Source organism: Cricetulus griseus, chromosome 2 (assembly GCF_003668045.3).
Source record: "Cricetulus griseus strain 17A/GY chromosome 2, alternate assembly CriGri-PICRH-1.0, whole genome shotgun sequence".
NCBI lineage: Eukaryota > Metazoa > Chordata > Mammalia > Rodentia > Cricetidae > Cricetulus > Cricetulus griseus.
In genome coordinates, this window is record NC_048595.1 from 133,662,968 (window position 1) to 133,768,672 (window position 105,705).

Below are 105,705 nucleotides of genomic sequence, written 5' to 3' on the forward strand. Positions count from 1 at the left end.
CACAGTAATGTTCATGGAGTCTACTCCATGAAAATCTTCAGAGTCATCTCAGTGCCTGGCTCACCAGTACCCTATGCTCAGAAAGTACCCACTGTAGATCCTGCTTCCATCTGTGTCATAGAAGGAAGGGCATAGAAGAGGATATGATGCACCAAAGAAAAGTTCTGGGGACAGACTTCTGTTTACTGTCACTTAAAAGGAAGTACATAGATTCTGTTGGGTCTAGGATAGAAACAGCAATGGACCAGCATTAGTTGTGCCACAGGAAGAGGACAGCACAGCTTAGAACAAGTATGAAAGGGAAAATGAAATGCTAACTATGGTTCTAAGCATATCTACCCAAGGTTGCTTATCTATGTAACATATCCTAGAAGAAGGTCAGGTCCAGTCTCTAACAGAAGTCTCAGACTTGAGGGTAAACATCTTGGGAGAGATGCTCTAGACACAGGAGAGATCAAGGTGGTATTTCTCTAGATGTTCAGACCAGAGCATTTCTCTTGATCTGTGCTTATAGACTGTCCAATGGGTGTCATAGTGGTCTCAGACTATGTCTTTTTGTCTTGATTGAGTGATGTCACTGGATTCTGGTTATCAGATGCAGTCTTGGGTGTAGCAGGTCTCCTGACTAAGCTGCTTTTGCATGTCTAAATGTCATTTTTTATTACTTAAAATTTTCACCATTTTACACCTTGCTTGCAGTGTCTCCTCCTTTATCTTCTCATGTTCCCTCCCTCACCTCCACTGTAACCCTAACCACTCCTCACTCTCCATTCAGAAAGGGGCAGGCCTCCCATGGGTGTCAACAAAGCAGGGAAGTCAAGTTGAGGCAGGACCAAGATCCAACCCCTGCATCAAAACTGGTAGAGTCATCCCAGCATGGGGAATACATTTGCAAAAGCCAGCTGAAGTACCAGAGACAGGCTCTGATCCCACTGATAGTAACCCCACAAACACATCAAGCTACACAACTATCACACACACACATGCAGAGGGCCTAGGTAAGTCCCTTGAAGGCTCCCTAGCTGTCAGTTCAGAGTCCATTAGCACCCACAAGCACAGGTCAGCAGTCTCTGTGGGTTACTCTTGACTACCCTTTGCTCACAAAATGCTTCCAACTCTCTTCCATAGGAATCCTGAAAGCTTGGCCCAGTACTTAGCTGTGGATCTCTGCATCTATCAGGAAAACATTCCAAAACTTCACTAGCTTACTGGTACCTGTTATATTTACTTTAATACTCATTGTTTCAGCTTCCATATATGGAGTCTTAGCATTAACACAAAGTATGCAAACATCTCAATTTACAAACTAGTTTAAATATTTCTGAAATAGAAAAATTTCAAGGAACAATTGTTATTGATTTAATAGAATGGATGAAGGAAAACATGCTATAAGTATGTAAAGGGTATAAAATTTCCCCCAACCTCCAGTCCTATTCAAATATATGAATATGAAGAAAATGTTTGGAAACTCCTTCTTATATAGAAAACTACCATTCTTTGAATAATGAGCCAAAGGGTATAGGGGTCCTGTAGGAAGAAAAAGTTAGAGTTGTGAAAGTCTTGAGTGGATTATATTCAGTCTGTGTTTGGTGGGAGATGCTTGATTGAAAGTCTAGGTTGAAATCCTTATTTTGATTGAAGTCCTTGTGATGACTGAAGTCAATACCCGAAGCTCTGGTCAGAATGTCAGTTCAAACTACTCAAGTTGGATCCAATGGACTCAATGAGGTGTGGCCCATTTTGTTTCCAGAGAGTTCAAGGATTGCAAGTAGGAAGTTCTTCATTGACTGTGGGGAACTTAAACATAAATGTTAGTAGAGAAATCTTCAAACATTTCAAAGACTTACAGAATATATGGTATTTAAATGGTTAGGGTTTTTCATGACAATGAGACACAACTGCTCCTGGCACACCAATTGTGTTAGAAAGGAGGATGGGCATCAAAGAAACTCAATATGGAGTTTGCCTTCAACATGGCAAGATTAGACATTTGGGCAAAAAACTGCTTTTGCCTGAACTGTTTGATAAACTGTTTTGATAAACACATGCAGGATACACAAGAAAATGACTGCTAAACTTACAAAAACAAGACAGTCCTAAAGGGTTCCTGTTTCATGGAGACACACTGTTTCAGCCAGACACACTGTGGTCTATAGGCTGAAGATGGATGCCCCAACATTACAGAGGAACTTTGAGCGACTGTCTCTGTCAGATCTAGAGTTATATTTTATCCTTCTGTGGACTTTGATGGCATTGAAGACAGTTAAGGTTAAAGTTTTCTTTTCTTTAATTAATTAATTAATTAATTAATTTTTATTTTATTTATTTTTCTTTTTTTATTTGAGTTACAAACATGATTGAATTACATGACAATCCCAGTTCCCGTCTCCCTCCCCTCCTCCCCTACCACCCCAACCATTCTGCTCCCTCATGACCTCTGCATCCTTCCTCTTCTTCCCTTCTCATTCTCCTAGCTCCCTCCCCGCTCTTCCCATGCTCTCAATTTGCTCAGGGGTTTGTGACCCTTTCCCTTTCTCCAGGAGACAAAGTTTGTCTCTTTTAGGGTCCTCCTTGTTTACTAGTTTCTCTGGCAGTGTGTATTGTAGGCTGGTAATACCTTATTCTATGTTTAAAATCCACATATGAGTGAGTACATATCATGCTTGTCTTTTTGTGGTTGCGTTACGTTGCTCAGAATGGTTTCTACAAGTTCTATCCATTTTCCTGCAAATTTCAAGATCCCATTTTTTTTTCTGCTGAGTAGTACTCCATTGTGTAAATGTACCACATTTTCTCTATTCATTCTTCTGTTGAGGGGCATCTAGGCTGCTTCCAGTTCTTGGCTATTACAAATAGTGCTTCTATGAACATCATTGAACAGATGTCTTTGTTGTATGGATGTGCTTCTTTTGGGTATATGCCTAGGAGTGGAATTGCTGGATCTTGTGGTAGACTGATTCCCATTTTCTTGAGTAGTTACCATACTGATTTCCAAAGTGGCTGTACAAGTTGGCACTCCCACCAGCAGTGGAGGAGTGTTCCCCTTTTTTCCACATCCTCTCCAGCATAAACTGTCATTGGTGTGTTTGAATTTGGGCATTCTGACAGGAGTAAGATGGTATCTCAGAGTTATTTTGATTTGCATTGCCCTCATGGCTAAGGATGTTGAACACTTTCTTATGTGTCTTTCAGCCATTTTAGATTCCTCTATTGAGAATTGTCTATTTAGTTCTATACCCCAATTTTTAATTGGATTGATTGGTGTTTTGGAGACTAGCTTCTTAAGTTCTTTGAATAGAGGGAGATCAGCCCTCTATCAAATGTGGGGTTGGTGAATATCTTTTCCCAGTCTGTGGGATGCCCTTTTGTCTTGCTGACTATGTCCTTTGCCTTACAGAAGCTTCTCAGTTTCAGGAGGTCCCATTTATTAATTGTTGATCTCAGTGTCTGTGCTACTGGTGTTATGTTCAGGAAGCGGTCTCCTGTACTGATAATTCAAGGGTATTTCCCACTTTATCTTCTAATAGGTTCAGTGTGGCTGGGTTTATGTTGCGATCTTTTATACATTTGAAATTAAGTTTTGTGCAGGGCAAAAGGCTTGGGTCTATCTGTAGTCTTCTATATGTTAGCATCCAGTTATGCCAGCACCATTTTTTGAAGATGCCCTCTTTGTTCCAGTGTATGTATTTGAATTTTTTGTCAAAAATCAGATGTTCATAGGTGTGTGAGATAAAATCAGGGTTTTCAACTCTATTCCATTGGTCTACCTGTCTATTTTTGTGCCTATACCAAGCTGTTTTCAGGTCTATAGCTCTGTAATAGAGCTTGAAGTCCGGGATGGCAATACCTCCAGCAGTTCCTCTATTGTACAGGGTTGTTTTGGCTATCCTGGGTATTTTGTTTCTCCATATAAAGTTGAGGATTGTTCTTTCAAGGTCAGGGAAGAATTGTGTTGGGATTTTGATAGGGATTGCATTGAATCTGTAGATTGCTTTTGGCAAGATTGCCATTTTTACTATGTTGATCCTGCCTATCCAAGAGCATGGGAGATCTTTCCCTTTTCTGGTATCTTCTTTTATTTCTTTCTTTAGAGACTCAAAATTCTTCTGGTACAGATCTTTCACTTTTTTGGTTAGTGTTACTCCAAGGTATTTTATGTTATTTGTGGCAATTATAAAGGGTGATGCTTCTCTGATTTCGTTCTCCATCAATGTGTCATCTGTATATATTAGGGCTACAGACTTTTTGAGTTAATCTTGTATCCTGCCACTTTGCTGAAGGTGTTTATCAGCTGTCATAGTTCCCTGGTTGAGTTTTTCAGGTGACTTATGTAGACTATCTTATCATCTGCAAATAGTGAGAGTTTGACTTATTCCATTCCGATTCGTATTCCCTTGATCTCCTTTTGTTTGTCTTATTGCTCTAGCTAGAACTTCAAGGACAATATTGAAGAGGTATGGAGAGAGTGGACAGCCTTGTCCTTTTCCTGATTTTATAGGAATTGCATTGAGCCACTCTCCATTTAATTTGATGTTGGCTGCCGGCTTGCTGTATATTTCTTTTATTATGTTGAGGTATGTTCCTATTATCCCTGATTTCTCCAAGACCTTTATCATGCAGGAGTGTTGGATTTTGTCAATGGCTTTTTTGGCATCTAATGAGATGATCATGTGATTTTTTCCTCAGTCTGTTTATATGGTAGATTACATTGATCGATTTTCATATGTTGAACCATTTTTGCATCCCTGGGATAAAGCCTACTTGATCCGGATGGATGATTTCTCTGATGTGTTCTTGGATTTGATTTGCCAGTATTTTATTGAGAATTTTGCATCAATGTTCATGAGGGAAATTGGTTTGTAATTCTCTTTCTTAGTTGTGTTTTTGTGTGGCTTAGTTATCAAGGTTATTGAAGCCTCCTAAAAAGAGTTTGGTAATGACCCTTCTGTTTCTATTGTGTGGAATACTTTGATGAGATTTGGTATTAGCTGTACTTTGAATTTCTGATAGATTTCTGCACTGAAGCCATCTAGCCATGGGCTTTTTTGGTTGGGATACTTCTAATGACTGCCTCAATTTCATTAGGGGTTATAGTCTATTTAACTTGCTTATCTGATCTTGATTTAATTTTGGTGAAATCTGTCCAGAAAATTGTCCATTTCCTTTACAGTTTTGAATTTTCTGGAATATAGGTTTTGATGTATGACCTGATTATTCTCTGGATTTCCTCTGTGTTTGTTGTTCTGTCCCCTTTTTCATTCCTAATTTTATTAATTTGCATGTTCACTCTTTGTTGTTTGGTAAATTTAGATAAAGGTTTGTCTATCTTGTTGATTTTCTCAAAGAAGCAACTATTTGTTATATTGATTCTTTGTATTGTTCTCCTAGCTTCCATTTTATTGATTTCAGCCCTCAATTTGATTATTTCCTGGCATCTGCTCCTCCAGGGTGCATTGGCTTCTTTTTTCTAAAGCTTTCAGTTGTGCTGTTAATTCTCTAGTGTGATTATTCTCCTGTTTCTTCATGTGTGCATGCAGCGCTATGAACTTTCCTCTTAGCACTACTTTCAAAGTGTCCCATAAGTTTGGGTATGTTGTGTCTGCATTCTCATTGAATTGTAGGAAGTCTTTGATTTCTTTTTTTATTTCTCCCTGGACCCATGAATTGTGCAATAGGGTGTTACTTAATTTTCATGAGTTTGTAGGTTTTCTGTAGTTCATGTTGTTGTTGAATTCTAATTTTAAAGCATGGTGGTCTGATAAGACACAGGGGGTTATTTCAATTTTCTTGTCCCTATTAAGGTTTGGTATGTTGCCAAGTATTTGGTCGACTTTAGAGAAGGTTCCATGTGGCGCTGAGAAGAAGGTAAATTGTTTTTTATTTGGATGGAATGTTCTATAGGTATCTCCGAGTTTGGCAGTTAGCTCCGACATGCTGAGGCCCAGTGACAGTTTTGCATTCATCTGCCAGCCCAGGATGCGAGTTTGGTGGTGGGCTCTGACACGCCGAGGCCCAGGGGCAGTTCTGTGTCCTTCTGTCATCCCAGCCCAGCGGGATCCAACACACTGGAACACTGCCAAGACTCTGTTGACAATGACACCTCCACCCAAGAGAAGAGGACAGAAATCAGAGTATTGGATCCGTTTGCATCTACCAGAAGAGAACTAGATTTTTGCATGTTTTTTTTTTTTTAAATTTTAAAGTTTAATTTTTTTATGTGTATGTGTACCTATCTACTTGTATGAATGTCCACATGTGTGATGGAGCCTGGAGGGACCAGCAAAAGACATTGGAGCGAAAGTGAACAGAGGTTGTGAGTGACCACTTGTGGGCACAATGAATTAAATTCTGATATTCGTGCAAGAGCATCAGACACTCTTAACTACTGAGCCATCTCAACAGTCCTGTTTTACATGTTTGACTCAACCATGTGTTTGCAATTGAAATTTTGTTTTGTGTTTTAGAATTACTTCCAGGTCTCTTGTGGGTGACAGTATCTCTATGGGACCCTGTAAAAACCTAAAATACTTGTTAAGTCTCTAGACAGCTAGCTGTAAAAAGTGGGTAAGTTTTCTGAAGTTCTGGCTAGAGCATTTTAAGAATTCAGAACATTACAGCTAGCCACCTTGGAATTGTCCTGAGCAGTTTTCAAGCTAAAGCTGATCTTTGTGTGGTATTTATCAGCTCATTGGCATCATTATGAACCAGGTAGACTCATTGGTGTGGGGCCCCATCTTCATTCTGGAGACTTCAGAGATAGCTGCTAGGAAAATTTATTGTCTACTGTGGAAAACTTAAGCATTATTAATATCAAAACAGACAGTTTAAATTTTAAGATAGTACTATATTTAATGAAATAGTTTAGAGAGTCAAAATTAAGTTATGAAATAGATTGGTGACAACAATAGTCTTTAGATTCTTGGTTTATTTATATCCCATACCAGGTAGCTTTTCTGATATGAGACAGAAAGTCTGAAATTTTCTTTTAACAACATGCTTAGATTTAGAGGAGAAAGCCAAACTTCAACTCTGAAGCCAGCTTGATATTTAACTGAGTTGGGACTACAAGTTTTCTGAGAAGTAAAGAGACATAGATATTTAGGTAGTGAGATTTCATCTTACACAGGACATTGGTACTATGGGTCAGATTTTTCTTTGTTTAGTAATTTTTTTCATTTCCTGGATAGCTTTCCTTCTCCTTTAGACATCTAGTTGTCCAAGTTCTTTTGATTCCTTGAAGGTAGATATCTATATTGTCCTGTAAAGAAAAAAAAATGAAAAAACAAACCAGAACCCTTGCCTGGCCCTTATTTGTTTGGTTTTCTTTTCAACATGCCACATATGTTGATGAAATATCACTTCTCCTTGTTAAGAGGTCTCTCCTGTTTGAATTGAACCTTGTAGTGCTATATTATTACTGATTTATTAAATCTTGCCTGAGGATTCAGAAAAACAAAGTCAGCCCCACCTATAGAGACCAGGCAGTGGTGACACCTTTAATCCCAGCAGTCAGAAGCTAGGTGGTAGTGGTACATGCATTTAATCCTAGGACTCAGGATTAAGAGATAGATGGATCTCTGTGAGTTCAAGGCCACCCAGATCTACACAAGATTGAATCAGTCTAAAAGAGAATTACAGATCATACTTTTAATCCAAACATTAGTATTATAAAAGATAGAAGCAGGATATCCAGTAGTTAGTATGAGACATTCATTCTCAAGCCACACTAAAGATAGAGACACTTATTCTCCAACCACACTGAGGAAAGGCAGCAGTTTGAAACTTGGTGAAAAGCTCATGTGAGATCAGCCCTTTTAGCCTGGGATAAAAGTGAGAGCTACTGGCCAGCTGCTTTACTTCCCTGAGCTTGAAGTTTGAGCCCCCAAATCAGTTTCTATTTCTTTTGTTTTTTGTGTTACAGAATCTTTATTAATTTTGATGGTATTTATAGCTCTTCTTCTCCTATGGAAACAAAAGCAAAACCCTTTCCCCCATGTAACACATATACTGGTTTCCATTCTGAGGTCATCACATCACAAGTACAGAGGCTGATTTAACTCTATCAGTTTTTCTATTGTCCAATGTCATATATGGAATGATTCCTATCTCTGATTATTTCTTGTAATTGTATGAATAATGAAGATAATTCTATTTTAACAGGAATAAATTCAGCAGTTTCAATATGCAAAACAACTGTTTCTGCATATGAAGAGTCAGTAACTATCTTGAGAGGTCTTGTAAAATCTATTAGTTCCATATGAATAGCATACAATTCTTATTTTGTACAGAATTGTAAGGACTTTGAGCCACTCTACTTAAATTTCCTGATTTATATTCTGCCTTTTCTGATATATAGAACATAGGAATTCTAGCTATTTGAGTTCTCCATATAATGTATGGAAGGACCCAACTGACACTTTTATGAATTTAACTCTTTTGCTTTTGGGATAACTGTTGTTAATCTTGCCAAAAAACTACTCCAGGCTCTCTGCCAATATTCATTATCATTTCATAAAGAGGAAATTTCCTCATTTTTAAAGGTACTATAATTTTTGCTGGGTCTATTTCTGTGAGTTGATGAAGTCTTACTTTTCCTTTTAAAAATTAAATTAGAATTTTCATACAAGTATTTAATGTCTTATTCTGTTTATGTGGTAGAAATATCCATTCAAATATTGTATCTTCCCTCTGCATTAAAAACCCTGCAGGGGATTGCTAGAGTATAATATTACTATGAAGGGGTTAATCTTTGAATACATATGATCCACTTGTGCATTCTGTAATTTATTTTCCACCAAAGCCAATTCTCTTTCAGCTGAAGCTGATAAGTCTTGTAGACTATGAAAGTCCTTGTTCCTATCTAGATTACTGAACAAATTACTCAGTTCACAAGGTTTTATCCCAATATTAGTCTATAATTGGAAATATCTCCTACCAAACTTTGAAAGTCATTATCAGTCTGCAATCCATCTCTCCTGAATTGTATCTTTTGGGGTCTAATTTTTGTAGCCCTATTTTATATACTAAGTAATTAATAGAATCTCCTCTTTGTATTTTTTTCAGGATAAATTTTTAATCACTGGTGAGGCAAAACTTTCTTTACTTCTTTGTCATTTTTCTAAAGTATTTGCCTTTGAATTAGCTAATAAGATATCATCCTTATAATGGTGAAAGATTTTAGTTTGCTGAGAGAAAAAGTTTTAAAAGATTTTAGTTCACAGAGAGAAAAAGTTTCCCACAGGCCTTGGCCCATTACAAGGAAGTTGGCCTCAACCCCGGGCACAACCTATGGTTTAGAAGAGGTCAATTTCCAAGACAACCCTCTTTGGGTCACACCTGGCTGGCCAACAATCAAGGACTTTCCAGGGTACGTTCTATGGTTTTTCCTTTGAAAAAAGCAGGTCACACCTGGGTGACCACTCTAACATGAGATCATACTTTGTAATCAATCACTTTGTGCCCCTTGCCTGTATGCTGATCTGTGGTTTTTTCCCTATATAAGGAGCCTGTAACCCTTGCTGGGGTGTGCAGCTTTCCCGATATTGCTGACACCTGAATGCGCATTCGTTCAATAAACCCTCTTGCTTTTGCAGCTCTTGGTGTAGTTTCTGAGTCTTGGGAGCTCCTCAGGACAAAAGAGGAGACAAAATTTACAAACAACCAGGGAGCTGAGGTGGAAAATCGCCAGACATGTTGTCAATACTTTCATTCCCCTGCTGTACACTGATTGACACAGTACCAATTTTTAGGATTGGTGCCTGTCCACCGTGCTCCACCTGGCAGGTGAGTTCAAGATCCTCCTTAAGAGCAGATGTGTTCACCACGCAGAGCCAGCTGGTGTAACTGTAGGTTTCATCATTGTTTACCATGAATGTAGAAGGTGATTCTATCCAGAATATATTTGAATCCCCTAACCAACTCAACCGAAAGATCATAGGTTAGAATTTATTCACCTGACAAGTGACATATACAAGATTCCCAAACTCTGATGGCTGTCAGTTGATCTCCAGAGTAGGCAGGACTGAAAAAGAACAAGCAGAAGATGAAACAGACAGAACCTAGAGAGATAGATCCCAGAAGAGGGGCTGCAGTAAGGAGGATCCAACCTTGTAGCAAGGAGTGCAGGCAGTGGTGGGGTATCATTGTAAGTGAAATCAATAAGCACCACTCCCCTGTGCACCGGCAAAACAATAACAACAGTAAAACACAGGAATCTGCTGGGTTTGAGGGGTGGCTCATTGTAGGGAGACACCATTGACCACACCCTCATGGGTGTGGTCAGGCACACCTCTAGCCAGCCCTTAGGAGGTGTGTTTATGGTGTCTCCCTACAGCTCATAATCAACATACCTGTGGTTTCTTCTTTTAAAATAGTTTCATTTATGTGCAGATCACAGTCTATTATCCCCACTGTATGGGATATATAATTGCTTGCTGGATCCTATGGACCAAACCATTCTGCACAGATGTGAGTGAGCTTCAGCTTGGACCCAGAGCCTTTTACCTTGGATGGTGTCAGACTAGTTGGGAGTCCCACGAAGAGGCTCTCATTGCAAGGTGATATGGGCCACCTCACAGATGATCTTAGTGTGCATATCCACAATACCCAGCACCACCTGGGCTGGGCTGTAGACACTGCAGCCATTAATTTCTCCATCAGGGTTCATGGTGGTTTGTACATGAGAGAGCTCATTTCCATATTTGAACCACTTCACTGTGATGCTGCCAGGGGAGAAGCGATGAGATCTGTATGTGAAGCTCACTGTCTCCTGAGGTGCAGCTTTGCCTGCAGGACCCAAGACCACAGGACCAGATGGTTTAGCTAAAATGAGCCTGTAGTCAAGGATGTGATCATGATAGCCACCACTGATGACATAACATAGTAAAGAACCTTCTAGACACTATTTCTAGTTTATTGTGGTGTTTGGGAACAATACCAGAGCTTCAACCACACTGAGGATCTGCTCTACTCAAAGGTCATAGCTGTGTCTGCCCTACCTCTTTAACTACTCATTCTCCTCGTGTTTTTTTGTTTGTCAGTTTTTGTTTTATTTTGTGTTTGTTTTTACAGGGTTTTTTTCCTGATCATTTTTGTGGCACTCCTTGTTCTTTTGTTTCCACAATTTAGTACAGATACCCAGGAGAAAATGAGGAAGGACAAACCTAGGTGAAATTCTAGGCCTAGACAAAAGAAGACAATTGCCAGTGTATTTCATATTTTATAACTTCTCTTCCTGTTGGTTTCTTCTGGAAACATTGTAATCTAGGGAAAATGTTTATAGATTTACATCTATAGTAACCCTAGAAATAAATGACATCACAGAAGGGCCATGAAGGGGGAAGCATTCCTAATTAACCTAGCTGTTTGCATTATTTTCTTTTAACTCCATCTTAGTAGGTCTCATCTCTGCCAAGCCTTAAATTCAAATTGAGAGCTCTCCAGTATGCATCTTTAAATTGGCTTCAGTTGGACTGAGTTTTATGTTGAAAACTGTGATTTCCCTCTTCTGAGTAAGACAAAGGTGTTTCATTAGGTAGTTGTTAATTGTAAGAGACACAAACATAGGCTGTTAATCAAACAGAATCACTTATTGGTTTAAAGAACACATATGGTGAACTAGTTGGAGTAAGGCGGAGTGCTCTGTGGATGCCCTGTGCTGAGGTTACTATGTGTAACAGGCTCCATTTTTGAAATCATACACATTTGCATTTGTACATATATAAGTCCTTTTCAAATGTCCATTAAGCCAGGAGTGTAAGCAGTGTTATTTGGAGTCAAGCTATCTAAATACTAGCACACCTTCTGTCCCTACAGGTTTGAGGGTCTTGGGTCAATCACCATTCATCAGGAGTTTCTGGGCCTCCTGACACTGCCCAGATGCCAGTGACCAATACTTTGTTAGGATTAAGATCAAAATACATCTGTGGACATGTTACATGGGCTGAAGTATGGTGACCAATGACAATAAAATTATTTTTGTTTCTATGTCATACTATAATTTTGCTACTGTTATGACTTATAAAATAAAATCTGGTTTGTAGGCTATCTTCTAAAGAGGTCATGGCCCACAGGTTGAGAATGACTGTTCTATACACTGGCATCCTCCTATTTCCTAGTGATCCTTTCACTAACTTGGCCAGTGGCTTTTACAATACAATCAGGACCACAATCACTTCCTCCACAGGGGGTGATTTTAGAGAGTTGAAGACCATGAGAAGGAAAAAAAATGAAAGGGCTTGGGACCTACTGTGTCATTAAAATAGAGTTCTTTCTTAAAGAGAAATGTTTGGAAAGAGAAATTGTTCTAATGGAGAACTGTGCAATATAGGAAAGTTGTGCCTTGAGATTAGAATTGAATGGGCCTCTGTCTTGGCTGAACTTTAGGGTCTCTGGGTTCTTCTCTCTGGGAAATATAACAAGCATATTATTTGGGTTTCAGCAGGTTGTGTGCAGCAGGCTGGACCCTGCTATAATCAAGCATATGGGTCTGCCATGCCTCAGCTTGGTGACCTAAAGGTCAATGAAGGTTATAATGCTCCAAATCTCCTGTTGTTTCATAAAATGTATCTGAGTGGATTTACAACCCCAGGTGTGTATTAAAACCTTCTGGTATCATTAGCTATTTCAGATGCCAAAAGCCATATCAGACCACTTAAAGGAACCTGGATCTTGAATTTCTCTTGATTTTCAAGGGCATCCAGGTGGAGAGCAGCCAACCCCACCATAGCTACATTGATAACTAAGGACTGGAGAGGAAAAGTGAGAAGTCCAATATCACATAGTCTCTGAGTAAAACAGCTGACATGCTGAAATATTCCTACAAGTCAGCAGTTTCTCGAAGTGTGATATATGACTGCACTCCTTCAGCATAGCCAGGCTATAACCTGTGCTAGCATAGAGAATCTATCAAGTGAGGCACCAGTAGAGCATTGTCCTGGGCACACATCAGATAGTAGTAGTGTTGGATGTTATCTATGTTCTTAGTGTCAGTCCTCTTTCCTGAAGACCATTGCCCTACTGATGCCCTGTAATGATCCTGACATCTCTATCTACAATCATAACATTGACTGGGGAATGTTGCTGCCATGATCACAGAAAAGGAAACTGAAGACTCCACAGAGCAAGATTTTCTCACCAATGACTTCCTGAGTGCCAGTCTCTCAGCAATTCTCTGGATTGTCATAGAACCCTGGAAAATTGGGTAAAATTATCCACCTTCTACAGAAGGGGAAACTGAGGTTCAGGTTTAGTAAGTCATCCAAGGCTGTGCAATCATGATGGTACTTGGTTTTGGGGGTGCTGCTGTGCCAGATGATTTTATCCAGGGACAATTGTTTGCTTCTAAAGATGTAGTTATCGCCATGCCACAGAGGAGGACAGTGAGGCTGAAGCAGAGGCTCTGTCTCCTCTTCCCTGCTGTGTCTCAAAGGCCATGTTCTGATCCCTCAATTTCATTTACAACAAGGCAACTGTCCCCACTTCTGCAATCCTGCAGATGACTCTGCCTCCTATTCTTTAAGAATTTGAATTGAAGAATTCTGAGGCAAGTCCCTGTTGTAGATATCTCCAAACAGGTGGATCTTGTTCTAGATAACTGAGCCTCCTGCAGATTTTCTATATCAAAGCCATTAACAAATATATCTTAACCTATCTTTACTAACAATCTGCATCTCTGAATTTTTTCTAAAGTGGTGACTGAATCTTTATTTTTGTTTGTTTGTCATTTTCTTTTTTTGCAGATTTTTAAAGTTTCAATTGGAAACAAGATTGTTTTACATGTCAACCCCAGTTCCCTCTCCCTGGTCTCCTCCCCTACTACCCCTCACCCAACAAAAACCCTACCTATCACATGTCCTTTCTGCTCCCCAGGGAGGGTGAGGCCTTCCATAGGGGGCCATCAGAGTCTAACATATCCTTTGGGATAGGGCCTACGCCCACCCCTGTGTGTCTTGGCTCAGGGAGTATTCCTCTATGTGGAATGGGCTCCCAAAGTCCACACCTATGCTAGGGATAAGTACTGAACTACTACAGGAGGTCCTGTAGATTTCTGAGGCCTCCTCACTGAAACCCTCATTCCTGGGATCTGGATCAGTTCCATGTTGGATTCCCAGTTATCACTCTGGGGACCAAGAACTCTCCCTTGTTCAGGTCAGCTGTTTCTGTGGGTTTCACCAGCCTGGTCTAGACACATTTGCTATCACTTGTCTTTCTCTGCAACTGGATTCCAGTTCAGTTCAGGAATTAGTTGTAGGTGTCTGCTTCTACTTCCACCAGCTGCTATATGAGGACTATCGGGTGGCATATAAGTCAGTCATTGATCTCATTATCAGGGGAGGGCATTTAAAGTAGTCTCTCCTCTGTTGCTTAGATTGTTAGCTGATGATATCTTTGTAGATCTCCAGACATCTCCCTAGTGCCTGATTTCTTTGTAAACCTAAAATGTTTCCTTCTATTATGGTATTTCCTTTCTTGTTTACTTCTATTCTTCCCCAGTCTCAAACATTTTGCTCCCTCATGTCCTCCTCACCCCTCCTCTTCTCCCCTTCTCATTCTCCTAGATCCTCCCCTCCTCCTGTGCTCCAATTTGCTCAGCAGATCTTGACCCTCTTCCCTTCTCCAGGGGACCATGTATGTCTCTCCTAGGGTTCTCCTTGTTTACTAGCTTCTCTGGCAGTGTGGACTGTAGGCTGCTAATCCTTTACTCTATGTCTAAAATCCACATATTATTGAATACATACCATGTTTGTATTTTTTGTGATTGGGTTACTTCCTCCAGAATGGTTTCATCTAGATCCATCCATTTTCCTGCAAATTTTAAGATTCCATTGTTTTTTTCTACTGAGTAGTATTCCATTTTATAAATGTATCACATTTTCTCTATCCATTCTTCAGTTGAGGGGCATCTACGTTGCTTCAAGATTCTGGCTATTCCAAATAGTGCTGCTATGAACATCATTGAATGGATGTCCTTGTTATATGAATGTGCTTCTTGGGTATATTCTTAAGAGGTGAATTGCTGGATCATGTGGTAGACTGATTCCCATTTTTCCGAGGATTCGCCATATTGATTTCCAAAGTGGTTTTACAAAGTGGCAGTCATACCAGCAGTAGAGGAGTGTTCCCTTTTCTCCACATCCTCTCTAGCATAAACTGTTATTGGTGATTTTAATTTTAGCCATTCTAACAGGAGTAAGATGGTATCTCAGAGTTGTTTTGATTTGCATTTCCCTAATGGCTAAGGATGTTGAACACTTTATTATGTGTCTTTTGGCCATTTTAGATTCCTCTATTGAGAATTGTCTATTTAGTTCTGTACCCAACTTTTTAATTGGATTCTTTGGTGTTTTGGAGACTAGCTTCTTGAGTTCTTTGTATATTTTGGGCATCAGCCCTCTGTCAGATGTGGGGTTGGTGAGGATCTTTTCCCATTCTGTGAGCTGCCGTTTTGTTTTGCTGACTGTGTTCTTTGCCTTACAGAAGCTTCTCAGTTTCAGGAGGTCCCAATAATTAATTGTTGATCTCAGTGTCTGTGCCACTGGTGTAAGGTTCAGGAAGTAGTCTCCTGTACCAATTAATTCAAGGTTATTTCCTACTTTGTCTTCTAATAGGTTTGGTGTGTCTGTGTTTATGTTGAGGTCTTTGATCCATTTGGACTTAAGTTTTTGCATGGTCATAGAAATGGATCTATCTGCAGTCTTCAACATTCCAGCATCCAGTTATGCCAGCACCATTTGTTGAAGGTGCTTTCTTTATTCCATCATATAAATTTAGCTACTTTGTTAAAAAATCAGTTTTTGTAGGTGTGTGGGTTAATATCAGGGTTTCAATTCTGTTCCATTGGTCTATATGTCTATTTTTTGGGCCAATACCAGCTGTTTTCAGGACTATAGCTCTGTAATACAGCTTGAAGTCAGGGATAGTGATGCCCCCAGAAGTTCCTTTATTGTACAGGGTTGTTTTGGCTATCCTGGGCTTTTGTTTTTTCATATAATGTTGAGAATTGTTCTTTCAAGGTCTGTGAAGAATTGTGCTGGGATTGTGTTGGGGATTGCATTGTATCTGTAGATTGCTTTTGGCAAGATTGCCATTTTTACTATGTTGATCCTACCGATCCAAGAACATGGGAGATCTTTCCATTTTCTGGTATCTTTAATGTCTTTCCTTAGAGACTCAAAATTCTTACAGTTAAGTGCTTTCACTTTTTTTGGTTAGCATTACCCCAAGGTATGTTATGTTGTTTGTGGCAATTGTTCAGGGTGATGTTTCTCTGATGTTTTTTATTTAGAGAATACTTTATTAGTATTTGTAAATAAACCCAAATAGATAAGACCTTACATATTTAATACAGTGTGTTACCCCTGTACAAATGGAAAAAAATTAAATTCAACATTTCTAGACCAATATGGCTGTAATTTCTGTACAATGCCAACTCAACACGGTAAACTGGGATTCTTTTTTTCCAAAGGTGACAGCACAGGTAAAGTTTCCAAAAATTCAAATTATATGTATATATATATATATCCAATAATAGCAGTATGTTATGCATCAATAACAGCAAAAACTTTTCCAGGTTTTGCAGTCCTTTGAACAAAATTGTAGAGACATTTAGCACTCTCCATTTAAAATCAACCACAACAACCAAAAAAAGAGTAAAAAATAAAATCCCAGAAAACAGCACAGTTCTGTTACTCTTGTAGTACCTGGCACCATTTTTTAAATTATCTTCTCAATCATCATCTGGAAGGAAACCATTCTGAGCAACATCATTAAAAACAGCTCTGATAAGGCATGGTCACTACTATGTATTATAAAGCAGGTCCACCTATGAGTGAATACATATATTTGTCTTTTTGTGATTGGGTTACCTCGCTCAGAATGGTTTCTTCAAGTTCCACCCATTTTCCTGCAAATTTCAAGATTCCATTGTTTTTTTTTCTGCTGAGTAGTTAGCACTCCACTGTGTAAATGTACCACATTTTCTCTATCCATTCTTCAGTTGAGGGACATCTAGGCTGCTTCCAGTTTCTGACTATTACAAATAATGCTGCTCTGAACATGGTTGAACAGATGTCCTTGTTATATGAATGTGCTACTTTTGGGTATATGCCTAGGATTGGAATTGCTGGATCTTGTGGTAGACTCATTCCCATTTTTTTGAGGAGTCACCATACTGATTTCCAAAGTGGCTGTAAAAGTTGGCATTCCCACCAGCAGTGGAGGAATGTTCCTCTTTCTCCACATCCTTTCCAGCATAAACTGTCATTGGTATTTTTGATTTTAGCCATTCTGACAGGAGTAAGATGGTATCTCAGAGTTGTTTTGATTTGCATTTCCCTGATGGCTAAGGATGTTGAACACTTTCTTATGTGTCTTTCAGCCATTTTAGATTCCTCTATTGAGAATTGTCTATTTAGTTCTGTACCCCATTTTTTAATTGGATTGTTTGGTGTTTTCGAGAATAGCTTCTTGAGTTCTTTGTATATTTTGCAGATCAGCCCTCTGTCAGATGTGGAGTTGGTGAATATCTTTTCCCAGTCTGTGGGCTTTCATTTTGTCTTGCTGACTATGTCCTTTGCCTTACAGAAGCTTCTCAGTTTCAGGAGGTCCCATTTATTAGTTGCTGATTTCAGTGTCTGTGCTACTGGTGTTATGTTCAGGAAGTGGTCTCCTGTACTGATTAATACAAGGGTATTTCCCATTTTATATTCTAGTAGATTCAGTGTGGCTGGGTTTATGTTGAGGTCTTTGATCCATTTTGACTTAAGTTTTGTGCAGGGCAAAAGGCATGGATCTATCTGTAGTCTTCTACATGTTTGCATCCAGTTATGACAGCACCATTTGTTGAAGATGTTCTCTTTGTTCCAGCATATATTTGGATTGATTGATTGTTTGTCAAAAATCAGGTGTTCATAGGTGTGTGGGTTAATTTCAGCGTTTTCAACTCTACTTCATTGGTCTATCTGTCTATTTTTGTGCCAATACCAAGCTGTTTTCATGACTATAGCTCTGTAATAGAGCTTAAAGTTAGGGATGGTGTTGCCTCCAGAAGTTCCTACCTGTCCAAGAGCATGAGAGATATTTCCACTTTAGGCTATCTTCTTTAATTTCTTTCTTTAGAGACTCAAAATTCTTCTGGTACAGGTCTTTCACTTTTTTGGTTAGTGTTACTCCAAGGTATTTTATGTTGTTTGTGGCAATTATAAAGGGTGATACTTCCGTGATTTCTTTCTCCACCAATGTGTCATCCATATATGGTAGGGCTACAGATTTTTTTGAGTTAATCTTGTATCCTGTCACTTTGCTGAAGGGGTTTATCAGCTGTCATAGTTCCCTGGTTGAGTTTTTCAGGTCACTTATGTAGACTATCATATCATCTGCAAATAGTGAGAGTTTGACTTATTCCTTTCTTTTGTATTCCCTTGATCTCCTTTTGTTGTCTTATTGCTCTAGCTAGGACAATTCAAGGACAATATTGAAGAGGTATGGAGAGAGTGGACAGCCTTTTGTCTTTCCTGAATTTAGAGGAATTGCATTGAGTTACTCACCATTTAATTTGATGTTGGCTGCCGGCTTGCTGTACATTGCTTTTATTATGTTGAGTTATGTTCCTGTTATCTCTGATTTCTCCAAGATCTTTATCATGAATGGGTGTTGCATTTTGTCAAAGGCTTTTTTGGCATCTAGTGAGATGATCATGTGATTTTTTTCCTCAGTCTGTTTATATGGTGGATTACATTGATGGATTTTCGTTTGTTGAACCATCCTTGCATCCCTGGGATGAAGCCTACTTGATCCGGATGGATGATTTCTCTAATGTGTTCTTGGATTTGATTTGCCAATATTTTATTGAGAATTTTTGCATCAATGTTCATGAGGGAAATTGGTCTGTAATTCTCTTTCTTAGTTGTGTCTTTGTGTGGCTTAGCTATCAAGGATATTGAATCCTCATAAAAAGAGTTTGGTAATGACCCTTCTCCTTCTATTGTGTGGAATACTTTGAGGAGAATTGATATGAGCTGTACTTTGAATTTCTGGTAGAATTTTGAACTGAAGCCATCTGGCTCTGAGCTTTATTTTTGGTTGGGAGACTTCTAATGACTGCTTCAATTTCATTAGAGGTTATAGGTCTATTTACGTGGCATATCTGTTCTTGATTTAATTTTAGTAAGTGAAATCTGTTCAGAAAATTGTTCATTTCCTTTAGATTTTCAAATTTTGAGGAACATATGTTTACAAAGTATGACCTGATGATTCTCTGGATTTCCTCTGTGTCTGTTGTTATGTCCCCCTTTGCATTCCTGATTTTAATAATTTGCATATTCACTCTTTGTTGTTTGGTAAGTTTGGATAAAGATTTGTCTATCTTGTTGATTTTCTCAAAGAAGCAACTTTTTGTTATATTGATTCTTTGTATTGTTCTCCTAGTTTCCATTTTATTGATTTCAGCCCTCAGTTTGATTATTTCCTGGCATCTGCTCCTCTGGAGTGTATTGGCTTCTTTGTTTTTTAAAGCTTTCAGTTGTACTGTTAATTCTCTAATGTGATTATTCCTCTGTTTCTTCATGTGTGCATGCAGCTCTATGAACTTTCCTCTCAGCACTGCTTTCAAAGTATCCCATAGGTTTGGATATGTTGTGTCCACATTCTCATTGAATTCTAGGAAATCTTTAATTTCTTTTTTACTTCTTTCTGGACCCAAGAATTGTGCAATTGGATGTTAGTTAATTTCCATGAGATTGTAGGTTTTCTGTAGTTCGTGTTGTTGAATTCTAATTTTAAAGCATGGTGGTCTGATAAGACACAGGTGGTTATTTCAATTTTTTGTACTTGTTGAGGTTTGCTATGTAGCCAAGTATGTGATAGATTTTAGAGAAGGTTCCATGTGGTGCTGAGAAGAAGGTAAATTGTTTTGTATTGGGGTGGAATGTTCTATAGATGTCTATAGACTCTTTTTATTGTTTTCCTACTTTCTTCTTTATTGATTTCAGCCCTCAATTTGATTATTTCCTGGCATCTGCTCCTCTGGGGTGTATTGGCTTCTTTGTTTTCTAAAGCTTTCAGTTGTGCTGTTAATTCTTTAATGTGATTATTCCTCTGTTTCTTCATGTGTGCATGCAGCTCTATGAACTTTCCTCTTAGCACTGCTTTCAGAGTATCCCATAGGTTTGGATATGTTGTGTCCACATTCTCATTGAATTCTAGGAAATCTTTAATTTCTTTTTTATTTCTTTCTGGACCCAAGAATTGTGCAATTGGATGTTAGTTAATTTCCATGAGATTGTAGGTTTTCTGTAGTTCGTGTTGTTGAATTCTAATTTTAAAGCATGGTGGTCTGATAAGACACAGGTGGTTATTTCAATTTTTTGTACTTGTTGAGGTTTGCTATGTTGCCAAGTATGTGGTAGATTTTAGAGAAGGTTCCATGTGGTGCTGAGAAGAAGGTAAATTGTTTTATATTGGGGTAGAATGTTCTATAGATGTCTATAGACTCTTTTTATTGTTATCCTACTTTCTTCTTTATTGATTTCAGCCCTCAATTTGATTATTTCCTGGCATCTACTCCTTTGGGATGTGTTTGCCTCTTTGTGTCCTAGAGTTTTCAGTTCTGCTGTTGATTCTCTATTGTGACTATTCTTCAGTTTCTTCATGTGGGCCCTTAGTGCTATGAACTTTCCTCTTAGCAATGCTTTCAAAGTGTCCAATAAGGTTGGGTATGTGTCTTCATTCTCATTGAATTTTAGGAAGTCTTTAATTTCTTTTTTTATGTCTTCCTTGACTTGGAATGGTGCAATTGGGCCTTATTCCCTTTCCATGTGTTTGTAGTTTTTCTGAAATTTGTGTTGTTGTTGAATTCTAACTTTGAAGCATCGTGGTCTGATAAGATAGAGTGAGGTATTTTAATTTTTTGTACCTGTTGAAGTTTGCTATGTTGCCAAGTATGTGGTTGATTTTAGAGAATGTTCCATGTATCAGTGAGAAGAAAGTTTATTCTTTTGTGTTTGGATGTAAAGTTCTAAAGATGTCTTTTCAACCCAACTGGGCCATAACTTCTATTAGCTCCTTTGTTTCTTTGTTAAGTTTCTGCCTGATGTTCCTATCTAATGGTGACAGTAGGGTATTGAAGTCTCCCACCATAATGTGTGAGGTTTTATGTGTGATTTGTGTTTTAGTAATGTTTCTTTTACAAATGTTTATGCCTTTCTATTTGGGACATAGATGTTCAGAACTGAGACTTCATCTTGCTGGATTTTTTCTGTGATGATTAGGAAGTGACCACCTTCATATCTTTTGATTGATTTTAGTTTAAAGTCTAATTTGTTAATATTAGGATTGCTACACCAGCTTGTTTCTTGGGTCTATTTGATTGGAAAGTCTTTTCCCAACCCTTTATTCTGAGGGAATGTCTGCCTTTGACATTGAGATGTGTTTCTTTTATGCAGCAGCAGGATGGGTTCTGACTTTGTATCCATTCTGCTAGCCTGTGTCATTTTTATAGGTGAGTTAAGACCACTAATTATTGAGAGATATTAATAACCATTGATTGCTCGTTCTTGTTTGTTTGGATTTTGGTGGTGGTGGTGGAATTATCTGTGGATTTCTAACCCTCTTTTCTTTTGGCTGTTGGTGAAGTGGGATTATCTATTGCCTATGTTTTCTGGTTGTAGTTAAATTCCTTGAGTTGGAGTTTTCCTCCAAAACTTTCTTAGGCCTAGACTGGTGGATATGCATTGTTTGAATCTGATTTTGTGATGGAATATCTTGGTTTTTCCCATCTGTATTGATTGAAAACTTTGCTTGTTATAGTATTCTGGGCTGGTATCCATGGTCTCTTAGTGTACATGGAATAACTATCCAGGACTCTCTGGCTTTCAGAGATTTTATGGAAAAGTCAAATGTAATTCTGATATGTTTGCCTTTATATGTTACATGACATTTTTCCTTTGCTGCTCTTAATATTCTTTCTTTATTCTGTATGATTGTGGATTTGTTTATGATGTGGCCAGGAGACATTTTTGTGGTCCTCTCTATTTGGTGCTTTGTAGGCTTCCTGTGCTTTTATTGGTATATCTTTCTTTAGGTTGGGAAATTTTCCTTCTATTATTTTGTTGAATATGTTTACTGTAGTTTTGCATTGGGTTTCTTCACCTTCTTCTGTACATGTTATTATTAGGTTTGGTCTTTTCATGGTGTGCCATATTTCCTGCACATTTTGTGTTAGGGTATTGTTGGACTTAAGATTTTCTTTGGTCAATAAGTGTATTTCTTCTAGTGTATCTTTAATGCCTGAGATTCTCTCTTCCATCTCTTGTATTCTGTTAGTTATGCTTGCATCTGTAGTTCCTGATCATTTACCCAACATTTCTATATCCAGCATTCCTTCAGATTGTGTTTTCTTTATTATCTCTATTTCAATTTTTATGTCTTGAACTATTTGTTTAATAGATGATGTTCTTGCATTTTTTGGTTTGTTTTTCTTCCATTTTTTATGCATTTTCTCATATCATATTTGAGGGCCTCTATCATTTTTCTGAAGATATTTTTAAGGTCATTCTCTCTTCATCTTCATTGTGATGTTCAGTTCTTGTTGGTATGGAATCAGTAGACCCAAGTGGTGTCATATTGGTTTTTCTGTTGTTGAATGTTGTTTTATATTTTCTTCTTCCCATCCCTTTTTCTTGTGGCTGTAGAGGAAGTCTCTTCCTCTCCTGGTGGGTATGGGATCAAGGTTCCCTTGTGGTGGGTGCATGCAGGTTCAATACTCTTATGTATCTTCTATTCCTGCGGATGGAAGCAGGACTGGTACTGTGGCCATTGAGGTCTCTGGCTGGGCTTTATCACACAGGGATGGGGTCTGCCAGGATGGGATCTGCTGTGAACAGTCCCCAGGCCTCAGGTGTCTCTGAGCTGGGCAGAGGAAGGCATGTGGGAAACAGGCCCAAGCTTACCTAGTTCTGTGGATGGAAGAAGGGTCTATAACCCTACAGACTATGCTTGGAATGGATGAAGCCAGGATGGGATCTGTAGCAGTGCCCATTCCCAGGGCTTAGGTGTCTCCAAGTAGGGCAAAGGAAGGTGGGCCAGCCACAGGCCCAAGCTTACCTATTACTGTGGATGGAGGCAGACTCACATTTATTTTTATCCTTGCTCATATTTACTCTTCTCAGTGATGCCCACCCACACACAGTGTTTTCAATATCTAAATACCCAAAGATCCTCATTTCTTTAGACAATTGGACATATTTACATATACAGTTTTTAAAATAACATATTTTCTTCCCCCCTTAATTATTGCCATTTCTTATAGTAGATTCAAACTCCATGTCAGTGACTGCACTACCAGTCTTATTCTACAGTACAACAAATATTCCTACCACAGCCTCTAGTTCAGACTCAGTATCCAATAAATTCTCCCCTACATATGATTGGCTCAATGTGGCATGTTCTATGTCACTGAAACAGATGTTAAATAGGCAATTCATCTACAAATAAAAATCTAGTTTACCATGTGAATGGCTTTTCCTTGAAAAACTCTTGTCATGTAAGGAGTAAGCTTAAGAGTCCAGGAGAACCAAAGACAGTGTCCTCACTTTATCAGGCTAAAGCTCATGGGATAGATATAAGCTTCTGGGAAGAGTGACTGTTAATTCCATGACCTCAGTCAAACTACCTGAGTTCAAACCAGATATTTCCAGTAAGGTTGTTGATGCTTCTGCTTCTGTTTCTGTGTTTGTGGCAAAGTGATAAAAGCATTAACTTCAGATATAGTTCCAAGAGTGTTAAAACAATGAAGTACTTTTCACAGTATCTGGGAGATGGCAAGGTATGACACTGAAAAATAATTTCTCAGTTGATTTACTAAGTCATGGAGCCATCAAATGACAGCTGAAGATCTGCATAGTTTAATGGAGCTGATCCAGATTATGGAGCTAGATCTAGATCTAGATATGAATGTGGATTTGGACATAGTTACATGTTGCTGAATTATATTCCTATTAATTTGAAAAATACCTGTGATCAGCAATTCAAAAGGATAAATATTTATTCTAGCTCATTGTTTTAAAAAGTTTAGGGATCATTGGAATGAATGGCTCCATTCTTGTGGTCTCAGGTGAGGCAGAGTTTCATTATGATGACAGTGTGTAATGGATCAGTGCTGCTTATCTCTGCCTTACCATCTAAACACTCAAACTGTCTCACAGTAGTTCCACTATTTGGGAATAAAGGCTTAAATATATTAATTTTGGGATATAGTTCAGACTCAAAATATAACATTTGTGCTAGACAACCTCCCAATAATGAAATTAATTCCTAATATAAATCAACCAATAAAAGCAGAAGTTTTATGAACTATCACAGTTTAGACATTTCAACCTGCTGACCATCCTGCTGCTTTGAAGTCTTTAGGAAGACAGATATTCATGTTATGGAGACAACAGTAAAGCAATGCAGGGCTGGAACACAAATAAAAAGACAGAACAAGGATTCACAATGCCTTTCCATGACATATTCCCCTTTAGTGTTTTAATGTCTATTGGTGTTGTCCTTGTCCTGAAAACATTATATGGAGTGAGCAAGCTGCATTTCTTTATTTAGGACTCTGTGTGTGTGTGTGTGTGTGTGTGTGTGTGTGTGTGTGTGTGTGTGTTTGTACATTCATTTTTAAACACACAGAGATAAAGAAAGACAGAGAGAGACACACAGAGAGAACAGCTAAAGAATCAGAGTCCATGAATTTAACAAAGGAAGAAAGGAAATGATGTAAGTGTTGTAATTATATATTAATTTGGGAAATTAAAAATAAAAAGATTTAGATAGAGTTAAAATCATTAGATTGGCTCATCTCTTATTGACAGTATCAGGAGCACTGAGTGTGTAAGGAGGACATTTTGAATGCGAAACTTCTATGACATTAGATGACATAACACCTGGCCAAAGTGGGAAGCCTGATGGCTCCTAAACCTTGACCTGAAGCTATCAAGTTTTCCTCACAGACAAAGAAGACACTAAGGACAAACAGCCTTTGGGAAATCATGAGCTGGAACCAGTCACATTGTCAATAGTACTTAACATGGAGAAGAAGGAAAACAAATCTCCCTCTAGAAGATCAAGAAAACAAAGGATATATGGGGAACTGTTATACATATGTGCTGATATATTGTTTAAGATTGATTAAAGCCAATGAAGATCAAAATACTAAAGCATCCATTCTAGTTAGCCATAGAAACCAGGCACCCACCTTTAATCCCAGGACTCAAGAGGCAAAGGCAGATCGATCTCTCTGGAGTTCAATGCCACCCAGGGCTATACAAGTTTGAATCAGTCTAAGAATATTAACAGAGAGCAAGCATTTAATTCCACTAGAGAGGTATAAAAGATAAGCAGAGTCTTCAGTAATCAGTATCAGGTTTATTTTCCAGCCATGCTAAAGAGATGCAGCAGTCTCAGGCTTGGTGAGAGGATCAGCCCTTTCAGAATGAAGTAGACATAACCACTGGTGGCTTGGCTACTTTGCTTCTTTAATCTTCAGCTTGAAGCTTGAACCCCAATATTAATCTCTGAATTTTTTTGTGCTACATACATGAGTTGTCTATGGTGTACATATGAAATCCATGAACTCAATACTTAATAATATGGCTGTATTTGGAACATGGCTTTTAAGGAGTAAAGATACATGAGGCAATTTGTGGATCTTCACCCAAGCTGACTTGTTTCATAGCAAGAAATAGAGAAGATCCACCTAGATGGATGAAGTAAGATCATGCATGAACACAGAAGATGCAATTTACAATTGGAGAGGTATCATGGTAGAAAGTAGCTAAATGTACTCCTAGACCCTGTGCTTCTAGTCTCCTGAATTGTGAGGAGTTGAATGTCTATTATTTTGGCCTCCAACCTGTGGCACCCTGTCAACCCTATCAATACAACCCAGACTTTGGAACACAAAATAATAGCACAGCTTCAAAAGGAAAGAATGCCGGTTGTGTTGGCGCACGCTGGTTGGATTTGCTGAAGGAAGCAGAGGCAGGAGGATCACCATAAGCACGTAGAAGACTAAGGCCAGATGATGAAGGAACTGGAGGACAGAGGACATAATGCAGAACCTAAGTGAGAAAGAATAGTAGCTGAGCATTGCCAGAGACACTTCACTTCTATCCACGTCACTGGCCTGCATGTCAGCCTCACTATCTCTAGAAGTGAATAAAGAATGCTATGCATTGGGAGATATCATTAGCTGATTTGCAAACAAATCACTTGTGCTCATGGGCTGTGAGTTCTATTGATTTAAGTGGTATTCTGCTAAAATATTTTAAATTTTAATTGTTTTGGAAGCATTATCCATTAAGATCCTTCCAGCCACCTATCACAACAGATGGATTTGCAGGGCAATGCTGAAGACTGTGACTCTAGGCCCTCAGATATGTTCTGACCTTCTTTATTGTCTATCCTCTCTTCTCTCTTCTTGTGTTTACCTGGAGTTCTTGAGTTCCATTGGCAGGGGTAGACAGAGGCAGAGAAAAGACTATACTCCTGGGATGTGCTCACCTGATGGAAAATGTCCTTCCTTATATATGTTTCTCTTATTGATTAATGAATAAGACACTGTTCAGCCAATGAGGCAGGAAGATAGGTGGGACTAGGAGACAAACAGAATTCTGGGAAAAGTAGACAGAGAGGGCCCACCAGAAGAGTTGCCATGTAGGCCACCAAAGGAGTAAGAGGTCCATTCCATACCCTCACCTTGTAAGATAACAACACCACATGGAAATATTTAGATGAATAGAAATGGGTTAGTAATTAAGACAGAGCTAGCCAATAAGAAGCCCAAGTCACTGGCCAACTGTTTTATAACTAATATAGCATCCATATATTCTTTAGGGTTGAAGTGGCTGTGGAACCAGGCTGGTGGGACAAAGAAAATCCAGCAACGCTCACCTGTTAGTCACAGCAGTAGAGTCAGGAAGAAGGCACTATGAGTGTATCACCGGAAGTAAAGGTCAAGCATGGTCAGGCCTAAGGAGTTTGCTCAGCCTAGTATTTGTGTTGAAGAGATCCCAAGATCTGTTCTGCAGAGAAAAAATAGTTTTGTGTCTTATTCTGAATAAAAAATATGACTGTGTTGTGATGAAACTTCAATATTACTGGCTATTTTGAAATAGAGACAGTTGTTTCAGTAAGTTGCAGGAGAGGAATTATTCATCATTTATTTTTAGAGGGACTCAGATAGGCCTAGAAAAAAAATAATCATTTCTTTTTCTCTGGACAATATACTGGATCCACTCCCTCTCAACATATTTTGTCTTTATGTCATCAAGTACTAAGGAATCCAGGAGGCCTATCTTCCCAGTCTCACCTGAGAGTTCTCAGTTAATCACATGTGATATTTCTGTGATTTCTCAGCCTAATGGTAGAGTGAATCAGTTAACCTGTGGAAATCCTTCATTTTTTATCATGGTAAATTTATTCCAAGTGATGATTAGTAGCCTATTTGTCTACAGAAACCTTGTAGAATCTGTTCTGGTCAGTATTAATTTTCAACATGACACAGAGGAAGCAGGCGTCCAGGTAAATCTTTGAAAGATAGTTTATATTTACAATGTCTCCTTGACTTTCAGTGTGGGATTGTATTTAGTTAATTGATTGGGAAAACCTCATCTTAACTTTTGGGCAGAATAATTTTCTGAACAGGAAATATTGGATTATACAGTAGAGAGGATCAGAGCTCAGTTCTGGCATGCTTGTAAAATTTTATCCTTGACTACCTTTGTTGATGAATATTATTTGACTCTATGACTGCTATGATGAGGTATAAGTTTGAGACTTGGCCAAATAAATCCTTGCTCTATTGTCTTTAACAGTGCATTTTATGAAATCATCCTGATTCCTTCCAGAGAATGTGTGTACACATTAATAAGTATCTGCTTAATGGAGCATATGAGGAAAAAGCATATGAGAAGGGAAAATATGGATGATTTCCTGAGACACACTGATGTCCAATGTATGTTCTGGATGGGAAGCAAATATTTTATTTCCTACTGTGTGCAGCTGGGAGCCAGGGAAAGAAAAGGAAAAATGCCTTCACTGGCCATAGACATGTGTCTAGGAAATAGAAAGAAACCCAAACCATCAAGACCTAATCTTCCTCTCTCTAATCTAGGTATAACAGGAATAGCCTTTTGTGATTCAGTTGGTGTGATGGCTAATTTTGGCTATGAACTTGACACCTGAAAATAGGACTCTCAATTGAGTAATTTCCTGTTTAACATCAGCTCATGGAAACATTTGTGGGGCATTTTCTCTTTGCCTAACTAAGGAGGATATAACTCACTGTAGGCAGTTTTCTGTAACAATGGGTTACTTTTCAAATAATGGTGTAACTATTGGGCTACTATTAAATGAATACTTTAAGTCTATAGTAATAAGAGTAGGGATAGATTTTAGATATCAAATGACTTGTTAATAGGAAATTGGAATGTCAAGATGTTAATTAAGGGCCAAAGTTATTCCCTGTGATCCTCCAGGATATAGAAATTTATCCAGTGAAATTTTCAATTTATATATTTGTGTTTTCATACAATAACATGGAATTATCTTCAAAAGTGGGGCTGCATATTATCCTTAGCTAACTTGCATTTGGGCAAATACTCATTACTTTTCACTAATATTGGAGAAAAATGCTGTTGCCTGACAAATCTTGGTGGGCTCATATATGTGACATGCTTTGTCAGAACGATTGTCAGTAGATGTTGCAGTAGATATCAGTGGATATAGTGCAAGCACTAGCAATTGGTACAAAAAGATTAAGAGGGTAGGATATACCATAAACGTAGAGTCATAATCACATAGGCTTATGCTAATCTGTTGAATTCTAGGCAACTTGCAGATATATAACAAAGTGACACATTCTTATTTTTGTATGCCACTGAATGTTAAGTTAGTTGTGTAAACTGATAACTAAGAAATACTTTGCATTTTTAAATTTCCATGAGTCTGTAGATTTTCTGCAATTTGTGTTGTTGAATTCTAACTTTAAAGCACAGTGGTCTGAAAAGATACAGGGGGGTATTTTAATTGTTTGTACTTGTTGAAGTTTGCTATGTTGCCAAGTATATGGTTGATTTTAGAGAAGGCTCCATGAGACACTGAGAAGGAAGTATATTCTTTTGTGTTTGGATGGAATGTTGTATTGATGTCCGTTAAACCTAATTGGGTCATAACTTCTATTAGTTGTGAAAAATGGAAATTTGCCTTTAGTCAGAGAAATAGGTAGCCTAATTCCATAATTCATCTCTTCTTATACTCCTCCAAATTCAATCCCTCAATCTCATCCTCAGTCTGCTGAGGCCTCCCCTTCCAGTGTGTTCCCATCTTCAGTAGATCCCACTGATCTTCCACTCCTAATCTCCCTCCATTCCCCTGCACTTATTGCTTTTCTCAACTTATATCCCTGGGAACTCACAGGACACACCTGCCAGGGAAGAAGGTAAGCTACAGATCTTTACTGCTGCTACTCCAATTATGATCTCCCTGTCACATCCCAGCACTTCAGTAAATCTGTTGTGACCTCACAACTATCATGAATGCAGAAGAGTTTCCTATAGGCAATATACTGTCACCATATAATCCTAAGAACCAGAGAGAAAAAAGAACCCAGAAACAAAACACCCACCTAACAATTACAAGGCCTAATATTAGCACTTAGATTTACATTCTTTCCAACCGTAGATACATATATACAGCAGTGTAAAAACATAGTCAATAAACAGTCAGGGCAATATGTCTGCACTAAAGTTCAGTAATCTTACCACAGCATGCTGTTGCTGACAGTCTTGCTCCAGACAAATTTGATAACCTGGAATAGATATGTGAAGTCAACACCAAAAGAAGACTGTGACCACTTGTTAATGTTAAAACAAGTGGCCCCAGATAGCCTGGCCTGTATTTATTTATACAATTCAATGGTTTGCATGAACAATTTTACAAGCAGTTTGTAATGATAAGTCTTTACTCCAAAGTCACCTAAGCCCTGCCGCCACATGGGCACTTTCGGCCAAGCTACCCAAGTAACACACAGAGACTTATATTATGTACAAATGCTGCTAGGCCAGTACAAATGCAGACTAGGATTTCTCATCTGCTAGCTCAGTCTTAATTTTCTATATATTTTATAATGAATGAATCTATATATTTTATAAGACTTATCTTATTGGACACCTCCTACTGGCACCCTCTCTTGCTGGTGGATCACATGGTGACTGCAGAACAGAGACCAGGAGGAAGAGCAATAGATAAAGGAACGACTTCCTTCTTGCCCTTGCTTATATATGCGTCTCTCTCCCTGCTTTGTCACTTCCTGCCTGAACCACAACACTTCTTTACTACATTTCACAGAATCTTCCTTCTCTCCTAGTCCCACCTATCTTCCTGCCTCATTGGCCAAACAGTGCTTTATTCATTAACCAATAAGATAAACATAAAGAGAAGGGCATTCCCCATCAGCAGTTTTTAATATCTAAGTTGTTATATAGTCGTTACAATAATTGCCAGTTTGTTCCTTGCCTCTTTCAGCTTCAGTTCCTCCACCTCTCCCACCAGTAGCCACTACCTTTTATATCTATATCTTTATCATCAGAAGCATAATAACTTTTGCAAGCTACAAAGTAACATTTCTGGTTCTGCACACCTGTATGTAGAACAGTGTGCCCAGTTTGCAGAATATGCTGTTAGAGTGTCATGCAAGGTGAGAGACAGTTTTCTCTCTTGTAGTTAATATTTACATCTGTTAAGATCTGAATTCTCATTGATCAGCTCACCTGCTAAAGCTGGATCACTCCATCCTAAATTCTGTACTACTCTATCGCCTCTGGGGATATACCAGGTTTTTCCATTTATCCTATAGTCAACATAACTTGGAAACTTATTCTTAAGGGTTGGCACTGTTTATCCCTTGTCTTTATGTATATCTCTCTTAATTTCTTAGGATATTGGTACAGCTTTTAGAAATGAGGGAACTTTTCATTTCTATGATTCTACTTTATTGTCACTAGACTATTCCCATTAACTCTTTTTTATTTTATAAATATTTATTTAAATTAGAAACAATCTTATTTTACATACCAATCCCAGTTCCCTCTCTCTCCCATCCTCTCATGCCCCCAGCAACCTGCCATCCCACTCCTCATCCATTTCTCAGGAAGGGTGAGGCCTTCCATGGAGGATCACCAATGTCTGTCACATCATTTCTGGCAGGGCCTAGGCCCTCCCCCATGTATCTAGGCTGAGAGAGTATCACTCCATAGGGAATGGGCTCCAAAAGTCTATTAGTGCACTAAGGATAATAGTGTTTCAGTGCCAGACGACCCATAGATTGCCTAAGATTCCCAACTGATACCCATGTTCAGGGGACTTCATTTGGTCTTATGCTGATTCCTCAGCTGTCAGAATGGGGTCCATGAGCTCCCACTTGCTCAGGTCAGCTGTTTCTGTGGGTTACCCCACCATGGTCTTGACCCCTTTGCTCAACTGACACATTTGCCTGAGGTAGTAAAACTGGTTTCTCTGAGGTTAGTGAGTGGGACAAAATTTAATTCACTGGGAATAGAAAAATGTGAAACACACACATTCACACACACACACACACACACACACACACCTCCAACATGTAAGGGTCTCATCTAGAGTGCTGATGAGTAGAAAGCCTTCAACATGCCAGATAAGCTGAAGAGGAGATGTAGGTAGATGAAGTATCAGACAAACAGACACACAGGAATGTTTTTGAGGGCTAAAGCTTAGTTCTTCATTTTATTATTCTTTCTGTTGCTTGCTCTACTCTGTTCTTCTGTTCTGTTCTGTTCTTCTACCCTGATGTGTACCTTGTTTATTTTGTTTTTACCTTATAGCTTATAAATGTCATGAAAGTCTTTCAAGCAATCTAAAAATTACAATGTGGTTACTTCCTCTTTTTCAAGTGAATGATCATAATAAATAACAATGAAAAGCATGTAATTAATTTCCCTATATGATTAAACCTTTCATCTATTATAAGTGAAAAAATAAATTATCCCCAATACATTCATGCCTAAGCAACTTGTGTAAGCAAGAAAAGTATTTTTCTCAGCCAGTTCTTTTATTGGCAGGGTGGGTGCATTTTGCAGTTACAAAGAAAGGAGCAATGATTTTATTATTTATTTTAAAATATAACATTATAAAATGTCTTAAAGAATCACAAACCTAAATTTTTATGTATGACAATCAGTCACCTATAACTTAAAATCCTCAGGGTTACCAACCCATCAGTAGTTTTTTTTTTTTTTTTTTTTTTTTTTCTTATTGGGAAGTTGATGTAAAAATTGGGCACAAATAATTAATCATATCCTTTGATCACCAACCCCTTCTAACAAGAAAAATACATCAGCCAGAAATAACCAGGATGCCATTGTTCCTGTTTCCTGACTTCAATGAGTTCCTTGTTCACCTATCAAAAGTGTGCCTTTCTAAATTTTAAATAATTTCTCAGGATTACTACCTGAAAGATATTAACAAAAAACATCTTAACCTAACCTTTAAATTCTTTCTAAATGTAGTGGTTGAATCACTACTCTGCTCGAGCAGCAATACTTTAAATATTTCAGTCATGCCCACCCCCACTCAGGGGAGAGGTGAGCATGGGCCCCTGTCTCAGGTCCAACTTCCTCTAGCCCTCTTTGGGATCTCCTGATCTGGGGACTGTAGGCAGGTCGACTTACTCTGGCAGACTCAGCAAACCAGAGTCTGCTGGTATTCCTGTGTTAGTACCACGCCCACTCAGGGGAGAGGTCGACTCAACCAAAGTGGATCAAGTCATCAAGTGTCTGCTGACATCGAAGTGCTAGCCCCACCTCCAGTCACCTGGAGAGGGAGCATCTCAGATTCCCTGAACCCAAAGTGAAACCCATTGGAGTATTAGACTTGCTTGCACCCACAGAAAGAGAACCTTGAAGCCGTACCAACCAGGGGAGGAAGAAAACCCACCTGCACCCACTGGAAGAAGGGATGGGAAGACAATGTGAGAACATAGTCAACAACAGAAATACCAATATGATGCCACCAGAGTCTAGGGACTCTACACCAGCAAGACCTGAACATCCCAACACACATGAAGCAGAAGAGGACACTAAAAACATTTATGTAAATGATAGAGACCTTAAAATCAGAAATGAGAAAATCCTTTAAGGAAATGGAAGAAAATGCAAACAAATTTTTTTTTTTTAAAAAATGGAGGAAAGTATAACCCCAAAATTGAAAGAAACAATTCAAACAATACAAGGTTTGAAAACTGAAATAGAGACAATTAAGAAAAAAACACAGTCTGAGGGAATGCTGGAATTAGAAAAGCTGGGTAAATGGTCAGGAACTGCAGATAACAAGCATAACCAATAGAATACAAGCGATGAAAGAGAGAATCTCAGGCTTTGAAGATACACTAGGAGAAATGGAGTCATCAACTAAAGAAAATCTTAAGTCCAAAAAATCCCTAATACAAAATATCCACGAAATATGGGACACCTGGTAAAGACCAAACCTAAGAATAATTGGTATAGAAGAAGGTGAAGAAATTTAGTTCAAAGGTACAGAAAACATATTCAGCAAAACCATAGAATAAAACTTTCCCAACCTAAAGACAGGCATGCCAATGAAAGTACAAGATGTTTAATGATGGGGGACGACCTTCTGTGTATCTTTGTCTTATTGGTTGTTGAATAGAGCACTGTTTGGCTAATGAGGCAGCAAGTTAGGTGGGAGTAGGAGTCAAGCAGGATTCTTGGAAATGTAGTAAAATCCTGTGATCAGGAAGGAAGTTAGATAACAGGCAGACTCAGAATATAAGCAAGGACAAGTCATTCTCTTCCTCTTCCTCCTGCTATCTGATCTGGAGCCTGCCATGTGATCCCAGCAAGACAGGACGTATTCCGCTGGCAACCTCCGTAAGATATGTCTTATGATTATGGTTGATAATTAAGACTGAGCTAGCAGATAAGAAATTCTATTCATTGGCCAACAGCATTGTACCTAATATACATATCTGTGTATTATTTGGGGCAGAACTTGGGTAGTTGGTAGAAAGTGCCCACGTGGCAGCAGGGCTAGGGGCGGCTTTAGTGGAAAGACTTATCATTACAGCTTACAAAACACCAAATAGTTTGGACTTAAAAAAGTCCCTTCGCCACATAATAATCAAAACACCAAACATACAGAATAAAGAATGTTAAGAGCAGCAAAAGAAAAAGGCCAAGTAACATATGATGGCAAACATATCAGAATTACACTCCAATTCTCCATGGAAACTCAGAAAGCCAGAAGATCCTGGATAGATATTCTACCAACATTAAGATACCAGTAGAGACTACTATACCCAGCAAAGTTTACAATTACTACAGATTTGGATAAAACAAGCTATTCCATTAAAAAACTAGATTTAAACAATACATATCTACTACATCCCTACAGAAAGACCTGAAGAAAAACTCCAACCTAAGGAAGTTAACTATACTCATAAAAAATAAGCAATAGATAACCCTGCTTTACCAAAAGTCAAAAGAAAAAGCAGGGAAAATCCACACACAATACCCCCAACACCAACAAATCCAAAACAAACAAGAATTAACACTCTATAGACCTTAATTTCCCTCAATATCAATGGTTTTTACTCACCTATAAAGATACACAGAATAACAGAATAGATACGAAGACAGAATCCATCCTTCTTCTGCATACAAGAAACACACCTCAACTTCAAAGACAGACGTTGTGTCAGAATAAAGGGTTGGAAAAAGATATTTCCAATCAAATGGGCCCAAGAAACAATCTGGTGTAGCAATTCTAATCTCTAACAAATGAGACTTCAAACTGAAATCAATCAAAAGAGATGAACAAGGTCATTTCATATTCATCACAGGAAAAAATACACCAGAATTAAGTCTCAGTTCTGAACATCTGTGACCCAAATGTAAAGGCATCCACTCATAAAAGAAACATTACTAAAACTCAAATCACACATAAAACCTCACACACTTATAGTGGGACACTTCAACATCCCACTCTCACCACTAGACAGGACCACCAGACAGAAACTTAACAAAGAATCAAAAGAGATAATAGAAATTATGACCCAACTGGGATTAACAGACATCTATAGTACATTCCATCCAAACACAAAAGAATATACCTTCTTCTCAGCACAACATGCAACCTTCTCTAAAATCAACCACATACTCAGCAAATAGCAAACCTCAACAGATACAAAAAAATGGAATAACCCCCTGTATCTTTTTTCCAGGTCTTTTATTGAGTTAACAATAGAAGATACCCCAAAGCTGAAAAAACAGACTCTGGAAGATATAAAGTTTTATATTATTTACATGACATATAAGTATAGGTTCCAATATCATGCAAATATCACATTAGAAAGTGTGGGAAGGCATGATGTAATTCTCTGCCTTTAAGATGCAAAGCCCATTATTACTTGTTCTCCTATTCAGACTCCTGTGTTGTCTGTTATCCCAAAACATAAACTATTTGGTACCTGAAAGGCTGAAAGACTATTGATGAACTTGAAGGCCATCTATTTTATTTGACCATTTTTTGTTATGATAAAACTTTTTGCCAAATGTCGCCTGAGCCCCACCGCTATGTGTACGCTTTATGCCAGCTGCCTGCCCAAGTTAGGCCCAAATGAATACACAGAAACTTGTATTAGGTTCAAAGCTGCTTGGCTAATAACTAGCATTTCCAATCTGCTAACTCATTCTTAACTATCATACACTTATATATTTTATAACAATTATCTTATTGGACACCTTATTGGCGTCCCTCCTTGCTGGGATCACATCTTGCCACTGGAGCAGGAGTGGAGGGGGAAAAGGGGGCCCTTCCTGTTTCTCCTTTGCTTAAATATGAGTCTCCTTGCTATGTCACTTCCTGCCTGGATTAGCAATTCTCTACTACATTTCCAAGAATCCTCTTTGACTCCTAGTCCCATCTACTTGCTGTCTCATTGGCCAAACAGTATTTTATTTAACAATCAATCAGATAAACATACATAGTACATTCCCCATCAATTTTTATTTTATTTTTATTTTATTTTATTTTTATTTTATTTTTATTTTATTTTTATTTTATTTGCATTTTAAAGCTCTGTACACCTATCTACAGCTAAGTTTATTCTCAGCTTCTCAAATGGTCAAGTGTTCACCACACCAAATGCTGTATTTACCTTGTTGATGCATGTGGGTTTTAATCTAGGAGTGGCATAGCGAGGATTGGCATATTTAGCTAGTGTTCCCGGTGTTGGCAGACTTCAGTATCTGACATAAAACACTGCATCGATCAACATTACATCTCTTGAAACTATCATGTAAGTGAGTGGCACTGGAATAAGTTCTGTATAGGTCAAGCTAACACATAAGATGCTGACTGATAAGAACTTTATCAGCAAGTGGATCAAGAGGACTTCCCAAAGGTGGTTTTTGATTGGCCCAGTTTCGAGCAATAAATCCATTCCACAAATCCATTAGCCAATCTAAGTCAAAAACACCAGCACAACATTAAAAAATCTTTTTCAAGAATCAGATAGCCTAACACTGGACCAAGCCAATTCTTGTCATCGACAATATATTTGGGACTGTCTATGGATTTTTATAGGAGCTGGCAGCACTCACCAGGACACACTGGGCACCTGGGGCCTTCACAGTAGTGCCTCCTCCAGCCAGCAACCCCAGGGTTGCCACCTTCCTCGTGCCCTAGCAGTGGTTCCACAGGAATCAATAGGATAGACAAACCTATATTCAAACTTAGCAAAAGGCAGAGAGAGAACATATAATTTAAGACATTCAGAAATGAAAAGGGGCACATAACAAAGGACAGTGAGAATGCCAGAGAATTTTTGGGTCATACTTTGAAAACCTGTACTCCACAAAATTTGAATATTTAAAGGAAATGGATAATTTTCTGGATAGATATCACTTACCAAAGTTAAATCAAGAACAGATAAGCAATTTAAACAGATTTATAACCCTAATTAAATAGAAGCAGAGTTACTTCTCTACTTCTTCCCATTATGTCTGCAAAGCTCACTATCTCCTTTCCTTTATATCCTTGTAACATGTCACCTTATCAATTGTTCCTTCATTATTCCAGTGTTAAATATATGCAAAAAGAAAAACCAGGGTTGGTTAAGGAAAGAAAGCTGACATATAATTACATGTAATTCAGGAATGAGTTTTATAAGACAAAGAACCCTGAGGCTGTGATATTATCTTAAGGTATAGGAAAAATACAAAGAAAATTAATATGAGTAGAAAATAGATGACAGTAGATATGTGGTAGATGATTGATTGGTTGGTTGATTGAAAGATACATAGATAGACAGATACGTGATAGAGATAAATAAATATATAATAGAAAGATTTCCAAAAGAGCATAACAGGGTCTTAAAAGAGTTGATAGATTTTCTGTCAACACCTGGAAGAAAATTTCATTTTGAGTAAGAACAAGAGAACTTGGGGGAAGGAGATAACCTCTGTGAGAAGGGGGACAACATGGAGGACAGACCAGAAGAACCTCTTCAAAAAATTCCCCCCAAAAAGAGAGGTACAGGGATTAGCAGGACCATTACACCATTGACTTAGTTCAGCATGGCTTACATGATAAGAAGCATGAAACAGTCAGGTATCATAAAACAAGAGCTATTAAAATCATCAAGTAAAAACAGTTTCTCAATTTTGTGTCCTAGGCAGAAAGCTGCAGGAGGTGTGAACTGATTCCTTAATGAATTCCTTTAAGAATGATTTTCTTCTTAATGAGGCAGGACCATGTTCTTACAATCACTATATGTAAACCATTTTCCTCACATTTGCTTTCCAATTCTTTTCAATGTTAGCAAAGCTCTTCCATATAACTCATTAACATCTGTGCCACATCATGTGCAGCAGCCCTAACTCTCCACGAAAGGGAAGGATTTACGAATAACTGCAAACTGAACCCCTTGTAACCAACTCAACATTGACTTTGGTAAATCAGCAATGTCCAGTGAGTTCTGTGACTTGTATTTAGGAGGCTTGGAAATTGTGGATGTCCTCATGATACAATTACTGTGCTTGGAGATATCTGAGCCTTATGTTGGTGGACTGGTATTAGTTAAACAGTGACTAATAAAACTTTATATTAACACCAAAATTAGAACACTTGAATTTATCCATTGTGGTGGTTTGAATATGTGGTCCCCAGTTGTTGGAAGAGTTTAACAAGGATTAGGGGGTGTGGCCTTTTGTAAGAACTCTGTAACTGTGGAAAGGCTTCAAATCCCATGCTGTTCTAAGTTACCTCTCTTTGCCTGATGGTTGCTTTCTGAACAGGTGTGAGATCTCACCTCCTGCTACAGCATCATGCGTGCCTACTCGCTGCCATGTTCTCTTTCATGATGGTCACTGACTTACCATTTTAAAGTGTAAGCACTTAGTAAACTCTTTCTACTGTCACATCACAACAAGAGAAAAATAAATAAGACTTCTATCTTTTTCAAACACAACATCAGTTCTAAGCAGGGAAGGACTGCTGGTAACCTCAGTGTTAACATAGTGACTACCTTATGACATATGCAAAACGATTTTGAAAACAAGTTAATGACTAGGTCATTGAAGATGACTGTTTTCTTTAGCTGGTCAGTGTCAATGCAATATATCCTTCCTTCTTTCTAGTTATCAAGCTGGTTCTCTAAAACATATCTATTTAGTCTATGTCTTATAAATCTTAATAACAATTCTTTATATTCCACAAACCAAGAATCTGTTGGCATTTAGCCACTCTGAGATAATTCATAACATGATGAGCTTACAAGGAAGGAAGACTTCTTTAGGCTCCTGACTCTGTGGCTCAAATGACCTTGCTGCCTTTGATCCTATGGTGAATCAGAATCTCTCATGGGGATCTTGCAGCTGAAGCAGTTGCTCACCTTATCACAGCAAGGAACAAAGAGAACAAAATATGCACAATTTCCTATGAGGGATGACTGCTAATAACTTAATACCTTTCGTAGGTGGAAATTTCTTTTCTGCCTGGTACCGAAGCTGTGTAGCCCAAATAAACACATGGATGCTATGTTAATTATTAAACTGCTTGGCCAGTGGCTTAAGCTTCTTATTGGCTAGCTCTCTCTTAATTATTAACCCATTTCTATTAATCTATGTATTGCCATAAGGCTTTGGCTTTCCCATAAACTGGCAAGTTACTCCTCGGGCAGCATGATATCTCTTCCTGGCAATCTCTTTCTGCCTCCTCTTCCCTGCATTCTCCTCATCTGGTAGCCCACCGTATGCTTCCTGCCAGGCTACTGACCAATTAGTGTTTTATTCACCAACCACAAAGTCTTTTCATTGTTACCTCATAACTGTAATTTTGTTAGTGTTATGAACTGTGATGTAATTATCTGATAGACAGAATGTATTTTACTTGTTCTAAACTGACCCAAGTTTGACAATTTTAATGTGAATTTTAATAATCGTTCTGTGGTTTATTTTTTGACTACTATGATGCTAACTTTTTTTTCTTAATTAGGGTTTCTCTTTTTAAAAAACTTTATTGAATCTTTGGGGGTTTTATATTATGCACCCAAATTCTGTGCACCTCCCTGTCTCCCCATATCCTCCTCATCCTTGTTGCACCACCTCATTTAAGAAAACTAAAAAGTAAGCAAGCAAACAAACAAAAGCAAAAATAAGAAACCCCCAATGAAACAAAACAGCCTCTCCATCACTTCATCTATCCTGATAGCACTGGAGGTATACTCCTTTGTCCCATCAGCTCGACTGGAACATGTTTATTGCAGTGAGTAACTGGTCTGTTTCAAGGCCTCTGGTTTTTGCCTGTGGTGAGGGGTGGAGGCTATCTCTCTGGAGTTCAGGGGCCAGCTGAGTGGCCCTCTCTTGCTGTAGTGGCCAGTGAGAGACAAGGCCAGATTTTCCAGGTCAGTGAAGGGCAGGGCTGACTCAGTATATCCCTCAGATTTCATGTGGTTTGACTCCTAAGGTCTCCTGAGGTGACACTGGCCACAGACATCTACAGATCCCAGATGCAGCTGGATCATGGACCCAGATATGGCCCTTGGCAGCAGCTTAGGCCCAGAAGACATTCTGACTCTGGGTAGAAGGAATTCAGGTGGCAATCTTTCTGGCAGCCATGTGGCTGCTGCACCCCACCAAGACTTCAGGGTGTGGCCCTTACCCTAGGCATCTATGTGACCATTAGTGACAATGCAGGACCGGGGCTATGGACCAAGACAAGGGTCTCAGTGGCAACCTGGGCCTGGATGACACTATGGCCCCAGGTGGTGGCACAGGGCAACATTCTTTTTGTGGCCCCTGCCATGGCAGGGCCTCACTGATTCCAACCAAGCCATAGGCTCTGGCCCAGATCCTGGACTTCTGTATGGGCCCTAGTGGCAACTTGTGCCACAGACTTCAACATAGATCCCAACTGCAACTGGGCCACAACCCCAGACATGGCCTTAGGCAGCTCCTTGGCCTGGTGGATATTCTTGTACCAAGTGGTAGCTCCTGTCACTCAGATCAGGATGGCTCTGGTGGCAGCATGGCTGCTTGAAACCAACAAGGCCACAGGAGAGGCCCATACCCAAGGCTTCATGTGGCCTTTGGGGACACTGTGGGGACACCGGCATCAACATAGACTTCAGGGGCAGTAAGACCATAGTACAGACCTGGTCTTCAGTTGAAGCCTAGGCCTGGTTGTCACCATGGCCCCAGGAGACGGTAAGGGCCACACAAATCAGTATGTCCCTAGTGTCATCACAGCTCCTGGACCTAAACTGGGATTCAGAAGGCAGCCCAGCCCACTAGAGTCAGCCTGGCACTCAACGGCAACAGGAGCCATGGATATAAAAACAGACCCTGGCCACTGTAGGACCAGAGACCCACACATGTCCCTTGGTAACAGCATGATCTGGACATGGCCATGATAACAGGAGACAAGCAGACCTCCCTCCTCTGTCTACTCCTCACCACTGTCACCATGTACCCAGGTGTCAAGATGACCTTAAACATCTTCCCTATCTCCTCCATCTACATTTCTTCCTTATGTCTTTCAATGACATATGAACCATTTTTTTCTAACTCTCTCTTTTCTCTGCCCCATAATTCTTTACTTTTTTTGGGGGGGGGCTTGAGACAGGGATTCTCTGTGGTTTTGGAGGCTGTCCTGGAACTAGCTCTTGTAGACCAGATTGGTCTCCAACTCACAGAGATGTGCCTGCCTCTGACTCCTTAGTGCTGGAATTAAAGGCATGTGCCACCACCATCTGGCCCTTATTTCTTTAAAATGAAGGGTCTCCTGGCCATCTTCCTGCCAGCCTGCACCTAAGGTCCCAGTCTGGCTTTCTTCTCACTTCTTGGGAAGATCCCAGCAAGCCAAATCCCATCTCTGATGCTAATTTTTAAACAAGAATCAAAGTCAGATATTGTCAAGTCCCAGAATTTCTTATTTTCAATATTGCTTTGGATATTGAGGGCCTCTGGTATTTCTCTTGGAAATGTTGAAATAATCTCACTAATTTCCACCAAATAAACTATGTGGATGTTGATTGGGAAAGCACAAAGTGTTATATCAATTTGTGTGGTTTTCCTCACATATTTCAAGTGACTGATTTCATACACTTATACAAAATTTCATTTGTGGTCCCATTATTACATACAGTAGATACACATAAAACTGATTTTTGTAAACTCATCTTCTGTCCACCAATTTGTTGAACTATATTTTATTTCTTAATATTAAAGACTTGTTTTTTGATAGATTTTTTAGAAATTCATGAGAGAAAAATCTCTTTAATTGAATAGAGTTTTATTTATTCTTATCTAAACTAGATGCCCTCTCAAGCTTTCCCTCCTTTCTAATGTCTTCTAGAACCTGGTAGAATGAGACTAAATGAAATATACTTGATCAGTGTTAAATCAGAGAAAAAAGATTCTTCTTGGAATAGTTTGATCTATTTAAACTAAACTATTAAACTATTTAAATTTAAACAGATTTCTGGTCTCTACTTCTCTTCCCCATGTCCTCTGATGGTTCCAGACAAACAGCTTGCCTTATATTTATTCAACAGCACAGACAATTTGGTATGAGAATTTCTGACTTAATTATTTCTTACTAGTTTTACAACAAAAAAGATACGGAAACTGAAATGGAAAAAAACTCAAAACCATTCATCTGTTATCTCCATATATCCACATTACTCCCAAAATTTATGGTGGGTTCTTGTTTTCTTTAGGGTTGATTTTGACTTATTGGATGTTTTTAGCAACTGATTACAAAAACAATAACAACAATAACAGCAACAATGATAAAGACAACAACAACAGGACACACACATTTTACTTGTGTCATAGATAAGGAAGAGTATGTAATTAAGATTAAAGATATGCCTTTAGATTAAGTTGCAAAAGCTGATTATACAGGAACTCTAAGGCATAGTAAAGTTTCTCATAGTGTTTCTTTATTGAAATTTAAATGGACAAAAAGCACAGCTGGATTTTGTTAAATTTGTTTTATGCTCAAATACACATGATGTATAGTTTTCTTTAGCCTTTTAATATCATGGAATACAAAGATTAAGTGACGTCTTGAAATCCTCTTAATTGAAATAAACTCCTTTGTTTATAGTACATAACTTTATACACTATGATGTAATATTTATTAATAATGTATTGAATTTTTTAGATATAAAATAACAAGAAAATATATTATACTTTGTAGGGGAAGCTGTAGCCATGCCTACTTAGGGGCTGGCTACAGGTGTGCCTGGCCACGCTTGTGAGGGAGTGGTCAGGGTGACATGGTGTGACTGTACAAATAATATTACTAGCCAGTGGACTCAGGAATAGGGCTAAGGATAACCTCACCACCTGCTTGCAGGAAATAACAGCTTTACGCAATGAGGTTTTGGAGAACAGATTAGGTCAGACCACAGTTGTGCAGCAAGTGGAACAGAAATTGAATGATAAGCTTGGCTCTATTTACAATACATTAAAGACAGAGCTGTCTGTTACCCAAGATGAGATGCAGCGTATTTATGCCATGTCTGAGACCTTAGAGGCTAGGCTGTCAGAAGACCGTGATGAGCTAAAAAATATCTGTAGCCAGCTAGAAACTCAGATAGGCAATGTTACCCAGAAATTAGATACAAAGGTGCAAGATACCCAGGATAGGGTTGAAGAAATGGACAATGCCATTCAATCAATTATTGAAGCATCCAAGGTAGCAGATCACAAATTTGAGTCTAGATTTGAATGTTTGGAAGATAATTTACAGTACAGGGCTGACAGATTACATAGGTCCATATGGTCAATTGATGAGGACTCAAAATCAGCAAATCATGACCTTGTATCTAGACTCCAATACCTAGAAGGCAGTTTCCATGCCATCCAGATGCTGCCTAAGGATGATCGTATTAAAGACCTAGAAAAACATGTAAATGAGCAGTTAGAGCAATTTACAGATTCACTAACCTGCTTGGAATTTTTATGATTAAGGAGATTGAAACTTTTCAAAAGGATATCATTACTAGGCTTAAAGATCATTGGGATGCCTCAGAAGCAGAATCACTCCAATCCCAGGCACCTACTCCACCCAGGTATTGTGACTATTCTTCTAAGGTTGTTACTCTTACACCATTGGTGTACCCAGCCACCATGGTAGAAAAGCCAGCTTTTAAGAAACACCCTCATGGACGGATGGCTTATGAATGGCAACCTATACAGCTGAAGGATCTTAAGAATATTAAAGAATCAGTTGTCTCATATGGTCTCCATAGCCGGTACGTAAAACAGCTATTACATTCATGGGCAACCTTTAACAGGGTGACACCCACAGATTGGGAACGATTGGTAGCAGCTGTATTTGAGAATTCATGCCAAATCCAGTGGAAGGCATTAGTAAGGGAAGAAGCCAAGCTCTTTGAGCATCAGGGTATAAAGGAAGGTTTTCAAGCCCCTCTAGATAAGCTTCTTGGTCAGGGTATTTATGCTGACCCACAGGTTCAGGCTGAATATGATGACGATATACTGTCTCTATGCAGGAAAGCAGCATTAAATGCCTGGGATAAGGTTTGTGAGCTAGGAGAACGCCTAGAAACTTACACCAGAATAGAACACGGACCTACAGAACAGTTCCAGGACTTCTTACAAAGGTTAATTAGGGCAGTAGAATTACAGATAACAGATCCAGAAACAAGACAATTATATATACAATAGCTTATGAAAATGCAAACCCAATATGCAAAAGAATACTTTTGCCTTTAAAGATCAGAACAGCGCCGCTAGAAGAATGGGTTTTGCATGCAGCCAACATTGACTATAATGTGCAAGATACTGGAGCTTGGGTAGGAGAAGCCATCTCCAAAGGTTTAAAATGGCAACAGGAAATTAAAAGTTCGAGAGCTAAGGATGTGAGAGCTTGGCAAGGAGAAGCACCTTACAGAGGTCAACATAGGTACCAAGAGGCTAGAGGTTACTACTACTATGAACCAGAACCTTGGGTAGGATGAGCCTTCCCCTGGAGACCACGAAGGCTCCAGGAACCTAGATGTTTCAACTGTGGTAAAATGGGACATACTAAGAGAAATTGTAGACAAATGAATTCTAACAATGCCTCATACGACAGGCCACTGCCTCTGGATAGTGTAGAGATGTGGTAAGGGCAGACACTGGACCAATGAATGTAGATCGACCAGGGACATACAAGGAAACCCATTAAGGTCGGGAAACCCCGAGGGGGGCCTCAAGAAGTCCCCCACATCGAGAAAGGACCGGTCATTCCCAGTAGCAGTGGGAGACAATCTCTCAAAGGAACAATAGATAGTTCATTGCCTATTGTGAAAAACGATACTGCTCTAGATGGTAATTTGAATAGTGATGAAGAATCAAGTGTGAATAGACAAAATGAGAAACTCATATTTTGGCAAGCTTTTATTAATGATAAAAGGCCTCAGTTGAAAGTGAAAATTAATAATAAAGTTATTTCTGGCTTAGTGGACACTGGGGCAGATGTAACTATTACTCAAAAGTCTTGGCCTCATAAATGGACTCTTAGAGAGGCAAATGTACAATTTTTAGGAATTGGAACTCTATCTAGAGTTCGACAGAGTGTTAACTCGGTGGTCTGCATTGGACCGGAAGGACAGAAAGGGATAGTGAAACCATATGTGGCAGATATAGCTATAAATCTCTGGGGTCGTGATCTCTTACAGCAATGGAATACTCAGATTAATATTCCTCCAGTGTCAGATATAAATTATGTACAATCTTTAGATAGTAGAAAAGATGTGGTAAGACGCTATGGAAAACGGTTGCCAACCATCCATGCTGTACAGAAACTAGGTACAAATGATGGACCTTCAGAGGAGCCAAAGGCCCTGGCATTGAAATGGCTTACAGATGAACCTGTTTGGATAGGACAATGGCCTATGACCTCTGAGAAGCTAGAGGCTTTAGAAAAGTTAGTACAGGAACAGCTAGACGCTGGACATATAGAGAAATCTACCAGTCCTTGCAATTCTCCTGTATTTGTCATCAAAAAGAAGTCAGGTAACTGGAGAATGCTGACAGACCTAAGAGCTATAAATAAGGTAATTCAACCAATGGGCTCTCTGCAACCTGGAATGCCATTACCTTCCTTAATACCTAAAGGATGGCCTATCATAGTCATTGATCTAAAAGACTGTTTCCTCACAATACCATTACAGGTAAAAGATAGAGAAAAATTTGCATTTACTGTACCAACTCTTAATAATTCACAGCTGTTAGGAGATATCAGTGGAGGGTTTTGCCACAAGGAATGCTAAATAGCCCTACTTTGTGTCAGCACTTTGTACAGCAACCTTTGGAAATACTTCGTAAGAAATTTTCACAATCTCTTATTTATCATTACATGGATGATATTCTTTTATCAGATTCTAATAAGGAAGCTTTGGAACGTATGTTTGAAATGGTGAAGGAAGTTCTGCCTCGTTGGGGGTTACAGATTGCTCCAGAAAAGATACAAAGAGGAGATTCTATTAACTATTTAGGTTACAAGATAGACTTACAAAGAATCAGACCTCAAAAGGTACAAATTAGGAGAGATCGGTATCACACTCTTAATTCTCTTCAGAAATTATTAGGGGAAATTTCTCAATTGCAGATGATTATTGGCGTAGAAGGACATGACTTAAAGCATTTAAAAATGGCCCTTAAAGGTGATAAGGACCTAAACAGTCTGAGAATATTATCTGCTGAGGCAGAAAAAGAGTTACAATGGGTAGAAAACAGAATATTGGATGCACATGTGGATCGGATGAACCTTGATTTAGACTGTATTCTGGTTATCTTGCCATCCAGAGAATACCCTTCTGGAATTCTGATGCAAAAGGAAGACACTATATTGGAATGGATATTTCTACCACATAAACAAAATAAAAAGTTAAAGACATATATAAAATATATTTCTGATTTGATTTCAAAGGGCAAATTAAGACTCTGTCAACTGACTGGAAAAGATCCAGCAGAAATTATAGTACCTTTAACTAATGAAGAAATTTCTTCCTTATGGAAGGATAATGAATATTGGCAAATAGCTCTTACTGACTTTCTGGGGACAATTAGCAACAACTATCCCAAATCTGACAGAATTAAATTCATAAAAAAGACAGTATGGATTCTTCCACGTATTGTAAGATAAACTCCAATTTCTGGAGTTCTTACCTTCTACACTGATGCCAACAAATCAGGTAAGGCAGGTTATAAAGCAGGTGAGGTAAGTAAAGTAGTTCAAAGTCCATATACATCTGTACAGAAGACAAAATTATATGTAATTCTCATGGTACTTAAGGATTTTACAGAACCTCTTAATATAGTTACTGATTCTCAATATGCAGAGAGAGTTGTATTACACATTGAGACTGCAGAATTTGTTCCTGATAATACAGAATTAACTTCTCTGTTTTTACAATTACAGGAAACTATCAGAAACAGAAGTAATCCTATATATATTACACATATCAGATACCATACAGTTCTGCCTGGCCCACTAGCATAAGGCAATGATGAGATTGATTGTTTATTAATTGGAAGTGTGCTAGAAGCCTCAGAATTTCATAAGAAACATCATGTAAATATCAAAGATTTAAAAAAGGACTTCTCCATCACTTGGCAACAAGCCAAGGAGATAGTGAAAAACTATCCTACTTGTTCCTTTTATAATCAAACTCCATTGCCAGCAGGTTGTAATCCTAAGGGCATTCAGAGAAATGAGGTTTGGCAGATGGATGTCTTTCACTTTTCAGAGTTTGGAAATTTGAAATATGTGCATCATACTATAGATACGTTCTCAGGGCTCCAATGGGCTACTTCTCTTAACTCTGAAAAAGCTGATTGTGTTATTACACACCTGCTAGAGGTGATGGCAGTTATAGGTATACCTGCACTAATAAAAACTGACAATGCTCCAGCATATGTCTCTACAAAATTGGAGCAACTTTTCAAATATTAACACAAAGCATGTTACTGGTATACCACACAATCCTACAGGACAAGCAGTGGTTGAGAGATGTAATAGAACACTTAAGGAGATGCTCAACAAACAAGCTTGCAAGACTAAACCCCCCAAACATAGGTTGCATAATGCTTTATTAACACTAAATTTTCTTAATGCCAATGAAAAAGGACAAACAGCTGCAGAAAGACACTGGACTACGGAGAAAACTGCTAAACTGAATCAACCGGTATACTTCAAATATGTACTAACTTCTGAATGGAAACCAGGACATGTGTTATGATGGGGTCGGGGTTTTGCATTGGTTTCTACAGGAGAAGAAAAACTTTGGATATAATCAAAGTTGATCAAGATTCGAGTGGAAAAGGAAAAACCTCTCGACGAGGAAAAATAACAGGTATTCTACTAAGTTATATCTTATAAATTAATAGAAACCTCCCAAAGGAAAGGGAAGTGTTTTGCTTTTATCTTCACAGGAAAACTCATCTCCAGAAGGCAAAGGACACTACATGGGTAGATACTTAAGAAGAGAAGGTAGCTATAACTATCAAATAAAAGGAATGTGCCATACGGTAAACTTTACAGCTGTCTCTCAAAAACCTCTATTTCTCTTTATTTCCTAGTCCCTATTCAATTAAACCAATGTGGGATTTAGAGGTGTATTTGGCTTTCCTCCTCTAATATCCAAGCATGTTATTTAACTAAACTTTACTGTTTCTGTGTTGTATCAAGAAGCCAATTGATGTAATACAGAATAAAAGAAGAATTTGGGGACTGTCTTTGTCTTTTCTTGGATCTTTCTCTCAAGGTGTAAACCCTCTCATAATTGTTATGCTCTCATGGTTGCATTCCCCAGCATGTGTACATACACAAGCAAACATTTCTCTGCTAACTATTTATGTTTCAGTCCCACACAGCCAATGAAGACCAGCCTGACAGCAATCCCTGGACACCCTGGAAAGAAAATGAGCCACACCTCCTCGACTGCACTGGATCCAACTTGCTCCATTTCAACTGACACTCAGGCCAAAGCTTCGGATACTGACTTCAATCAAGTTGAGGATTTCAAGCGAGATCTTCTATCAAGAGAATCCCATCTAACATAGACTGGATACAATCCATTCAAGACTTTTACTACACTAATATTTTCTTCCTACAGGACCCCACATGACTATCATCATCCCATCTCAGCAGGAAGTAACTTGGAGAATGCTATGCTCCCTTTCCCCATTGTTGTCACTTAGGATAGTGTATATACCTAGCTAGGGATAGCTTCCTATTGTTTTTGGTTGGGATTGGAATGAGGTGTTCAGGCTTAGATACCTCTGTCAGATTACTTTAGGGTTTAGTTAAAATAGATAGTTAGGATGTGACATAAGCAGATTGTTGTATCTTCTTATATTTTACCTTTATGATTGTTAATTTTGGATACTTTAAAGTGTTAAGTTTTAATCCTCTTTTAGACTAAAAGGGGAATTGTAGGGAAAGATGTAGACACGCCTACTTAGAGGCTGGCTACAGGTGTGCCTGACCATGCTTGTGAGGGCGTGGTCAGAGTGATGTAGTGTGACTGCGTTTGCTCTTTCGGTTTCTCTTCTGGGCTTTCGTACAGACTGCTGCCATGCCGGCTGGCTAGGTCGCTCTGTAAGTAAGGCTTTTCCCTATTAAATACCCTTATATCTCTACCTGACTCTGTATTGGTATTTCCCACTATAGTACTTCTTTTCTTTTTTCTTTTCTTTTCTTTCTTTTTTTTTTTTTTTTTTTTTTTTTTTGCTGTCCTGACTTTCCTATCATGGTAATAAAAGCCCTATATTTAGATACTCCTAGAAAAATTCTATGGAACCACGTTGGAAAGGTTTATGAATGACAGACCCTGCTGCAATCATCCCAGAGCCTTTTTTCACTATAATAAAATGCTTGAGGTATGCCAACTTTAAAAAGATAAGTTTGTGTATCTCACATTTTCAGTGGTTGAAAGAACAGGCACCATCACATACATTCTTAGGAACTCTCCTTTGCTGTGTACCACATGGCATGCTGAGGTAAAAGCAGAAATAAGCAAAAGGATAATTAAACAAAAAGCCAACAGAAAGTTCATGGACAGTGTTAGGATTTTCTAATAACACTCTTAAGATCCAATAGGTGTCACTGAAGACACATCACACAGTCAGTTACAAGAATGAGTAATGTTACAGGAGATTCTTGGCCCAGCAGGTCCCACCACACTGAAGCCCCAAATAAACACACAGACGCTATATTAGTTATAAAACTGGTGGCTGGTGACGAGGGCTACTTATTGGTTATCTCTTTCTTAATTATTAACCAATAACTACTAATCTATGTATTTTTGTGTGGTCTTGGCTTACTGGAGAATGTCAGACCTGTAACTCCTTTGCCTGCTACATGGCGACTGCTTCTGTCGGGCTCTCCCAGACTTCTCCTCCTCTCTTAGTTCCACCTATCTTCCTGCCTCATTGGGCATTGTCCCAACAGTGTTTTATTCATCAAACAATAAGAGAAACATATACAAAAGGACAACCCCCATCATCAGACTTAATAGTAGAATTTCTAAAGGCTCCCAATTCTTCTACCACCATATAAATGAAGATTTTAGCAAAAGAATCTAAGCACCGATGCATAGGTTAGGTCTATAGAAAGGACCGACTCACCTGTGTACTGCCAGTCTGATAAACACTATTTTTGTCTAAGAGCTTTCCTCCCATTGGAACAGTAAGGACAGGGAGTAATAATCTGAGCATCAGATATTTCCATTTTAAGGACACAAGGACAAGCTATTTCTTAAGACTTAAGATATAAAAACTGATTCTTTTGCTTTTATCCCATCCTTAATATTTTTGTTCTGCTTTGAGATCCAACCTAGGATGCCATGTTACCATATTTGATGTGTCTATTTATGCTACTGTCAGACTATTCTTGAATTTTATGACTGACAGTTTTGAGGTTTTAGACAGGTATACCAAATAATGTTCTTCTATTAGAATCTTCTTTATGTTTTTCTCTTGAGGAGACTGAGTGTATGGTTCATGGCTACAGACAAAACCTACTAGATATCAAACAGCAAAAGAAAGATGATTGCCATCGTTGATGTGCACCTGCTGGTGTTAAATTGTGACTGATGATAAATTGCTAATCATCTGGTCCTTGTCAGATTTTTCAATAAAAAATAATATAACCCCTGCACAGCCATCTTGTTCTTCCTTACATGATGCATTCTTGCATCAAGTCACGGTGAGATAGCAGCACTTAAGAGTGGAAAGCTCTGTTCCTCCAATTCAGGGAGGAGTATGGGCATGTATTATGTGGGACTCTTCTGCAAAGCAGAAGTTGTTGTCTTGTTTCCAAGTCTATTTAACTACTCATGTATATCAGTTTGGACTTGAGCATATTGAATTTTACATGTGTTTGATGTAATATCTTATTAATTTATTTATTTTGTGGCTGAAAATGTTTCATGGGCTTCTGAAAGCCCTTGCTGTTGCTTCTTCTGCCTCCTTTGCTTGTAAGAAATTATTAAATATTTCCTTTTTAAAAATTACTTTCTTAGTGTTATAGATTACATCTTGTTTTCTTCCCAGAACCCGCCAATTACAGGCTTGGATCCCTTTGACACAATCATGAGGTTCTGAGAACTTTAAAATGTAGGCAGTATTAATTTATTCCAGCATGCCCTGAAAGAGACTATATACATCCTCTCTCACTCTCTGTTCATTCCTTAGTGCCATAAGCTGAGAAGCTGCCTCTGTTCCACGATTTCCATGCTAAATGGATTCAAAGACAGAAAGGTCCATTTTTGACCATGAACTAAACCATCCAAAGCCTGAGGCCAAAGTTAACCTTTCTTTATTATAAGTTCAATAATTCAAGTATTTTGTTATAGTGACTGAATGCTAATTCTTTTTTTTAATTTTTTTATTATTTATTTATTTATTTTGAATGCTAACTCTTATTTCATAAAAATATAGAAATTAAGAGATCTAATGACCTCTAAGGAACAACATGTTAGTTAAAATTTTTCAATATCATTAGTGACCAATCATATTCCTTCTTTCAGGATTTCCTGGCCAAGTGCTGACCACTTTAGATTTGTTAATATCTAACAATAGTTATCAACTTGAATTGACCTAGAATCACATAGGAAATTATTCTCTGGGTTAATTTGTGAGGAATTCCATGTGGAGAGGGCATAACAGTGAGGGGTCATTTGATTAGGTTAACTGAGATGGGAACACCAACTCTAAAGGTAGTTGATATCATTCCACTTAATCCAAGACTGATAAAAAGAAGAAAGCTGAACAGGAACATTTACCACTCTTCTTTCTCACATGATGTGATCATGTTCTTCAAGCTATTGCCACCCTAACATCCCAAACAGAATGGACAAAAAGTAGCCAAAATAAACCCTTTCTTCCTTACAATTGTTTTTGTTAGAGAATTTTATCCATCATGAGTTAATAGAACTAAGATATTCTTCATTGCAGACACACAGCAAATGCACAGATGGGTTGCCTCTTTCTTGTCCATATATATATATATATTGGTGTGAGAAAGGATTGGTGACAGGTGACATTAATAGAAAAGCAGGGAGAAAGTGAAGTATTAAGATATATTGGAAAAAGTAGAGGCGTCTGATAGGGAATGTACTTCTTTGTATTTTTATCTTATTGATTATTGAATAAAGTTCTGTTTGGCCAATGAAACAGCAAGTTAGGACTAGGAGTCAAAGGGGATTCTGGGAAATGTAGTAGAGAAGTGGTGATCCAGGCAGGAATGACATAGCAAGGAGACTCATATTTAAGCAAAGGAAACTGAAAGTATCCCCATTTCCCTTTGCCTCCTCCAGCAGCGGGATGGATGTGAGCACGGCAAGGAGGGACGCCAATAAGGCGTCCAATAAGTCTTATAAAATATATAGATTTATGATCACTAAAACTGAGCTAACAGATGAGAATCCTAGTCATTGGCCAAGCAGCATTGTACTTAATACTAGTCTCTCTGTGTATTATTTTGGGCGCTAACTTGGGTGGGCAGCTGGCGTAAAGTGCACACATGGTGATGGGGCTCCGCGGCTTATGGCGGAAAGATTTATCGTAACAGGCATCACTATATTTAACTTAGTTTCCAAGACACTCCAGTAGCTAAAATGGAACATAGTAGCTGCTGTAGAGTCTGCCATTGATCCTTTGGCTAGGGTTGAGGGGTAGAGGAGATGAGCCCTTTTCACACTGTAGACACATTCTAATGATACATAGGAGAAGGTTGGTCCAGTCTGTGAGAAATTGTCATGGGTGTGCATCTGTAGTTTAAACTGTTGGTTATTTGATACTGACCTTGATGAGAGTGTTTATATTACAGCATGTCACAAGGACTACAAATCAGCACTTTCTTTTTTTTCAGAAACAAATTTTAAATATTTCTCATTTAAGGGTAGTCAGGCTCACTTTAAACTCATCATTGCCTGTGGATAAGTGAAGAAAGAAAAAGCAAAATGATTCAAACTCTGAAATTTCACAGTATTTGAACCATGAAGAGCTGGGATAGGAGAAAAGGTAACAGAGACTATTTTCACTTTCAAAAGCATATTTTTACCTTTTTTGATGGAGGAAATCTGAAGATACTTGGTTAAATAGGAAAAAGAAAAATTTTTATTTGTAAAATTAGGATATAGCGAGTTAGAGAATTTAAATAAAGTTACAAGCTTGGTTATAGTGGAACCCAGGAGACTGAAAGTATATAGTGATGGCCAGCCCTTGACAGTGGATTCCAGACACCCAGATGCATTCAGAAAGGTACTCTTCTCATTGTCAGGAGGCGATCAAAATAATTTCCATACCCAAGATGAAGGCCATGTAGGAAGAATAAGTGATTGACTGTCCGAGCTGGCTGAGTGCATATACAGACCTGATTGATGACAAAAGGTTCTTGTGAATAAAAGACACCCACAAGCCTGCCTGCATCCTCAGAGTCCAGACTGGCTGAAGATACCCCCACATTGTTCCTGGTGAGGTGGTTCCACTCTGATAAGCAAATATATGGTAGACAAAAGGTAGAGAAAGAGAAGCAGAACAGTTCATGTACTGTGGAAAGAGATTGAAGAAGTAATGATGGGTAGGAACAGGCTGAGGTGGTAGCCTGCTTGCTACCTAGGGCCAGGGTGACTCAGGGCCCAGACTGCTCCTGAGGACCATGTCTGAGTCCTGTGGTCCTTCTGCGGCCAGTATCTATATTGACTTCCATGACCCATATGCCACCAAAGGCCAAAAGGTGGTATACTGGGGTCTGGTATACCGCCTGTGGCCATTTTGTGTCAAAGGACCATGCCACCACTTGGGTCATCCTAGTCCTATTGACCTGTGTAGCTACCCATTACAATAGTGATATCCAGGCCCAGAGTGTGGCATAGGACCATGTCTGAGTCTGTGGGCCAACAGACTAGGGTCTCCATTGTTGTCTGTATTTCCTGAATCCACTGAAGGTCATGCAAGTGCCAGGGCCCGGGCTCATGACATGGGGTCATGTTGGCGTTCAAGGGGAAAACAAAAACTAGGATGATGCCAATTTTAGTGGCCTGCACAGTCATCTTGATCTGTGGAGACATCCAGGCCCAGGCTGCTGCCAAGGACAATATCTGAGTACATGGAATTACCACAGTTAGGGTCTGTGTTAGTATGTATGGCTCATTTTGCCATCAAAGGCCACATGGATATCTAATAAACTGATAGAGCCATAACTATTTGCTATTAAGCTTCAAACTCAGAATTCTATATTCCCTTTGCTCATTTCTTAAACATAAATTTGAAAATTCTTCTAAGTTTGATGAAAATGTCTCCTTAATTTATATAATCCAGTTTTCTAAACAAATAAATATCAATTTTACTGCTTTTAAACATAATTATTTTTAGATTCCCAAACTTCTATTATGACTGAAAATATGAATCTTCCTGCCTCTTCTACACCATTGATTTCAATACAAACTACAATTAATAATAATGTTACTATATCTGACATTTTATCACAAGGTTCCTATAAATTTCAGGAGATCACCTTGGATCCACCAACATTATAGCAGGTCAAAATGAACTCAGACAAGTATGACTTGCAAAAATTTGTTTTCCCACCTGCCTATTTTGTTTTTTTTTGGGGGGGTGGATGGGGGGTTTTCCCCTTATCCTTGGCCTGGAATGCTCTTCTCTCATATGCCAAACTTGTGTCCTTAAATTTTTCAAATGTACACCTAAGAGAAAAGTTTCCATTTTAAAATTCCTTAATGTCATGTTCTGCCATTAATACATATTTATTCTAGCAGATTTATAAGAATTTAAGGGTTACAGATGTATGTGTCATCCTCTATGCCTCTGGCCATGATCTCACTGCATCCTGAACCCTGCCTGCTAGCTCACATTCCAGGGGCTTCCACTGCACTCTCCTGGCTGCCTCCCAGCACAGACTGATTCAGCTGCTGCCTGCATGGACAACAAATGAAACAGCTTGCTCTTGCCAGATTTTCATTGCATTACAGCCTTCAGGGTCCCAGATTTGCCCCAATATCATCAGGAAAAATTCATGATTAATTTCTACACACCAATATCACTCCCTGCTTTTTTTCTATACTGAATTCTACAGTCCAAGGACTGGACTACCTTTAGAAAATATTCTATTACTAATTGGTAAGTTCTGCCCAGGATCCTGCAACATATATTTTATCAGACAACCTCCTTGAATGGACTACCCCCCTGCTTTAGCAGCCATGTCAGGCTACATAAAAGACTCAACATGTGCTTACCTGACCTTGCCCCTCCTCCCTGTTACTATGAGGTCAGCCACCCACATGGCAAGGAACCAGTCAGAAATCACCTGGTAGTGCTGTGATTTATGGCTCTGAGTGTTCTTTACCTCACAAGTCCACAACAGTGATAGGCAGAGCATAGCAACCACCCTGGAGGGCCTATCGGCCATAACAACCAGTTGACCAATCAACACAGGGCAGGTCATTCAAGCCTGAAATTGCACCAATCTTGAGACCTTTGCATACCCTTCGACACCCTCCTTGCTCTACCCAATATATTCCCTGCCTCACAGCCCCTTGCATCCACCATGGTGAATGGATGAGGGGCCTGAGCTAAAGGGGCTAGCTCATTAAATAACAATAAAAGACTCTTTGCTTTTGCCTCAGAATGAGTTTCTTGGTGATTTGGAGGGTTCAGAATTTGGACACAACATACTTATGTACATCTGACAATAGTTCTGTTGTGAAACTCTTGCTATCTATATTTTGAGACAAATTGGTACTGCCCTCTCATAGCCAAAATAGTTTATTATTGCCTTGATTACAAATTTGACTTATTAGTTCAACTTCAACAATAGCCTTAGTCCTACAGATGTACAGATCCAAAAATTCAGATAAGCTCTTTATCTAAGAATGCTTCATTTAAATACAGATTAACCAAATTAATAGAACTAATCAAGGACTAATAGATAAAATCTATTCTATACTCATTCATCCTTTTTTAATAACTGAAAATCATCACATTTAGACATGCCTAACCACATCATATCATAATATTATAGATTGCTAAATTACTCCTGTCTTAAAATAGATCAGAGATATTCTGAAACCATATACAACTATACCTACAAGTCCTCAGATTGCCATAAATATAGATTAACTATTGATTATTAATTATAAATATTGATTATTTTTACAAATATTACTTATTAAGTGTTAATTACAAATATAAATTCTTGACAAATATTGATTAAATATTAATATAAATTATTAATTTCAAAATCATTGTCATTCCTCTAGTCATTTTTATACATTTAATTACTCACATTAGTCACTGCCCTAGAAAAATGTACATGCTTCCTTTTTTATTATATGAAAAAAGGAGGAGGTATTGAGGCCCATGGAAGTTACAACACGTGACAACTAGTGCTCAGATGTCAACCCACATGAGGAATGATTCTCTGATGGAGGAGAATCCTGCCCACTCATGACCTGTGGGACCACAGACTCTGGAAACATTTACTCCTGTCTGTATGTTCACATGAACAAAAACAACTTTGATGTTTCCCTAATACCTTCAGTGTTGTTTGTGATTTCATGTGAAATGTATATGTAATCTCATGACTACATCTCAATCTTTTGGATACATATATCTGTGAATGGTCAGGAAGATTACTTCTCATTATTATTATTTGGAAATACAGAAAATATACTGGCATATGCTCCATAACTAGATCTAGTATCCCATGAGCAGTGTAAGGCACTCAAAAGTCTGCTTTGATTCTTTTACTTAAACGAATATCAGGAAACAACCATTTCTCCTCAGTCTAGGACCAACTGCAAAAATTAGCTTATTTTTACCTCAGAGTAGGTTCAAACTAGATTAATATTTCTGCAAATGGATCATAAGTTTACAGTTATGTGCAAGGTCAGAGCCACAGGTGTCTAACCAAGGTTATCAACATGTAGCGGCCTAAAATGTCATGCAAATTCTTTGCTTTCCAAGTGTAGCTCATCAAAAAATTATGTCTCACAGCTTGTCTCATTGGGAACTGTGTCCCTGGAGTCTGGTCACAGTCTTACACCACAAAACTGGAAATTTTGTATTGCCATAGGAAATGTCTCTGCCATTATTGCTTAACCAAGGAATGTCCTATGACCTGTGAGATGTGACCATTGTAAATTTTGTTGCCTTAAATCTCCTGCATAAATGTTTTTTTTTAAAGCAAGATGAAAAAAGAAGCAAGAAGAATTGAAGCAGAGAATTGGAAAAGTATTTAGAATTACAGAATTGGAACTAGAGAATTAGAACTAAGTAATTATAGACAATTAGGACAAGAGAACTAGAAGTAAAGAAGAATCAAAGAAAGTGATGCTCAGATTAGGTGTGAATTTATTAAAGAAATCTTTCAAATCTCACTCCTGAGAAGTATTCTCTGAGTTATGTTGGGTAGTAGCCTGGGAGCTGAACTTCCAGACAACTAAGAAAAACGGTCTTAGTCCTTTTTACAGCCTTGTTATTCCCAAAGGCCAGATATAACAACAGCTTTTGAAAGGTCTGATCCTAATCTCACTTCTAAATAATTTCTAGGTTACTTTTTCAGGAAAATGGTTGAATAGCTATGTGACCTATTAAAGAAAGCTCATGGTTAAGAGAACAGAAAATGTGGCCTGGGTAGATATCTAATGTTCCAGATGGCCAGGGTCAATCACCTGGGCTTTGGATCCTTTTATAAACCACACTAAGTGCATTTGCCATTTCTGAGGGTGTCATGGCCTGCTCCATGTCCTGCCTATTTGCAAACACCACTAAAATGGCCTTTTTCAGTTCTCCTTCCTCCAACATTGCAACTAACTCTGACTTGGAAATGCCAATTCGGTCTCGGTCACAACTGTCAACTCCATAGATGACTGTGTCTGTGTTTGAATAGTAACATCTCCAGTATGGCCTGATACTTGTCTGTCCTCCCAAGTCCCAAACTTGGAATTTGAGGTTTGTGTATGTCACGGTCGACTCTCCAACCTGTAATCTGTACAAAATTGTTGTTTTCCCAGCACCTTCTAATCACAAAACTAAGATTCTCTCATTTCCCTGGTTCCAAAGAGCCTGGAAAAAATACTTAAGAAAAAGGCACCCATGATGGACTGCCGATGTGCCCTCGCCTATCCTCGGACTCAGGCCGGGACAGCCAGCAACTCCTAGCTGGGCCTGGGCGCCGCCACCTCCACTGCTGCCGGCCTCAGGTGGCAAGGCGGGCTTCTCCAAGCCCGGTCAGCCAGCAACTTCCACATCGTCAACCCAGAGTGGCAAATATTTAAAACATCAGCAACCAAAGGCACTGGTCTTGATTAGGCCATGGAATGGTTAGTGGAAACATTCAAAAGCAGACAGTAAGCTCATTCACATCAGGTCCTGTGAAGCAAATGCTATGTCACACACTCAATGCAACCAGCCAGATGTGCTTCTGTGACTGTTAGAACTGTGTGATTGCTGGCATGTACAGAACTGACTTCAATGCTTGTAATAAATATAAAAAAACAAGTATTTGGTGAGAGGGTTAGCTTGATTGAATTACCCAAATGTTTATGTAATGTAAAATATGCTTCCTTGCTTTGTTGTGTTGAGGCATATGTTCTATTTGTATGGAATTCTGACTCAAATACAGTTCTATTAAAGAATGTACATTTTTGGGGGGAACCCTCCTATTTTTAAATTAGTGGTTGCATTTTGTTTGTATGAACACTAACGTATAGCTCAGACTATTTTCCCCTTAAAATGAATTAAGGCTTTCCAAAGATTAGTCTTAGCAAAATAGCTTAGAAATATAGTACATATAATATAATCTTCACTTGCCTAACTCACTGGTTTATATTAAGCTATTCCACTTAAGAGTTTTTGGTTACAGGCATGAGTATTATTTTGTTGGCTCACTTTATTGACATACATTCATTTTATAATACTTACTAGTTGTCAAAAGAAGAATTTTACATGTATTGACCTGAGAATTATACAGGAAGCCTGTGAGAAAGGCAGGGTTCTGCTGTATTGCTTTGCTAGGCCCTCCCTATTCAATGAGGTGTGATAAGGTTCAGTCTGGCTTCTATGTCAGAAATCTGTGTCAGAAATCATACTGTTTCTGGAAATACCTACATGGGAACACAGACACCCAGGTGTGGTGGCACATGCCTATGATCTAGTACTCAGCAGATGAGTCAGGAGGGCCAAGTGTTTAAGGATAGCCTCAGCTTTGTGGTGAGTCTGAGGCCAGCCTGGGCTGCTTGATACTATGTCTTCAAAAATAACAACCAAACAAACAAAGAAAATGCTAAAATACTTACTTATAGACATTCAATGTAATGTTTATATAAACTCTTGTCTAAGCTAGTAAAATGATAAATGGTACAGACAAAATTATCCCAAATGGCTGTATTTGATGAGTTCACAACACAATAAAAAGCTTCATATGAAAGTAAGTAAAACGTAATTTTAATAAGTAAAAAACAAAGAAAAAACCATACTAAAGGGTTGGGTGGAATAAATTTTCATGGAGTGTGTGAAGCTGTCTTTGAGGACTGTAGTTGGAACCAGCTGATTTGTACTTGAGAGGGGGAATGTGGAGTTAAAGGAGTTAAGAGAAAAGATGGAGACAGGAGTATTGTTGGGAGGGCAGATTTAGTCCTTACTGAACAACCCAAGTTCATTCTTCAACCTTCTTAGGTACACAAACAAAAGTGGAGGACAACGGCAGAAGACTTCTATTATCACGAATAAGGAGAAACAGATTTATTTCCATTAATCCTACATGTATTTGATAGACACACCTGCCAACCTACCTTCAGGGTCAAAAGTAAATATACCTGAGCCCAAGTCTGTTGTTATTTAGATAAATCCTTCCACTACCAAGGCAGAAACATCCTGCAGCAGCCAAACTATAGACTTATAGGTATAAGGACAGTTTTGAATCATCTGCTCTTGAGGCAAGATGAAATGGACCCCTCTTTATGGGCCCTGACAATAGGGTGGCAAGATGGTGCAGCATACATTCAATACCAGGACTCAGGGGGTATTGCCTATAAGATCTTAATAAGATTAAGATAACCTTTGTCTGCATAGCAATATACAGGACTGGCAAGGCTATATAGTAAGACCCTGTGTCAAAAACACAGAACACAACAAAATTTCTCATTAATTAATAAATTACCTATTCACTTGCAAGAGTTCTCCCTAATAGTGCTGCCCCTTCATGTTATGTTGATGTTCAATTTGATCTCCCTACATCACTGTGGCTAGATCAGACAGGAACTATTTTCATTTTTCTTTCTTTTTTCTGTGTCTTTCTTTTGCTGACTGACTCTAAATATACCTTTTGTGATAATTTAGACTTTGTTACTTTTTAATCTAAATGCCCCCTTTTTCACAAATGTTGCAGTGTGTCCAAATACATCTGACATCCAAGCAAGCCTTATTAAACAGCATGACTATGTTTTTCCCTTTAATCTTTGATTCTCCTCCTCTGTGAGGTTGCTGAGTTTTATACATGCCCAAACTTGGAATTTTTCCTCATAAATTGAATAGATTATCTTTGAACTTTGACTTGAGTCCACTCTTAAATTCTTTTATTAATGAGATAAGAACACCAAGAATAGAATGCAAAATTCACAGCAACACAGCTCTGAGCTATCAATGCTTATGCAAAGGAACAACAGGGAATTCTGAGTTGCAGTTGTCCTTGTAAAGGAGGCATTTGTAGCAGTCTTCCACAGCTCCTCACTAGCTTCTTGTAGGCTGAGTCCATCCAAGAAAGGTGATGGCAGATATTTAGGATCCATTGTGGCAGAGAATGAAGAGAAAAGCTGTAGATAATCACTTATCATCCAATAGTTCTTTCATCATGTACACTCTGTACCTTAGTGCTGCCATGTCTCTGGTACTACTCTCCTCTTGTTCTGAGGGGAAGAGATGCCCCTGTCATAAAAGTGTCATCCCAGCCTATTTCCTAAGTCATATAGTCTTTCTGAGTCTGTTCATCATGATCACAAAGAGGACAATGAAGTAACAGTCTATATTACAGGTCTCTGGAACTTCCAAAAATTGGTCCATAATGTAGATTGTTGTTTCCCATAAACCCTTGCCTTCCAATTACTATGGTGACTTCCAACAGGAGCAGTGAGACCAATACTTTACATTGTACCCCAGAACCATGTCCTTCATATCCTGTGCAGGATATACATAATTCCAGGGAGCTTGGGATGTCTCAAAAATTCTAAGAGATTACTGAGATCCCCAACAACATGATCATTGTTATCATAAATCATAAAGCTGTTTAACAAAAGCCTTGGGCTTCATACTGATCCTGTCCTCCTATGTTAGTCCATAGACTGTTATCCCCTTGGTGCTTGGAATAAGAAGAATATTTGAATACTTGGTTCCCTATTGTTGGTACTCTTTGGAGAAGTTTAGATAGTACAGGCTTGCCAGAGGAAGAATATCACATCTTTGATATTAAAAATGTACTGACACTTCCAGATAATTCTCTCTGTTTCAAGCTTCCCACTGAGGATGTGAGCTCTTAGATCCATGATCTGTCTTCCATGCCTCTCAGGCTTGAACAAATCATATGCCTCTGGGATAGTAAGACCATATAACCCCCCTTTTCAATAAATTCCTTTCATCAGGATGAGTTGCACATTGATATAATAGTAACTAATACTCCCTGCATCCCTCCTAACTGAGAGTCAGGCCTTCTGCTTTTTTCGAATGTAGATGGCAGAGGCACCAATTACCAGTAGCAGTTTGGGTCCAAGGAATAAAGCCACAAGGACTTCAGTAGTATCTGACATCTTCTTTTCTGGAAATCAAGTGGTAGGAGGAACTGTTAGAGAGGACACAAGTAGTTTATCATCATATATCTTAAACTGGCCCATTTGTAGATCCCTAAGCCCATCAAAGCTCAAGGAGTTTGAGTCTGTTTCCTATCCCAGCTTCAACACTTCAAAGTGGAAGATGCTGTAAAGACATTTGAAGATCCCTGTTGGCCCTGCCACAGGTCAACATGTTGCCCTTCTAGAGAGATCGGGTAGGAATATGAACTCAATACCACATAACATTTATTTTTATGACTAAAAGTTACCACAAAAAACCCCAAATGTTTCAATGGTATTCCCTACTTTCGATTCCTGAACATAACACCAGTAGCACAGGCACTGAGATCACAATTAATAAATGGGATCTCCTGAAACTGAGAAGCTTCTGTAAGGCAAAGGACACAGTCAACAAGAGAAAACGACAGCCCATGGTTTGGGAAAAGATATTCATCAACCCCACATCCGACAGAGGGCTGATCTCCAAAATATACAAAGAACTCAAGAAGCTAGTCTCCAAAACACCAAACAATCCATTTAAAAAGTGAGATACAGAACTAAATAGACAATTCTCAATAGAGGAATCTAAAATGGCTGAAAGACGCATAAGAAAGTATTCAACATCCTTAGGAATCAGGAAAAAGCAAATCAAAACAACTCTGTGATACCATCTTATACCTGTCAGAATGGCTAAAATCAATAACACCAATGACAATCTATGCTGAAGAGGATGTGGAGAAAGGGAACACTTCTCCACTGCTGGTGGGAGTGCCAACTCTTATAGCCTCATTGGAAATCTGTATGGTGATTCCTCAAGAAAATGGAAATCAGTCTACCACAAGATCCAACAATTCCACTCTTAGGCATATAACCAAAAGAAGCACATTCTTACAACAAGGACATCTGTTTAACGATGTTCATCGAAGCATTATTTGTAATAGCCAGAACCTGGAAACAACCTAGATGCCCCTCAACTGAAGAATGGATAGAGAAAATGTGGTAATTTACAAAATGGAGTACTACTCAGTGGGACAAAAAACAATGGGATGTTGAAATTCACAGGCAAATGGAACTAGATGGAACAAGAAGAAAGCATTCTGAGCGAGGCAACCAGTCACAAGAAGACAAACATGGTATGTACTCACTCATATGTGGATTTTAAACATAGAGTAAAGGACTACCAGCCTACAATCCACACTGTCAGAGAAGCTAGTAAACAAGGAGGACCCTAAGAGAGATATATATAGTTCCTGGAGAGGGGGTAAAGGACAAGATCTCCTGAGAAAATTGGGAGCATGGGGGGAGAGGAGAGGGAACTAGGAGAATGAGAAGGGGAGAAGAGGAGGTGTGAGGAAGACATTATGGGGCAGGGAGGTTGAGTTGGGGGAAGAACAGAAAAGAGCAAGATAAGAGATAATATAATAGAGGGAAAATTATATGTTTAAAGAGAAATCAAGCACTAGGGAAATGTCTGGATAGCTACAAAGATGACACCAACTAACAATCTAAGCAGCAGAGGAGAGGCTACCTTAAATGCCCTCTCCTGATAATGAGATTGATGACTAATTCATATGTCATTGGATAGCCTTCATCCAGCAGGTGGTGGAAGTAGAAGCAGACACCCATAGCCAAACTTTGAACTGAACTGAAATCCTCTTGTAGAGAAGGAGGAATGATGAGCATATGGGTCCAGACAAGTCTGGTGAAATCCACAGAAACAGCTGACCTGAACAAGGAGAGCTCTTGGTCCCCAGATTGATAGCTGGGAAATCAGCATGGGACTGATTCAGACCACCTGAATATGGGTGTCAGTGAGAAGACCTTGGAAATCTATGGGTCTCTTGTAGTGGATCAGTAGTTATCCCTAACATAGGAATGGACTCTGGGAGCCAGTCCCACATGGAGGTATAGTCCCTGAGCCTAGATACAAGGGTGTTGGCCTAGGCCCTATCCCAAAGAATATGACAGACTAGTTGGGGTGGGGGGGCAAGGGAGGAGAGAGTGACCTGGTAATGCCATGTAAAATAATTTTCTCACTAATTAAAATTAAAAAAAATTACAAATCATCCAAATCTTCAAACTGAACCTTTGGTAAAGATTACTAATTTTTTGAAATTCAGTAAATTGGAGAGATTTTCTACATTTCAGATCCAGAGCTAAATTATTATGGACCATATTTAGCCCTCTTAATAGCCATAGAATGCTTTCCTCTGTAGTTGTCGTAACAGCTTTGTCACCATTACATGAATGATTTGGAATGTACAAGCAGAACACTACTTTTCCTGTCAAATGCATTAACTCAGCAGACCACTAGCTTCCAATAACCCAGATGCTAACGGTATCATCAGATAGCACCTGAAGCCTCTAGCAGGGTTCTCTGCTGTGTTGCAACCCCCAAACCCACTTCCATTTTTACACCAATGTATTTCAAGATGTCTTGACTTATGACTTTCTTTGTTCTGTTCGTATAAAAACACAGTAGCCTTTTCAGTAACCTAAATCTGTGTTCCTGTGCCATAGTCACCCATATTGTGATTGAGAATGAACTATTAGGAGGCTATAAGTGTTATTACTGCCGGGCGTTAGTGGTGCACGCCTTTAATCCCAGCACTCGAGAGGCAGAGTCAGGCAGATATCTATGAGTTTGAGACCAGCATGGTCTCCAGAGAGAGTGCCAGGACTGGCTCCAAAGCTACATAGAGAAACCCTGCCTTGAAAATCAAAAACATAAACAAAAACAAAAGTTATTGCCTCTTCACTGGGGAAGATGAGTGGAATTGAGAAAGGTCCTTATTGATGGAATTTAGTATCATCCCTGGGAGAATGACTGTGGACAAGACAAGTTCAGTCTTTCAGTTACCCAGAAATTTCTGTGCCTTGATATGATAAAAGCATCCTCGAAAAGTCCAGATTCTTGGGGGTAAGGGAGCCTGGGGAATCAGCAAACAGCCTGATCCAAATCACTTGCTGAAAACATGCAGATTAAGGACAAAAATTCTATACATGAGTCTATCAGAAAAGACATCATGGTTTTGTGCCACAGCCATAATGCACCCTACATCCAACACAGTGTAGATGCCTTCAATTTTTTTTCTGTTGTTCAAGAAGTAGTATCTTTAATTTGAAATTAATCAAAGATTAAAATTTGGTTTCAGAAGTAGAAACAGTCTGTTGATTGGTTTTAGGGTTTGCCTATCATGTAAGGTTAGGTTGGGTTCACAGATTCAATACCAAGCAAAACAGAAAAAAAAACAAAACAAACAAAAAACCCCCAAACAAACAAACAAACAAAAAACAGTTTGCTAGCCCATGCCAATAATATTAACACTTAGAATGTGAAAACAAAAGGATCAGAAGTAAGTGTGAGTTCTTACTAGACCAGGCTTCCTTAGACACTGACTGTAATAGGTAGTAGTAAATGCCCACCTGCCTGTAGCTAAAACTGTCTAGGAAGAGCATTTCAGATGAGGGATTATGAAGATATGGTTGACCTGTTCTGTGGAGGATTATCTTGATTGTTAATTGAAATGGTAAATGCCACTCTACATGTGGGTGGCACCATTTCATTAGACAGAGATCCACACATCATGTGAGAAAAGTGAAGAAAACTAGGTGAGAATCACAAAGCAAAAAAGAGTAAGATTGCATTTGTTTTTCTTTGCTTTTGACTGTGGGTGTTATGTTTGAGTACCTGAAATGACTTTCCTTTGGTATCTTTGAATTGCAAATTAAAAAACACATTTTTTTTGCCTGAGTTTAAAATGAAACTGAAAACAAAAGAAACAAACAACAATGACAGAACAAACAAGAGTCAGAATTGTCTTGATAGGCCTCAGAAAGAAGAAAACTCCCAACTTGACGAAGCAGAGTTGAGATATGAGTTCTGTTGCCTCTTCCCTCCTCTTCAGTCTCAGAGATTTCTCAGTGGCCTTCCCAAGATCCAGTTGTCTGAGGAGCTTCTGTATCTTTTGTTGTCCCTGCACTGTGATGCCAGGGCTCCCTCATCTACACTGGCTGTTACATATCTGTGTAAACATCCACAATGTTCTGGAAAGGCCTGCTTTCCTACATTCACCATAGAATACTTCCTTTGGATTCTGACATGGAAGACACTCTGCTACAAGCTACAACATCACACAATAATTAGACAGACAACTTCTGATAAGAAAAGACAGAATAATTAAGGATTCTTCTGATGGATTATACCAAGCTGCAAGGCATATAGTCTTATAAATAAAAATGGGTCTTGCTGTAGATTCTTCCTGTAGCTTATTCCTCTCTTTAAAAATCTTGGGATTTACTCCCCACAGTTCAACACTATCTGGTAATTTACTGGAAACAAATTCTCCCATGCGTTTTGAGTTTACTAATTACATCCCCTAGCTATATGTAAAACCTGTTCTTCATTAACAGGTCCCAGGTTACTGATTACATTTCTTAGCTATATATGAGACCTGTTTCCCACTATCAGGTACTTGTCTCCCTTACCATTTTTAATTGCAGAGATCTGTCTTCCTACAATTATCCTTATGGACAGGCATCTAGTTACTGCTTAGGGCCCAGGCCAAAGCATCCCATCTAAGACTTTCCCAGATAACCAAGGACATAGAATTAATATATGCTCAAAGTTGTTGATTCACAGCTCCCTAGATGGACAGAAAAAATAAGCACGCCCTGGTTTTACCTCACTGGCAGAGAAGTGATAACCTAAACTAAGCCTGCACTAAAAGATTCTCAAACTTCTTCTTTTATTAACTCAAGATTCTAGCTCAGAAATTCACTGCTTGTGCTTCCCCTGAGAAGATAAGAGCAAAGGTAATCAACCTATTTGCTCATCCTGGGAGGGGGGAGTAAAATTTCTTGATGGCCTGTGGACACTGAAACCAGAGCCCTGGAAGGTGCCAGGTTTTGTTTCTTGTGCAAAGTAAACTTAGACCATCACCTTGACCTACAGCCCTAAGCAATTGGTGCTAAAAGCTTCTCCTAGCAGTTTTAGTTTTTTTCTCTTTGTAAATCTTATCAACCTTGCTGACCATGACAATCTCAAGCCTCACATTGTACCCCAAAGAACTGTGGAGAGAAAAGGAAAAAGAGAGAGAAAGAAAAGAAGAAGAGAGCAGAAGAATAAAGGGACATGGAGAGGAGCCATTGTGTGTGAGTCAATTCTTCTTTCCCACAGATTTTAGTTCCGTTGCTTATTTGTAGTTCCCTTTTTGAATCCTGAGCAAAACGTTTAGAAGCTGGCCATTTAAAGTTTTTGATAACACTCAAATAAGAGAATTTGGAATTTGATTACTGAACTGGCTGGCACAGAAGATCCCAGCACTAATTCTCATTTCTCCCAGGGCTTGTGGTGGAAGTGTAATTGTTGGCAGACAATAGTTACCTATAGAAAGGCAATTCTTTTACATAGTTGCCTCTGACCTCAAGGATAGCAAAAAGATCAAACTAAACCAGGAGCAAATTGAATGAATGGAATAGAGTAGCAATAAAAGCCAAAGTAAGCCACATCAAGAGAATAGAATCTCAACTTGTGTCCTAGAAACACAGGTCAAAGAAAATCCATGCTAAATAAAGAGGTGAAATAATTATACCTTCAATGAGATCTGCCCTTTTTGTTCCCAGTATTTCTTTCCCTAGTAGAGTTCATCTAGATGAGGTGCAATGAAATTCAACTTTCTGAGGCTTAATTAAGGAGGAACAACTTTTTCTTTTACTTTTTGCATATCTTTCAGGGATTGCTAGAAACAAAGCTTGCTTTATCTGGTACTATGAGTTGCACTACCATTTTTCTATTGCTCCCTGCAAACCAGTTGTTCACTATGTGTCTGAACTTTATGCTGGCTAGAATAGCATGAGATATTTGCTTGTTTATTTGTGTATAATTTTGTTTTTTCCATTCTTTCCTATATTATCAATGTCTGGTTGTCCGATAAGATTTAAAACTTGTCTGTCCAAGGCATTTTTACTTTCACACTCTAATTACATTCTCATTAAGCTTCATGTCTTTTGCATCTATTAGTGGGACTAATAATCCCAAGATGGGACCCTAATTTCCTTTGTATCATTTGATGACCCATCAGTTATAACTCCGAATTCTTGCAATAATATTGAAGGGAGAACAGTAGAAAATCAATGAAATAGGAAATGAAAAAAAACAGATATGATCACTGAAATAAGTGCTTTTTAGATAAGGAAAATATTGGAAATCTTCCAGAAAGACTAACAAAATGAAAGAGATATCAAAATTTTTCCACACCAGTACCAATAGAGGAATATCACTATATAATTACATATGCACTTAGATTTAAAAAGGACAACATGATCATTTAAGAAATTCTATAACAGAAGTTTGCAAACTCGGGTGAAATGAACAAAAAAAATTCTGAACTTATTTGTTATTGGGAATATTGTGGAAGGTGATATTTTTTGAAGAACCTAATTTTGTGGTACACAAAAAAATCTATAAAGTAATTTTAAAAATTGAAAATGTAGCCATTTGGTGGTGCTTCACACATATAATCCCAGCACTTGGGAGGCAGAGGCAGGCAGATGTCTGAGGTCTAGGCCAGCATTTTCTACAGGGCATAGTCAAGGACAATCAAAGCTACACAGAGAAAGCCTGTCTTGACAAAAGAGAGGAGAGAGAGAGAGAGAGAGAGAGAGAGAGAGAGAGAGAGAGCTGAAAATGCTGCCTATTTGTAATCATTGTTGTGAATTATAGATAATTTCATTGAATTCAATGATGGTTTGGGGTTAGAATGAAAATATCCTTATTTGCCTGAGCACCTACTGTGGACTGACAGAGCCATCAGAGAGTATAATTATGCAGCATTTACATACTTCACATTCCAAGGATGCTAGTACTTTCTAAATTTTGTTGTTTTAATGGTGATATGATACATAATTGGTGATATAATGCATTGCTTCTCCAGCAGAAGATCACAACAAAGGCTTTATGACAAGAAAACTGCTTTTTAAAAACAATCATGGGAGTTGAGTGCCACTACTGGTATTTCATGAAAGAGAACTAAAACATATTCATATGAAGGGGTCTCTATCTAAATCTTCCTAAAACCTAGCATAGTAACAAGTCAAGGGGAATTACTTTACTAGCAAAACTTGCCTTCAGAACTCTTGATGATCTTGTTCCTATGAACCTTAGATTTCCTTTTAGTATTATTAGATTAGGTCACAGGGTCTCAGGGCAAGAACTCAACATAAGAACTCAAAGTAAGCTTTCATTTCCAGCTTCTTAAGGTCTCATTCATTCCTCCACTGGGTCCACAGTAGTTGGGAAGTGAGAGGTCATTTCTCTCTTCAAACCACTCCAGTGTGATGTTGCTAGGGGAGAAGCCATGTGTAGATGCAAGTTTCCTGCCCAGGTTAGCAACCATTCAGTCCCAAATAAACAAAAGGATGTCTTATCTACATTTATCCTCATGGCTTGGTGCTTTTTCTTGGTAAGTTAGTCTCATCTTTCTTTGTCTGTATCTGTCTGGTGACTCATTCTCTGCCCTCTTCCTGTCAGAATTCTCTTATTCTGGTAGGCTCATCTATACATTCCCCCCTGGCTACTGGCTAATCAGCATTTTATTAAACCAATACAAGTGACAAATCTTTACAATGAACAAGAGTATTATCCCACATGAGGCATGGGACATGCATGTGTACCTCACTCTCTGCTTGGGTGCAACTATGGCTGCAAGGTCTGAGACAATAGAAGGAGACAGTTTAGCTACAAAGGAGCATTTAGAAAGAATGTGATTGTGATGGCTACAAAGGATAACACAAGATTTTAAGGAACTTTCTTGGCTATTGTCCCCATTGTCATTGTTTATTATGGTACTTGGGATCAACACCAGGACTTCAGCAACACTAATTAATCCACTTTATTCCAAGGTGGGAGCTGTGTCTCAACCACAGACTTTAACTGTTTATCCTCCTCAAGTGTTTCCTTTATTTCTGTTTTTTTGGTAGGGTTTTGTCCTGGTTCTTCTGTGGCATTTCTTGATCCTTTGTCTCCAGAGTTTAGCAAAGATTGACACCATTACATGATGAAGGGAAAGGCCAGGGAGAATTCTCAGCCTGTGCAAAGGCAAGTACCAATGTATTCTATATTTTCTATCATCTGTTCCTGCTGACCTTCTCTGGAAACCTTGTAAATCAAGGGAAAAAGTTTACAGATTTACATCTACAGTAAACCAGGAAATAATCAATATCACAGAGGGCCACATAGATGAAAACCTTCCTGCTTCTGCCAGTCTGTTTGCTTTTTTTCCTTTTACTACATGCTAGTAGGTCTAATTTTTGCTAAGCCTGAATTTAACAGAGAGCTCACTAGACTGCATCTTTAGATGCAATTTAGCTGGAAAGTGAGGCTGAAAACAGTGATTACCTGCTGCATAAGAAATTTACAGTGGTCTATTTCCTAATAGTTAATCACTAGAGTCACAGAGAGAAGCCTGTTGAGCAGACAGAAGCATTCCCTAGTTGAAAGTTCATAAATGGGTAGACAAGTGGGAGGAAGGCAGTATGGTCTGTAGATGTCTTAGGTTGAGGTGTTATGTGTAACAGGCTGCATTTGGAAATATCATACACATTTGCATTTGTACATATGAGACTCCTTCTCAAATGTTCATCAAACCAGGAGTGTAAACACTGTTATTTGAAGTCAATATCTCAAAACACTAGTACACCTGATGTCCCTACAGGTTTGAGGGATTATAGTCTGTCACTATTTATCACAAGTTTTGTCCATCCAGATTCTATGACCCAACCTTTGGTTAGATTAATATCAGAGTGCATGTGGATTGACAAGTTACACAAACCAAAGGACAAAGCTCATCTCACCCACAACAGGTGATTAATTTGAATCCTGATATTTATCTAATGAGCATCAATGTTTAAAATTAAATCATAATTTCATTTTGAAATTCAAAATCATTTGAATCATAAATTCAAAAATCATTAAAATCATAATATAAATACCTTCCATAAATACTGAACAAAGCCTCATCATAGAAAAATGAAAATGAAGTGAGAATCCAATGCCTATGTATGTGCTTGTAAATCCTGCACATCATAGCAGTTGTTAGTGGATGTGAGATCATAGATATATTTTTTGCAAAATCCATAAAAAATAATATGGCATGTGTCTAGATTGTTCATGCACCAATTGAGAAAAACTTATGTAAGGAGAAGAGCCTCTATACCATTTACTCCCAACCTGCTAAAGTTTGGACACTTTAATATAGTTCCTCATATGATTGTGACCCCCAACAGTAAAATTATATTTGTTGCTACTTCAGAATTATAATTTTGCTTCTGTTACAAATCATAATATAAATATCTTAAATGTTACCTTCAATCAGCAGATGGATTGCAAACCACAGCCTGAGAAATGTTCTGTACCTTGGCATCCTTCTATTTTTAGTGATCTATTCATTAAGTTGGCTAGAGGTTATCATACTCCAATCAGAACCACAAGTAATTCCACAGAGGGGCTAATTTCAAATAGAAGATGACTATAAGAAGTTTGAAGGACAGAGCTCAGTGGTGTACTGTGTCATTTAGGTAGAGTTCTGAATGAAAGAGAGAACTGTCCAGTCTCAAAAATTGTTCTACTGCAAACCTGTTGCAACACAGGAAAGTGGTGCCCAAGATTCAAGCTAAATAGGGTCCTAGAATGGTTGGATCTTTGAACTCTGTGGTTTGCTCCCTGAAATGTAACTTGCACATTACAAGGTTTTAGAGTGTTGTGTACAGCAGGCTGATCCCTGCTACTCTGAAATATTAGGGGTTGTCATTTCTGACCTAGATAGTCTAACAGCTGTATCAAGGGAATAACCACAAACATCTCTTGTTGTTCCCCAAATTGCATCTGTGGGAATTTTCAACCCAGTCTATCTATAGAACATTCTAGAGTCATTTGATACGCCAGGTGCCAAAACACATATCAGACCAATTAAAGGAACATTGAACCAGGATTTTTCAGTTTCCTACTTGATTCCAAAGAGAAAAGAGAATTCAGATTGCAAGCCACCAAACCCCCTTCCCACTCCTCACACAAACTTCTGATTTAATTGGTAAATAAGACCTGGAGAGGGAAAGTGAAACTCCAAAGTCACACGGCTTCTCAATAACAAAACCACAATATGAAATATTTCCTACTTGCCAGCAGTTTCTCTAAGTCCTAAGTTATAGGATTTCACTCCTTTAGTATAGCAATTATACATATTGTGCTAGCAGGAAAAGGGGAACCTGTAAGCCCCTATGTGGAGGGTCTTGTCCCAGGCTCATGTCAGAGCATAACACTGCTGGATTGCATATGTAGACACTTAGTCTCAGTCCTCTCTCTTGTACACCACTGCTCTACTGTTGCCCTTTGATAGTCCTTACACAACTATGTAGGGTGTGTCCATAGTAATGACAAGAGATCATAGCACCCTGGAAAATCAGGTGAAGGTATCCTCATTCTACAGAAGGGGAAACTGTTTTGCAAATTCAGGAAGCTTTCCAAGGTTGCACAACCATGATGCCACCTGTTTTGGGGTGTGCTGCCATGCTGGGTAGTACACAGAGGGCCCAATCTTTCCCTCTAAAGGATCTGTGGTCTTCATGCCACAGATGAGGACAGTGAGGCTGAAACAGAGACTCTGTCTCCTCTGGCCTGCTGTGTCTCAGAGGCCATCTCCTGTGCCCTCACCTTTCATTTGCTGCAACAAAGCAGCTGTCCCCACTTCTGTAACCCTGCCACTGATTCCACCTCTTCTCCAAGAATCTAGCCTGAGGAATTCTAGGCCAAATCTGTGTTGCTGGTAAGTCCAGAAAGAAGGATCTTATTCCAGGGACTCCTGCAGATCTTTATTTCATGGACAGACCACATTTTCAAGACTGGACTCAGGGGACAGCTCTATTCTCTGCTGCTCAGAGACAATAAGCTAAGCAAGAGAAATACCATGTGTGCTGTGTTACTCTATGAGGTAGGGTGCTATAGTCAAAATAGCTTCTTTCTCACCTACTCACCAGTCATGTGACCTCTATCAACCTCAGTGATTTTTTTGTAAAGCAATAAAGTGACCTCTACCCTATAGCAATGTTTTAGATAAAAAATGACATAACTGACATGTGGTAAACAACACACTGCTATTTCATGCCTCTCTTTCAATCTACTTCCTCAAGGGAATGCTTAGGCAAAGGAAAATGCTAGATCAATCTAGAGTCTCTGGAAGGTTCTGAATTCCATCTTGACTGAGCCATTTGCTGGTTGGAAGTATCTAGTCATTGCATTACTTAGAACCTTAGTGTCTTTATGACATCTATAGTGTCAGGATGAAGACACTCCTGTCTTTCTCTGTTGAGGGGGTGTGAGAAGACTTGCTATACCACACCCAGATAGGAAAATGTTAACATCCTTATAAACCAACTCATGTTCAAATGTAGCCGGCCTCCTCTTGAGGACATTCAACTAATAAGGCTCTACAAGTTCATTCACTGTATCACTGTGTTAGTGGACAGAAAGTGAAAAAATTGAAAAATTCATGATCTGGTATCTGAATTAGTGTATCTTTAGCTTTAGGATTATGAGGATTATTGAGGATTATGAGGCTATTTTTTTTTTTAACACAGGAGAACAGTTCTGTTCTGATATGGAGTGAAGGTATGTCTGACATTGTTATAATTTCCCCGTTACTACTTAGCATCTGAGTGTGAGGAACATCTTCAAACCTTGAGGAGCTGAAGATGAATACAAATTCTAACTGAGATCAAGAAATTCTGACTTAGTGTTTCTTATATATCCAGCTTCTAAGTTGAGATGGTATCTCATGTTGGACAGCAAGAAGCTGGCCTGGAATTAAATGTGGATTCAATGCCATAGCACAGCAAAAACTGCCTATGTGATCATGGACAGGGCACTGGAAAACTAGGTTCTTATCTCAGACAGGGCTGGGCTTCATAGTCTGGCTATCCTTCATGCTGTAAAATTGCCAGAATAAAGGTGAAGTAATAACACTTCAAGCCTCTGTCAGGAAGTTCAAAGTGAGTGAAGTGACTGTCCAGATGCCTAAGTTGTAGACTAGAGTTCATGTACATAGAGAGTACCTCCCGGGTATAAACTCAACATTACCCAGACACTTCAGTGCCTGTAAAGTAAGAAAAAAATGTTTCCAGTCAGTCCCAATACAAAGGTATCTCTTGGTGCTAGCATCTAATAAAGGGTGAGAGATTACAATGTGAATGTGGGCATGCACCAAAGGATCTCAGTGTGCTGTGGATAAAGACAAATGAGAAATGAGACAAAATGAGAAATTACACTGTGCCCTGGCGTTGTCACATTCTGCCTTGATTTGCTTTTCCCTTGGGAGAATGGAGACACATACAAAGAGCTCCTGCTTGCCTGCTTCTTGCCATCACATTTGACATATGGATTGGAAGCTGGTAGATAGTAGGCTGGTTTAATAGAAAGAGAAGACTTGATTTCATGAAGAATTATACTCTGGAGGCAGTAGGCCAGGTTTGACATGTCACTGAACCTGGCATCAGTTGTCTTTATCCAGCTACTAGCCTGGGACAGATTGAGAAAGATAAATATTGTGAGGAAGACAAGGGTATAGTTTTACCCCAGTTTAAAAGAAGTGACAGCTCCTGAAAATAACTTGCCCCCTCCGATCCTCAGTTTCTTGGTCTAGAATTGGGGTACACTCACTCTATGAATATGAGAGTTATTTATAGGCTTGCTTCTTCCTTGTTGCTCACAGAATCTTGGACACATTTTGACCTGGTGAAAATATCAGGATGAGGAGGACAATGCAATACTCACCAAGCACATACAACACTGTGCCTCCCCCAGAATGAAGCTCCTTGTCAGATTCTGTTCTGAGATACTTCACACAATAGTAGGTCCCAGAGTCAGTAGGTGTGACATTATAGATACGGATGGAAAAGTCCAGGTTGTTTCTCTTTGTAGCATCTGTAACATTTGTGACTCTGGGGAACTTCTCTCCTGTGAAACTATATATTAGGTGCCGACTCTGTCCTGTACCCCTGAACCACTTCATGGGCCCCGCATGGAGCAGGGAGGTCACAGTGCAGTTCAGAGTGGCTGAATCTCCAGCAGCAACAGAAACTGATTTCTCAGGCTGAATCACCTTCAGCTCCCGTGTATCTGTTCCTGCAAGAAACATCAGTTAGTGCTCATCATGATGAAAATACACAGGCTGCTCCATTTTGTGATGAAATACTGTTTATTACTAGAGTTCAGCATGCACATGACTACATGTCTTGAGCCTCTAACACAAGGATTTAACAGATGAGGAAACTGAACAAAGACACTGAGAATTTTATTTTAATTGAAGATGCAATTCTGTTTAAAATTCTCATGCTTTACCCAGTTTCTGTTTGGTTTTCATCTTTTGTGAACATAGCTTATGGCCCTACATGTGTAATATTATTAGATGTGATTGCTTGACTATTATTGACCAGTGAGATATGAACATGGTGCTAGGAATAGTTGGTGAGATGTATATTTTATTACTAGATTCTAGTTGAGGCCCATAACTCACAAAGGGGTCGCTTTACCAGGAGGAGTGATAATGCCATATACTTCTCAATATGCAATAACATGAAACTTAATTAGAGAAATGAAACCTCAGTTTAAGTTACCAGTTGTTAAAATATGTATTTTAATTAAATTAATTTTATGTGTATGGGTATTTTACTTCCATATATATCTATGCACCACATGGATGCCTAGCAGGCAATGAATCTAAAAGAAGTCAGAGTCCTTTGAACTGAAGTTGTATATAGTTGTAGGTAACCATGTGGGTGCTCAGAATCGAACATGGGTCTTACAGCCATTCAGTCCCAAATAAACTAACAGTGGCTTATGGTAATTATAAATTGTTTGGCTTGTTTATGAGGCTTATGGCTAATAAACTCTTACAACTTAATTTAACCCATGATTCTTATCTATATTTAGAACATGGCTTCATACCTTTTCTTAGGAAGGCATTCTCATCTTTCTTTGTCTGTATCTGGCTGGTGACTCATTCTCTGACCTCCTCTTGTCAAAATTCTCCTAGTCTGGTAGCCCAACCTATACTTCTTGCCTGGCTACTGGCCAATTAGCATTTAATTACACCAATATGAGTCACAAACCTTTACAGTGAACAAGGGCATTATTCCACATTGGCCATAGGACTACTGTCTATTCAGGTGCAACTCTGGCTGCAGGGCCTGAGCCAGTTTAGCTACAAAGGGGCATTTACAAACGAATGTGATTGTGATGGTTACAAAGGATAATATAATATTTTGAGGAACTTTCTTAGTTATTGACCCCATTGTCATTTTTTTTATTGTGGTGCTTAGATTCAATACCACCACTTCAGCCATACCAACAATCTACTATATTCCAAAGTAGTAGCTGACTTTAACTGTATATCTTCCTGAGGTAGTTTTCCTTTATTTTTTTCTTTTCTTTTTTGGCAGGGTTTTGTCCTGATTCTTCTGTGATATTTATTGATCTTTTGTCTCCAGAGTTTAGCAAAGATTGTCACCAGTAAATGATGAATGGCAAGGTCAGGTGGAGTGCTCAGCCTGTGCAAAGGCAACTACCAATGTATTCTATATTTTTCTATCATCTGCTCCTGCTGGCCTCCTCTGGAAACCTTTTAAATCCAGGGAAAATTTTAATTTGCATCTATAGTAACCCGGGAAATAAATGACAACACAGAAGGGCCACATAAATAGAAACCTTCCTGATTTCCCTTGTTATTTGCTTTTATTTACATTCTAGTAGTTCTTATATGTGCTTAGCTTGAATTTAACATTGAGAGCTCACCAGCCTGCATCTCTAAATGGGTTTTGGTTGGAATCAGCTTGAGGTTGAAAACAATGGATACCCTCTGCAGAAGGAGTTTACAGTGGTCTATTTCCTAATAGTTAATTCTGTCACAGACAGAATCCTGTTGAGCAGACAGAAACAGCGCCTAAGTGACAGCTCATATATGGTTAGAATAGTGGAAGGAAGGCAGTATGTTCTGTAGATGCCTTGTGCTGAGGTGTTATGTGTAACAGGCTGCATTTGGAAATATCATACACATTTGTATTTGTACATATGAAACTCCTTCTCAAATGTCCATCAAATCAGGAGAATAAACAACTTACTTGAAGTCAAATAAAAAACTGAATTAAAACATCATCATAGAAAGATGAAATTTAATTTAGAATCCCATGGCCAATTATGTGATTACAAATCCAACATGTTATTACAATTCTTACTAGATATGAGATCATATATTTATGCTTTGACACTTTTAGCTACACTTTTAGTGTCTTGATTTATGACATCTGTAGTGTCAGAATGCAGTCACTCCTCCTGTCTTTCTCTATTGAAGGGTTGTAAGAAGACTTGCTATACCCAGCACCAAATAGGAAAATGTTAACATTCTTATAAACCAACTCATGTTCAAATGTAGCAGGCCTCCTCCTGAGGGCATTTGGCTTCTTAAGGACTGTGGGTCTACAAGTTCACAGACTCTATCACTGTTTTAATGTCCACAAAGTGAAACAAATGAAAAACTCATGATCTGGACTCCAAATTAGTGTATCTTTAGCTAATGGACTATGATGCTTTATTTGCACAGGAGAATAGGTCTCAGTTCTAATATGGAGTAAATATATGGCTGATATTGTAGTAACTTTCTTGTTACTCCTTTTAGCAGCTCCTTGGAGAGCTGAATGATAAATGGAAATTATGAATGAGTTCAAGAAATTCTGACTCAGCATCTCTTACATTTTAGGCTTCTAAGTGCAGATGCAGTCTCATGTTGGACAGCAAGAAGCTGGCCTGTAGTTAAATGTGAGATCAAGGCCATATCTCAGCTTTAGGTGCCGTGTGCTCTTGGACACGGCACTAGAAAACTGGGTTCACATTTCAAACAGGGCTGGACTGCATAGTCTGGTTGTCCTTCGTGCTGTAAAATTGCCAGAATAAAGACTAAGAAATAAGGCTTCATGCCTCTATCAGGAAGTTCAAAGTGAGTGAAATGACTTTCCAGATGCCTAAGTTGTAGACTAGACTTCATGTACATGGAGACTACCTCCAGGAAGTAATCCAATATTACCCAGACATTTCAGTGCCTCAGCAAGAAAAAAAAATGTTTGCAGGCAGTCCCAACAAGGTCTACTTTGTTCCCAACATCTAAAGGTAGGGTGAAAGATTCCAGAATGAATGTGGGCATGGACCAAAGGATCCTAGTGTGCTGTGAATGAAGAGAAAAGGAGAAAACCACACTGTGCCCTGGCCTTGTCACATTTTCTTTTACTTGCTTTTCTTCTTGGCACGGTGGAGACACATGTCTTGGGTAAAGAGATCCTGCTTTCCTGCTTCTTGCCACCTCATTTGACATCTAGTGTGGAAGCTAGCATACACTCTGGAGACCGTAGGCCAGGTTCGACCTGTCATTGAACATGGCATCAGCTATCTTTATGAAGCCACTACACTGAGTAAGATTGAGAAAGATAAGTGTTGTGAGACAGAAAAGGTCAGGGATTTACCCCCATTTACCAGACCATGATGGTCATTTACAGGCTTGCTTCTTCCTTGTTGCTCACAGAATCTTGGACACATTTTGACCTGGTGGAGATATGAGGATGAGGAGGACATTGCAGTACTTACCAAGCACATATAACACTGTGCCTTCCCCCGAATGAAGCTCCTTGTCAGATTCTGCTCTGAGATACTTCACACAGTAGTAGGTACCAGAGTCGGTAGGTGTGACATTACTGATGCAGATGGAAAAATCCAGGTTGTTTCTCTTTGTAGTATCTGTAACATTTGTGACTCTGGGGAACTTCTCTCCTGTGAAACTATATATTAGGTGCCGACTCTGTCCTGTACCCCTGAACCACTTCATGGGGCCCACAGGGATAAAGGAGGTCACAGTGCAGTTCAGAGTGGCTGACTCTCCAGCAGCAACAGAGACTGATTTCTCAGGCTGAATCACCTTCAGCTCCCGTGTAGCTGCTCCTGTAGGAAACATCAGTTAGTGCTCATTATGAAGGAAACCCACATGCTCCTCAATTTTGTGATGAAATAGTGTCTGTTACTAGAGATAATTGTGCTTATGATTACACTTCTTCAATCTTGTATCTCTTAACAAAAGATGCAACAGAGAGGAAACAATGACAGAGACAATGAGAACTTGGCATTATTTTAATTGTAACCCAATTCTCAGTAACTGTGACACTTCTGAACACTTCTTGTCTAGACTTTGGAGATCTGGTAAGACTGTAATATACTGTACTCACTGTACTGTACCAATGGACCAAGATCATAGAAAATTCATATGAAATATGAATAAAGAAAGAGAAAAGTATGGAAATGCACTAAAGAAAGTGAAAAGTCTGAATAGCAAAATGTAACACCAAAAGGAGAGAAACTGAGAAGGAACCAATGCTATCGAGGCATTGAGAAGTATGTAACTTATGAGTGTAATATACAGGGACAAGAGAGGATATAGCAGGTTACAAAAAAATCTCTAAAATCATGGAAAATGTATGCCATAGCATTACTCAATCAGCACTGCAGGGCAGGGATACAATAAAGTGAAGAAATCAAACAATTTGGAGTATAGTGGCAAGATTATTGAAAAAAAACTGTTATCTAACACCTTCATGGCTTATTAAACTATAGGAACTATAAATCCAAAATATGGAACTAATTCATTGTGAGATAAATTCAGAGATGCTCACACCAGCACACACTAGAATCTAATAAACAAAAGTGGTGTAGTCAGAGAATGCAGAGAACAGCTTAGAGCATGACTCATCCCATTCAACATCAAACAATATGAACACAGCTCTTATCAGAAATGTCAATATCTACGGGGTGCTGAGATAGTTTGTGTATTCACTGTCTTAGAAAAAATTACATCCAGACTTTAAGTGAAAACCAAAGACTCCTCACATGACAACACTAGGAGTCCAATGCTAAGGAGTAAACATGCTCTTTTTTTTTAAGTTTCTTTTTTTAAATTTACATTAGAAACAAGCTTCATTTACATGTTATTCCCAGTCCCTCTCCCTCCTCTCCTCTCCTGCCCCTCACTGGTCCCCTATCCCATGTCCTTTCTGCTCCCCAGGGAGGGTGAGGCCTTCCATTGGGGAATCTTCAAAGTCTGCCATATCATTTGGAGCAGGGCCTAGATACTTCCTGGTGGGTCTAGGCTGAGAGAGTATCCCTCTATATGGATTGGGATTCCAATAAACATGCTCTTCCTCCTTAAAAATGAGTTTACTACAGTGATACTTGCCCTGCAGGAAATGTTAATGGACTGCATTTTGATGCAATAAAGGATGCCAGAGAATAGGACCAAGTTTAAAAGACAGTTCAACTCTGGGTGAATGTTGAATTTTAAAGGTTCATCAAACACCCTGAGCTCCCATTTTCTACTTATCTGTTTGATATTGGAGGTCTCATCTTCATTGTAGTTCTCATTAACAGCCTTAAAGCGATGGTCTCAGGCCTCACATCAAACAAAAATATCTGATGTGGAAAATTTGCTTCCCTAGACAATGTAGGCCAAAAGCAAAGGACAACTTTTTGAAATTAAAACCTAATGTAATGCAATAATGCCAAATCTAGCAAACATTTGGATAGTCTTAGAATACTCACAGATTAAAAAATGAAATATGGAGGAAAATGAGAATGGATTATGTTATATGAGCCTATATAGTAACTTATGTTTTGAGATAGCTATGTACATTAATTATATAAATACTTTTGTTAACATTCTATAATTTATTCCAAATAGAAATCCTAAATTTTTACAATAAATTTATAGACTAAAATTTTCTTAGAAAACACCATAAAGATAAAAAAGACCTATTTCTCTTTTGGACAAGTCCAGAATTTGAAAACTGTAACAACTCTCAAAATTTCAATGGCTGATTTAATGTAATATTTAAAAACAAAATTGTAACTTCAAATTTTATTGAGCAGTGGGACCTATAATGAGACAAAAATAAAACAAAGTATAGAAACAGTATGTATGACTTGCTTCTCTACTAGACTTGCTTAACATGACACATCTGTAGTAGCCTTTTCTCTACAACATTTCTTATTAGCATAGATGCTCTAACATAATGAATGGAAACTAAAATGAAATAATGTTTTGACATTTACTAAGTAATATGATAAAATTAATTCCATACAGGTAAAATGATAAGCATGGGAGATTTGAAAGTCAATGTCATGTGCCCAGGACCCATTTCATCTCTTACAAAGAGTTAAAGCAGCATCCAGCTGCACTGTGAGAAGACCAACTATGGGCAAGTGAAAGAAAACATCAAGGAAGGGTCTTGGACCTGTCTTTCTGGGAGGAGACTACAGAAAACTGAACTAACTATCCTGACAACTGTGGAGTCTGCTTTGCAGTGTGAATATGAGAATCTCACCTAAATCTGTTTGCATGGATATGGGAGATCATAGTCAGTGGAATAATCTAGTCACTACAGGCTTTAGCTGATTTAGGGAGACCGGCTGGAGCCTGCACAGTAACTTTGCTTGAAAGAAACTCCATCCTTCTTTTATGTCCCATTCCCAGAGCCCAGGCTGCAATAGCTATGTGCCATCTAAATAAAGGGAGTGTTTCTGATTTTACACAGGTAAGGCTGTAGAAGGTAGTCAGTTATTCATATCCTCATCTGTGAGTCCACAAATTTCCTAGAACAGGAGAAAAGTGTCTCCACAAAGAGAAGACTAGACCTTGTTATGTACGAATAAAAGTGAAGCATATAGGATCTCTTTTGTCAGTAGTCTCTAGTTCACAGTCATGTATTCAACAAATTCCTCTCTATGTATGTTTTTCTCTTCGTGACATCTTTCTAAGTCACTGAAACCCATTTTAAATTGGTAATTTATGAAGAAATAGAAACCTAGTCTCCCATGTGAATGACCTTTCCAAACAAAAGCTGTTTGCATATTAGGAGGAAGTTGAAGAACCCAGGAGTAGAGAACCATAGATCCAGTCCTCACTTCACCTGCTAAAGCTCAGGGGATAGACCACAGTCTCTGGGAGGAGTGACTGTTAATTCCATGACATCAATCAGACAGCCTGAGTTCAAACCACAGCAGTAGACATTGCCGTTAATGTTGTTTGTGCTTCTGCTTCTTTTCCTTTGTCTGTGGCAATGTGACAAGAACATTAACCTGAGATGTGGGTATATATGATGTAGAATTCTGGAGTACTTCATACAGTATCTGGGATATAGTCAGTGTTTAGGACATTGAAATGTAATTTATCAGTTGATTTTCTGAGTCATGGATCATTCACCAACACTGGTGGATGTGCACAGATTCATGGAGCTGGGTACAGATCATTGAGCTGAGTCCAGCTCTAGATAAATGTGGACCTGTTGATAATTAGAGCTACCTAAATTAGCTTCCTATTGATTTGAAAAATACCGGGGATCAGAAGTTCAGTAAAATAAATATTTCCTCTATCTCCTTGTTTCAGAGAGATCGGGGATCAGAGGATTGACTGGCTCCATTGCTGTGGTCTCAGGGGAGGCAGAATCTCTTCATGAAGACAGTGTGTAATGAGACAGTGTTGCTCATGTCACCTTACCTTCTGAACACCCAATCATTTCTCACAGCAGTGACATGAGCTGGGAACAAAGGCTTTAATACATAAATTTTGGGGTCTATTTCAGACTCAAAATTAACATTTGGGCACAACACCTTCCTAATACTTAAGTAAATTCCTAAGATAAATCAACTGATAAAAGCAGAAGTTGCACTAAATATTACAGTTTAGAGATTTCAGTCTGTTAGGAGTCCTGTTGCATTGGAGAATATGGGAAAAGGGGTAATCATGGAAGGGAGACAGGTGAAGCAGGGCTGTAACATAAGTAAAAAGACAGAGTAAGGACACACAATGTCTCTCAGTGGCATATCCCTTTAATGTTATCATGTGTATTGGTGTTGTCCCTGTTTAGGTAACAGTATATGTACTGAGCAAATAGTAGTTACATATTTAGGAAGGTGTGTGTGTGTGTGTGTGTGTGTGTGTGTGTGTGTGTGTGTGTGTGTGTGTGTGTTTGAAAGAGAAATATAAACAGAGATACAGAGATACACACAGAGAGAGAGGGTGAGGGAGAGGGAAGAGCTAGAGGGAGAGAGAGAGAGAGAGAGAGAGAGAGAGAGAGAGAGAGAGAGAGAGAGAGAGAGAGAGAGAGACAACAGTTAAAGAAACAGTTCTTTTGATAAAGGCAGCGGGGAAAAGATGAAATTGATGTAATTATATGTTTGATAAAATTAAAAAAAAACTTTCATGAAGTGCTAAAATCAGCAAAAATACTCATCAATTATTGCTAGTATCAGGTGCAGTGAAAGTGTAGTTAGAACATTTTAGAAATTCGACTTCTATGACGTTAGACGACAAATAGATTCCCTAAGCAAAGTGGGAAGCCTGAGGGCTTCTAAACTCTGATCTGAAGATGTCAGTTTTCCTCATGGACAAAGAAGGAACTAAGGACCAAGAGTCTTTGGGGGGAATAATGACCTGGGATGACATGGAATGTCAACAATCCTTATTAAAATGAGAAGATGGAAAATAAAGCTTCTTGGAGAAGACCTAGAAGACATGGGATGTGTGGGGACCTGTTACACATGAGTATCTGATGCTGTTCATATCAAAGCTATAACCCCAGTTCCTCATAAGGTGACTGTATTTGGATCAGGGTCTTTAAAGGGTTAAAGGTCAATTGAGGTCACTCATGGGGACCTTAACCAAATGTGACTGGTTGCATTTCAAGAAATGGAGAAGATTCACAGAGACTGGATGAAGTAAGATCCTGTGTGGAGAGTAGGGGAGGACACAATTATAAAAAAAATAGAGCAGAATCATGGAAGAAAGTGGCTCAGTAGACATCTTGATTCTGGGCTTCCAGCCTCCAGAACTATAAGGAAATGAGTGCCTAGTATTTTGGCCTCCAGCCTAAAGCAGCAATAGAACACAGGCACTGGTAAGACAAAACAATATTACAGCCACTTAAATCAGCAGCACTCTGTGAGAAGTCTGTGTTCAGATGAGGAAGAAACTGGAGGACAGAATGAGGAACCTAAGTGAGAAGGAATGGTGGTTGTGCATTGCCAGAGACACTTCCCTCTAGCTATGCCACTGGCCTGCATGTCACCCTCAATGTGGAAGGAAGTGAAGAAAGAGTGCTGAGCTTGAAGCCAGGCTGTCAGATGCTTTGCAACCGACTTGCTGTCTCTGATGAGACTCAGAGTTATATTGATTTAAGGGGGATTCTGCAGAAAGTAATTTGTCATCTTTACTGTTAGAAAAATTTAATTAATGATTTTGAATAATTTTCTATTAGAATGCTCTGGTCACCCATTGTAACAGATGGACTCACAAAGCAATACTCAGGACACTGACTCTAGAAAATGAACAGTGCTCTGAGCTTCTCTCTTATGACTGTTCTGGTGTTTATCTGTAGTTCTCTAGTTCTATTCACAGTGAGGAGACACTAGCTTACTGGACCATGTGGCTCTGGCAGTTCTTTTCCTTCTCTATACTTCCCTCCTTGTTAAAAACCATCAGGTTATAATACTGAAGCTTGCCCCCAAGGTCTATTCCCTTGTTTGGACAATCCCTCCTCCTGAGGCTGACATTCAAAGTTCAGCTATTAAAGTATTGACATCCAACCAACAAAAGCCCTATTTAACTCACCTAATGAACATGCACAATTATAATTAAGCAAGTCATCCTAACATTGGTTTCCCATTTTACATTTATAAATCAACATTTTCCTATATGCTACATCTGTCTTCTTCTGTCCAGAGGCAGTCCTTTGCCTATCTGAAACAAATATCCCAGGCCCCTTTCTTTGGTTCCCTTCCCCTTCTCCCTTTTACTCTGTCTCTTTCTTGTCTTTGTCCCTTATCCCTACCCTCTGTCCCTCTGGGACAAATAAATCTCTGTAATCTTGGCAAATAAAGTTTTGAGAGATTTGTATGAGGGTATCAAGCCAATACTTTTCCTTTAACTGGTGCTGAGACCCAGGAATCTGTCAACAAGTCCTCCTTAGGTCTCCCAACACAGTTCTCACACATTTGAACCTCCTGATGCCCAATCTCATCCAAAAGAAGACTGGTAAATTCCCACTCCCTTGCTGTCCTAAGTAATCCACAGGTTATCAGGTGATAGCCATGGAGTGCCCAGTGACCCTGTTCAGTTGTGTGGGATTGAGGAAACTCTATCCCACCGCAAACTTCGTTGGTTACCGTGGATTCCCTTGGATACCTGATAGGCAAATTCTGTTCAGTTTGGCATGGTTGGAAGTTGTCCTTTTACTTTTTTTGTTTGCTCTTTCAGAATTTTCGTTTTATTTCTTGAAGACTGTCTTTTAAAAATGAATATTGTAGACATGGGAAACTGAGTATTCAAAATTTTTAACTGTCTAAACAGTTGAGCTATCTGACCTCCCATAAGAAATATTCAGAGCCACAATTCCTTTGGCCACACTACTGGAATCCAGTGTTATTTTCTCACCATCCAAAAATCCTGTCTGACAGTTCCTGGATTATTTCCCTCTTGTTGATGGATCTTTAGTGACAGACTCCTCCAGCCCAGAGGTCTCTGTAGGGCTATTAGAGACCAGGGGAAGCCCTAGCCCCTCAACCCTGGCCCAAGTTCACCATTAGCAAAGGGAGTCCAGCCTCTCCTTCCCAACTGAAAATTCCAACACAAACTCAAAATTACTGATGCATCCTAACACTCAAAAAATAGTCCTTATGCTATCTGAAGACCAAATGCACTGAAACCTTTACAATTCTGTGAACATAAGGACCAAAACAAGGAGATAAAGTTCCCCATTCTCTCTTGGAGACATCTCAAGCCTCCATCTGTCCCTGCTTCCTGCCTCCTATTTCTGAGCATGCCTATCTCTCCTCGTTGAACCTGCTTCTCAGCCATGCCTGTCTCTGCCTACTTCTGATCACAGTTTGAAAGTTCTCCCTTCCACTTTCTGGTCATCCAAACATCTGCAGTAGTTCTGCAGGAACACTGTGACTTATAGACTGCCCTGCACTCTGTACCCCAGACCCAACTCTGCCTCTTGCTGACATTCACAACAGCAGAATACTTCCAGACAGCTCATGCCATGTTGTGACCAAGTGAAACCCATGCCCTCAGCCTCCAGTTGACTGCAACCTCAGCAGACCAAGCCTGACACTTCTGCCATAGTTGTTCTCCATTCTTCCTCACCCCAGACACTGGAGTCCAGGTGGGTGGGTCACAACCCTCAGGCTGGAGCTGTCCAGAAGCTACTGCCACAGGCTACACCACAGGGCCCAGCCCCCTACCCCCTATCAGCATGGCCATAGGAAACAAAATTGCTGTCCTTTTCAGATTCCTTCTCCTAGTTTGCCTTCTTCCCTGAGTTGCCACGGGGTGTTTCGCTGCTCTGCCCACTCCACTCTGCTTGGCCCAGCAGCTGGTTAGTTTCTGTAACTCTCGTTCACAACCAATAACCTAAACAAATTCACCAGCCTCCCCCAGGTCTGCTGCAGCCCTCTAATATCCCTGCCTAGGACAGGCCCAGCTTCTGGTCACTGACTCTTAGGCCAGCCATGCTCCTGTGTCAAGACCAGCCACACTTCCCTCTTGCCACTTTCTAAGCTTAAAACTTTTCTACCCTGAAAATCCTCCTGCAGCTTACACAAACACAGGATCTCAAAATTTCTCATATTATTGCTCTGTTCTATACTCCCAAATCTCCTATTCTACAAAATTTGTTTTTTCTACCCTCTTTCCTCCTCAAAATACCTCCCACACTCCAGCCTCCCCATCACTGCCATAGCTCCAAATCCTCTCAGCTCCATACTGCCCCACTCCTGTCCTGAAACCAAATTCCCAATATCATCCAACTGTCTCCTGACAATTTGCTCTCCTGTGCTCCTCTGTCAGCTCAACCTCTGCTATTAAACCTTACAGTCACTGCCTCCTCCCTTTCTAAAGCCAAACTCTCCACTTTTAGCTACTTTATGGCCTTCCTTAACTCACAGGTCCCTTAGGCAAGGCTTTTCCTACTCTCCCAACTTAATAACCTCTCCTGTCCTGACACTGCCTACAGCTTAAACTTAATAATACAAAACAAGAACAATAGAGAGACATGCCAGCTCCTGGAAGCACCCTAATTTCCAAAAAAAAGATGATGGAGCATAAAAGAACCTTCTGGAGCTTGCTTTAAATGTAACAATGCTGGACAATGAGTGAAAACCTTCCTTTAACTCCAATGCTGTCATGACCCAGTCCAAACTGTGGACAAGCAGAACACTTGATTGCCCCACTTTGTCTACACTAGTTAGTCCCACCAAGTTTCTACTCTACAGGAAATTCTGTTCGATCTTCTGGGCCTGGTAGCCAAAGACTGACACTGCCCTGTGATTTCTGACCCTATCAGTCATGGAGGAATCTAGGGTGCTGTCCAAGTAGCCAGTGAGTCTCTGTCATTTTAATTGATAAAAAAGGTCATTTAAATTGTACTTCTTACACAAATTCATTCTTCTCAGGTCTCTGATGATGTTGATGGCTAAATGTAGCTTGAACAACAAACAGTCTATTTCATATCTACATTTTCCCTTGTTGACAGGCTTTATTTACACTGAGAAGATTTGGAGTTTCTGAAGGTTATGAGAAGCAGACAAGTAAGTTATGTGGGGCAAGGATAATGAATGTTATAAGGTTTATTGGTCTAAGATAGGTTTAAAGTTATACCAGTGTGTGTTAAGGTTTGAAGACATAAAAGTGTATGTAGTAAGTTTTGAAAAATTTATGGGTCCAAGAAAAAATTTAAGGTATATGAAGGTTGTTTTTTTATTTCTTTCATCTCTATGCTAACCCCTCTTCCTCATCCACCACAGTAACCAGTCCTATAGCACTCCCCAGATTCCTCCAATAATTTACCCCTTCCATGGTTTTTCCTCCTTATTCCCTCATGTCCTGCTCACTTACTAGAAAAGTATAACCACTCCAAAATTGACATAAATTTTGCCCTCTACCCCAACAGCTCCCGGAGTTCTCCTGTATCCTTCCTCTTTCTTTAATCAAAAATACCCAAATCTTGTTTACATTGTGTGCACATCATAAACCCCTCTCTACTGAACTCCAAAACCCTTCTGTCAACATCTCCAAACCCAAATACACCCTTCCCTTAACCAGCCTCTCCACAGGCCTCAAATCCATCATTTCTAGACCCCACCACATCACCCTACAATATTCCCTATCACATGGTGCTGGACCTATCTTCCATTAATGCTACTGCTGTCCCTGTACACCCTTAGACTCTAACCCTTAGCCAATCCTCCCCATTATCCCTGATTACACCACTCACATTTTACTCCTAAATCTTTAAGATGTTTTCTTCCCAGTACTACAGGATGTCCAATCCTGTGGTGGTTTGAAAGAAAATGGCACCCAAAGGGAGGTTCACTATTAGGAGAAGTGGCCTTGTGGAGGAAGTTTAACACTGTGGGGGGTAGCCTATGAGTCTCTTCTGCTCATGCTTCCCTCAGTGTGACTATCAGTTGACTTTCAGTTGTCTGTTGCAGGATACAGGGCTCTCAGCTAATCCTCCAGTACCTTGTGTATCTGCATGCTACCATGCTTCCTGCATGATGGTTCTACACTGATCTCTGACAATGTAAGCAAGCCACCCAATTAACTGTTTTCTTTATAGGTGTTGACATGGTCATGGTTTCCTTTAACAGCAATATAAAAGCTAACCAATACAACTCCCTAGACCATTTTGCTTTCAAATAAACAGATCCTGACACTCAGCAATCCTGACAATGACTTGGACTGTACTTCTCCAGTGATTCAGTGATAGTCCCCATCTTTTTGGCCAGACATACAGTACAGAATTGCCCTGTCTTCCTCTTTTTGCCTCCTTCCTGCTTCAGTATATAGGTAACTCTCCTTTGCACTCCTCCCCTCTCTGACAGCCAATCTGATACCACCTCTCTCCTCAATTTCCCCAGCTCCTGAATTTATAACATCTCACCTTCTGATCTCAACTCTCCTTTCCCAAGTCACTTACCTTAAGTTCTTTCTCACACCAACCCACAGACACCTCACTTTAAGTCAACTTGCCCACCTCTACTCCTTATTTATGTCCCCATGGCTAATTTTCTTTGCACAAGGGGCCCTGAATATTCCATCCTAGTAAGTCCACTATAGTAGCCCTTCCTGGGCCTTCTCCTTCCTCCTATGCACAAAAATCCTTATACTTAAAATGTTGTCCTTTCTATTCCTTCTTTCTGTCTCCCAGATCTATACAAACCTCCCCATCCTTACTCTTCTAAACCACCAAAACACTTCATAAAACAAACCTTTGCCCCTATCAGTTGCCTCTCCAAAACTCTAGATAACATCATTTGTGACTGACCTCCCTGTCTATAAGCTATTGCCAGTTTCTCTGCTACCCTGTAAATCTAACAAATCCTGGTATCCCCTCTCACAACTTATTGCCAACAATATCTCCTTCAACTACTAAATCTCATGTACCCTCTCGGATTCTATCCATTCATGCTTCTCTTATCAAAATATCATCACTCTCATTCCTTCCTGTATTGGCCTCAATTCCTCCACAGTTATCCCTTTGTCTCAATGTTTTCCAGATAATTCATACCCCTTTTCCGAACTCTCAAAGACATCCTTTCTCAACTCTCTCATATTCTTGTCACCTTAACCCTCTAAATCCCACTTTAGGAACTAAAGCCAAGTTCTCTAAACATTTCCACACCAACCCCCCAAACCTGTTGTATGCTACCCCTCTCATCATTTGACATAGGAGTAGCCCAAAGACAGAGCAATAACTGTACTCTTGTAATATCTTTACTTGTTAGTCCCAGCAGTAGCATTAGCAGCAGGGCATTTTGAAGAGTGTTTATCCAGGAATCAAAGTTAAGCATTTTGAGAGCTAAGGAGTTTGTTCAGCCTAGTATCTCTGCTGGTGACATCCACGGTTCTGATCTGCAGAGAAAGGAAGTGCTATGTCTTACTTTGCATACAATGAAAAGGGAACCATGATGTAGGGGGATGCAAGGGAGAAGTCATTTATTGTGCAATCTTAAGGTGACTCAGCTCTGTCTAAGAAAAACAATCCTTTCTCCTTCTCTCCCATCTATACTAGACCTACTTGGTTTCAAGGCATTGTGTCTTAGTAAATCATCAGTTATAATCCAGGACAAAGGGATATTTTCTTTCTGTTTTGGATTTTAAGCAGAGTTTCTCTATATAGCCATCCATGGCTGTCCAGGTACTCACTATGGAAACCAGGATTCTATCAAACTCAGAGATCCCCAATTTCTGGCCCCTGAATGCTGGCATTAAAGAAATCTACCACCACTGGCCCACCAATAGGATGCTAATTTTAAAACCCTGGATTTGGCTGATTTGCAGCCTATCACTTTCTCACCCCATGATTCAGCTGTTACTAAATGTTCAAGTATTGGCCTATAGTAGTGTCAACATGTGGGCTAAAATGGTAGCATTTTGAATAAGGCAAATGTTAGCTGTTGTCTCCTGACATCCTTTGAACATATCTATAAAGACTTTATGGTTTACAGATACACATTTAAAAAGGTAGGCTTTCTTTTTTCAATAATAAACTCCTGAATACTGAGAGGATATTGTTCAGCAGGACATGCACATGGGATGTAAAGCAAAAAAAATTCATCAACCATCTGAATGGATAACTGGTAAAGAAGTATTAGATGTTATTTACATTGCAGATTTGTGTTATATGGATCTAGAAGAAAGTCACAATTGCCCAAAGATGAGACCAGTATCTCAACAAGTAAATTATTCCCTAATCTTACTCATCTCAGAATGTGTACAGGTAAATGTAGGTGTGATATTCTATCAAAGTGCTATAAATGTAGAAGCTTTTTTAAAATTCTGATAACAACCATATCTGTGATTCTTTTCACTTGTACTTTGAACATATTTAATACAGGTGTTTATAATATGGAGTTATGATCTGGACTGTACAAAAATTATCTGCTATTATCTTCAACTGCCTCCCCTTTCTTCATTACCATATTCCTGAGCACATCTGTGACAGAAGACTTTCACCCCATCAGAGGGCAAGTCAACTCTCTGAAAACCAGCTAAGCCACTGAAAACCAACCCCATCCTCTGGGACCTGACAGTGCCCACCAAGAATACCCCAAAGTGCCCCTCATCTCCTTGTCAGCTCATCCTGGCCCATCCCTCTGGTGGAAGCTTCAACCCAACCAGAAGCCAGGCAAGTATCCTGACCAACAGAGGTCCCTTGGTCATATCACAGACAGCATACATAGCCAGACTCCAGTGGCAAACTTGGGCAGCAATCCCAGTTGAACCAGAGGACATTAGAAGTCCAAGTTCAACATGTGTAGAGACCATGTACTCAACCACAGAACAGGCAGCAAGAACAGAAAGAAAAGAGAAGACAAGGAGGAAAATAATGATCCAACAAGACAAATCCAGAAACATGCTCTTAGAACCATAATTACTCCATGTTCAGATGCCCAAATGTAAATATAAAAACACAAACAACAATACCTGTGGGAATATGTCACCACCAGAGTCTAGAATTCCCACTACAGCAAGCCCTGAATATTCCAACACAACTGTAGCACAAAAAATAACCATAAAAGCAAATTTCTGAAGATGATAGAGGCCCTTAAAATGTAAAGACCAAACCCATTAAAGAAATTGAGGAAAAGATAATAAAAATAAAGAAATATTCATAAACTTCTTAAAGAATGTCAAGAAAACCTAGCTGGAAAAAGTTGATGGAAACATATAAAACCAGGGCTGGAAAGATTGCTCAGTGGTTAAGAACACTGGCTGCTCTTCTAGAGGTCCTGAATTCAATTCCCAACACCCATATCGTGGCTCACAGTCATCTATAGTGAGATCTGGTGGCCTCCTCTGACATTCAGGCATAGATGCTAACAGAACACTGTATACAAAATAAATAAATAAATCTTTTTTAAAAGAAACATATAAAACTATTCAAGACTTTAAAATGGAAATAGAAGCAATAAGGAAAACGTAAGTTAGGAGAATTCTGGAAGTGGAAAAGTCTAGGAGAGTGACTATGAACCATGGATGCAAGCATCACCAATAGAATACATGGCATGTAAGAGAGAATCTCAGGTTTTCAAGACACAATATAAGAAACAGATACATAGGTCCAAGAACACAGTTAAATCTAATAATTTCTTGACATAAAACATTCAGGAAATAGGGGACATAAGGAAAAAAGTCAAATTTAAGTAAAACAATGATAGAAGGAATAGAGTCCAGCTCAGAAGCACAGGAAATATTTTTAACAAAATCAGAAAGAAATATTCCTACCTAAAGAAGGGCATATACATTGAGATACAAGGAGCTTTCAGAACACAAAATAGATTGGACCAGAAAAGAAAGAACACTTACCACACAATATTAAAAATACTAAACACACTATACTAAGAGAAAATATTAAAAACTGTAAGAGACGGGTCAAATATCACATACAGACACAGCTATTAGAATTATACCTGAATTCTCAACAGAGACTCTAAAATACAAAAGGACATGGACAAATGTGCTGAAGACTTTAAGAGACCACCCATGCTAGCACAAATTTCAATCACCACAGATAGAGAAAACAACTTGTCTATGGCAAGTTGAAATTTAATCTATGCCTATTCATAAATCCAGTCATACAGAAGGTAGTAGAAAGAAAATTCCAACCTAAATCAGTTAACTATACCCACAAAAATGCAGACAATAAATAATCTCACACTTTCATGACCCAAAGAAGGAACACACACACACACACACACACACACACACACACACACACACACACACACACACACGGGGAGGGAGGGAGGGAGAGAGAGAGAGAGAGAGAGAGAGAGAGAGAGAGAGAGAGAGAGAGAATCATCAACAACTACAACAAAATAACAGGAATTAATATTGGACATTGATATGTCTCAATATCAATGGACTACATTTCCCAGTAAAAGGATATAGACTAACAAATTGGAAGGGGGAAACAAGATCCATCCTTCTCCTACATAAAATACACACCTTGACATCAAAGATAGACATTATCTCAGTGTAAAGGGTTTGAAAAAGATTTTTATAATCAAATAGCTCCGGGAAGCAAGCTGGGGTGGCTATTTTGTGCTAAGGATTAGTTGGAATTAAATTTTCTTTGACCGATGAATGTATTTCCTCCAAAGTTATCTTCAGTGTCTGAAATTCTCTCTTCCATGTTTTGTATTCTGTTGTTTATGCTTGTATTTGTGGTTCCTGATCATTTAACCAGATTTTCCATTTCCAGAAATCCTCGCTTTGTGTTTTCTTTATTGTCTCTATTTCAGATTTCATGTCTTGAATTGTTTCCTTCATTTGTTTAATTGCTTTTTCTTGGTTTTCTTTAAGGGATTTGTTGATATCTTCCAATTTTTTGTTTGTTTTTCCTCCATTTCTTTAAGAGACCTTTTCATTTCCTCATTTAAGGGCCTCAATCATCCTCATAAAGTTATTTTTAAGTCATTTTCTTCTTCTTCACCTGTGTTGGGATGTTCACGTCTTGCTGTTGTAGCACCACTAGTTTCTAGTGGTGCTTCATTGCTGCTTATATTGTTGAGTGTGTTCTTACCTTGTTGTCTATGAATCTCTTCCTCTAATTGGTAAAGATGGAGCTTGTGCTTCAGGGGTTCTCTCTTTCTCCAATTGAGATAGTTGGAGGCTGTGGATCCCTTGACTGCTCCTTCAGGCCCAAGAAGAGCAGAGCTTCTGGTGAATGATCCTCCTCTGATGCTTGGCCCTCCTACCTCTGACACTGCTTCTGGTTCTGAGGCTTGTGGCTCCCTTGATGCTGCTCTGGGCCTTAAACTCATTTCCTCATCTGATGCTACTTCCCGGCTAGGATTCAGGCCTCTCCCTGAGACTGCTTCCAGGCTCTGATTCTGTTCCCAAATCTGAGGCTCATGGCTTCCTTGAAACTGCTCCCAGTCTGAAGCTTGGACCTTTTTCTGACACTTCTGAGTTGCGATTTGGGCCTCTAACTGAAGCTGGTCAGGGCAGTTAGAACTGTAGCTGGAACCTACCCCTGTTGCTGCACCCGGGTCTGAGGCTCATGATTCCCTTGATGCTGCCTGGTGTGGCTATATTAGTACCTATGAAAATAGATTTCAAACCAAAATTAATCAAAAGAGATGATAAAGGATACTTTCTAGTCATCAAAGGAAAAATCCACAAAGATTCCTTCTCAATTCTCAATGTTTATGTACCAAACTCAAGGGCACTGATCTATATAAGGAAAAGTTACTAATCACACATTGATCATCACAAATTAATAAATTAATACACAACTCTCATCAATGGAAAAATCATCCAGAGAAAAATTGAAGGAAAAATAGTGGATCTAGCAGAAAATATGAATCACATGAACACAACAGATGTCTACAGAATATTTCACCCAAACAAAAAAGATATGCCTTCTTCTCAGCAACTCATGGAACATTCTCTAAAACTGAGCACACACTCAGTCTCAAAGCAAGCCTGAATAAATACAAAATTTGAGGTAACTCTCAGCATCCTATCAGACAACCATGGAATATAGATGGATTTCTGCCACAACAGAAACAAGAGAAAGCCTACACACTCATAGAAACTGAAAACTCTCAGCTGAATTACAAATGAATAAATAAAGAAATGAAAGCTCTAGAATAAAAATGAGCAGATAATCACAAGAATAGAAATCAAGAAATAATGAAACCCAGGGAAGCCATCAATATAATAGGAATAAAGAAAACAGTACATTGAGTCAATGAAAATAAGACTTTGTTCTTTGAAAAATTCAGTAGGATAGGAAAAAACCTTAAACCAACTAGCTAAAATATATAGACAGAATTTCCAAGTTAACAAAATCGGAAACAAAAAGGAGAACAAAAGGAAAAATGAAACAACACTCAGGAAATCCAGAGAATCATTTGGTCATCCTTCAAAAAACCTTTACTTCAAAAACTGGAAAAATCTAAAAGAAATGGACAAGTTTCTTAGTAGATACCACTTACCAAACTCAAATGAAGATCAGAAAAAGAACTTAAATACACCTATAACCTCTAATGAAATGAAAGCAGTTATTAAAATTCTCCCAACAAAAACAATGACAATAAAGCACAGGGCCAGGCTGTTATGGCACAGAATTCTATTAGACTTTCAAAAACCAAATACCAATATTCCACTGAAGTCTCTCTCTCTCTCTCTCTCTCTCTCTCTCTCTCTCTCTCTCTCTCTCTCTCTCTCTCTCTCTCTCTCTGGAAGCTCGGAAATTTTGAAAGCCCATTGTATACATTATATTTCAAGCTTGAAGATAAACACATCTTTTTTTGTTTTGTTTTTTTTTTTTGTTTTTTTTTGTTTTACGAGACAGTGTTTCTCTGTGGCTTTGGAGGCTGTCCTGTAACTAGCTCTTGTAGACCAGGCTGGTCTCGAACTCACAGAGATCCCCCTGTCTCTGCCTGGCAGTGCTGGGATTAAAGGTGTGTGCCACCAATACCCAGCGATAAACACATCTTAAACTATCTTGATTCATCAATATTGAGTATCGGTGGATTTAGTGACATATTTCAAATTTTGACAGTTTGAGAAGAATAATGTTGGTGGTTGCCTGCTCTTAATATAGCTAGATAAATTGGTAAAAGACATGAATGAGATTCATGATAAAATTAACTAACTTCAGAATACTTTGAAGGACAAAAATAGTTTTTGTGATAAAGTTGACTGGCTCCAGATGCAAATGGTTAGTCTAAAGGGTTCTAAGTGTACCCAAGAAGAAAATCTTCTCTCCACAGAACTCAAGTTACTGGAAATCAAACCAAAACTCTTATTATAATGCTGGCTGAATTAAAACGGAATTTCAAGTCATCCTTGGAGTGTGCCAGCCTTAATTTAAAGGTATTAATTGGAAGAGTGCTGTTCTGTAACTTGTTATGGGAATTGTGTAAGAACCCTTTTGAAGCTAAGAATTTTGAACCCTCAGATAAATTTTCAAGTGTTTATCTTACCTGAGGTAGTAGTACCCTAAGCCCTTTCACCTTCCATTGAAAAAATTAGTCCTGCAGGGTCTTCTAAACCAGCAGTAACTTTTTCCAAAGGAAATACCATGCAGGAAATAACAATGTCTCTCAACACCCAAAAATAGCTGCCTGTTGGACTATAAAAAGAGTCAAACCAAAGAAGGCTCCTAGAGGACAGGAAAACAGTATAGCCCATGAGGAAGTATGCTTCACTGCTAAGGAAATTAATGCTTTTGTTAATTCATGCAAGCAGAAGTCTGAGGAATATATGTGGAAATGCATTTTTAGGGTGTGTGGAATAATGGTACAAGGAACATGTCTTAATTAGGGTTGCTAGTTTAGGGAGAAACATCATGACAAAAAAGCAAGTGTGAGAAGAAAAGTTTATTCAGCTTACATGCCAGCACTGTTTTTTTTTTTTGTTTTTTTTCTGAAGTACGGCAGGACAGGAACTCAACAGGGCAGGATCCTGGAGGCAGGAGCTGATGCAGAGGCCATGGAGTAGTGCGGCTTACTAGCTTTGCATCCCCTGGATTGCTCAACCTACCTTCTTATAGAAGCTATGACCAGCATCCCAGGGATGGCACCACCCACCAAGGCCTGGAGTCTTCCGCATTGATCACTAAATGAGAAAATGCCTTACAGCTGGATCTCTCTGAGGCATTTCCTCAAGTACAGCACCTTTCTTTGATGACTCTAGCTTGCTTCAATTTGACTTCCAAACCAGCCAGTACAGAAGGTAAAACTAGATCAGGCTGAGTGTATTGATATGGGTGCTCTGAATGAAGATCTAGGGTTAATATGAAGAACTTGTTTGAATGGTTGGCTGACATGTTTTTTGAAAGATGACCTACTGAAAAGGAGTGGAGTTACCTGAGATCCTTTGGCTTAGTGGTGATGAAGGGATTTCAAAGCTAAGAGAAATAGCAATGCAAGAGTGGGTATGCTGAATAAAGTTTAATCATCCAAAATGGGATGGCCCAGAAGACATGTCCTAGGTAAAATGGTGAGAAGGGCACCAGCAAATTTAAAGACTTTTGTTGTCCTTTTCCTTGTGCCAGACCTTAGGGTTGGAGACACTACTGCTCAACTCAACAAATTAAATGCAATGTATTTAATTAGGCCTTGAGGTATTAAGGGTCAGGTGGGTGCATTGAGTCACCAGAAGCAAAATGTTTATGGTTATCCTAATGGGAATCATAGATAAAACAAGGTTCATAATGGCCTAACCTGTAATCAGCAGGGAAGGGTGAGTGTTACAGTGGCATGACTCTCATGGATCTTGGTAGTGGCTAAACAGTTAAGGTGTTTCCAGGCATGAGATAGATAAGGAGCCTATTGCATTTCTTTCTGATCTGTATAAGCAGAAATATTCTCTAACAAATAAAAGGCTGTATCAGGTAGTGGCAAAAAGTCATCTCAGCCAGAGAATTACTTTCCTGACTTGAGCCAGTTTGCAGACCCAGAACTCTTTGAATAAAAGGGTGGCCAGATTCCACTGAACAAGGATCCTGATAAGACACCTAAATATTTTACAGTTAGCATTTCTCCAGTTTCTCCTCCAGAGGACACATGGCCTTTTACATGGTTAACTGTACAATGGAAGAAAGGAAACAATCAGACTTCCTGCGGTCTGTTGTATAATGGTTCTGAATTGACCCTGATTCCAGGGAGATCCCAGGATAAAGAAAATGTGGTACATTTACAAAATAGAGTACTACTTAGCAGAAGAAAAGAAAATAAAAACAATGAAACCTTGAAATTCATAGGCAAATGTTTGGAACTAGAAGAAACCATCCTGAGTGAGGTAACCCAGATACAGAAAGAAAAACATGGTATGCACTCAATCATAAGTGGATAATAAACATAAAGCAAAGATAACCATCTATAATCCACAAACCCAGAGAAGCTAGGAAACAAGGAGGACCCTAAGAAAGACATGCATGGACCCCTGAGAAGGGAAAATGGACAAGATATCCTGAGTAAATTGGGAGCATGGAGGAGGGAAGAGGGAGGGAGGAGGAAGAAGAGGGGAAAAGGGGAGGACTAGGAGAACATCTATCAGGAAGGTCAAGTTGGGAGGCAGACAGAGAAGGTGAGCAAGGAAAGAGATGCCTTAATAGAGGAAGCCATTATGGGCTTAATGAGAAATCTGACACTAGGCAAATCTCTAGGGAACCACAAGGATGACCCCCAACTAAGAATCTGAGCAATAGTAGAGAGGCTACCTTAAATGCTCTTCGGCTATAAGACTGATGACTACCTTAAATACCTTCCTAGAGCCTTCATCTAGTAGCTGATGGAAGCAGAAGCAGAGACTCAAAGCTAATCACTGAGCCAAATTCCTGGAATCCAATTGTAGAGATGGAGGAGTGATAAGAAAAGGGGTCAAGACCATGTTGGGGAAACCCACAGAAACTGCTGACCTAAGCTATGGGAGCTCACAAACCCCAGTCCGACAGCTAGGGAACCAGCATAAGACAGAACCAGCCCCCTGAATGTGTGTGTCATTTGGGGGGTGGGTAGGCAGTCTGGGCCTCTGGCAGTGGAAACAGTATTTATCCCTAGTGCAGGAATTGACTTTCGGGACCTATTCACGGTGGAGGGATACTCTACATACATGGAGGAGGGCCTGGGTCCTGCCCCAAATGATGTGACAGATTTTGTTGATCCTCCATGGGATGCTTCACTCTCCCTGAGAAGTGGACAGGGGGTAAGGGGTAGAATGAGGTTTGGTGGGGGGAATAGGAGGACAGCAGGGAAAGAGAATTGGGATTAATATATAAAATAAGATTTTTTTAATTTAAATAAAAATTAATTAAAAATAATTATAACAGTTTCTGTGGCATATTGCAATGATTAATGTCCTTTTGTAGGTAGCACAATAGTTTGGGCTTTTATGGGAAACGGGAGGTTTTTGAATAATATTGCTGGTAATTTGTATTTATTTATTTTATTTTTTCCTTCTTTCAGTTACTAATCTTCAGTCTAAATTTAAACTCCAAATTACTCTACATACAATTTAAAACCTAAGTTTTTATTGTATAAGGAATCCAAATTGAGAGCATAATCAGAGCCAAATGTAAAAATGTAAATTTAGGGAAGGCTATTATATCATCTCTTAAGGCAAGAAAAAAATTAAAGATTACCAAAAATAAGTTTCTGTGTAATTGACTCCTCAGTGAAGTCAGGGTCTTCTTCTGGGACATAAGAAGCTTTCTTTTAGTCATATCTAGTTTTTGGTCAGATCCTTTCCTTAACTAGACATGGAGCCTTAGAGAAGGAAGTGGCAATGTAGACAGATTTCTCACCTTTTAAAGGGTTCGTTGGATTATCCAAATGTTCTTCCTGTGTTGAAAATCTAGACAATATATTCAAAGAGGATTCTGTGAATCTTCTGGAAATCCAAATATGCTTCTCCCTGTCTAACCTGATACACATACAACACCCCCAATGATTCCCTCTCTGGGGTCTGACTCTGCTCTATTCAGTCTTGTGAGGGTAGGTCTCTGATACACAAGATTTCCAGACAGGCCCAGGGAAAAGGTCCACCATCTTTGCAGCTTCTATACCAGGCTGAGAAATTTCACAGGAAACCTGAGTGTTCCAGGATCTTTCTTTGGGCTGTAGATGAAAAGGAAGTGGGAAAAGTACCCAGGCCCAAAGTACTGACATATTGGTCCGCACTGGAAGGAAACGACAGAGCTTCCAGGAGATGAGATTTTGTCTTAATGTTCCATGCTATCTCCATGGCATCCAAAGTAGAGACTGCAATAGTAGGCCCTCAGTGCTTAGAGCATTAAGTAAAAAGACTTCCCTGTGGAGGCAAAGTGCTATCTGAGGGCAGCAGGCTGTATCTGATCCTGTCACTGCGTGAGCCACTCAACTGTCTGAAACCTTGTCTGTGTAGTCAGAGATGTGGATCAGACTGGGAAAGACCAGGACTCTGGGGAAGGCAGACAAGGTAGAACTGGAACCTAATTAATTGGCAAGTGTTCTGCACTTCTCAGCTTCCGGCGCACGCTGTGGTGGGATCAATTCACAGGCATTAGCTCTGACCCATCACTCCTGCCCCTTCTTTGTCCTTCACCAAATGATGGGCAACATAACTGCTCTCATGCATTGGAGATAATAGAAAAAACACCCACAGTCAGCTTGGTGCCTGGCTCAGACTTGTCATATAAGAGCCCTCTTATGGAACTTCAAACCGTAGTAGGCAGCAGTATCTGCTTGTGTGACCTTACTGATTCAGATGTAATATTCCCGGTTTTTTCTCTTTGTGATGTCTGAAGAACTTGTAACTCTGGGAAAGTGCTCTCCTGTGGACCTGTATGTTATGCCCCAGCTGTGCTCAAAGCCCTGAACCACTCAACAGCCTCTGCAAGAATCACTGGCTCTCCAGCCACAACTGATGCTGATTTCTAAGGCTGAATCACATGCATTTCACCATATACAGCACCCCCTGCCGGAAACATCAGTTAATGTCCATCCTGATTGGAACATGCAAGTCTGGGAACCATAAACAGACTAAGGCTGCACGCACTGCACAGCTCATTACATACAATCGCACAGGGAACACTTACTGAGTGTAGTAAAAACGACGAAAGTGAAGTATAGAGCGTTAACATTTCCATGTGAAAATCTCAGATTTCACCCAGTATTTGTTCCATTCTGCCTTCTGCCATTTCCTGCATCTGGTGATTCTTTGAGCATGGTTCGGGTGGTGTAGTAAAATAACACCACTGAGATGTGAATTTCTATGAAATTAACAGTCAGTGAATTGTGTCTTGGGCTTTAGGGGTCTCTGGACTAGTTTTTCTGATCCCAGAGTTCCATAGCTCATTGTCTCTATCAACCTGGCTTGATAATGATATAAGGAGTTCTCAATGTATAAAAGCTTGCACTTCGACTAAAAATAAAATATTTGGTATGTTCTTAAGGTTTTTCTTCATAATAAATATTCCCATTTATTAATTTTCTAGTGTTGATATGCTAAATCAGTATTCATTCATTGGATTGCCACAACATAAATCCCTTATTACATCATTTTTAGAGAGCAGAAGTCCAAATTCTGTTTCAATGGACAATGATATATGGATAACAGAGATTCACTGTTTCGGAGGTTTATTCGATGCCTTATACATTTGAGAGCTTACTTGGCATTCATTCCTATTTTTTTCTATCAACTCACCACTCCAGTCTTTTACTCCATCTATTGCACCCTTTTCCCTACTCTCACTCTTTGTCTCCTTCTTTCTCAGATCCTTGTTATGTGTGGAGCCTATCCTATGTAATGTAATGCTGTGTTGGGCTGTAAGTGCTCTGATGGTTCAATGTGTAAGCTCTGTTCTGTGATCTTTGGTCCATGTCAAAAAAAATCATATATGAGTGACTACATACCATGTACTCATTAATCTTTTATGACTGGGTTACCTCACTTAGGATGGTTTCTTCTAGTTCCATCCATTTGCCTGATAATTTAAAGATTCCATTGGTTTTTTTCCACAGAGTAGTACTCCATTATGTAAAAGTACCACATTTTCTCTATTCATTCTTAAGTTGAGGGGCGTCTAGGTTGCTTCCAGTTTCTGGCTATTACAAATAATGTTGCTATGAACATGGTTGCACATATGTCCTTACTGTATGAATGTGTGTTCTTTGGGTATATGCCCAAGAAAGGAATTGCTGGATCTTGAGGTAGACTGATTGCCATTTTCCTGAGAAACTACCATACTGATTTCCAAAGTGGTTGTACAAGTTTGCACTCCCACCAGCAATGGAAGAGTGTTTCTCTTTCTCCACATCCTCTCCAGTATAGATTGTCATTGGTCTTTTTGAGTTTAGCCATTATTATGGGAGTAAGATGGTATCTCAGAGTGGTTTACAGATACATTTCCCTATGGCTAAGGATGTTGAGCACTTTCTCAAGTGTCTTTCAGCCATTTTAGATTCCTCTGTTGACAATTCTCTATTTAGTTCTGCACTCCACTTTTTAATTCCATTGTTTGGTGTTTTGGTGGCTAGCTTCTTGAGTTCATTGTATATTTTGGTGATCAGCCCTCTGTCATATGTGGGGTTGGTGAAGTCAAGCTAACTAAATACTAGAACACCTTATGTCCTTACAGGTTTGATAGACTATAGTTAATCAGCATTTATCAGGAGTTACTGGGTAGTTTTCTGACACTACCCAGATTCCAGTGACCATATCTTTGATTGTATGAAATCAGAGTGCATGTGTGGACACATTATACTGGCTAAAGTATGGTGACTCCCAACAATAAAATTATTTTTGTTGCTATGTCATACTGTAGTTTTGCAATTGTTATGAACCATACAATAAAACCCAAATTTTAGGCTATCGTCTAAAGGGGTCATGACCCACAGGTTGAGAACTGCTGTTCTATACCCTGGCATCCTCCTCTTTCCTAGTGATCCTTCCACTAACTTGGCCAGTGGCTTTTACAAAACAATCAGGACCACAAGCACCTCCTCCACAGGAAGTGATTATAGAGAGTTTATGACTATGAGAAGGAAAAATGACAGGATGAGGTGAACTACTGTGTCATTTACATAGAGTTCTGAAGGAATGAAAAATGTCTAAAAGACAAATGGTTCTAATGGAGAACAGTGCAATATAGGAAAGTTGTGCCATGAGATTAGAATTGAATGGGTTGTGTTGGCTGAACATTGGGGTTTCTAGCTTCTTCTCTCTGGGAAATATAAAAGGCATACTACCTGGGCTTCAGCTGGTTATATGCAACAGGATGGGACCTATTATTCTGAAGCATATGTGTCTGGCATGCCTCAAGTTGATGTCCCTAAGCTCAGTCAAATATCTCCTGTTATCTCACAAAATGAGCGGATTTTCAACCCTGGCTGTGTGTTAGAATTTTCTGGAGTCATTAGATATTTCAGATGACAAAAGCCATATGACATCATTTAAATGAGCATGGATCTGAAATTTCTCTTAATACCCAAGGATATTCCAAGGAGCATCCAGGTGGAGAACAGTCAAACCCACCAAAACTTCATTGAAGGACTGGAGAGGAAAAGAGAAAACTTCAAGGTCACATATCCTCTGAGTAACACAGCTGACATTACTTAAATATTTTCTACAAGTCAGCTGTTTATCTAAGTGTTATATATGACTGCACTCCTTCAGTATTTTGTCTGAGTATATACTGTACTAGCAGGAAAAGGCTAACATATGAGACCCTTGTGGGAAGGGTTGTACTGGGCAAATATCAGAATGGGGTATTGGGACTATGCATATCCAAGAACATAGTCACAGTCCCCTCTCCTGTAAAGCAATGAACTAAGTGTGTACTGCAATAATTCTGAAATCACCATCTAGTGTGTGTTCATAACATTGACCAGTGAACATGGCAGTCATCATCACAAAAAGGGAAAATGAGCTCTTCAGAGAGATCAAGGTTTATCACTCATGGCCTACTGAATGCCAGTCCCTCAACAATACCCTGGGAATTCATTGCACCCCAGAAAATTGGGTGAAGTTATAAAGATGCTACAGAAGGGGAAACTGAGGTGTAAATTCAGTAAGTATCCAATATTGTACAACAATTATTCCACTTGGACTAGATGGTATACAGTTTAGCACATATTTCCACTAAAGCATTTGTGGTCAACACCATGCCATGGATGAGCACACTGAGGCTGAAACAGAGACTCTGTGCCCTTATATGTTGTGTCTAGAGGCCATTTCCTGTGCCATCACTTTTATTTACTCTGCCACTGACTCTCCTCTTCGTCTCTATGTATTTGAATTGAAGTATTCTAAACCAAAACTCTGTTCTAGATGGCTCCAGACAGGAGGCTCTTGTTATAGAGCGAAGAGGCTCCTGCAAACCCATCTTTCTCCTTCTCCCATGGACAAATCACAGTTTCATGACTGGGCACAGAGGGCAACTCCATCTGTGTTTGCTGTTCAGAAAATAAGTTGTAGTTAGTATAGCATGTATGATGTGTTATTCTATGAGTCAGAGTGATATAGTCAAATATTGATTCTTTCTCTCCTGCTGCCTTTATAAAACTTGGGGTCTTCATTTCTAAAGGGAACAAATGACCTCTCCCCTATAGCCCATGCTTAGGGAGAAAAATCCAATAACAGAGATGTCACACATAGCATAATGCTTCTTTCTTCACCTACTTCTACCTACTTGCTCATCAAGGGAATTGCGAGGGCAAAATACCTGTTAGGTGAAGCTTGTATCACTGGAAACTAGGGCTTGCATCTTACCTGAGCCACTTGATGATTCTGATTGATTGATAAGTATTGCATAACCTAGAATTTCAGTGAACAGATTTATGATATCTACAGAGTCAGAATGAAGCCTTTCTCAATGAGTCATTGTTGAGTGGTTGTGAGAAGACTTGCAATTACCACACCAGTGTGCGAAATGGCAATGTACTTATGAATTAATTAACACTCAAACCTATCAAGGATCTTCCGGATGGCATGTGCCTTATATTCAGGATGGCTGGTACATGAGTTTATCCACATTTACACTGCAATAGTACCCACAACAACAAGCAAATGGAAAATTGATAACCTGGATTGATTTAGAGTATCTCTACCTGTGGAAATATTAACCTTTAAGTATACACAGAGAATGATTCTGTTCCAATATGTGCTATGAATATAATTTTCATTGTGGTCACTTCCTTTTTTGTTATATTTTATTAACATTTTTTGTTTTTTAGACTGGGTTTCTCTTTGAAGGTTTGAAAACCAGGATGGCCTCGAACTCACAGAGATCCTCCTGCCTCTGCCTTACAAGTTATGAGACGAAAGGCATGTACCAGCAATGCCTGTCTTTGGGGTAACTTTCTTATCACTATTAAATACTGGCATCTATGTGAGCAACATCTTGAAGCATGGGGATATGATGATGAATCAAAATGCTGGCATCTAATTTCAGAAAATCCTATTTCTGGATCTCTTATGTACGTATCTCATATGGAGATATGATGTCTCTTAATTGGATAACAAGAAGCTAATGTGGATTAAGGTGTGTGCCCCACAACAGACCCCAGAACATAGGGGATATGGGATTATGCACAGGGCACTGGCACACAAGAGTCATATCACAACTGGGCTGGAATGGATAATCTACATGATCTTCATTCTGGGAAAAACCTAGAAAAAAAAACTAGACAGATACAATGCAGCCCTATGTCAGGAAATTCAAAGTGAGTATCCTGTTGTCCCAGCTAGTGATTAGAGATTGTCTAGTTGAGCACACTCTCCAGGATACCTGCTTACATTTTTCAGAAACTTCAGTGACTCTCAGAGATTGTCCCTGACAGAAGACAATTCCAAACAGACACATGACAAAACCTAGCTTAGTACTCTCATCTATAAAAGGGCTGAGAGATTCAACAGTGAATGCAGGCATATCCTGAAAATTCTCAGTGTTCTGTGGATGAAGGACAAATTAGAAAAGCACACATAGCCATGCCCCTCTCATTTTCTGTGATGATGTGATTTCTTCTTGTGAGAGAAGAGAAACACATCTTGCATAAAGAGCTCCTGCTTTCCTGCTTTCTGACATCTCCAGTAGAACCTGGCACAACT

General features: G+C 39.1%; 2 pseudogenes; both read right to left on the minus strand.

Moving 5' to 3' along the window:
- Positions 1–9,650: 9,650 nt before the first annotated feature.
- Positions 9,651–79,005, minus strand: LOC100772779 (annotated as a pseudogene).
- LOC113833799 lies at positions 36,218–40,708 on the minus strand (annotated as a pseudogene).
- Positions 79,006–105,705: the final 26,700 nt, after the last annotated feature.